Source organism: Diabrotica virgifera, chromosome 1, assembly GCF_917563875.1.
Source record: "Diabrotica virgifera virgifera chromosome 1, PGI_DIABVI_V3a".
NCBI lineage: Eukaryota > Metazoa > Arthropoda > Insecta > Coleoptera > Chrysomelidae > Diabrotica > Diabrotica virgifera.
In genome coordinates this window covers 29,361,439-29,481,501 of record NC_065443.1, presented here as the reverse complement: position 1 = coordinate 29,481,501, position 120,063 = coordinate 29,361,439, and the positions used below count along the sequence as shown (strand labels likewise).

General features: G+C 32.1%; 1 protein-coding gene across 2 annotated transcripts; it reads right to left on the bottom strand.

Moving 5' to 3' along the window:
• Nucleotides 1–8,664: 8,664 nt before the first annotated feature.
• On the bottom strand, nt 8,665–74,909 carry LOC114335145 (juvenile hormone acid O-methyltransferase-like). 2 transcript variants are annotated; one of them, XM_028285315.2, is made up of 4 exons: nt 74,792–74,909; nt 22,640–23,019; nt 11,437–11,711; nt 8,665–8,874 (listed from the first exon to the last, which is right to left on the bottom strand). In XM_028285315.2, exons 2-4 carry the CDS (start codon nt 22,876–22,878, stop codon nt 8,687–8,689), a joined length of 702 nt encoding a protein of 233 aa, XP_028141116.2. In that variant the 5' UTR covers nt 22,879–23,019; nt 74,792–74,909; the 3' UTR covers nt 8,665–8,686. The 2 variants fall into 2 exon arrangements, with proteins under 2 accessions (XP_028141116.2, XP_050502855.1); XM_050646898.1 differs by having other exon boundaries at nt 74,833–74,907.
• Between the last annotated feature and the right edge of the window lie 45,154 nt (nt 74,910–120,063).

Below are 120,063 nucleotides of genomic sequence, written 5' to 3'. Positions count from 1 at the left end.
CACAATGAGAATTTGCCATTTTTGCCGCTAATTAGTTGTGGAAAAATTAATTTTGCGGCTTTTTTATTTTTTTAATATTCGATATTTCGCTAACTTTTCATAAAGTTGGCAAATCACAATAGCAAAAAATGTTTCAAATTCAAATCGAGTTGGTGCTGAATTTGCCGCTTTTTTGTCGATCATTAGTTGTGGAAATAGTTATTTTCCTAACAAGTGCAGAAAGTCATACTTTTCCGCACGCGACTGCAGTTTGCCGAACGACGCGAAGCGGGAGTTCGGCAAGCAGTCGAGTGCGGAAAAGAGACTTTCTGCAAGCGTTAGGAACAATATTTTTTCTATGAGTCTTTAAAAAATGACCAAATATTAATCAATTAATTTAATTAATATGAAAATACACACACAAATTAATTATTTGACAAGGTTGTCAAAACCCAACTTTCAGCATAATTGGTTAGCATGACGACGATCTTGGTTTCCATGACGACGGTTCAAAACCACTGTTATTGTCTACTGATTTGACTTTCGAATATTATGTCAAAATTGTTTTATTTCATCGAATTCTCGCGTTAATTTTATTAAAACATGAACACAATAAGATATATTTGAAATAAATTAGTAAATAATATCTAAATATTAGTTTATTGCATGTATTATAATTACTTTAAGGCCATATTAACATATCTAAATTAACACGCGTGCGGAAAAGTAAAACGCGTACGGAAAAGTAAAACGCGTGCGGAAAAGTAACACGCGTGCGGAAAAGTAAAACTTTCTAAACTAAAATGTGTGCGCGAAAGTAGACATTTTTGCACGCTCGTAGAAAAAATTAATTTTGTCGCTTTTTTATTTTTTTAATATTCGATGTTTCGCTAACTTTATATAAAGTTAGCGAATCACAACAGCAAAAAATGTTTCAAATTTAAATCGAGTTGGTGCTGAATTTGCCGCTCATTAGCTGTGGAAAAATTAATTGGGCCGCTTTTTTAATTTTTTTTTAATATTCGATGTTTAGCGAAACATCGAAGTTATTGTCGGAAACATACAATATAAAAATTCCTACTACTCATTATAATTAGCTGAAACAAACTTTCTGTGGAAGACTTTTGTAAATAAAATACGAATAATAATTATAAATAATGGAACCATATAATCATTAACTTCTATTAGACTGGCTAGATATAGTGAAATTTCACCGAATGATTGCCGGTATAAGCAATCCACTACTTGGCCGTCCGCACATGGGGCGACGCTCGAACTACTCGACTCGATTCCAGTCGCGTAAGTCTCTCCCCGCCAGTCAAGTTCCTTCGTTGTGGCATTGAGCTCCGTACACGGAGCGTTTAGGATTGCAAATCTCCTCGTCTTGTACGATTCTCGTCGCTTGCGATCCGTAGCGCACGAGAAAGTTCGAGTGAAACGCACGTTTCCAATCATATAGGTAGTTTTTTTTTAATTGTTTCCTTCGTTTTTTGTTGTTTTTTGCGCTGAATGAAATTTTAGTTCTATTTAAAGATCGGTGTATGTTATGTTCGTTGATTGTATTACTACCTACTAGCTTTGTGGAAATATATTGTTTGTAATATAAAATTCTGAAAACATTGAACTTCTGTTTCTAGGTGTCTGTATAAAATTCGTTGGGGAAGTAGAAAAATGTCCTCCGTATAATGCTCAGTGTATTCAAATTATATAAAAAGAAAACAATACCGTATTTTTCACCGGTGTCGGAAAGTTGGTCGAGAACACTTCGTCGACGGAAAATTGGTCGACAACATTTGGTCGACAAACAGTTGGTCGAATGCACAATTCATCGAATGGACAATTCGTCGACGAACATTTGATCGAATAGAATTTTCGTCGCCAAACTGTTATTTATCTTTAGGATAAAGGGATTAATGGTGACAAACGACGGGTAACTGGAATATTGTATTACAAATTTTATTTTTTTGGGGTTTTGTTAATTTTGTTTCTAAATCTTAATTATTTTTACAAACAACCCCGACGGGTTGTTGGTTTTTATTTTGTTAACTGGAATATTGTATTATACATTTTATTTTTTTTTGGGTTTTGTTAATTTTTTTTCTAAATCTTAATTATTTTTAAATTTAATGAAAAAATTGGCTGCGGTGGGAGAGTAGACAGCAAATATAAACCGATATTTTAATTAGTGATGTTGTACCATTCTTCTTTTTGGTGTCGCCGTACTTGCGAACGGATCATTTCCGGACAAGTCAAATTTGGGGGCACTTGCGGACAAGACGAAATATGCGAGATGCTGAGGTCAATAAATTGTTAGGGAATCGTGGCAAATCCGTACAATGTTTTCGACTGCAATAAACTTTCTTTCTAAACGAAGCTTTCTTTATGGTAGGGGAGCCCAAGCGGGGATTTTTGCAGTTACTCGAGCGCGTCAGATTATCATATGGGGAGAAACCTGGTACTCTGCAGATGTACCTCTACCATATATTGGCTCTTAACACAGAGTTCGTTAAGGGGGGCCCGAAAAAGAAAATCTACCCTTAAAAAAACTCGAAATTGTCAGATTAAGATAAGGTAAGTTAAGTACATGCAAAACAGTGTATATTTCAAAAATCTGACGATTTGAGCCGGGCGTAAGGACATGGGTGAGTCCCAAAGTTTCACAAGGAAAAAGCGATTATTTCGCGAAATGAATGACAGATTTTATTTTCCTAATCTTTAGGGGGGTCAATAGTAGCCTAAATTTAAAATGGCGAATGAATTCCTCCGTTACGTTAGCCGCCATCTTGATTTTTTTGGAAAAGGAGAACCGTCTTTGCTCAATATCTCCACCATTTTTAACTTTGCGACAAAAATGGTAGGAACTGAAATTGTTCCAAATAAATCGTATTTTTATTACAATTTCTTTTTAACAATTTTTGTCTTGAGGTAGATTTTTTCCGAGTTAATTGTACTTACAGTACACGCCTATATTTTGACTATGATATTGCATGTAACTTTTTTGGTATTGTAATATAATTCAAATCCTTCTAACCACTCAAAGTCTTATGTTTTGGCTATCTGCGGGCAAATTTTCAGCCACATCGATTATGATGTATTTTGGGAATGGAGTAAAATGTAAAAAACGGTATTTTAACGTTTTCTACACTATAAAATTTGATCAAAAGCTTGTTTTGAATCAAATTAACTTGTTATAATGTCATATGATGACATTTTTGAGTACCTTTTATTAAAATATTAATTTTTCCATTGATACTTTACGAGAGAAAATGCAAATTTGTTAAATAAATACCAAATCACTGTAAAATCGCTTAAAATAACATTTTGAGAAAAAAAAAGAAGAACATTTTTTGACCTTAAAACTTTTATTTTTACTTCCCGCAGAAGCTATACACCAAGTTTCAGAAAAACGGAGATCCAAAAGTTTTTTTGATCCAAAATTGAGTGATTTGAAATGGAATCACCCTAATACAATATTCCAGTTCACAAAATAAAAACCAAAAACCAGTTGGTCGTTTGTCACCAATAATCCCTTTATCCTAAAGATAAATAAGAGTTTGTCGACGAAAATTCCAATCGATCAAATGTTCGTCGACGAATTGTCCATTCGATGAATTGTGCATTCGACCAACTGTTTGTCGACCAAATGTTGTCGACCAATTTTCCGTCGACGAAGTGTTCTAGACCAACTTTCCTAGACCCATTTTTCACAGATCGAAGTAGTTGTTTTGGTTAATATATAAAAAATGCGTTCTTCCTGGTTGGAAGATGTGAGCAAACTGAATCGACTAGTATGCGGAGAACAATAGCTTGTGCCGCACAATCGCTTGTGGTTCGTACAAAACGAGCAAGACGCGCGAACTTCGAGACGGCCTAAAGCCATCGCACATGGGGCGACGCTCGAACTACTCGACTCGATTCCAGTCGCGTAGGTCTCTCCCCGCCAGTCAAGTTCCTTCGTTGTGGTATTGAGCTTTTTACGCGGAGCGTTTGCGCCTCTCGTTGTTTGCGATCCGTAGCGCATGAAAAAGTTCGAGTGAGACGCCCGTTTCCAGTCATATAAGTAGCTTATTTTATTTGTTTCCTTCGTTTTTTTGTTGTTTTGTTGCGCTTAATTAAATTTTAGTTTTATTTAAAGCTCAGTGCATGTTATGTTCGTTGATTGTAGTACTACCTACTAGCTTTGTGGAAATATATTGTTTGTAATATAAAATTCTGAAAACATTGAAATTCTGTTTCTAGGTGTTTAATATAAAATTCGTCCTCAGTATAATGCTCATTGTATTCAAATTATACTAAAAATGTAACAATGCCATACTTTTCACAAATCGAAATAGTCGTTTTGGTTGATATATAAAAAATGCTTCTTCCTGGTTGGAAGATGTGAGCAAACTGAATCGACTAGTGAGCGAAGAACAATCGCTTGTGCCGCAGGGTTCGTACAAGCCGAGCAAGACGCGCGAAAATCAAGACGTGTCTTCGATCGACCCATATGCGGACGGCCTAACGGTTACGGGTAGATAAGTTGGTAAGTGGTAGAGTAAGCTTTGAAGTAAGGTGAATGAAACAAAAACTTCACAAGATAAGAATCTGAAAGCACAAGCCGAGCAAGCACCCCATTATAGATCAACAGCAATATGATCTAGTCCAGTGGTTCCCAACCTTTTTTGGCTGGCGACCCACCTTCTGATGTGTTTTCATATTCGTGACCCATGCCTCACCCATGATGGCTACTAGGATACGCTACTCAGCTACTGTAAGAGAACCACTCCGCGACCCACCGGTTGGGAAACGTTGATCTAGTCAATCAATCATGGCAATGCTCAATACTAAAATAAATTCTGGATAAAGTCCTCCAATTCGGTCTCTTGAGAGCACAGTAAAAGAGGAACCTAAATGTTCAAAATGATTTTTGACTAATTTTTTATTGAATTTGATGAAAAATTCGGAAGACGAGGTAAACAGTAGGTACCCTGGGCATCAGGTACTCCGGAGATCACTTCCGATGTCATATTCGTCGTTAGAGACCCCAAAAATCACCGAGTAATGAGTTTTGACTAATTTTTTAATGAATTTGCCTAAAACTCCAGAAAACGAGGCAAGCAGTAGGTACCCTGGGTACCAGGTATTCCATAGATCACTTTCGATGTCATATTCGTTGTCAGCCACTCAAAAACACCCGAGTAATGATTTTTGACTAATTTTTTAATGAAAATGCCGAAAACTCCAGAAGACGAGGTACCCTGGGCACTAGGTATTCCGGAGATCACTTCCGATCTCATATTCGTCGTTAGGGACCCCAAAAACCCCCCAAGTAATGATTTTGACTAATTTTTTAATAAATTTTTTGCCGAAAACTCCACAAGACGGGGTAAACAGTAGGTACCCTAGACACCAGGTACTCTGTAGATAACTTCCGATGTCATATTCGTCGTTAATGACCCTATAAAAACCCCCCGAGTAATAAATTTTGACTATTTTTTTTAATGAATTTGCCGAAAACGTCAGAAAGCGAGGCAAACAGTAGGTATTCCGTAGATTACTTCCGATGTCATATTCGTTTTCAGCGACCCCAAAAACCCCAGAGTAACAAAATTGAACCCATTTCCGTCGATAATTGACGAGTTCTGAATTTTTTTTATTGTCTTGTATGAGATGCACTTTAAGAATGCATTTTTGTATGCAGTTATTCAATAATATGTATATCATGGCTCGGGGTCACTAAGTTTCCTAGCGGATTTACGAATCGAATGCAAACAGAATTATTAAGATCCGTCTTGTCGTTTTTTTTTCGGAGGTAAAGCCGATTTTAGTACTTTATTGCTTCGCCTATTTTGCAATAATAAGTTGCTTTCTAGTTCCACAATAATCCCTTTTGATTTGCAGCATTCCTGGTTTGGTTTTTACTTTGCTTCTTCTTATGTGCCTTATCGTCAGAGAACATTGGCGATCAGTCGCATAATTTTTACGTTGTCCGCAGCTGACCTAAATAGTGTCGTGGTGCTTACTACATGCCACTGGCGGAGGTTCCTAATGGGCCGTATACACGACAACGGTTTTTCGCAACGATGTGACTGTACAGTGTGTTGGTGTCGATTCATCAAATTTTGTTGCTACCTGCCGACCGCCTCCACCGACCAAAAATTTGCCTCGATTTGCGTCCACACGTTCGATGAATCGACACCAACGCACTGTACAGTCACATCGCCACAGTTGTCCAAAATCCCGAAAAGCTGGCCAAAAGTCAAATAAAAAATTCAACGTTTCGGGAATATTATTATATTTTCTAAAAGAGAATAAAATTTCCTATTCAGTGACAACGGCGTAACTAGGATGGCCCTAAGGGGGGGGGGGTTACAACTAGACCTTCGTCTCTAGCAGGTATGGTGTTAAGCGTATATAGTTCAAAGTACATTCCAATGGGGGGTTATAACCCCCAAAACCCCCCTGATTACGCCTATTTTCAGTGTTGGCAACCCTAGAGCTATATCTCGTATATCTGAATTTCCAGTTCAGTTCAAAGTTGACCTTCTTACGGAACAGAAGCGCAGTTAAGAATAACGAATATTTTATACGCACAGTCTTGTGCGTGTATCTCGAAAATGAAGTGCGCAAATTCAATTCTGCAAAATGGAGGATATTCGTGGATCCATCTTTAATAAAAGCCGATTATATCAAAATATTTGTATATGTGTTATATTTATTTTAAGTTGAAATTAAGTAATAAGAGGGTATATATTTTGAAAAAATTTAATTTTCAGATAGGAAAACAGTTATACAGGGTGAGTCACCTCTAACGGGACGGAAGATTACAGCGAAATGGTAAAAGGTTTGAAAAAAAATTTAAATTAAAAGTTTGTAAGTTGAGAAAACAACAATTAATTATTACCAGAAAACGGCAGTTCTCGCCAGTGGCGCACAACACCCCTACATGCGACACTACATATTACACAAAATTTTCGATTTTCTGAACCTGACTGAATTGAAAATTGGGCCAAATCCCATCTTAAAGTTTAGAAAAAGACTCGTCCATCCATATGTTACCTCTCTATTTTGTTCAAAGGGTGTGGATTTTACGGAGCTTCCAATTTATGGTCTGTTTTTCGTTCTCGTACCCAAAACCCCCAAAAATTTCAAAAACTAAGTCCGACCTTTACGGCTTCTGATAGCACAGATCATTCTTTTTCAACGCATGTTTAATTTTGAAAATCGGTTCTACCATTCAAAAGTTACCGAGCTGAGAAGTATCACTCAATTTTTATTTAAAAAGGGGAAAATTTTTGTGGATATGTATGTATGTATGTGTGTGGAAAAGTTACACCGATCTGAATTTTTTTTGTGTTTCAAGAGGGAGTCAGAGCCGATTCAGAAATGGTGTAGTTTGTGACTTTTGACCACCCACATGCCAGCTATAGAGCTAGGTAGATACAAAATGAAATATTTTTTGGGAGTATATATCTTAGGTTCAAGGAGAGACAGGAAAAACGCAAATACACCAAGTCACTAGCGTCGAGTTAAGCTTTCATATGGTGCCTAATAGGTCAAGAACATACCTACACACTGCTCAGTATAGCCGAAAAACTGAAAAAATAAACTTTGAAAATTTTGCCTTTTCGACAATTACTCAAAATTTGAACTTACGAATTGCACCAATAACTCAGCGTTTGTAGGGGGACTCTAGAGACGCATCTAACGGTTCTTACCGTCATATCTGGAAAAATTCGAATTTTTATGTTATAGTCTTCATAAGTATGATCAAATCTATTTCTTATGGGAAAAACGGTTGTTCAAGCTCAAAAATTCCTGTAATACCTTCAGTTATTTCACTTGACCTTGAATGTATCAGATACTACTTGTCAATATGTTTCAAACTCATGTTCATTGATCAAAATCGGTTAAGCCATTCAGAAGTTATGGAGCTCCAAAAGTATAATCCATTTTAACCATTATCGCCGAAATAGTTTATGTAGTTGTAGTGGTTACGACGCTAAGTGTGATCGGGCAATCCGAATTCATTTGCCGATGGCTGGGATATGAACTCGGATTGTCTTACCACAAGTCTTGTGTCGTAACTACTAGATCATTTGGGAGAGAACGCAAAAAAGGCGACCATTTATAAAGCTTAACGTGTAATCGAAAAACATTACATTAAACTTCATATATTTAATTTATAAAATTTTTTGAAAAACTCCTGATACAAGAATAAAAAACCGCTAAACGCCGTAAAAATGAGTTGCGCATACAATATTCCAGCTACAAAAGAGCTGATATGAATATTACGTGGCGCGAAAATGTATTTTCAGTTTGATGGAAAATAAAATTCTAGTTGTATTTTTAAAGATTTTTTCCATAATATTTGCTAAATTTGAAGTAAACGCGCCACAAAGAGCCTCGACATGCAAACTGTATCAAAGTTACTCCTTTGTGGCGCGTTTTATACAAAATTTAGCAAATAATATGGAAAAAATCTTTAAAAATAGAACTAGAATTATATTTTCCATCAAACTGAAAATACATTTTCGCGCCACGTAATATTCATATCAGCTCTTTTGTAGATGGGACATTGTATGCGCCACTCATTTTTACGGCGTTTAGCGGTTTTGTATTCTTGTATTTATACATACACCGAACCAATTTTAAATTCAATAAATAATGTAAAAACACATTATAGCACCAAATGTAAAAATATTTAACAACACAAAATCTTTATTTAGGATTTTTCAAGTAAAACAATCTTTAATGTCAAACTAGTATTGCAGCATGTTTCCCCAGTTAACGAACTTTTTTTAGTGTGGTTAAGTTTATTATTTTTCATTCGACAAATAAATTCTTCTTTGTATTCTTCATATTCTTCGTTGGTGACCATACTTAAAATCGGGTTCACGCTTAGGCAGAAATCTAAAACAAAACAGATTCATACACTTACAAATAACCTCATTTTAATATTTAACCCACAACTTAAATGTGCTGGCTCAGAGATTCATGTACATGAATCAGGACAGTTACTTATGGTTTGTAGACTTTAAAAAATTCAATTTCAAAAATTGTAGATACGTTAAAAAGAAAAATATTGACAGCCATGTTATAAAAATTATATCTAATCAAACTGCCAAGGAAATTTAAAGAGAAGCTGTCAATTCTATAGAAGGCATATCTATCAATGGAGAACTTTGAATAACTTACGTTTTGCACACGATAAAATAATAATGACAGACAATAACAATAATTTACAGAACGTAATGAAACGCCTTAAAGAATGCTGCCATGGATATAAGCTGGTCGGCATATAAGGTTAGATCTACGTCAGGCTGCTTCGGTTTCTCTACTCTTCTTTACGGATTTCATGCGTAGACACTAAAGCAAGTGCATGTGAATAAGGTGACCGCCTTTGAATTTTGGTGTTACAGACAAAAACTTATAGTCCAGAAAGCCACTGCGCATCCGCTAGGAAAAATATTCTAATTCGGATTTTTTGCACAATCTTACTCAAAAAGGACTACTTTTAACAAATTTCCATGTTGCCAGGACCAAAAGGTGGTCAAAATTTTTTTAAACGTTTTTTTTTTGTTTTTTTTCCTAAAATTATTTTTATTGCATGGAAAAAAGTTTTTTTAGGTTATTTGGATCATTCCAAACAGAAAAGGTCTTTAGTGACTTTTTTCTAAAAATGATAGTTTTTGACATAAGCGATTAAAAATTGAAAAATTGCGAAATCGGCCATTTTTAACCCTCAAAGTCTATCTGAAAAACTGAAAATTTGAATGTTGCCAAGGTAGGTAGATATTCTTTAAACATCGATTGATGAAATCCCGAAGAGTTTTTTGCAATACAGTATTCAAAACTCCTTTGTTTTTTAATTGCGAATCAAGCGTGCGCGACACTATTTTCCACCGACAGTATGGTGCAAATGAAAGGAATAAATTCGTTATTTCGAAAATTGGTGACTTTAAGGAAAAATCCTGAAACAAGTCGATTTTTATTTTTAAGTTATGATATTGTGGCATATATGGTATACTAGTGACGTCATTTGTCTGGGCGTGATGACGTAATCGATGATTTTTTTAAATGAGAATAGGGGTCGTGTGGTAGTTCGTTTGAAAGGTTCTTCAATTCTCCATCAAGTAATGTAAACATTTACATAATTTTTTATACAGGGTGTCCTTCTACTTCTTTTTTTGTCAAATAATTTAATTTAATAAAAATTTTTTGGACACCCTGTATAAATAATTATGTAAATGTTTATATTACTGAATAGAGAATTGAAGATCCTTTCAAATGAGCTAGCACACGGCCCCTATTCCAATTAAAAAAAATCATCGATTATGTCATCACGTCCAGATGGATGACGTCACTAGTATACCATATATGCCACAATATCGTAACTTAAAAATAAAAATCGACCTGTTTCGGGATTTTTCCTTAAAGTCGCCGGTTTACGAAATAACGAATTTATTCCTTTCATTTGCACCATACTGTTGGTGGAAAATAGTGTCGTGCACGCTTGATTAGCAATTAAAAGACAAAGGAGTTTTAAATATTGTATTGCAAAAAACTCTTCGGGATTTCATCAATCGATGTTTAAAGAATATCTTCCTACCTTGTCAACATTCAAATTTTCAGGTTTTCACATAGTTTTTGAGGGTTAAAAACGGCCGATTTCGCAATTTTTCAATTTTTAATCGCTTATATGTCAAAAACTATCATTTTTAAAGAAAAGTCATTAGAGACCTTTCCTCTTTGGAATGATCCAAAAAACCTAAAAAAACTTTTTTCCGTGCAAAAAAAAATAATTTTAGGAAAAAAAAAACAAAAAAAAAACGTTTAAAAAATTTTTGACCACTTTTTGGTCCTGGCAACATGCAAATTTGTTAAAAGAAGTCCTTTTTGAGTAAGATTGTGCAAAGAATCCGAATTAGAATATTTTTCCTAGCGGATGCGCAGTGGCTTTCTTGACTATTACGAATCGCATGGATTCAAAGAATGTCAAACAAGGATGTAACTAGAAGGATAGGAACTGAAGCGGAACTATCCAAAGATAAAAAATTGAGTACTTAAGACATCTAATGAAAGGCCAAAAATACTCATTATACAACTTCACTAAGTTCATTAGCTATAGGCACTTGAGTTTCTCCTTTTTTGTTACCTATTTTTACCTATTATTTTTCCTCTTGTTTTATACATTTTTCGATATTTCCCTTTTTCTTCAGATTTCTTTGGATTCCTTCGTTATTAATATTAGTTTTGCATTGGAATGCAGTGTCTTCTGGATTGGATTAAACATATGATATAGAGTGCAGAAAATAGAGCAATGCTATTGGATATTTAAATTTAGAAATAGAAAGTCGTCTTTTTATAATTTGTGCAATAAAACATAAGGCAGTTTTCATAGAGGTATAAAATAACGTAGAAAACCATAAAAATTAAATAAATAACTGAAACTAATTCATACTTTTTCCTTACCTTCAAACATATTTTCATCTGTCAACTTTGACGCTATGTAATCAGTTGTACTGTAGGACTTCTTAAATCCAGCTTCTCTTATTAACTTTCTGTATTCATCAAACGCATTTTCTGTCATAAAGAAAGGTGACATCAATTGCTTGTGGTCGTATCGTTTCCATTTCGGATGTACGGAGAGATCTTGATATACTTCGTCGGCCGATGTTTCATCTGTGTAGGTTAAAAGTATCTGTCCGTCTGGTTTTAACATCTTATACATATTTTTCAATGCTTGTCTGCAACATGAATATACAGGGTGTTTCATTAATAATTGTCCATATAGTAACTGGAGAAACCTTAGCACAAAATACGAAGATTTAGCCTAAAACACTTAAATAAAATGTGGTTCCTTACTGAGTTACAGGGTGTTTTATTTAAAAATTTAAAAACTATTTTTGCTCAGCATTTTAAAACTATTCGACATATCCTTTTCATACTTGGCAGAAAGTATAGGTACTGCACAAACTACTAAATTATGTTCAACAAACGTTTCTGTCTATTACCAGAGGCGTACGACGGGGGAATGTGGATGGTTGACCCTTTCCATATTCTACGCCACTGGCGGAATTGCTATTTTAGTTCAATTTTTGGATTTTCCAATACTTTTTATGAAAATAACATACTCTTCATTCGTAACGATAAAGTCATTAGTTTTCGAGATCTTTGAAGTTAAAAATGAAACGACACGCTTATTTTGATTAATGTATTGTGCCGCTTCATTTTTAATTTCAAATATCTCGAAAACTAACCATTTTATCGTTACGAATAAAGAGTATATTATTTACATAAAAGTATTGAAAAATTAATAAGCTACACTAAAATAGCAATTTCGTCAGTGGCGTAGAATTTGGGAAGGGTTAACCAGACACTATCCCGTGTCGTACGCCTCTGGTAGTAGCTAGAAATGTTTATTTATCTTAATTTAGTAGGGTGTACAATACCTACACTTTCTGCCAAGTATGATAAGGATACGCCAAATAGTTTTAAAGTAATGGGTACAAATAATTTTTAAATTTTAATCATATGAATCCTATAATAAATTAATCAAAATAACTGTGCCGTTTCATATTTAACTTCAAATATCTCGGAAACTAATGACTTTATCGTTACCAATGAGGAGTATATTATTTACGTAGAAAGTACTGGAGAATTTAAAAATGGCACTAAAATAGTAATTCCACCAGTCGCGTAGAATTTGAGAAGGGTCATCCATTCACCATCCCCTGTCGTACGCCTGTGGTAGTAGCTAGAAATGTTTTTTTTTATCATAATTTAGTAGGGTGTGTAGTAGTCGTACTTTCTGCCAAGCATGAAAAGGATACGTCGAATAGTTTTAAAATGCTGAGCAAAAATGTTTTTTAAATTTTTAGATAAAACACCCTGTAACTCAGTAAGGAACCACATTTTATTTAAGTGTTTTAGGTTAAATCTTCGTATTTTGTGCTAAGGTTTCTCCAGTTACTATATGGACAATTATTAATGAAACACCCTGTATTGTCCCGTTTTATTTAGGATCATAAATAGGAATCATCTAAAATACAAAAATTTAGAGTTCATGTTTTAATCATCGATCAAGTTTGTAAAACTTAAGAGGAATGCTATTCTGGGAATAATACTATAGGAATAATTAAAACGATCGAAAATATCGACCGGAATAACACAATAAAAGTAAAACTAGAAGAAGAACTAGCTGACCCTACTGAAGCCGACAATGGGAATAGCCAGGGTATCCCCTGGGTCTTCCGTTCTTTAACTCAAAGAATAAACAAGTCAGAACTAAAAGAAAATACCAAATGAAAGGAAAACAAGTTAAATTTACAACGTATGCTGCACCAATTTAATATAACCGCCAGAAAAAATAAAATGTCAATTTTCCCATAAAAGACAAAATGCATAGTTATAACAGCAAATCTACGAAGATGTAAATTAGAACTGGAGGGACAGATAATAGAAAATTTGATGGGGTATCCAATATCTAAATATTTATGTACTGAAAGCTTGAAACAGAAGTGGAGATCGAGTGAATAGAACAAACAGAGCGGCAGATTGCCTGTGGTCGAACTAAGATTTGATAAAGAATGGTTAACAGTCCAGGGTGCATCTCTTTTAAGATGGACGATGAGAAGTGACTCATGTCTTTTTGCAGAAATTGTTTGGAATTAACTCATATAATAATAACTGAGTTATTCTCCCAGTCAAAAAGGTCCGGAACATTGTTAAAATAAGCAAAATGTCAAAAAATGAAGGAAAAATTCAATTTTTTTCTTCGATTTTTGATTATAACTTTAAAAGTATTCACTTCAAAGAAAAGTTGTACTAACATAAAAGTTGTATAATTAGATTTACTACAATATGTTAAACATTTTAAAAATTGTAACCCTTGGTGCAAAATAACAATAATTGCGAAAAAAAACCATAATTAAACGTTATCGTATTTTACGTTTTTTAACGATTTATGCCACACTTAGGACCTTCATGTTTTACCCAGAAAAACTCTATGATATAGTAAAACAGTACTGCAAATTTCATTAAGATCGGTTTAATAGATTTTGCAAAATAAATTTTGCAATCCAGCTTTCGCAAAAAATAATTTTTTCAAAATGTTACAGGATTGAAAATAAAGCAGATAAAAAGTTGATTTTTTTGCATTATAGAAATATACTGTATATTTTTATACAGGATTTTTTATAATAAACATTAATTTTTGGTGCTACGCGCAGGACAGCGGTGTTAGATTCACACAAGTTGATTTCCACCAAAATTCCTTCCAATATTTGTGTAATATATTATTTTCTTACTCTATATTTTGTTGCATTTTAATATTTTAATTCCACAAAAATCAAACTAATTTGAAATGATGAAAGGGTTCCACTATATCCAATTGCAAACTAATTTGATTATTGTTTGTGAAATATTGTTTAAACAATTGCATATGTTTAAAAATAATAAACTTAAATTAAGCTTAGTTGGCTGTCGGAATACAGGGTAAATTCCACGTCACGTTGTCCATCTGTCTTTTGACACCTTTCAGAAACATCACTCATTTTGCATTCAGTTGCCATTAAGTCATTGAAATGTGATCAACTCAATTTGGATCCCACGTGTTGGGAAACCTGTATACCTTACCTTAGGGCATTATCCTGTTTGCCATGTGACCATCACAGGCCTTTTTACTGAAGTATGCACTTTTAAGGCATCTATATTTTATGTAAAGGGTTTTTACCCAAATATTTTTCTTTTGTGGCTCAGCTAGCATCCAGTTTGTAAGTATAACCAACTTGCTCTAACCTTTGTCAATATTTAAATAATAACTTTATATTCATTAAATCGGTTATACTTATTTTTAGATCGAACACTGATGATGATTTTTTAAAAAAATCGAAAACGTTTTGTTGTAATGTAGCCCTTTTAAGGGATTTTTAATAAAAAAATTTTTATACCTTTTACAAAGGATTTCTTTCCAAACTTAAATTCTCTAAGTTAAAATATATGAACAAAGAAAGTTTTTGCCAAAAAGTGTAATTTTCCAAGGACAGAGTATGTGTTTTTATTTTGCAATAAACAAATTTATTTATTTATATTGAAATGTACTAAAAATTTAAATTTATCAATCATTATCAAAGGTCATTGGAATGCCCAATCAGAGCAAACGTATCCGCTGTCCAGCGCGTTGCACCAAAATTAATGTTTATTTAAAAAAATTTTGACGCCGCGGTAGTTAACCGATTTTAATTTTGCAAATTGCAAGTGGCAGTATTCTTCTATATGTAAAGAAATTTAGCTTGCTGTCTGCTTTATGTTCAACCCTGCAACATTTTGAAAAAATAATTTTTTTTTGCGAAAGCTGGATTGCAAAATTTATTTTGCAAAATCTGTTAAACCGATCTTAACGAAATTTACAGTATTGTTTTATAATAAATATCGTACAGTTTTACTGCTTGAAAAGTGAAGGTCCTAAGTGTAGCATAAATGTTTGAACTAAGTAAAATGCAAATACTTGTTTTTTTATGTTTTTTCGCAATTATTGCTATTTTGCAAGAAGGGTGACAATTTTTAAAATTTTTAACTAATTGTGTATTATAGGAAATTTAATTACGCAACTTTTATGTCAGTGCAACTTTTCTCGGAAGTGAATATGTATATTTAAAGTTATAATCGAAAAAAAATCGAATTTTTCCTTCATTTTTTGACATTTTGATTTCCGGATCTTTTGAATGGGAGGATAACTCTAATATTATTATATGAGTTACTTTCAAGCAATTTCTGCAAAAAAATATGAGTCACCTCTCAACATCCAAGTATAATTACGTACTAATATAAGTACTAATACTTTTACAGATGCGCCCTGGTCTATAAGTGTTATACAGGGTGTTTCATTAATAATTGTCCATATAGTAACTGGAGAAACCTTAGCACAAAATACGAATATTTAACCTAAAACACTTAAAAAAATTGGTTCCTTACTGAGTTACAGGGTGTTTATCTAAAAATTTAAAAACTATTTTTGCTCAGCATTTTAAAACGATTCGACGTACCCTTTTCATACTTGGTACTAGACACAAACAAACGTTTCTGGCTATTACCAGAGGCGTACGACGGTGGAAAGTAAACGGTTGATCCTTTCCAAATTCTGCGCCACTGGCGAAATTGCCATTTTAGTTCAATTTTTAGATTCTCCAATATTTTCTATGAAAATAATATACTCTTCAATCGTAACGATAAACTCAATAGTTTTCGAGATATTTAAAGTTAAAATTGAAACGACACGGTTATTTTGATCAGTGTATTGTGTCGCTTCGTTTTTAGTTTCAAATAAAATAAAGTATTGCAATATCCAAAAATTACCCTAAAATATCAATTTTGTCAGTGGCGTAGAATTTGGGAGGGCCAACCAGCCACTATTCCCTGTCGTACTTCTCTGGTAGTAGCTAGAAACGTTGATTTATTTTAATTTAATAGGGTGTACAGTACCTACACTTTCTACCAAGTATGATAAGAATACGCTAAATAGTTTTAAAGTGCTGGGTACAAATAATTTTTAAATTTTAATCAGATGAATAATATAAATTAATCAAAATAACTGTGCCGTTTCATATTTAACTTTAAATATCTCCAAAACTAATGACTTTATCGTTACCAATGAAGAGTATATTATTTACGTAGAAAGTATTGGAAAATCTCAAAATGGCACTCAAATAGTAATTCCTCTAGTGGCGTAGAATTTGAGAAGGGTCAACCATTCACCATATCCTGTCGTACGCTTCTGGTAGTCTAGCTAGCAAAGTGGTACGTTTGTTAATCATAATTTAGTAGGGTGTCTAGTAGTCGCACTTTCTGCCAAGTATGAAAAGGATACGTCGAATAGTTTTAAAATGCTGAGCAAAAATAGTTCTTAAATATTTAGATATAACACCCTGTAACTCAGTAAGGAACCACATTTTATTTAAGTGTTTTAGGTTAAATATTTTTATCTTGTGCTAAAGTTTCTCCAGTTAATATATGGACAATTATTAATGAAACACCCTGTATATGGTATGTTCTTCTGTATGGTGCAGAAATGTGGACCCTAAAAGTATCGACCATGAACAGCATTGAAGCATTGGAAATGTGGATTGATAGAATGATGTTCCAGATAATTTGGACCGAAAGAAAAACTAACCAGGAAGTACTACGGAGTGCCAACAAAGATAAAAAACTGCTAAAGACTGTTAAACACCGGAAAATGTCTTATCTGGGACATATAGTTAGGGGGAATCCATACAGAATACTACAACTTATCCTTAGAGACAAAATAGAAGGCCGTAGAAATGTAGGAAGAAAACAAATTTCTTGGTTAAAAAACATTCGTGAATGGACTCAGATATCAAACACAGGACAAATATTCCATATTACAGAATATCGAGAAGCCTTTGCCCAGTAGAACCACTGTCCGAAAAATTGGAAGTAAAATCTGTAGTCGTGCATGGCGGCCGCGCAATGTTATTAGTCGCTTTTGCCCCACTCTTGTATTGCTAGTCGCATAGAAACGTACGAATTTTAACAGGGAAAACCCGTATCCACCACTGGTGAATTACCAATTGCGTACTGCCGGTATTACTTCTTGAGATCAAAGCGCCGACAGAGGAGTGATTTTACTGTGGAACCTCTATATACTGATAGTTCTGACATGACACGGGAAGAAGAAGACAGACAAAAGAGAAATCGCATGAAAGATAGCTGAGATTCTTAATAGACAGAAGTATGTAAGGAACTTTTGACTATGTGTGGAAAAGATGCAATAAATTAGTTATACTAATAAATACCAAAAGTATGACAATAGATATACTGATCATATTGTATTAACAGCAGAAAAAAGTGAAGAATTACAAAGAATGATGGAAGTAGTAGACAGAGAATCGACAAAGATAAACGAACAAAAAGAACTAATATTTACAGTGGCACAAACAAGAATAGAACAAGTAAAAGAGTATATAAATCTAGGGCAAATCGCTAAATTAAATAAAGGAAATCAGGCCGAAGGAATAAAGAGAAGAATGAGATTGGCCTGGGCATTATTCGGAAAACTGTCCTATATTTCTGTTCTAAAGCACAGAAAATACCCCCAATATCTAAAATCAAGAGTCTTCAATCAATGTGTACCCCATGTCCTCATATATGGTTTTCAGACATAGACATTTACAAAGAAAAATATGAAAAAAATATTACAGAAAGAAAGAGTAATGGAAAGACAAAATGGAAAACATTAAACAATCGAACAGGAAAAGAAATGAATGGATCTGTAACAAAATAACAGTGAAAGATGTCCCAACTTAAGTAGCAAATGGAAGTTCGCCAGACTCACTCTAAGGCAGAAGGATGAAGGATGAATGGACTAAGACGATTATACCGTGGAACCACAAACGAAAAAGGGAAAGGCCACAAATGCGATGGTCAGATGACCTGAAGAAACACCCCGGTCAAAAAGGATGAAAATTGCCCAAGATGGAGAGACACGGAAGAGGGAAGAGGAGGCCTATATCCAAGGATGGATGTTTAGGGCTGATTAGATAGAGGACAATAGAACAATGGGTAATAAAAAAAAATATGTACACTGCAAATAAGAAGGACATCTGAGAAAAATCTCCATATGATGTCCATGGATTCACATAAATCAGCCTATCAATATTCTGTCTTGATCAATATTCTGTCTGTCAAATTACTTCTTTAGGTTTTATGTGATTCTAGATTATACAGAGTGAATTTTATGTATGGAACGCCTCACTTATCTCGGAAACGGTTTGCATGACTTTAATATTTGTTTTATTGAGTAAGGGCCTTCTGATCCGACAGATTTTATCGGTATTTAAATTGTTGTCAGACCTTCCGTTTTCCTGGAAATCTAATTGACTTTCTTATTTCAAAAGGGACACCCTGTATCTATTTTGCGTTTCGAAGTCCTTAAGAAATACTGATTATTTTTATGTAATATTCCCTATACCTAAATGTTGTTAATTCTGAGTTATTGCTATGTATATTTATTTTAAAATATTTCTAAAACAAATTATAAAATTAAATTTTTGGCCCGGGCAGATATTATTTTAGTAGTCTGGGCTGATTATCGGAGAATAGGCCATTTTTGGGAAAAGTTATTTACCAGCAATTTTATTGCTAGAATCGAATTATAAGATCCTATATATTAATAATATAGGTATGCAAAGTCCTCAGATAGTGTGCTACTTTTTTTATAAACAAAGTGGCGCTCGAATATCGTGTTTTTTTCAATTATTGCTCTATAACTCCGAAGATTTTAACTTTACAACAAAAATACCCAAATAAAAATTCACCGTGATCAAATTCTGCATAGAGACGTGTTTTCCCGATCTGCTCGGATGAAAATTTTCTTCGGAAAATGCGGGTTTTCCCAACAAAATCTTTAATTTTAAAATAAAGTTTTAGATAAGTAATTCTCTACCAATAATTAAATAATTTGGTGACTTAAAAGCCTTCTTGGCTTGAATTATAGTTCCAGAAGCTGATAAAAATTAAACGAATATTTTAGCAACAATTCAATTGTTAATTAATAATTTACGGTCGCAATAATAACCAAAATAATTATGATACACTGATCAAACTTTGCAATCTTATAAAGATGAGATGCCTGTTTAACATTTTGTCGACAAAATATAATTTTTTTATTTTTTTGCCTAATCTTTAAATGTTTAAAAAAATAGTTATAAACAAATTAACGTTTCTCAGAAAGTTTTATTATATTGTAATTTTAAAAAATAGCTAAAATGCGCCTTTCAAATATCTTGAAAATGAATGCTTTAAAACTTTTTTGCAACCATTTGCAAAAAACTTATGAAACAGCAAAATAAACATAAGATTATACGGTGTTTATAATTTTTTTTAATTCTTTCAAAGCGTAGAAGTGAGTTTAAAGTATAAGCTAATTATTTACAAATAAATATCGATTATCAGTTTAATGGTTATATTTTAATTAATGATTATAAATATATTCTTTTGTCATTTACACGCGCGAAAGTAGAATAATACAGTACTGTAGCTAAAATTTTCACTCGGAGCGACGACCGGCCGCGCGAGACGTACACTTATAAATAATTTATGCTGCGTGTCAGTCGCTTCGAGTGAACATTTTAGCTCCGACTCTGTGTCAGGCCTACTTTTGAGCTAAAAATTACAAAAAAAAGTATTTTTAATCTTTGATTAAAATATAACCATTGCACTAATTTTTGACATTCTTTGTGAATAATTAGATTGTACCATAGACTCACTTTTAAGCTTTGAAACAATTAAAACAAATTATAAACAACGGAGCAATCGTATATTTACTTTGCTGTTTCATAACTTTTTTGCAAATGGTTGGAAAATTTTTTTAAAGCATCCATTTTCAAGACCTATGAAATACGCATTTTAAGTGTTTTATAAAATTAGAATATAATAAACAATTTCTGAAAAATGTTAATTTTTTTATAACAGTTTTTTAAACATTTAAAGATTATGCAAAAAAATTAAAAATTAATATTTTGTCGACAAAATATTAAATAGGCATCACATCTTTATAATCTTTCTAAGTTTGATCCAAGTCTCATGATTATTTTGGTTGTTATTGCGACTGAAATTTGTTAATTAACAATTGAATTGTTGCTAAAATATTCGTTTCATTTTCACCGGCTTCTGAATTTATAATCTATACCAAGAAAGCTTTTATTTCACTAAGCTATATAATTATTGATAAATAATTACTGGCCCAAAAAAATTATTTGAAAATTCGAGATTTTGTTGGGAAAACCCACATTTTCCGAGGAAAATTTTCATCGGAGCAAATCGTAAAAAACATATCTCTATGCAGAATTTAATTGCGGTGAATTTTTATTTGGGTGTTTTTGTTGTAAAGTTAAAATCTTCGGAGTTATAGAGCAATAATTAAAAAAAATACGATTTGTCCGGCGCCATTTTGTTTATAAAAAAGTAGCACACTATCTGCGGACTTTGCATACCTATATTATTAATATATAGGATCTTATAATTCGATTCCAGCAATAAAATTGCTGGTAGATAACATTTCCATGAATTTTGCTAATTAGCCCAGAGTATAGGTTCTTTGGATCATTGAGAATAACAAAGGGCTTTTGTAAATTTTCTGTAAATTTGATGGTTTTCGAGTTATAAACAATGTAAAACTGAAAAAAACGAACAATGACGATTTTCAAGGCCCAAAAACATAATAAGTACAATAGGTATATTACTTTTGAAATCACGAAGTGCATAAATTCAAGTTTAAACCTTCTTGTATCAGCTCCCCATAATAATATTTGACATGCTGTTCTAAATCATTCTTTTTTAAATGTCAATAAAGCGCTTAGGAGAGGACAGGCGATCGGGGTGCATTAACAACTAAAAACAATGCTTTTTAATGAAATAAGCTCAAATTACTTATCGGAAATTGATAAAATATGATTTGAACTTGAATTTAGGCGTTTCGTAATTTCAAAAATAATATTTTTACCTTAGCCTTGAAAATCGTAATTTTTCGTTTTTCTTTTCATTTTTAAATTATCATAACTCGAAAACGATGATTAACTTTAGTGAAAAATTACAAAAAACTTTTTTTGTTCCCAATGATCCTAAGGAAACTAAAATAATGTCCACCCGGGACGAAAAAATTTAGTTTTATAATTTGTTTTAATGTTTTTTAAACGTAGCAATAATTCCAAAATTGCCGCATTTAGGTAAGTATAGGTAATATTGCATTAAAAATAATCAGTATTTTTTGAGGACTTCAAAACGCAAAACATATACAGGATGCTCCATTAGAAATAAGAAAGTTCATTAGATTTCCAAAAAACGGAAGATCTGGCAACAATGTAAATACCACCATAATATCCTCCGGATCACAAAACTATTACCCATCAAAACTTATAAAAATCGTAAAAGCCATTTCCGAGATAATTGAGGCGATACATACATAAAACTCATTCTGTATTATTTATAAATGTAAATGAAATTATTAAGAGGAAACAGCAGCGATCAACAGGTAGCGAAAACGCGTTCCAAGATTGCGGCTGTAATTTTGAATATTGTTTCGAGATATTTGGCACATGTATTCGTAATATAATAAAGAATGGCGGTACAGAGCCCAATTTGAAAAATATATTAATATGTGGAAATTACTCTGTAATTAAATACAATATTAAAAGAACGAGCCTGTACCGCCATTAAGAAGAACCAAAAAATACACTTTCTTCAAATAAACTTTTTTATCCGATGCCTAGATTTTGTGTCATTTTGGAACTACTAATGAAATAAAAAATTTTAGTAGTTCCAAAATGACAGAAAATCTAGGTATCGGATAAAAAATTCATTTGAAGAAAATGTATTTTTTTGTTCTTCTTAATGGCGGTACAGGCTCGTTTTTTAACATTGTATTTAATTACAGAGTAATTTCCACATATTAATATATTTTTTCAAATTGGACTCTATACCGCCATTTTTTTATTATATTACGAATACGTGTGCCAAGTATCTCGAAAAAATATTCAAAATTACAGCCGCAATTTTGGAACGCGTTTTTGCTACCTGTTGATCGCTACTGTTTCCTCTTAATACCTACCAGTTTGTGTTGAACAAAATACACACAAAAGTCAGAATATCTTTAACTTACCGCGTATTTTTGACCCAATGCATTACAGCAAATCCAAAAATGTGATCGAACCTGTTCACGAATTCTGCAGGAATGGTCTCAGACGAAATATCGAAAATCACAAAACTTGCTCTTGGATTGTCATTATTCCTTTTGAGGTACTCAACCATTCGACGACTAACATCAGAACCAATAAACTCCTTGTAATTATCGGGTAGGATCGGAAAAAGTACACTTTTTGAGTTGCTGCCATCAGCCATTCCAAACTCAAAGATTTATTCATTGTCTTTCCATTTGATAAGGTTTTTCACGTTGCTTATATTTTTCTTGTGACATGATGTTAAAAACACTGACGATTGTCCCCATAGTTCTGGTTCAAGCATTTTTAATGTTTATTAAAGCTAAAAGCACACAAAAAATTATTATTCAGAAACTACGAAATATTTAATAGAGGTATCAACTTTACCAAACCTTTTAGAACGGAGTGACGTATCATATAAGAAAAGCTATACTAAGGATACTAAAAACCTTGTTATATGGTTTTCTTTTATATTATGATTATTCAAACTTATCAAGAACAAAATGTCTAGGTAATTAGCCTGGGTAATTATTTGTAAACTAGCTAATTAGACATATTAAAAAGCAGGTGCGGTTGGCGAATGGATTTAGTGTCCGCAGTCATATAAATCCAAAAAAAAACAGGTGCGGTGTAACCATGTTTCAAAATAAAAATTTCCAATACATCAAATAATGTAAATGAAAGTGGCTGAGCTGAGTGATCTAAGTGCCAAAATATAAATTTTGGTTTTTTCCAAACAATATGATCAATGGTCCTATGCCAATGTCCCCCTATGAGATCTATGCGCCAACTTCACTGTAGTGGTTGCAAATGAAGCCCAAAGGTGAGCCCACTTTAAGTCCGGCATCATATTCTTTGTTAATTGATCTAAGTGCCAGTGTTAAAAAAAGTAAGTACACTCTACATGATAGCGGAATGATTACTGATCACATCAATAGCTTCCCGAAGGACAAGAGCCACTGCAGTAGATCAAAACGCGAAAAAGATTATTTCAGTCCAGACGTCAATTATATTTTTGTTTTATTTTTTTGATTGATCAAGTTTTCTTTGATTTCTGTCAGTTTTTAATTTTGGCATATACGTATCACTTAGCTCGACACTCTTCAAATAGATAGCTCGAAGAGCAGCGATAGTAGCACTACTTACTTTTACTACTAACAAACCTTAAATTTACTTGATCAATCTGACTAAATAAAAGACCATGCTATACTCTTTTATTTCCTAAATGGTATCAAAATTGAAAGATATATCTTAGTGATCTTGATATTAATCTCAATATAAACATCTCATTCCGCTTAAGTCTAAAGTCTAAAATCTAAAATCTAAAAGTTTTTGAATTCTCCATAATTTATCAGAAATCTTTTGACCTCTATATTATTTGTATTTATAGAACTCCCGATGCGGATGTGCAGATTTTCTTACAACAACTACTTAGCTTATGGATCTTCGCAATACCATAGCTACAGACCTAGTCACCATTAAATCGTGGTGCGATTCGAATCTCCTGTTATTTAACGTTTCTAAAACCAAAGTCCTACCTTACAACAGTAATTCCACATTATTACAAGCTCCCAAAGGAATTTGTTTGCTTATTTTTGTTTAATTTTTTGCTTCATCTGAACATCTAAAAATCGAAAATTGTGAGCTAGTATACCTTACCCTGTTGACCTTTCTCGCTAAACCAGGGGACATTCAGGCCTTTCATACATCATTAATTATGAAAATATAAAAAAAGGACTTTTGATTTAAACTCTGGAAGAAGCCTTTAGCGTTTATGAAACCAAAGATATGAGTATTCATAACCAAAGATTTAATTGAATTGAAAGTATAATTCATGTTGTGATACCGCGCCCGTTAGAAAAAATTTAACATCTTTTTGCACCGAATATTTTTTGAAATTTTTTGGACCATTTTAAACAAAAACGTTTGTCGTATTTTTCTCAAAAGATGACAGTTTTTGAGTTATAAGCGATTTTAAATCTGAAAAATGCGATAAATATGCATGTTCGGTGCTTGAATACTCGTATGTAAATTACTATTTTTAATAAAGTTCTCTAAAATGTCTAGTTAAATCAGGACAATTGTACAAGGTGTGAATGTTGCTACGAAATTTATATAAAAAAAACGTAATTATCCTTTAAAATACCCTATATAATATTACAAAACTATCAAACAACCAAAAACAAAAATAAAGAAAACATCGAGGGGAATTCAAAATGTTTAAAAACATACAGGGTGTCCCATTAAAAAAACGAAGTTTTAAGCAACTTCCGGTATGACCAAAAGATGAAAATATGTTGATTAACCAGTTCACTCCTCAAAATTACAATTTTCAGAATTCAGTTGCCTTTAGTTCTCGAAATATTTATTATTGGCCCTTTATCTGCCTCACTCTGTATATATCATATTTTCTATGCTTTGTAAAATAAAAAAATTATTTTAGCTTTCATTTTCTTAAAAAAAATATTAGCCAAAAAAGCACTGAAAAGGTGAAAACAGAAATACAGAAAAGGTCGTTTAAAATATATTCAAGACGCGACAGAATTTCGTCGCTGTCTCCCTAAGCAGGATTCTATTTCTTGTATGTTTCGTATTTATTCTCCTTTTTTAGCAACTTTCCGAATACTAAGCCGTTAAATCGAAACGAAACGTAGTTGCCGCTTTAAAGCTTCTTCGAAATTTAAAATAGGTGTTTTGGCTAGGACTTGTTTTGCTTTTTACGTAAAAGCGTTGCTACAGAACTATATTCCGGGCTTTGTTTGATCCGATATGCAATTGTTCTCTCAGTAGTAAAGTCGGTTTAAACTGATTTGGTATATTTTGTTTTTCTTATTTATTTATAGCACAGCCTACTGTGTTTGTGTTTTCAAGCTTCAAAGGGTAGAAATACTTTTGAAATACCAATGTGTTTTTGTAAAGTAATTAAGTCAAATAATAAGTAATTGACTATCAAAAGACATGAGTAAAAGGACCTTAGGTATTTAAGCAATTTTATTGTTTTATGTAGTTAATTGTCCCTTAAATAAAACTAAAGAGTGTTACCAAACGTTCCTTGCGTTTTTGAAATAGTAACAAATTTATAATAATTTCGGTTTTTCGGGTGAAAAAAACTAGTAGCAATTTTGGTAATTTTATAAAATTTACAGCGGATGTGCCTCTAGAACTTCAAAGCAAAAATCAAATTTTAGGGAACAATATCAGACGAAGTTAATATCATTAGAGGTGTGAAGCAAGGAGACCTAATCTCTCCCACCTTCTTTAACCTAGTTTTGGAGCATGTCTTGAGAGACGCAAATTTAAACCATGGTAGGGGAGCCCAAGCGGTGACTTTTACAGTTACTCGAGCGCGTCAGATTATTACATGGGGAGGAACGTTGTACCCTGAGAATGTACCTCTACCATATATTTGCTCTTAATGCAGGGGAGTTCGTTAAGGGGGGCCCGAAAAAGAATCTATCCTTAGAAAAACTCGAAATTGTCAGATTAAGATAAGGTAAGTTAAGTACATGCAAAACAGTGTATATTTCGAAAATCTGACGATTTGATTGGGGCGTAAGGAAATGGGTGAGTCCCAAAGTTTCACGCGAAAAAAGCGAATATTTCGCGAAATAAATGACAGATCGAAAAACTAAAAAATACATGCTTAATATTTTTCAAAAATCTATCAAATGATACCAAACACGACTTCCCAACGAGAGGGGTGGGGGTGATTTTAAATTTTAAATACGAATCCCGCGATATTTCGCGAAATGGACATCAGATCGAAAAACTGAAAAATACACTTATTCAATATATTTGAAAAATCTATCGAATGGCACCAAACACCACCCCCTATGGAGGTGAGGTTGGGAATTACTTTAAAATCTTAAATGAGTCCCCATTTTTATTGTAGATTTGCATTACTTACGTAAAAATAAATAATTTTATTCTAGACATTTTTTCTAATTATGGATAGATGGCGCTTTAGTCTAAAAAATTGATTGTGAAAAATGGAAAATTAAATTAAAAATGGAAAGTCCCCACTAAAATGGAAAACTTTACTTACCTTTTTTTGGTTTTAGGACCTATTCTGCACAAACCAATAGGTCCACATAACGCTCGAGTGACTACACATTTAGCATACTTTGCTCCCCTACCATAATACTGAATGAAACACAAATTATGTGGATGAATTAGCAGTTGTAGCACAGAAAAGAGAAGACTTCAAAAGTCATAACCAAGTTGGATGTAGAGGCAAAAAAGTTGGGATTAATAATTAATGAAGACAAAACCAAATACATGAAACTGAACGGGGAAACTGAAAGAGGACTAATAATAACGGTACCTACCTAAAATATAAATTTGAAAAAGCAATCAAGTTCAACTACCTAGGAGTAACAGTAGAAAAAAGTAGCAAAGATAAGGAGAGATTCCAGAAGGATCATCAAGCTTTTGGAAGGAATAAGCAATTGCTCAGATCCAAAAACATCAACAGAAAAACGAAAACCAAAATGTATAAGACACTGATCTGACCAGTTATAACGTATGCAATGGGAACCACGATGCTGACAAAATAAGATGAAGAAGCTCTAAGAATAGTAGACAGAAAAATAATGGGGTCAACATTGGGATCAAAAAGAATAAACGACGGAGACACAACAATGAAGACTAATGAAAAAATTCAACAAGAAATGGGAGGTGATAACAAAGCAAGATACGTAAAAGCAAAGCGACTAGAATAGGCAGGCATAATGAGAAGATCACCCGCAGAAATGATAAAAATAATCATGAACTGACACCCCTGGTACCAAGAAACAGAGGAAGATCCAGGATAAGATGGTGGAACAGATAAAGAAAGCCATAAAAATAATAAAAATAAAATGCTGGAAGAAAATATGCAGAAACAGACAAGATTGAAAATACATAACCAACGCTGCAAGAACACATATTATAGATCTATAAGAAATAGACGAACCAGGAATAATCCACCTGCAAAAAAAGGTTAATATATCCCCAGGCATTGCCATAATCCACTACGATGGAATGACTGTGATGATGGTGTTGATGAAGCTTTTAAATCGAAACGTAGTTGCCGCTTTAAAGCTTCTTCGAAATTTAAAATAGGTGTTTTGGCTAGGACTTGTTTTACTTTTTACCTAAAAGCGTTGCTACAGAACTATATTCCGGGCTTTGTTTGATCCGATATGCAATTGTTCTCTCAGTAGTTAAGTCGGTTTAAAATAGTAACAAATTTATCAAAATTTCGGTTTTTACAGTAAGGGGAAAAATTATTTCTGTATAATATTATATGTATCGGAAAAATGTATATAATTTTAAGTAATTTAGGTTCCACAAGGAAAAGAAAAAGGTTTTCCTGTAGTTGGCTGTATACCATCAATCACAAAATTGGAAAGAAATCCTTTGTAAAAGGTATAAAAATTTTTTTATTAAAAATCCCTTAAAAGGGCTACATCACAACAAAACGTTTTCGATTTTTATAAAAAATCATCATCAGTGTTCGATAAACTGAATGCTAGCTGAGCCACAAAAGAAAAATATTTGGGTTAAAACCCTTTACATAAAATATAGATGCCTTAAAAGTGCATACTTCAGTAAAAAGGCCTGTGATGGTCACATGGCAAACAGGATAATGCCCTAAGGTAAGGTATACAGGTTTCCCAACACGTGGGATCCAAATTGAGTTGATCACATTTCAATGACTTAATGGCAACGACCATCACAGGCCTTTTTACTGAAGTATGCACTTTTAAGGCATCTATATTTTATGTAAAGGGTTTTTACCCAAATATTTTTCTTTTGTGGCTCAGCTAGCATCCAGTTTATCGAACACTGATGATGATTTTTTATAAAAATCGAAAACGTTTTGTTGTGATGTAGCCCTTTTAAGGGATTTTTAATAAAAAAATTTTTATACCTTTTACAAAGGATTTCTTTCCAATTTTGTAATTTAGGTTGTTACAAAAGATATTGTTCCTACATACACAAACAAAACGAAGATTGATTGACGAAGTGTGTTTGTGTAACCTCGCGGAGACTCTCGTATAGTTTACTTCCAAGGTCCGAGTTGGAAGAAGAGATAAATAGCCCACAGGGTGATTAAATTGAGCATTATAGTATTGTCATTATTCATAGTAAGATTAAGATCGTTACTATGCTAGTGAGCCGTCCTGCGAGAAGGGTGTCCTGAAGGACTACCCCGCGAAACAACATCTTAGTAAACTTATGTTGATGGATGTTCTAAATCATAAATAAATTATAAGTTAGAGTTAGTGTTTCAACTCGACATACCAACCCTGCAACGTATCATGGCAATCTACCAACTTAACAATAACTTAACAGGTTTTTCGGGTAAAAAAAAACTTGTACCCATTTTGGTAATTTTATAAAATTTACAGCAGATATGCCTGTAGAACTCCAAAGCAAAAATCAAATTTTTAGGGGTGTGAAGCAAGGAGACCCAATCTCTCCCACCTTCTTTAACCTAGTTTTGGAGCATATCTTGAGGGACGCAAATTTAAACGGAAGGTATAAATACTGAATGGAACACAAATTATGTAGATGAATTAGCAGTTGTAGCAGAGAAAAGAGAAGACTTCAAAAGTCAAAACCAAATTGGATGTAGAGGCAAAAAAGTTGGGATTAGTAATTAATGAAGACAAAACCAAATACATGAAACTGAACGGGGAAATTGAAAGAGGACTGATAATAACGGTACCTACCTAAAATATAAATGTGAAAAAGCAATCAAGTTCAACTACCTAGGAGTAACAGTAGGAAAAAGCAGCAAAGACAGAATATAGGAGAGAATCCAGAAGGACAATCAAGCTTTTGGAAGGAATAAGCAATTACTCAGATCCAAAAACATCAACAGACAAACGAAAACCAGAATGTATAAGACACTGATCTGACCAGTTATCACGTATGCAATGGGAACCACGACGCTGACAAAAAAAGATGAAGAAGCTCTAAGAATAGTAGAAAGAAAAATAATGGGATCAATATTGGGACCAAAAAGAACAAGGGACGGAGACACAACAACGAAGACCAATAAAAAAATTCAACAAGAAATGGGAGGTGATAACATAGGAAGATACATAAAAGCAAAACGACTAGCATAGGCAGGCAACATAATGAGAAGAGCACACGCAGAAATGATAAAAATAATCATGAACTAACACCCCTGGTACCAAGAAACAGGGGAAGATCTAGGATAAGATGGTGGAACCAGATAGAGAAAGACATAAAAATAATGAAAATAAAAGGCTGGAAGTAAAGATGCAGAAATAGAAAAGATTGGAAATACAGAATCAACGCTGCAAGAACACATATTATAGATCTATAAGAAATAGACCAACCAGGGATAATCCACCTGCAAAAAAAGATTAATATATCCCCAGGCATTGCCATAATCCACTACGATGGGATGGCTGTGATGATGGTGTTGATGAAGCTTTTAAATCGAAACGTAGTTGCCGCTTTAAAGCTTCTTCGAGAATTAAAATAGGTGTTTTGGCCAGGACTTGTTTTGCTTTTTACGTAAAAGCGTTGCTACTGGACTATATTCCGGGCTTTGTTTCATCCGATATGTAATTGTTCTCTCAGTAGTAAAGTCGGTTTAAACAGGTTTGTTATATTTTGTTTCCTTATCTATTTATAGCACAGCCTACTGCAGCGTTTCTCAACCTTTTACCCTTTGCGACCCAATCTTCCATAATTATTTTCACTGCTCCCCCCCCCCCTCGTTCAATAATTTTGACAAAAAACAGTAAAATCTTACCTTTTAGTATTGAGTGCTCTTTATGATTCTCCTTGAACTCCTATTCAGTGATCATGTGTATTTTATTTTTTATTTTGTCAGAATTTTGTTTTGCTTTGATTTTAGTAAATTAGTTAATGATGTTGGTGTATTTTTTTATATGCTCACGCCCCCCCCCCCCATTATTAAAAGCGCGCCCCCCTAGGGGGGCGCGCCCCACAGGTTGAGAATCGCTGGCCTACTGTATTTGTGCTTTCAAGCTTCAAAGGGTAGAATTTATAATTATTGTGAAATACCAGTGTGCTTGTGTAACGGGTGAAACTAAATAATTAAAAAAATAATGCTTTAGGTTTAATTCGATTCGGCGGCCACCACGATCAGTTGATATATGTTTCTTCTTTTTAGAGTCAACAGAACTGCCTGTGGTGTACTCTGAAGCCAACTAAATCTGACTGTCTACTAAGCAAAATAATCAACAAATTACATGTGTTAAGGTAGTATTTGTAACCATATAAAGAATAAAAAGTACTTGGTTATTTCGGACTCTCAACGTAGAAAAACACTTGCGCACCCAACTTTTTTGATAATGTTAACAAAAATAGGTCTGAATAACTCACGCGCCCTAAAATTTCTGACTTTTGGCGATTAAAAAATAAAAATAATAAAAAAATTTATATTAGAAAAATATTAATTTGAAAGAAATAGTATAATGTACAACAAGTGAGAAAAAAGACATATTCGTCACGAGCGCAGAAGTTTGTTGGCACGAGCCGAGGCACGAAGCGAGGGCCGCAAATCAAGCAAGGGAGAAATATGTCATTTTCTCATGTGTTGTACACTGTACTTTTTTTATGGATGCGGTTTTGTCAAGAGTTCAAATTTCAAAATTAAATAATTAAGGTGCTTTTAGTTATATTATATGCATAAATTGAAATAAAATACATATACATGTAGATATTTAATATTTTTAAAATTTATATACCTTATTTTTTAAAATTCTAATTACTAGTTATTTTTGAACAGTTTTGAAAGGTGGTTCCTGGTAGGTTTTGCTTTAACACATTTATTTGACTACATTAATTGTGTTTGTATTGTGCATGTTGCCATGGAAACTGCGATCATAGCATGGAAGACCGTAGGAGAACCCGCGAGAAAAAATATTTCTCACTGCAATGGCCGACTTTTCTCACTGCGTGAGGAATTGTTCGTTTCAAATGTATGGAAGTAGTGAGAGAAGTTGCATACTGTATAGCATTCTTAAAAAAAATAATTTTTTCTACATTTTTAATGTTACTCTTAAATTAAATCGAATTTATGTCTTTAAGACGCTTATTGATAATTTTTATGTAAGCCTTATCTTGTAATCTATCATGGCTTTCAGCATCTCTAGAAAGCAATATGGCCGAAATCCAAATAAAACTATTTGGTCTATCGAGAGAGAATTGTTAAGATCAAATGGTTTTATTCTATACCTTTCCAAGAGCATATATCCTACATAAAAGCAAGGTTGCCTTGGAATTAAAGCCGTTTAGTTTTAATGCTGCTGTCAATAATGCCACTCGGTTTTAATGTGAATCTAACCTAAAGTCGAGGCGTCGTAGTGCTGTGGGTGCTGTATCTTTCTTTTAAAATGACCAGTTAGTTTGTATTTTAAGTACTTGCGACTTATTTATTCCATACTAACTGTACTTCCACTTTTTACAACACACTACACCACTGTTTCGCTCTAAAACAAATGACCGAACATTTTGGACATAAAAGAAGAGGGGATGAGTTTAGTTTTATTGTTTTTAACAAGAAGCATAGTTTATTCTTTATGATAACCAAATTGATTCAGTTAAAAGCGTTTGGTTTTAATATAGCTTACTAATTGCTTTTAAGGAAGAAACTTTAAAGAAAACTAAAAAAATAGTTTTAAGGCATATGTTTTACTGACATAATAGGCTTGAGATAAAGTAGTTTTAATAATAGGTTTTATTAGTCATATTAGGAGAATCTTTAAAACTGCAATAAAACTAAAAGGTAACAAACTAGAATCTAATAAAACCAAACAGTCCGGAAGTTCTTCATAAAACTGATTAGTTTTAAAGTGAACTAAGAATAAACCATTTTAAAACTACAATAAGAAAAATTATCTGTTAAGATTAATTAGTCTTATTTGATACTCTTATTAGATACCTACTTTAAAACTAGTGACAAATTCTTAACAGTTTTAAAGTTCTGGCAGTATATCTACAAGGTAACTTTAAAACCATTATCTTCTTATTTACCACAATAAAACCTTTAAAAACGTTAAACAAAACTCAAATGTTTTTATTCTGCTACTTGGTAAGGCATACTGAGCAATATAGCGTATCGCCCGGGCAGCCGATCGGTGGTCTATCTATCTCTTTTTACCAAGCGATCCCGCGCATGTGACAGACAAAGATGGCGAGACTACTCAAAGTAAACATTGGCCAATGTCGTCCTTGATATTGGCGTTACACCTCGATGCACAGAGCCGCCCATACCTTACCAAGTCTATTTTTTCTATGTTATCAATGGGCAATGTCGACATTGCTTGTACATTGATAGAAAGGTTATCAAGAATATCAAATTGTCAACAATGTCCAGTTTCTATGGACTATAACTTTAATATCCAGCACTTGTCGACAATGACTAACTCAACTGGCCATTGTCAATATTTAAGATTTTCGTTATTGTCCGTATCATAATATTAATAATAAAATAATATTGTCATTAATAGTACTTTATTGTTTCAGGTATGGGTGTCGACTAACTACAATCAGTAACATTGTAATGCACCTGACATAGGCTTTTTTGTAAGTAAAATTTTAAGAATATACTATTTGATAACCTCCACCTGACATAGGCTATATGATTAGTAACAAGGAACAGATACTAAACAGATGGGCGCAACATTTTGAAGAACTGCTTAGTGGCAATTATGAAGATGGCGAGATGGAGGAAACATGCTTCAAATTAATGAAAATGATCGGCAACCACTCCCCACCGAAGAAGAAATTAGAGAAGCCATCTTAACACTTAAAAATGACAAAGCCCCCGGTTCGGATAATCTCCCTGCTGACCTCTTCAAAAACGGCGGCGACACCCTCTTGAAACACATGCATAAACTGATAACTGCAATTTGGCAACAGAAAGAAACACCCACAGACTGGAAGTTGGGTGTACTGTGTCCTCTACACAAAAAGGGAGACATGATGGTGTGTGATAATTATAGAGGCATCACTCTACTCAATATGGCATATAAAGTGTTGTCCAACGTATTGTACAAAAGACTTCTCTCCTACGCTGAACAAATAGTAGGGGGATATCAGTGCGGTTTCCGTCCTAATAAACCAACAACGGACCAGATATTTACAGTGAGGCAGATCCTTGAAAAACCCTAGAGTTCGGCGTCGACACCCACCACATATTCGTGGGCTTCAAAGCCGCATACGACTCATTTATTAGAGGTAAATTTCTACTTGCTATGGTAGAATTTAAAATACCGCTTCATCTTGTCCAATTAACTGAACTTACGCTCACATGAGTAGAGAGCGTGGTAAAGATCCAGAACGATTTCTCAAGACCCTTCCATTGCAAAAATGGGCTAAGACTAAGATGGACTATCGTGTCTCTTACTTAACCTTGCATTAGAAAAAATACTTCGAGAGTCCCGAATTAATACGAATGGTACTATCTTTAACAAATAAGTACAAATGGTCGTATACGCAGATGACATAGACGTCATAGGTAGAACTAAAGAATCTCTACCTGAAGCATTTCGGTCGTTAAGAGCATCTGCACAGAGAATGGGGCTAAATATAAATGTTCAAGGGACCAAATATATGTGTTGTACTAGATCAAGCAACCCGACACCTACAAGAATAATAATTGAACTAACGCTGCTAACTAAAGATAACAATGTCAGTGAAGAAATTAAAAGAAGAATAGTGCTCACCAATAAGTGCTACTATGGCTTAAGAAAACAGATGGCCTCAAAAATACCTAGAAAAATTAAAGTGATTGTCTACAAAACACTAATAAGACCAGTGCTAACATATGGCTCAGAAACTTGGTCACTTACTCAGAATGACCAAGAACTGCTCAAACGTTTTGAGCCAAAAATTTTAAGACGAATATATGGTGGCATAAAAGAACAAGGTTTGTGGCGCAGGCGTTACAACTTTGAGTTGTATAGAAATTTTGGAGAACCTGACGTTGTACAATTCATTAAGGTAGCACACCTTAGATGGATAGTTCATGTAATCAGGCGATAGGAAGTTGCCATAGTCAGAAAAGTTTTTGATCGAAGAGGGCCGATAGGACAACGAGCAAGAAGAAGACCGAGACTTAGGTACACTTCGCGTCAAAAAAAACTGGTACAAGTCTTATAACCGAAAATCGTGTTTTTCTAGTTGTGTAAATTGGTCTTGTCACATATGTCATTCTTATTTCTAGGCAACGTTGCCAGTTCAACTAAAATATTATATCAAACCAGGTAAAAGCAGTGCGGCAGACAGCAAGTTTTTAGTAGGTTTACTAAAAATTAAAACAACATCGAGCATTATCGATTAGTCAGTCACATTTATTTAAACATGCATCCTAAAAAATTCTCTTATTAATTTTGTAATGTTCCATCATCTCAATTAAGTACCCATAAATTAATTCGTGTTCTATTATAATTTATGACAGATATGACATGAATGACAGATAATAACTCTAGACATGACATTAAATTATTATGTTTAATTTAAAATCGAGAAATGTGAAGGGTTTCTCGTAAAGTTGTGGGATACTAATAAATAAAACACACTGGAAAAATTAAAATTTAAAATTAATACAAAATGAATAACTTTTACAGTGAACAATTGTGAAACTTAAATATTATGTATTACAATAAAATTCGAAACTGCTGAAATATTAAGCACATAGGTGGAAAATGTCGCCTGTCAAAATGTTCAATGTGTTTTATTAAATGTATTCATTTTTTTTTTCGAATCGTGAGAAATATAATAAGAATTTTTCACAGGAATACGCCAAAGCTAGGCCACACACATTACCATAATGTTTATCGGTTGCGTTCCGTCACAGTGAAGTTATTATAAATATTGACAATTTGAACTGTCAAAATTTCTATTTTATCATTTCTTGTTTAAAAAAATAATAAAATTGATAAGATAGCCTCAGTTGAGGAGAAAGTAATAATAATAAAGATGTTTTATTCAGTCAATAGTGTGCGAACAATAAGGTAAATAATAAAGTGGTCCTAACTTTTACACACATGCCTACTATGGCAAATGTAGGTATTTTTCAAAATGTTGGAATGTGTTTAAATCCTAGAACAATTTTAGCTTTTGTTTTTAATACAGATTTTAATACCATATAAATAGCTTCTCATGATTTTTGTTGTAAAATGATTAGGGAAGCAGGAATTTAACAGTTTAGAATTTTACATTGAGTTACCTATGGCCCGTTTTACGATTCACCACCATAATTTTTGAACGTTATTTTTTGTATTTAGATTTAGTGCAATTCCATTATCTGTGCTGGCAACAACGCCGTGATTCACGAGCCATTGTGTCCAGTCTGAACACAGGTTTACATTGGGAAAAAAAAGTGTACCAGTTTTTTTTGACGCGAAGTGTACCAAGACAACATAGAAACTGATTTAAAATCTATTGGAATTAGAGCATCTAGAAGAGTTGCCAGAGACAGGGGCGAATGAAGGATTGTTCTGAAGAAGGCTTTGGCTCATAAAGAGCTGTAACGCCACTGATGATGATAATGATGATGACTATTTGATAACCATAACAATAGACCAAACATCTGTCCATTATAGTGAGGGGCAATATTATGGAATAATTTCATTTTTCGAGAATGGGAGGTTTTAAAGACAAATCCCAAAAAAGGTCGAGTTTTATTTTTTTAAATTATGATTTTTTGACTATATATCATACTTGTGGCGTTATCCATCTGGGCGTGATGACGTGATAAATGTTTTTTTTTTAAATAAGACCAGGGGTCGTGTGTTAGCTTATTTGAAAGGTTTATTTCATTCTCTGTTGAGTAATATAAACGTCAACATAATTGAAGAGTCTAACTGCAAAACTCACATTCTCCACTTTTTCAAATTTTACAGGAACTAAAATAACTTATAAAATTAAAATATTAACTATTTTTTATTTATTTTTTGTAAATAGTGTAACATAAGCCACATTTTTAATAGCTTATGAAATGTTTAAGGGGCCTAATAAGGCAGAAATACCACAATAAATGTTGGATAATGCGAGTTTTGTTTATTATCGTTTTTCTTATTTTTGTTTCTTAGATTTTTCTTTGTTGGGAGTATTAGCTGGAGTAACATTTAATTCCATTTTATAAAAGACTTATTTAAAAATATAAAATTACATTAACCCGCGAGTAGTCGCGCGGTGAGATAGAATCTCAATTTTTATCCTTTTTCGCGATCACTTGATGAAAAATTTTGCAATTTTGAAAAAATTTCGTAAGTGCCTCGAGGAAGCGTGTAGTAAGGCGTAGGAATTTTTTTTTCTTCTTCTTCTTCTTCTTTTTGTGGAATTTATGGCTTTGGGGAGAGCCAATTAGCTTTAACCCGCGAGTAGCCGCGCCGTTAGATAGAATCTCACATTTCATACTTTTTCGTAATACAGTAAAACCTGTCAGTAACGGCCACTAAAAATGAAAGAACTATTGGCCGATATAGAAAGGTGGCCGCTATTGCCAGTTTTTGTAATCTACATATAATTGGTTTGGGAAATTTTTAAACTGGCCGTTAGGACAGGTGGCCGTTAACACACCTTTTACTGTACAGTATAATTTGTCAGTAACGGTCACTAAAAATGAAAGAACTATTGGCCGATATAGAAAGTTGGACGGTATTGCCAGTTTTTGTATTCTACATATTATAACTGGTTTGGGAAATTTTTAAACTGGCCGTTAGGACAGGTGGCCGATGTTGGCAGGTGACCGTTAAGACAGGTTTTTTAATAAAATTGTTAGAAATACATATTTTTAATATAAAAAGTAGATAAAAATAGTACAAAATAAAAATTTGTTTTAAATTCGTATTTTGAGATAGAATCTCACACGCGACTATCGACGTTACAGAAGTGAGCGCGACTACTCCCGGGTTAAGGTAATATTACATTAACATTAAAGTAATATTACATTATTACATTAATAAGGTAGTAAATACATTAAAATAAATATATTAATTATAAATTACTAACTAAAATATCAAAAACAACTCACTACTGCACTTCTTCTTCTTAAGGTGCATATCCGTTCCGGATGTACATTCAAATTAAGCGAGATATTCTGCAAAACATTGATGACTAATGTATTTTAAGAAGAAATGAGAAGAATATTTAACCCCTCATCCATCAGAATTTAAATACATCGTTTTACTTCTACAATACTTTTTATTATAGTGTTATTTCTATGTTCAAAAAGTTGGACTGGATTAAAATGAATGGTTTTTGAAAAAAAAATAAGGTCAAATTATAGAGCGCATTTTTAAATTTTCTTAAAAATCTTATTTTTCCTCCATGTAACTCAAAAAAGATAAGAGAAACGAAAAAGGATACCACACGAGGATGTAGGACATTTTCAAATAAAAATTTCCTCATATTTTTCATTACTGTATCTTTTACCATTTTCAAGTTACATGGAGATGGAGAAAAAGGAAGACTTTTAAGAAAATTTAAAAATGCGCTCTATAATTTCATTTTTTTTTAAAACCATCCATTTTAAACCCGTCCAACTTTTTGATCATAGAAATTACACTATATTAAAAGGTGTTGTGGAAGGAAAACGATACATTTACATTTTGGTGGATGGGGGTTAAAATTACTTCTCATTTTTTCTTAAAATACATTAGTTATAAATTTTGTTTGCTCGCTTAGTTTTAACGTAATGGACCTTTAATATAACTTATTTTAAAGTTCTTTTCAAGCACTAAAAAGGTATTAGTAGCATTATACAACTAAAATCGACCATTTCTCTGTTATTTTAAGTTGAATACACCAATTTGAGAATGTGCTAAAACACAAACTACTTTCACCTACCATATATCTTTTTGTGTTATAACTAGAAGATTTATGAAGGCAAGTGTCTCTTTGTATTTTTATAACCAACAAAAATGTTTAATATAGTTTTTTTAGTTAAATGCATAGTTTTTAAGGTATTCGCAAAAAACCGTTCGAAAAAGTATTCTGCTTCAATGAAAATGGCCAATTTTCAACCACGAATATCTCAAAAAGTATTCAGTTTTCAAAAAAATATATAGAACAGTTTTTGCTAAGAATTAGGTTCTCTAGCGAATTCCGTGGTAATTTAAACCAAAAAATTTTCCACCCCTAACAAGGGGTGGGAACCACCGCCAAGATAAAAGCACTTATCGGCATAGGGTATGAGGTACTTATATAGGGTACTTTGAACTAGGAGACAAGTAGAGGCTAGGCCCAAAATTTTATTAAAATCCATGCAGTAGGATAGAATTCGGAGGTAATATCCTATGGGTGTCCCAATAAGAATGGCTGTCGGCCATATCTCAGGAACCGTTTATAGTAGAGCTTTGAAATAAAAATTTTTATAACAAAAGTTGCCTCAGGAAAAGCCTGGAAATTATTTTCATAATTGTGGGACCACCGCTAGAGGGCGTAATTGAATATCAAAAATTAAAAAATCTAAATTTTACAAAATTTTCCTAATGATGGGGCACTGGAAATCCAATCGTCGTATTCTTCATAAAAATCTACGCATATGTGATTTCACAAGTTTAGGTCTACCTTTGGAAACAAGAGGTGGGGGTGAGTGGGAACCTTGTTATGAAAAACTGGCTGTGAGTCGGGTTCTGCTTAATCAAATTTTACAAACTTGGTCTTGTTGAAGACAGATCTTTTTCGTCAATGTAAAAGTTATGATTTCGAACCAACTTACTGAGTAATATGCCAGCTAGAAGGCGTTATTTAATTTTTTTCAGAAATCTAGTTTTCTTTGGAAAATATTAAATACAAACATGCATTTTTAATACCAGATTACAAAATTAGACAAAATTAGCAACAGAATAGCGAAAACCGCATGTTAATACCTTTTTTCTATCTCGAGATATCTTACAAAACGTGTAAATTTAAAAACATAACTATTACTGTCACCGGTAAACGAAGTTTAGGAAAAGTAGTGTGCTATGGAAACAACAAAGAAGCATTTTCCAGCTGTCAACGTATATTAGGTCTTTTCAACGCTTTTCATTTGTTTCGAGCCTCGTTCATATCTCGTATATTAATATTATACACGGATTATACGGCATATGACAGAGGCTCGAAACAAATGAGAAGCGTTGAAAAGCCCTATTACAAAGAAATAAAAACAACTATTTAGAAATAAAAACAACATAAATGTTCAAATTTTTGCCCATCATTTTCGTTGCAAACATTTACTCTTTCAAGAGTAGATTGAACAGCAGTCTCAATTTCTGCTCTCGATATGCTTTTAATGGCGTTTAGTTATTCTCTGTTTAATGTATTCTAGAGTAGTGTATGATGGGCAACAATTTGAATATTTAGGTCGTCACTAAGTAGTTCTTTTTGTTCCTTGTTATATTTAATTTTTATAGTATCGTTTCTCTTTATATTGTTGTTTTAATTAATTATATTTTTATACGTTGACATCTGGAAAATGTTATTTTGTTTTTTTCCACAGCACACTACTTTTCATTAACTTGGTTTACCGGTGATAGTAACAGTTATGTATAAAATTTACACGTTTCTCGAGATATCTTGAGATATAAAAAAGGTATCGACATGCGGTTTTCGCTATTCTATTGCTAATTTAATCTAATTTTATAAAGTATGATTAAAAATGCATACTTGTATTTAATATTTTCCAAAGAAAACTAGATTTCTGAAGAACATTAAATAACGCCTCCCATCTGGCTTATTACTTATTAGGATGGTTCAAAATTATCACGCTTACATTGAAGAAAAAGATTTGTCTTCAACAAGGCCCAGTTTTCAAAATTTGATTTAGCAGAACCGGACTTACAGCCATTTTTTCATAACAAGGTTCCCACTCACCCCCACCTCTTATTTGCAAAAGTAGAGTTAAACTTGTTAAATCAAATATGCGCAGAATTTTATGAATAATACAATAATCGGATTTACAGTGCCCCTTCATTAGAAAAATTTTGTAAAATTTAGATTTTTTAATTTTTGATATTCAATTACGCCCTCTAGCGGTGGACCCACAATTATGAAAATAATTTCCAGGCTTTTCCTGAGGCAACTTTTGTTATAAAATTTTTTATTTCAAAGCTCTACTATAAACGGTTCCTGAGATATGGCCGAGAGCCATTCTTATTGGGACACCCGGTACAGTAAGGGAAAAAAGCTCCTTACTGTATAATATAGTATGTATCAAAAGATGTATATATACTTTTAAATAATTTCAGTTGTTACAAAAGATATTGTTTTTGCTCCCATTGACCGGCGTAATAGTAATATTTATGTTTTTTATGTTTGGGAGAATAAAATGTCCTGGCGTATTTATCTTCCTCATTTGATTGTATTTAAAGTGGTTACAGACATAAATTTTCTATTCTTACATTAAAAAAATATATTACATATTATTACATCGCATAGAAGGCTGCATATATGTTATCTCTTTCTTCCCTTGCGTCGAAATAAATTCCCTTGCGTATTCCAACCCTTTTCTGAGAGTCTTTGAGCGAATGATCTAAACAAACTAGTAGATAAGCGCGATGTTCAGCGTTTTACGGAATCCAGGCTTCGGATTTAATTGCATTCTGTGGATTTCTGTTTGTTTCCACTTTTTCACCGTTTCTCTCTTACACCCACCGGTTTTCTGATTCTCATCGTGGCAACTTGTCCAGAGACGGGCCTTAAATTACTTACGAGGGAATTGTATATTAATAATAATAATTGTCTACTGCAACAATGTTTTAAACATTAACTGATAATGGCTGTAATGATATTTTAATTATCGTATTATTATAATTTTCTGCTTTCTTGAAAACAAAATTTAGAGAAAATAATTTAAAACACGTGTATGCCCTTCTGATTACTTTTGTACTATACAGGGTGTCCAGAAACTCTACCGACAAACGAAGACAGGAGATTCCTCAGATAATTTTAAGACAATTTAACCCAATTCACCTAGTCCAAAAATGCTTCCTAAGGGAGCTAGAGCTCTTTGAAGATGGCGCCATGAAATTAGTTTTTCTTAAATACCTCCAGAACGCGTCTATTTAGAAAAACGAAAATTGGTATGCATATTTACTTTTCAGAGATGAATCGATTCCATCCATTGCAAATTTCTATTACCGGTCATAGGCGTGCGTTTTGGGTAGAGTAACCGGTATTTTATCGCATAACTTTTTTTGTCCTTAACTTTTATACATTTTTGACACCGGATTATTAAATTGTGGGGTATTCTAGTACTAAAAGGTACTCTTGATTTAAGTCGGTAGGACACACCGTTTTCTAGAAAAATCGATTTGAAAGTTTTTCGTTTTTGGAATTTGAAAAAAAATTGAAAGAACTTTTCAACAAAAAACGAAGTATTTTACCAACATAAAGTAAGAGTAACTTTTAGTACTCGACTACCTCGTAATTTAATAATCTAGTGTCAAAAATGCTCAAAAATTCAAGCCAAAAACTTATGCTATAAAATAACTGTTGAACTACCCAAAACGGACGCCTATGACCAGTACTAGAAATTCGCAATTAATGAAATCGATTTATCTCTGGAATATAAATAAATGTACCAGTTTTCGTCTTTCTAAACAGTTTTTTTTTAATTTTTTTTTTATTCAAAAAGCGAAAAGTTTTCAAATCGATTTTTCTAGAAAACGGTGTGTCCTACCGATTTAAAATAAGAGTATTTTTAGTACTAAAATACTTCCTAATTTAATAATCCAGTATCAGAAATGCATAAAAGTTAAAGATAAAAAAGTTATGCGATAAAATAACCGTTGCCCTACCCAAAACGGACGCCTATGATCGGTACTTGAAATTTGCAATGAATGGATTAGATTTATATCTTGAAGATGAATACGCGTACCAATTTTTGTTTTTCTAAATAGAAGCGTTCTGGAGATAAATAAGAAAAACTAATTATAAGACACCATCTTCAAAGAGCTCTAGCTCCCTTAGGAAGCATTTTCGGACTAAGTGAATTGGGTTAAATTATCTTAAAATTATCTGAAGAATCTCCTGTCTTCGTTTGTCGGTAGAGTTTCTGGACACCCTGTATACAGGACAGTTATTTACAATAGAATTGATGCAAAAGGTTATTAAAATGTGGAGAAAAAATAACTCTTATTAATAACATATTATGAAATAACTGATAATAAACTATCTAGTGGCTACAAATCATAATTTTTGAAGTGCACAGGCCAATTGACCAATAGTTCAGAGAAATAAGGAAAAAAAATATCCTGTTGGTGACACAACCCCCTCCAGGCCGAAACCAGATTTTTTGAGTAGTATGGACATCCATATTAATAACCTATATGTTTCCTGGAGCCGATTTTGATGATATACATAGTTATACACAAATGAAGTTCAAAAAACGGTAAATTTTTGCTTTTTTCGTCTATAACCAAAAAGTTAAATATTTTAAACAAATTTGAGACTGAGAAACTCATATATCGTATAAAAAACTTCAATATGGCGTTCGCTGAATATGTATATCCTTATTGGTTGCTTAGAAAATTTCAAAATAAATCATAAATTTTGAGTTTATATAAATATTCATAACTTATGTAAAAATTAATCTAGAACGTTCTTATTAAACGAAATGCTGAGACTTCTGGTGCTTAAATCATACCCCAAATTTCAAAGCAATTGGTCAAATAGTTTAAAAGTTATTTAATTTTTTTTTCCCAAATTATTTTACTTGCAACGCTCTAAGCCAGAAAATGGTGAAGTTACACTAATACTTTGGATAGTTTATTAAAGAAGAAGATTTATACTATTAATTTAATTTAAAAAATGACAAAAAATAATTCTAAATACTGCAAAATTATTTTGCAAAAACATGTGAATTAAAAAAAAAAGGAGGGGCTAACTTCGTCCCTAATTGGCCTAGGACAATTGTTTTTCTTTCTAAATGTGTATAAAAATTCAGTATTTCCAAATCTGAAAAAATAATTTTTCTACACGTAACGGTTAAAAAGTTATTCTAATTGTTTATAAGTGAGCAAAAAATCGACGTGTTTTTGCAAAATAATTTTACCCTGTTTAAAATTATTTTTGTCATTTTTTTTTAATTAGGTCAATAGTATAAATTTTCTTCTTCCATAAACTGTCAGAAGTCTTACTGTAACCTCATAATTTTCTGACTTAGAATGTTGCAAAAAAAAATAAACTTGGGATACACAAATTAAATAACTTTTAACCTATTTGACCAATTGCTTTGAAATTTAAAATATAATTTAAGCACCAGAAATATCAGCAATTCGTGTAATAAGAAGGTTCTAAGTTAATTTTTACATAAGTTATAAATATTTATATAAACTTAAAATGTATGATTTATTTTGCAATTTTCTAAGCAACCAATAAGGATAGACATATTCAGCGAACGCCATATTGAAATTTTTTAGACGATTTATGAGTCTCTTACTTTCAAATTTGTTTAAAAGGCTTAACTGTTTGGTTATAGACGAAAAAAGCGAAAATTTACCGTTTTTTGATTTTCATTTGTTTATAACTATGTATATCATCAAAATCGGCTACAGGAAACATAAAGGTTATTAATATAGATGTCCATACTACTCAAAAAATTTGGTTTCGGCCTGGAGGGGGATGTGTCACGAGAAAAATCTTATTTTTCTGGACTACAAGCAAAACAATATTGGCTCCCTATCTTGAAGAGACACTTACAGAATATCCTACAGAAACTATTAGATAATGAGGTCGGGGCTGGAAACTGGCTAATTCTTACGGACAATTCCGACGTCTAAAATTATTGTTATTGTTCCTAAAAATGAAATTTTTCTAAGTCTATGAATGAAGTCAAAGATACCAAATGTTTATCTAAAATGGTTGTCCATTCACATTAGAACCACTAAACCTAGATCCACTAAATCCACTAGAACTACGTCCTTACGGGTATCTGAAATTATACCAGCCCAAACTATAACTGAGACTCCTCGATAGGTTATTCTGTCGACAATATTTTATTATGCAAATCGTCCTCCTTGTCTTCTCGAGATTTTCTTGCGACCATCTAGTGGCCTCAAGCAAAACCTCAACTCATCTGAGAACAAAACATTGCTCCAATCTGCGTAATTCCAATTTTCGTATTGCCTTGCAAAAGCTAGTCAAGTTCTGCGGTATTATAGTTGTTCTATTTTATCTTTGCCAAATGTCATGATTCATTTTCAAACTAGTTTAATCAAAACATTAACTGAAACGTACGTCTATGTGTAATATCATTGATCCGTACTGTCAATGTAATAATTAGGAAATGGCTATTATCCTGGTGGACGTATTTTATAAAGTTAGTTTATTGAACTATTTAATCTTTTTTCACTATTACTCCAGGGAAATAAGCAAGAAATAGACAATGTTCGGGACACTCAAAAATCCAGGTAGCTGACTACTTTTTTAGTTATTGTAGACCTATAGGAAGAAAACCGATCTGTTTCCTGCCTAGAGTTCGCATCCGTTTTTAACTAATGACAATTTAGTGCAAAAATCCCGATTTTTTAGATTGTATGCACCCCATTCAAAAGCAAAATAATTGACATAAAATTACAAGATTTAATTTTTTTAGAACATTGAAAAACCTTCAAAATGCCGATTTTTGAAAGTTAAAAAGTTAATTTGTTGCTACGTAAACTGTAAAATAAATGAAAATCGTAATTTGTTAATAACTTTTACTAATACTATCTTAGAACTGTAGTGTTTCACCCAAAGTTAGATATTGGGGTACTTAACAAACCCTCAAAATTTAAGACCGATCTGCTAATCAGTTTAAAAGTTTTTCTATTTGTTTATCCCCAAGACCTTTATTTTGCAATAACATAAGACAGAAAATAATGAATATAGGGTAATTCTGCGTATGCAGAATGAAAGTAGAAAAGTGATACTATCAAAATGTACTAAGAAAAGATAAAAAAATTATCTAATATAGTCAAAAATCCTAATGCCAAATTTTTGAAGTTTTGTAGTTTATAAACATTTTGAATAACTTTAAAAATATTGTCCGTAGCAAAAATTTATTTACATATTCAAAATGCTGGTATTTTACACAAATTTTAAAAAATGTAGTTCAATTGGTGACTAGTCGTGGTCAGTGAAGGGGGAGCTGGGAGCCGACAAATACACGAGTTCAAAAATTAAAAAAGGTAACTTAATACTACTATAATTTTCTATATCTCGGGATCTACTGATATGGATCTTTCTTTTTTTAATTCGTATGTAATTTTTCTGCACATTACAAATATTCAAGGGACCGCAGACGTTCGGAAACAATTAGCGTCTCTTTGCAAAGACAATGACGTCGACTTTGCAAAGTAACAAGACACTTACTCAACACACACACTACACATTACTCCCCTGACTTAGTGATAAGTTATACAATTACGTGGCTAAAGGTTCTAGTTCTAAACCAAAGCCAGAATCAGAGAAAAAAAAAACAAATATTCAATTTTTCTAGACATTTATTAATTAATAAATAGTGTAATTTGTTTAAACAATTTTTTAAAAAATAATTTTTTCCCAAAAATCCATGTTTTTAATTATACTACTATTATTAATAATAGAAAATTAAGGTGTACTTTTATAAATAAATTATCTTCGAATAAAAATAATTTATTTATTAAAGTGTACTTTAACTTTTTCTATGATCATTAATGATGCTATGATTAAAAAAATACATTTTTGTAAAAAAATATTTTTTCAAGAATTGTTTAAACAAATTAGTCTGTTTATTAATTAATAAATTTATAAACAAATTGCATATTTGTAATGTACATAGAAATTACATACAATATAAACAAAGAAAGATAAAAATGGTTTTAGCTTGAAATTGCCTTTTCGGGTATTTTAACTCGGTGAATTTGTAGGTTCCCCCTAGTAACCGTTTAAACTAGATTTTTGAAAAATTGTAGAGGGTGCTGTGAGAGTACAATGTTTGTACAAATTTTTTAACAAAAAATACAAATCCCATTCTTTAAAATGGCGTTAACGAGATTCCTTAATTCCCATAAACAAATTAGAATTAAAGAAAAACACATGCTAACTTTGTTCCAAATGAACCCAGGCTAAATTTCTTTATTTGAAAATTCGTATTAAAATACTATTTTCTTGAATATATAAAAGGATTGTTTCTACAGATAATATTTTTAAAGTTATTCTAAATATTTATAAACTACAAAATTTCAAAAATTTGGCAATATGATTTTTGGCTACATTAATTAATTTTTGTATCTTCTTCTAATACATTTTGATACTACTACTCCTATGCTTTTATTTGGAATACTCATAATAATTGCCCTATATTCATTATTTTCTGTCTTATGTTATTGCAAACTAAAGGTCTCTGGGATAAACAAATAGAATAACTTTTAAACTAATTAATGGATCGGTCTTAAATTTTAAGCCTTTGTTAAGTACCAAAATACCCAATTTTGGGTGAAACTCTAAAATTCTAGGTTAAATGTAGTAAAAGTTATTAACAAAATCGATATTCATTTATTTTGCAATTTGCGAAGCAACAAATTGACTTGTTACCATTAAAAACCGGTATTTTAAAGCTTTTTTAATGTTCTAAAAAACCAAATTTTGTAATTTTATGTCAACTATTTAGCTTTTTAATGGGGTGCAAAAAATCGAAAAAATCGCGTTTTTGCACTAAATTCTTAATAAATAAAAAACGGACGCGAACTCTAGGCAGGAAACAAGTAGATTTTCTTTCTATATGTCTACAATAGCTAAAAAAGTAGTCAGCTACCTGGATCTTTGAGTTTCCTGAGAAAATCCTTATTTCTATGGACTATATTGAGGAGATTGCTGAACTCTAAATCCACCTTCTTCATGTTCCCATTGCCTATGTACTATATTTGCTACCATACGGTTGGTATGGATGTAGTTGTCTTATACCGATCTTGTGCTATTCGTGCTCAACACATTTATCCCGTTAAATTACTGAAGAGAAATTGATCAACGGCAGTTTTTTATATGTCGTTTGACATTATTATAAAGGTCCTCGGAACTTTGGCAGATTGGCTATATATAAGCTCCAAACCAATTACTGATAGATCTCTTATTTCACCTTTGTAAACTCATGTCCCTTGTATCAAAGCTGTATCAAGCCTTCTCATAGTAACAGTAAGTTCTGCCGAAGCTGCCTTATTATGCTGGTAGGTTGTCTATAGCACTCTGACAATAATTAGTTAACAAAACCTTCGGTTCTTTTCCTATACGACGTATCACTTCCACGTATGTCACTGAATCAATGTAACTTATCTGTTTAAGAATACAGGCCTCTATTGCGTACAATAGGGTGTTAAATACATGGTCTTCCAATATTCTTAATCGTATAGCGATATAAATGAATGAAGATCAACTTCATAAAAATAATATTTTACTTCTAGTGCCGTTTCACTTCCGTCAGCCAGGACTTTATTTTTGTACGATCTTCCCAGTCTTAGTCTTCCAATTATTTCTTTGACATGGCTTCGTCGACTTCTCTGTCGGTCTTCTCTGTCGGTCTTCTCTGTCGTCCTCTCCTTATTGTTTCTCTTGGGCTCCATTCTGCAACCTTGTTTATCCATCTACTTTCTGCTATGCATATGTGGCCGTACCATTTTAGATTTATATCATCTATATACTACAGGGCATCTGTTTCCTCTATCATTCTTCTCCTTATTTCTTCATTAGATATTCTATCTCTTCAGGTCAGACCAAAACATCTTCTCCAGTATTCCGTTTCGATCGCCAGAATACTCCTTTGGTTTTTTTGTTTACGACTCAAATTTCTGCTGCGGTTGTCATGATACTTCGTACTATTTTTGGTTATACATTTTTTTCTTTTTTTTGATGGCTTTATTCCAGATCCCACTATGGAGTTTTCTTATACGAGATCTTATTTGTCCCGATCTATTTTTTATCTCTTCTTGTGCTGTTCCGTTTTTCTACATTATAAAACCCAACCTTATTAAAAAGTCACACAAACAGTCGATAAATGACGTTAGATCTCACAGAGGGGCCAACATCGATTTGAACCATATTCTAGTGATTGCAAAATATAAAATTAAAACAACAAAGAATGAAAGACGAAAATCACGGGGAAGATGGGACGTAGATAAATTGAAAGAGAAAGAGTAAAAAGAAGATTAGTAAAAGAAGTAAATGCAGATATGCAGTTCAAGGAGGAACAAGAAATAGAGGAGCAGTGGAAAAAAATCAAAGAAGGAATAAACAAAGCACCAGAGAAAGTGGTTAGAAAAATGCAAAAAGAAAGAAGAAACAATTGGTTTGATAAAGAGTGCAAACTAGCAGTGGACGAAAAGAATAAAATAAGATTGAAATGGCTAAGCACAGGCAAAGAAGAAGAACGAGAAAAATACCAAGATCAAAGAAAAGAGACAAAAAATTGTTTAAATCAAAGAAAAATAAAAAATAAAGACGAAATTATGAACGAGATCGAAACAGCAAATAAAAGACACAATTCAAAACCACTCTACCAATACTTAAAGCTATGTAGTAGAAAACGGACAGCTAATGTAGCCATAGAAGCAGAAACATGGCAGAAGTATTTCGAAGAAATGTATCAAGAAACTGATATTAAAGAAGAAAGAGAAACAATAATGAACCCAGAACCAGGCAAAGAAGAAGAATTGACCTATGCAGAAGTAATAGATAAAATATGCAAACTGAAAGACGGGAAAACAGCGGGAGATGACGGAATATGTGCAGAACTTATCAAATACGGGGGTGAAGCACTATACAGAAAGATTTATAAACTAATATAGTATATATGGAATAAGGAAACAATGCCCGAAGAATGGAAGAAAGGAATTATTGTGACAATCCCAAAACAAGGAGACCACAGGATATGTAAAAGCTACCGAGCAATTAATTTACTGAATGTAACATATAATGGTATAATTAGAGACAGACTAACAATATACACAGAACAAAGCATAGGAGACTACCAGTACGGTTTTAGAAAAGGAAGATCCACGATAGATGCTATCCATACACTAAAACAAGCGATAGAGGAAACGTACGAGTACGACGGAGAAGCACGTATACTTTTCCTTGACTTTAAACAGGGTTTTGACAAACTAAGTAGAAGAAAAATGATACAAGACTTACAAGAGAGCAAAATACCAAATAAAATTATAAGAATGATAGAAATGACCATGCGAGATTCCCAAGCAAATAGACACCGGAAGAGAGAGAACAGAAATAATAAAAATAAAAAATAGAGTAAGGCAAGGAGATGCGCCCTAAACGATACTATTTATTCTGTTATTAGACAAGATAATAAAAAAGTTGTCAAACGCAGGAACTATAAACAATAAATCAGTACAAATAATTGGATATGCGGACGACATAACCATAGTAGCAACAGATAAAATGGCACTAAAGAAAACTTTTCAAGAAATAGAAAACGTATCCAAACTGAGAGGACTGGAAATAAATGAAAATAAAACAAAATACATGAATGTAAGTAAGAAAAGAAGACACAACTGACAAAAATGACAATCGACACACACAGCTTCGAAGAGGTTGATACGTTCAAATATTTGGGAGTATTAGTCAACAGAAGAAATGAAAGTCTAGATATGAAAAGAAGAATTCAAGCAGGAAACAAAATAAAAAAATTTTCAAGGATAAGAAGATAAGCTGAAATACAAAATGAAAATCTACAAAACGACCATAAGACCAATAGTGCTTTGGAGACATCCACATTAACAGCAAGAGGAGAAGAGCAGCTGAAAGTTTTTGAGAGAAAAATTATGAAAAAAATTCTGGGACCAAAGAGGGAAAACGAAGAGGAGGCAAGACAATGGATGAACCACGAAATACAAGAATGGATGGGTCAAGAGAAGATAGTTAGAGCAATAAAAGCACAGAGAATTAGATTGCACGGATACATAATGAGTAGAGATACGAACAATTCGTTAAGAGTTAAAACCAAATGGATACCATCAGGTACAAGAACCAGAGGCAGGCCTAAACTCAGATGGAGACAACAAGTGGAAGAAGACTTAAGAAATATGGAAATTAGAAATATAGGAAGGAAAATAAAAGAGAGAGAATAATGCAGAGAGGTAGTGGCAACAGCGAAGTCACACCAGTAACTGTAAAACCAAATTCAGAATGGGATGAACCCCCACAAAAGGATCTTCAAGTGAAAACAGCTTCAGCTTCCTCGGGAGCGTATAGTTTGTATATAAATATGACCCAAGTATATAAAATTGTTCGTTCCTGGTAATTTCATATGTTCTCCTATTTCAAAATGTTTGACGTCTTCCGATATTGGTAAGTATTTCGTTTTCTTCATATTTATTTTCAGGCCCACCTTTCTGTATTCCTCTTTTAGTTTTCTTACCATGTAACTGATATCTTTTTCATCTTGAGCCATTACCACCTGGTCTTCTGCGAAACACTGTATAGATGATCGTCCCTTATTGGTATTTCCGTACCCCTACATTTTGACTTCCAACTTGTTAGTGTCTGTTCCGATTTCTACTTAATTTTTATAATAGACGGAGTGGCAGCGCTGAAAAATCTATTTGAATTTACTAAAGCTAGATTTTTCACAGTTGATTACTGTGAGTGTGTAGAAAAACATACTGCGGTCGGTCAAGCGAAACGTAGAACAGGGGTTACTGAGAGGGTATCAAAGTTGCTTTCCTACGAAGGTAATTATTTCCATTTACTAAGGCTGAAAATCGGTACACACATTCTAAATTAAATATAAATAAAAGTTATTATAGTCGGTCAGCTGTATGACGGGACAGAGCCGGTCGGTCGGTCCCAATAGTCGATTGAGGAAATGAAGCATTTTGGCTCGCAATTTTTTCGTCCAGCATGGATTTACTTGAAATTTCAGAAGGTAGGAAATAGTCCAAGGATCATTTTCTATATCATGCCGCTATCATACGCTAAAACATTGGGGGTGGTTGCCACCCCATATCGGGGTGGGAATTTTTTATTACATTTTAACCATATAATTCGATTGAAAAGATGATTCTAAGAAAAAAATGTTTTTTACATTATCTTCTTAAAACTAATATTTTTCGAGTTATTCGCGCTTGAAAATAACAATTTTTCGACGAAAAAATCGACTTTTTTAGAGGGTTTTTTGAGAATATCTCGAAAAATATGCATTTTATCAAAAAAACTGTAGATATCAAAATTGTATCTTTTAGTAACACAAACCAAATTCTTTTCCTATAATATCTTTAAGACCAATACAAACCGAGATACGGCATGTTAAAAGTTAGCTTTTTTCGTCAAATGCACAATTTAAAATATTCAAAGCCAAATAATGGGAAAAATTTGCATTTTTTGAGGAAAACTTAAATAATTTTTTTTCAAGTATACAATTAGGCCTTTCAGAAAAAATAATAAAAGGTTTCTAGCATGAAAATTCAGCGACTTGTAATAAAAAAATATCGGTACCTGCTTTTCTCTACGAAAAAATCAGTGAAAACAACCCCCTAACTACCTTCCTAATTCAAAATTGGTCTTCACATTTCTGTAGTTCCTTTTATATTTATATTATCAATACACTCAAGGAGATTGACCTATTTAAAATGCCTAATTTTGAAAAAATATTATATCTCATTGTGTACTGTTTTTCAGCCCTAGTAAATGGATTTAATTATCTTCGTAGGAAAGCAACTTTGATACCCTCTCAGTAATGTGACCCCTCAAAAATGATTTTGTAGGATTTTTAAAGAGCTATAAGACTGTGTAAATTACGGGATTTAATTGGGGCGGGTTTAAAGGGCTCGAATAAGTGTGTGTTTGTTGGTAATTAGAGGATTTAAACAGCTATATCTGGCTATCTGTTCACTGTAACGAAAATCTATGCACAGAGTAATTATAGCCGTTAAAAAAGCTACAATTTAGTATTTTATAATTTTTTTCATATCTTCAGTATTTTCGGAGATATTTTGATGTAAAAGGTGAAAAATACCAAATGGCAAAAAAACAATTTTTCTTTGAACTCCAATTTTTCCAAATTTAGTCATTATAAATAGGTAAAACTCCTTAAGTGTATTGATAATATAAATATAAAAGGAACTACAGAAAGGTGAAGACCAATTTTAAATTAGGAAGGTAGTTAGGGGGTTGTTTTCACTGATTTTTTCGTAGAGAAAAGCAGGTACCGACTTCTTTTTCGTAAGTCGCTTAATTTTTATGCTTGAAACGTTTTATTATTATTTTTTGAAATGTCTAATTGTATGCTTAAAAAAAGATTATTTTAGTTTTCCTCAAAAAATGCAAATTTTTCCAATTATTTGGCTTTGAATATTTTAAATTGTGCATTTGACGAAAAAAGCTAACCTTTAACATGCCGTATCTCGGTTTGTATTGGTCTTAAAGATATTATAGGAAAAGAATTTGGTTTACTAAAAGATACAATTTCGATATCTGGAATTTTTTTGATTAAATGCATATTTTTTGAGGTATTCTCAAAAAACCCTCTAAAAAAGTCGATTTTTTCGTCGAAAAACTGTTATTTTCAAGCGGGAATAACTCGAAAAATATTAGTTTTACGAAGAAACTGTAAAAACATTTTTTTCTTATAATCCCTTTTTACATCGAATTTCATGGTTAAAATGTAATAAAAAATTCCTACCCCCCGAGATGGGGTGGCAACGACCCCCAAGGTTTTGGCGTATGATAGCGACATGATATAGAAAATGATCCTTGGACTATTCTCTACCTTCTGTGTAAATTTCAAGTAAATCCATGCTGGACGAAAAAATTGCGAGCCAAAATGCTTCATTTCCTCAATCGACTATTGGAGCCGACCGACCGGCTCTGTCCCGTCATACAGCTGACCGGCTATAATAACTTTTATTTATATTTAATTTAGAATGTGTGTACCGATTTTCAGCCTTAGTAAATGGAAATAATTGCCTTCGTAGGAAAGCAACTTTGATACCCTCTCAGTATCCCCTGTTCTACGTTTCGTTTGACCGACCGCAGTATGTTTCTCTACACACTCACAGTAATCAACTCTGAAAAATCTAGCTTTAGTAAATTCAAATAGATTTTTCAGCGCTGCCTCTTGGTCTATAATAGGTGTTATGCCTACGTAACTGTTTAGAGTAATAACTCAAATTTTGCTCTTAACATTATTGCCATGCGTCTTGACATCTTACTTATGTAGAGATTGGCTAGCTAAATTTCGCGGCAACTATATCAAACAATATTTCCCACCTAACAAGAATGATATAGCCACAGTATAAAGAGGGACAGTAGAACCACTCTCCGAAAAATTGGAAGTAAAATCTGTAGTCGCGCATGGCGAACGCGCAATGTTCTTAGTCGCTTTTGCCCCACTCTGGCATTGCTAGTCACATAGAAACGTACGGATTTTAACAGGGAAACCCGCATCCACCACTGGTGAATTACCAATTGCGTACTGCCGGTATTACTTCTTGAGATCAAAGCGCCGACAGAGGAGTGGTTTTACTGTGGTACCTCTATATACTGTGATATAGCTATGTAGCCGCTATGAATAGAAATAGAAATAGAAATATTTATTCATCCTTTTAAGACATTTTTACAAATGTATAGGACAGGTCATATACAGTAATATAACTGTTACAAGCTAACATTGTTTAGCTACACAATTTTTTATAGGTACCTAACACCTAACACATATTATAAAATAACATATTTAGACTAACATTTTTAGACATTTTAGACTTTGTATACACAAAACAATTTATACATAAAAAATAAAATAGTGTAAAATAGTTTATAGGCTATCGTCAAGGAATTCTTTGACGGAATAGTAGCATTTGGCTAATAATCAATTTTTGATTTTATTTTTGTAACTGTTAAAACTAGCAATCTCCTGCATTTCATCGGGAAGTTTATTGTACAATTTCATTCCCATAAATTTAAAACTATTTTCTAATCTTGATGTTTTAAACTGGGGTATTCGGAGCTTATTACAATTTCTTGTATGGTAATCATGTCGATGAGCATTAGTTTCAAATTGATTGAAATTTTCTTTGACAAACAGAAGAGTGTGGTAAATGTACAGACTATAGAATGACATGATTTTGTATTTTATAAACGTTGGTTTACAAGTTTCCCGAAATTTTAGCCCGAATATTTTTCGAATGTAGATTAATCTAATTTAGATGACAGAACTTAGACAGAAAATACAGACATGCTTTCTGGTCCACAATAAGCCGCGCTCCATAAAATAAAATCACAGAAATTTTTTTCTAAAAAACTTAGAGAAACATTGGAAAAATCAGCCAATAGCTTCATAATATACCATACCTACATCGGGTTAACGACTAAGAAGGAGTTTATTGTCTTTCTTATAAAAAAAATCAATACCCAAATTAGGCTTTAGCCAATGTCAGAAACTAAATGCAGAAATATAATATGTATTATGTCTACGTCTATGTAAACTAGGTTTATTTTTTAATCGTAATTATTCTACGCTGAATAAACAATCTGCCGAATGTACTATTTACCAACTGAAATTGTTAGTTTTCAAATTTTACTATTTAAATAACAGACTGTCCATGTCCCTATGTTTGCAGTTTAAATTGGGAAGAAATATTTTCACCAACCAGGATGATACGTTACGCAAATATTTGCTTTTGTTTTTTTTTCTCTCTTCTCTCGGGGTGTTTACAGCCGAACAGTAATTGGTTTATTATCATAAAATAACAAACGTTAGAAAAAATTAAAATTCAACCGTTAATTGATTTTGGGCATAATTTTTTTTGAAAAGGTTTCTCAACATATTTTTATATAACTTAGATTTTCTGCTTTAATTTAGTTTATTAAAGAAAATAATGTAAATTTTACAGACGATTAAAAGGCGGAAGCTTGAATATTTTGATCATATAGTAAGAGGTCCTCGTTATCGCCTGCTACATTTCTTAATTCAATACAAAGCAATGCAACCGGTATGGATGAAATTTCACTTCTTTTTGTTAAAATACTGTAGTCCGTTCATTGATAAATACATAACATACATTATAAACTGTTGTATCTAGATAAGCTACTTTCCAGACCAATGGAAAATTTCTGTAGGAAGGCCACTCCCAAAGTCGTCCAACCCAACAAGCTATAATGACATTAGAGTTATAAGTATTCTCCCTGCTCTGTCAAAAATATTTGAGAAGGTACTTTATGAACAAATGTATGACTATTTTACTATGAGCAACATAATTCCAAACTCACAATGTGGTTTTCGTAAAGGTTTTGGAACATCAGTAGCACTAACGAATGTTTTGGATGATATCTTTAGAGCATATGACAATAAAATGTGTTCTGCTTTGGTACTTTTGGATTTTTCTAAAGCGTTTGATACTATTAACCATGAGTTGCTGATAGCTAAACTTAAATACTATGGATTTTGCGAAGAACCATTTTTGCTCATTGCATCTTATTTAAGCAACAGATTTTAGTCAATTTTCTCTAATAATAAGTATTCTAATAGAGCAGAAATACTTGCTTGCGTTCCTCAGGGTTCGATATTGGGTCCTTTGCTATTTCTTATTTACACGTCTGATATATTGAAATCTATAAAATTTTGCAAACTGCAAGCGTTTGCTGACGATACCCAGATTTATGTATGTTTTGGATTAGAGCACTATAAAGAATTTCAGGAGTGCCTTAATCAGGATCTTCAGACGATTTATCAGCTTTCTTTGGAGCATAATTTAAAGCTAAATCCTGAAAAATCGTGTGTTATGATTTTGGGTAATCAAAGTGAAACAGAGTTTCTTAAAAAAAATTTAAGTATTTCAATTAATAATTCCAAACTAAACTTTGTAGAGAGAAACAAAATCTTGGGCCGTATTTTAGATGAACAGCTTAGATTCAAAGAACATGTAAAAAAATTAGTTCAAAAATCATTTTGTTCTCTGAAAATATTATATAATAATAGACATGTCCTAAACAAAAAATTAAGAAAAAATTTATGTGAAGCTCTCGTTTTATCTAATTTTAATTATTGTTATTTTATTTATGGTTTTTGTTTAGACAGTGACAGTAGAAACCGTATACAGAAAGTCCAGAATGCGTGTATCAGGCTTGTTTATGGTTTGCGCAAATTTGATCATATATCACATTTATATAAGGATGTTAATTGGCTTAAAATGAATGACCGAAGGGCTCTTCATTTTGCTACCTTTTTATTAAATATAATAAATAATCCTACTTCGCCAACTACGCTTAAGGAACGCCTTATATTTCGTAACGATATACATAACCTTAACATCAGAAACAGGATTAAACTAACAATGCCTCAACGTAGCACCGCTATAAATATTTCAGAGATCTTTCTCATATAATGCTGTTAAATTTTTTAATTCTATTCCTAATCATTTCCTCCAATTAAATATAAATACCTTTAAAGTAAAATATAAAAAATACCTGTTAAATTTGTCATGATAATTAAACAGTTCTTAAATCTTAAAAAATCAACTAAATTATTAAATTTTAATTTATTAGCTAATTTGTAGACCAAATAAAATATTTATTCAATGTTATTATTAATTGTCAATCCGTAATTTCTTTTATCAGTATCAATTAGCATAAAAGCCTTTGTATAACATATCTTTTGAGTGACAGAAAATAGAAATGTATTAGGGTTCTGGTTTGGTTCAGTTGAGTAGCCTTGAGCTAGACTTGCGCCAAACCAGGACATAGTAAAGAACATTTTTTTTTATTGTAACTGATTGAAATTTTTTTCCCTTAAATAAAGTCCTTTATTATTTGATTCTTCTAGAGGGCAAAATAAAATGTAAAAGAGATATAGTAAGAAGACGAACCTCCTCGTTACGAAATTTAAGCAAATGGTTTAGTCTGAACTCTAACCAACTATTTAGAGCTGCTATAATAAAACAAGAATTTCCATGTTGATATCCAACTTTTGATAGAAGATGGAACCTTAAGAAGAAGAATGGAAATTTTAGTATTTTTTCAATTATTTATTTAAAATATATATAACTTATTACTTATTTTTAAATAAATAACTACAAGCAAAATATAATGTTTTAAAACAAACAGAATAATATACCAAAGCTGTAATATACAGTGCTTTTCAGATAAAACTATTCACCTTAGGATAGGAGTATAGTTGGATGTTGGAAAGGAATAATTTATTAACAACTTTAAAAAGGTTTGTATACTTCTGTATAACGACCTTCCCTTTAACGGGAGTAATAATAAATGGACTCTTTCATGTATTGTTGACGATTCAAATTTTCACGAAATATTTACTATACTTCATCAATAATTAAATTTTTCGCCATGTTGAAAAAAAAATATTGGTTACTTTTTTAAGAAAAATAATTTAAAGTTTTACGTAGCTTTCTATTTACTTGATTTAGACGAAGACGTTTATTATTTTAAAAATTTGAAATCAAAATTCTTTTAAAAGTTTGCTAATCCTAAAATTAACGGGTAAATCACTCCTATATTATGTATTAAATTGGGTATATATTCGATGGTTAAGAGCGCAGATATAATATGTCCAAATACCTTAATTGTTGAGGAGAAGGTTTTGAAGTTTTCGCGTTACTTTTTGTTTGACACTGGTGATATACCGATATATCATAATGTTTGGGTAATAAGTTCGGGTATCAATATTAGCTTAATGTAGATATTTTTTAAAATATTGTGTATTATTGGGTTCAAAAATTTTTTTTGAAAATGTGTATGAACATACAACATAATAGTCCAGAAAGCCACTGCGCATCCGCTAGGAAAAATATTCTAATTCAGATTTTTCGCACAATCTTACTAAAAAAAGCAACTTTGCATGTTGCCAGGACCAAAAGTTGGTCAAAAATTTTTTAAACGTTTTTTTTTGTTTTTTTCCTAAAATTATTTTTTTTGCATGGAACAAAATTTTTTTAGGTTTTTTGGCTCATTAAAAACAGAAAAGGTCTTTAGTGATCTTTCTCTAAAGTTGATAGTTTTTGACATATAAGCGATTAAAAATTGAAAAATTGCGAAATCGGCCATTTTTAACCCTCAAAAACTATGTGAAAAACTGAAAATTTGAATGTTGCCAAGGTAGGTAGATATTCTTTAAACATCGATTGATGAAATGCCGAAGAGTTTTTTGCAATACAATATCAAAAACCCCTTTGTTTTTTAATTGCCAATCAAGCGTGCGCGACACTATTTTCCACCGTTGCATGTGTATGCAGTATGGTGCAAATGAAAGGAATAAATTCGTTATTTCGTAAACCGGTGACTTTAAGGAAAAATCCCAGAACAGGTCGGTTTTTATTTTGAAGTTATGATATTGTGGCATATATAGTATACTAGTGACGTCATCCATCTAGGCGTGATGACGTAATCGATGATTTTTTTAAATGAGAATACGGGTCGTGTGCTGTCTCATTTGAAAGGTTCTTCAATTCTCTATTCAGTATTATAAACATGTATATAATTATTTATACAGGGTGTCCAAAAAATTTTTATTAAATTAAATCATTTGGCAAATTGACAAAAAAATTAAATTATTATACACCCTGTATAAATAATTATGTAAATGTTTATATTACTGAATAGAGAATTGAAGAACCTTTCAAATGAGCTAGCACACGATCCCTATTCTCATTTAAAAAAATCATCCATTACGTCATCACGCCCAGATGGATAACGTCACTAGTATACCATATATATCACAATATCATAACTTAAAAATAAAAATCGACCTGTTTCGGGATTTTTCCTTAAAGTCGGTGATTTACGAAATAACGAATTTATTCCTTTCATTTGCACCATACTGCATACACATGCAACGGTGGAAAATAGTGTCGCGCACGCTTGATTGGCAATTAAAAAACAAAGGGGTTTTTGATATTGTGTTGCAAAAAACTCTTCGGCATTTCATCAATCGATGTTTAAAGAATATCTACCTACCTTGGCAACATTCAAATTTTCAGTTTTTCACATAGTTTTTGAGGGTTAAAAATGGCCGATTTCGCAATTTTTCAATTTTTAATCGCTTATATGTCAAAAACTATCAACTTTAGAGAAAGGTCACTAAAGACCTTTTCTGTTTTTAATGATCCAAAAAACCTAAAAAAATTTTGTTCCATGCAAAAAAAATAATTTTAGGATAAAAACAAAAAAAAAACGTTTAAAAAATTTTTGACCAACTTTTGGTCCTGGCAACATGCAAATTTGTTAAAAGGGGTCCTTTTTGAGTAAGATTGTGCAAAAAATCCGAATTAGAATATTTTTCGTAGCGGATGCGCAGTGGCTTTCTGGACTATAAGGGTTCTTACTGTTTGGACATACAACATGTGTAACTTAGATTAATAAAATAATGAGTTTGTTGAAGTTCTCTTTATTTTATGCTTTATTTGCTAAAACAAAAAGTGGGTACAAAACAGTAAAACACAAAAGCCATATATTTTACTCAGAATCATCTTCTTTACATTCAGGGGTCCGCCAATGTACAAGATCTTTTGTTTTCCTTGATGTCGGAAAACTTTTAAAATACGTTTTATAAACTGTTGATATGATCTCCTTAATTAGTAAATACAATAAGTCTCTCTTTTTTGCCTTAGATATGAAAAGTCTTTTTTGATATTTGGCTTTTAGCTGGACATCTGTCCATGCAACATGCAACTTGTGTAATTTGTTTAGTATGTTTTTGTTTTGTACGGCATCAAATTCTTAAAAATGTGCATCAGTCAATGAATATTTGAGGCGTGTAAATGCAAAACTCGCCTTATGGATTCTATACTCTTGTGAGATAATCAATAAAAATGTTTCTTTAACGTTATAAAAAGAGAGCTCTGCATATTTCTCTGATTTTTACGTCACAAAATAGCCAGTAAGGAGACAGTTTTGCAAATATTTGGTAAGTTTTTCTAAATGTACGTTGGTGAATGAATTCTAAACTACAGTCAAGTCATATTTGGTATTTTTTGCAAAAAGCGAGTTTTGCATTTATACGCCTCATTTATACTGTAACCATATAAACTATAGCCATTTTATTGCATCACCTAACGTATTTGTTTTCTTATTTTGCATTATAAGGGAAGCAAGATTCTGCAGGTCATAAAAATCTGAAGAGGTCGGTCTATGTACTTCGTAGGGTTTTGGTTTGTGTCTTGCCATGCTAATCAAAAGTGCCCATTCTTCGGTCGTGAATGTCTTTTTGTGCTTACGAGCATGCTCAATTTTTGCATGAATTGAGTCTGCTTCCAAATAAGAATGGCCAGATTCCATAAACTTTAAGTCGATCGTTTTAAGATTGTCAACTTTTGCAACAGCGTATAGCATCGAAGCACAAACAAACTGGTTGCGATTTTGCCCACCATATGTGTCTGAGAAAGTGGCTACATGTTCAACGGTTTTTAACAAACTATACAGATATTTTAAAAGGCATGTACTTGTACCTATCTCCGAGGCACCTTTGGAACCCTGGATTTCATCCCACACGTAGCAGTGACCACTTTGATCAAATGAGTTATAAATGGTAAAATTAAAAACTGAAAGTTTTCATTTGTAATAAATCTGAGAATCTGCAGAAAATGGCACTATCAAAATTGCTTCTAAGTCAAACGTGATCGCTCTATAATTGACTCCTTTTACTTCAATAGCTTTCTTCTTGTCTGCTTTTTTCATTGTCATAGCTTCTTCTTTCCTCTGCTTATGGAGTTTCCAATTATTCTCTAAAGAAGATATGTCTGAGGCATTATAATAAATATTTCATGAAGAACATTGATCCTTTTTGGGAATGTGTAAGGACAGCTGTGGAAGAACACAAATATTGCATGTCCGGACAAACAATATTTACAGCCATGAAGAGTTTGATCGCTTGAGCACTAATACTGTATGTCCAAAACATACTATGTTTGTGCACTTCCGACGGACATAATATATAATGCGCAAGTCGGTTTTTAGTACAAATGGGAAATACTATATTTTGGCAAGGCGGTTTAACCCATTTACAATCATTCTGGACTTACAATAATTATACAGAACATTCATATGCCCCTACTGAATATTCTTATGTTATCTTAAAATCAGCAAAAAGTGGACATACTATATCTGCGCTCTTAACCATCGAATATTATATGTTAAATTATATGCCTAATATATATATAAATAAAACTAAATATAATCGAATGGAATCCAATTGAATCGAACCGAATATAATCGAATCTATAAGAAGTATTCACTTCTATCGACACTCCGCAAGTGCCACGCTTTAATTTTTTTTTATTTACTTTGACATTTGAAAGTATAAAAGTTGGATTGTATGTAATGTGTATTGCATTTTATTTACTCATTGCTTCGAAGGTTTTCAGGTCTCTTTGTTTGGTAAAAAAAATTACCTTGTCAGGACCAGTATTAATATAAAAAGTTAAATCTATGAAGTTTTAAAAAGTCAACGATACATCTTGAAAATGCCATAATACGATACTCTCAGTTATTTAGAAAGTTTCTTTCTTCAATTTTTCAATGTTCTGGTATATTAAACTTTCCCAGAAGACCAAAACAAAAGCTTACAAATCCACCGAGTCCTGTGCTCACTGTCAGGACATGACAAACCGATATAATAAAAGTTGGAAACAAATTTCTTTTATCTTTACGTCATGATGTAGGTTTTTTGGGGCATTTCGTTATTTCAATTTGCTTTATACTAAATGCGTCCGACTCTGGCCCATTTATTGCAAATTTATCTTTATAGTTATTTCAGTGGAACAGGAACATTTTCGTAAATGGATGGAAAATATAACATAATACATATACTGAGGAAGATAACTGGAAATAATAGAATACGCGTATGGGGGAATCATGAGCGCCGTTACGATTCCATGTGGCTTTAATACCTGGTTTATAAAGTTTGATGGCCATGTTTAGAGTTTTTCAATACATTAACTCGAATATTAAGAATTATTTATCGGTTACACATTGCTTAAAAAATTAGAAAAAAACTTTTTGATAACTCAATAACTTTTTGAACGAAAAAATAATAAAAAACAGAATAAACAAACTTTTAACACCCGTATGGTCCTCCAGTCAATTAGTCAATGTCACATCTCACAACTTATGTGTTCCTAGATATTATTAACAATACAAAATATTATGTTACATTATAAAAATAATGTAACTGTCCATTCACTTTAATTTTAAGAAAATTCTGTTTTAAATGTGTCATCTTTTAGGGAACAGGTAATAAATCAATAGGGAAATAAATCCCGAAACAGGTAGATTTTAATTTTAAATTACGATTTTTTGACATACATACCATACTAGTGAAGTCATCCATCTGGTCGTGATGACGTAATCGATGATTTTTTTTAAATGAGAATAGAAAAATTTAAACGCAGAATAAAAAATTGCAGTATTACCGAGGGCCGGAAGTCCGTGAAAACTTTTATAATGTATATTTTAATAAGATACATGGGGGAAAAAAAAATAGTGTGACTTTTAATTTCAAATATCTCATTCAAAAGAAACCCATTGGTTATTCTGAGGAACTTTCTGCTTTCGGTAATAATGTAATTTTTTATTCTGCGTTTAAATTTTTAAAAAATACTTATTAGCCTAATAAATGACCGTTTTGGAGTGTAATTTCCAGGGGCAACTCCGAATTGCATGAAAATTTGGATTTAGGTTCTACTTACCCTCCACTTCAAAGTTGAATTTGTGCCGTTGGTTGCTTTTGCTTGGGGGGTGACATTTACCCCTTCTCGGGGGGTGATAAACGCGTGTTTAAAATAAGGCAGGAAATGGATAATTTGACTTATTTTAAGCACCTTCTGTTCTATAAAGTTTTTTACGTAAGTCAATACTTCGAGTTATTCGCGATTTAAAATGTTGATTTTTCGACAAACAAACTACGTTTTCAGACCGTTTTTCCCAAATAATTCAAAAAGTAAATATTTTATTGAAAAAAATATTTTTAAAAAAGTGTAGCCTCTAAAATAACGAAAAAAATGGTGTACCAGTAAAATCTACAAATTGAGTAGAAGCAAAGTTGTAGCTCAAGAAAAATACGTTCTTATTCATCTAATTCCAATCGAATCAACGCGAAATCACCGAAGAAAGAAGCATTTTTAGGGAAAACCTTATTAACATTATTAAAGTATCGAAAAAAGCTTATTATTTGTTTTTTTTACAAAAGTTTACAGCATCAAAAATAAACGAGTTAAACTGAAGAAAAAAGTTGGCCCCTTTTTTTGGTAAAAAAATCGTGAATCTATTTAGCACCCTAAATGAAATTAATCGTTTAGCTTTACCATCTATTTTAACTGTATGTGTATTGTTTGATCTGTATGTGTATGATCTGTAAGTTTGATTCGTTTGAAGTGCTTATTTTTGAAAAATTAAATTTTTTTAAAATAACTTAAAAAGTATTAGTGATAAGAAAAATCTTAAAGAGCAGAAAAATGTAGGTTTTGCTATTATAACTATGCTAGTTTATTTTGTTTCTCCGTAAGACAAAAATTGGTTAAGATATGGCTCTTCAAAATTTACATACACTCGTGATTAGTGACCCATTCAAGCTTTCTCAATTGTAACCCTTTCAAAAATAAACACTTTAAACCGGTGAGACTGACAGATCATATAAAAAATAGACAGGTAAGTAAATTGTTTGTAAAGCGTTAACGATTAATTTCATTTGGGGAGCTAAACACGGCGACATTTTCATGATTTTTTACAAAAAAAAAAGAGGGCCAACTTCCTTTTGAGCGTAACTCGCTTATTTTTAATGGTAAAACTTTTGTTAACAATTAAAACAAAGATTTTTATAAACACTTTAAAAAACTTTAAATGGGTTTTTCCCGAAAAGTGCTTAATTTTTCGGTGATTTCACCTTGAAATATTCGATTTGGAATTAGAAGAGAACGTATTTTTTATGAGGTACAACTTTGTTTTCATTTGATTGATAGACTTTACTGGTACACCACTTTTTTGGGTTTTTTGCAAGCTATCCTTTTGCTAAGAATATTTTTTTGGATAAAATATTTACTTTTTGAGTTATTTGCCAAAAACCGCCTAAAAACGTAGTTTTTTGTCGAAAAATCAACATTTTCAATGGAAAATAACTCGAAAAGTATTGACTTACGTATAAAACTCTATAGAACAAAAGTTGCTTAAAATCAGTCAATTTATCCATTTCCGGTCTTATCTTGAACATATGTTTATTCACCCCCGAGAAGGGGTGACTGTCACCCCCCAAGTAAAAGCAGCCAACGGCACAATTTCAACTTTGAAGTGCAGGGTAAGTAGAACCTAAATCCAAATTTTCATGCAATTCGGAGTTGCCCCTGAAAATTACACGGTATCGCCGAATTTCCCGTTTATTTACTGGGCTATATTAGTTATCTCAGGATTCGAAAAAAATAAATGCATTTAAACACATTGGCGCGATTTGCGCGGACGCCCTTAACATCCTCACAGCAGAAGTTTCCTACTAAATATCAAGCGATCATTTTCCTTTTTATAAATAACACCCGTCTTCAAGAGTGTTTGATCATTTTAGGCACTTTAATAAATCCAAAAAATATTTAATTTTTCTCATTTATCCAATAAAATAATATATATTTATCTAAACAGTAAACTTCCCGTAGATTTATGGAAAATGTGGTTCAATTGAACTACAAGGAGAAATCTTACGAGAAGACTTACAACGCCAATAGAAAGAATAGTGTTATCCAACGTCTGTTCAACAAATCCACATGATGTGGGTACTCATGTGGGAAATAAAAATACAGAAATAAAAACCTCGTTTCCCGTATAACTTTCTTAAAAATTGGTGCAACTCTACCAGAGTATAACCACATACTAAGCTTTAGAAGAAAATTATTTGTCAGCCTACGTTATCACTATCCCATATTATATTGAAACATATTATTATGAAAACGCCACCTGCAGAAGTTTCATATCTCAAGACAATCTGACATGTTCTAGATCAAAAAATTACGCAGGCTTAAAAGTCAACTATACCGAACCCTATTTTATAGCCAAACCCTATTAGTCTAAGATCCGAATCTAGGTCGACCTTCACCCATCTGCTTTCGGGATGAAATTTTTTTTATTAAATTTCATACAAAGACAAATATGACTTGCATGGTTTGCCTATCAAAATATTGTCACAGCTATCCTTAAGGGGGTGTAGAGTTTGAAATCAACATTCCAAACACATGCTTGTGCATTTTTTTTTGAAAGTAGAAATTATTTTATTTTTAAATTAAACAAACATATTCAGTACAATCCATAAAATATTCAAAAAATAATTCAAGGAAAAGTTTTTAAAAAATAAGCCAACGGTAGAAAATTTTTAAACACACCGCAAAAAACAATGGATTTTGCGGTGGACATCAGAGCTCATCATTGGATTATGTTAATGAAAAATCCAAAACAATTTTATTAGATTATGAGTTTCTCGAGGTAACGTTGTTTTAACCCTACGTTAGGCGCGCGGTTATTGCTGACGAGCTTATTCGCGCGGTCTACGATTGTAGATCAAGAGTTTTTTGTCGTATAATACCGGATTTTGACAAAATTAACAAATTAATGGTTAATAACATATTTATTTATGTCCGTTCTTTCATATTAGATATGTTTTGTTCCTGGGCTTTTCTCATTTTGACAGTGGTAAAATTATAAACGAGGTCATGATTTTTTGGATCTTTATTCGCAAGTAAATAAAAATGGTCACAAAAATAAGCTCAATTTAGTAAAATAACACAAATATTTTTTATCTTTGAACTTCTAGAATGACCAATAGGGATGAATAATAAAGAATATAACTAGAAATTAAAAAAAGAACAGAACTATTAAATGGTAAAAGTGGCACAATTTTAGTCCATCAAACATTCAGTGCAAATATCCCTGAGATGATCCTTGCATGCAAATTTGTCATATCTTTGGCATGCCGTTCTTGTTGGTATATTGCAAATTCGTGCACAAATACGACATCGTCCCACGTAATTTGTTGGAATATTAGGGGGAGGGGGTACCTATAACTTTTGTAACTTCGAGCAGTACGAGAGCTCGTCGTCTAAGTTCTCTTAGCAGGGAAGGTATAGTTGATTCATATTCAATTTGCGGTTTGATTAGTTCCCATGCTAAGTTTTCAATGAAGTCGCTTCTTGAATATATATATATATATATATATATATATATATATATATATATATATATATATATATATATATATATATCGGTTTTAAAACGTTCTCCTACGTCTTCCGATGCCTAGTCGCCATTCACTTCGGTCCATCCAAAGGTCTTCATCCAATTCTCTTTCTCTCATTTCTCGATTTATGCCTTCTCTCCAACTCAGGCGGGGTCTTCCTCTTTTTCGTCTACCATGAGGGGTCCACGTTAGGATTTGTTTCGGGAGTCGTTCTTCGGACATTCTTTGTACGTGTCCATACCATCTAAGCTGTTTGGTACTAATGTCATCTACTATTGTGTGTTTCACATTCATTATTTCCCTAATTCTGTTGTTGGTTACCCTTTCTAATCTTGATTTTCCTGCTGAGCGCCTCCAGAAATCCATTTCTGTTGCTTCAAGTTTTCTCTTGTATCTTTCTTTTATTTGCCATACTTCACTGCTGTAAGTGATTATAGTCTTAACAATTGTATTGTATATTCTATGTTTGTTGTTGTTTGATATTGACTGGTCCCAGAGGATGCTATTGAGAAGGGTAATTGCTTTTCTTCCCTGGTTGTTTCTTTCTTCTATCGTCCGGTCTACGCTTCCTTCTTGTGTGATGGTCATACCAAGGTATTTATATGCGTCGCAATGTTTAATAATTTCGCCATTCCCCAGTGTAAGGTCCTGCTGTGTCCCACCGATACACATATATTCGGTCTTCTTTATGTTTATTTCCAAACCACCTTTTTTGTACTCCTCTATTAATTTCCTTGTCATATATTCTATATCATCGTAGTCTTGCGCTAGTACAAGTTGGTCGTCTGCAAATGACAAAGTGTATATTGTATTGTTGCTGATCGGTAATCCCATGTTTTTGCATTTGCGTTTCCAAAGTTTTAGAGTTTGTTCGAGGTAGATCTTAAATAATGTCGGTGAAAGGCAGCACCCTTGTTTTAGGCCTTTGCTAATTTGGAATCCTCTCGATAGCCTGCTTCCAACTTTCACCCTTGATGCAGTTTTGGTATACAATTGTTTCGTCGCTGTTATTAAATTTGCGCTTATATTGGTTTTCTCTAATGCTTCCCATAATTTGTTTTGTGGGATGCTATCATACGCTTTTCTTAAGTCCACATATAACAGATGCACCTCCTGGTTGACGGCCAGTTTCTTCTCAATAATCTGTGTAATACAAAACAGATGGTCAACCGTTGATCTCCCTGCCCTGAATCCTGCCTGTTCTTCAGCTTCTATATCTTTATATTCGTTTTCGATTTTATTTTTAATCAGTTTTCCGTATATTCGGCTGATCGAGTTCGTTACAGCGATGCCTCTGTAGTTGTCACATTGATCCCGTCTGCCTTTTTTATGTATGGTGGATATCCATGATGTCTTCCATTCTTCTGGGATTTCCGCTCCGTTGATGCATCTTTGAAAGAGTTTAGCCAGGTTTTCATATAATTTTGTTGTGCCATATTTTATTAGTTCAGCTGGTATGTTCCCTGGTCCTGGTGCTTTGTTATTTTTTAAAAACTTACATACTTCTTCTACTTCTTTTGTTGTTACCCGTAATGGTGAGGCTAAGATATTTACATTGCTGGTATCACTGTTATTTAAAAATTCCGCTCTGTCCTCATTTAGGAGTTTTTCAAAATATTCGTCCCATTGATCCGGTGTGATTGCTGATATTATATCTCTTTTCTTTTCCTGTCGTAGCGATTTTAATACTTTCCAACTTTCTGTACTTCTCCGTCCTCCTAAATGTGTGTTAATCATGTTACACTTTTGCTCCCAAGCCTCATTCTTCTTTTGGCATATCATTTTTCGCACTTTAGCTTGGATCCTCTTGTATTCTACCTTATCGGCGTCGGTCCTTGTGTTCAGAAATTTTTTATACTTCTCTCTTTTATTTTTAATCTCTTGTTCTATTTCTTCGTCCCACCAATACGGAGTTTTTCTGTGGTTTTTTATTTGGAGTCCGAGGGCCTCTGTTGCTGCTTCCTGAAGACATGTTTTTATATAATGATAATGCTCTTCATTGCTGGTAAATTGCATGGTTTCTAACTTTTTATCTAATCTACTCCTGTATAAATCCCTCACGCTTTCTTGTTCTAAGCTGTTTAGGTTGTATTTATTTTCTGTTAATTTTTCTATTTCCGCTGCAGCTTCTTTTAAATCTCTTGCTCTATCTATTCCTATTGTGAGCTTTGTTTTTAATAGATGGTGGTCACTGCCGCAAGTGGCTCCTCTATATACCCGCACATCCTGTACAATCAATTTAGTCTTTTGTCTTATGATTGTATAGTCTATGATTGATTTCAGCCCTCGGGTATTTTGTGTCCATGTATATTTATGGATATCTCGGTGTTGGAAGAATCCGTTTGTGATTTTCATATCATTTTGTTCGCATAAGGCTATTAGCCTAGTACCATTGTCATTTATAGCTTCTTCACCATATTGGCCTATGACTTTATTGTGCTGTTTCTTGCCTGTTCTACTGTTTAGGTCCCCCAAGATTATAATTTCTCGTGATCTGCCGATATTTGCAATTTCTGAATGTAGCTTTTCAAAAAAGTCGTCCTTAATATTCACCAGTGCATCATCGTTTACTGCATATACTCCAATAATCGTAATCTTTTTTCCTTTGATAGTTAAATTCATTTTTATGAGCCTTTCGCTGATGGCTTCCCAAGCAGTTATGAATCTCCTTAGTTTCTTGCGTATAAGTATACCTACACCTTGTTGTGCTCTTTTCTCCTTTGGTACCCCGCTGTAGAAGTAATCATATTCTCCGATATTTTCTGATCCTTGACCCTTTCGTTTTGTTTCGGTAATCACTGCGATGTCTATGTTCAGTCTATTTATTTCGTGTATTACTTCATTTATTTTTTGTTTAAACCCTTGTACGTTCCAAGTTCCAATATTCGTCATCCTTTTCCGTAGCATGTGTCGTCGTTTTATAATCAATCGATTCCGAGGCGTTTCGCTAGGTTTTTTAACAGTTTGAATTTTTCCGAGTAACGGGGAGTTAACCCGATGCCTCAACCTTCGACCTGGAGGACCAGGGTTTGATTTTGGAGTATTCCTTCTCCTAGAGGATTTGCTTTCTCTACAGCTTTAGAGCATCCTCCGCCCTACCTGTTGGTCCGCGGGTAGTATTTTATTTCCTACCTATCCGCCAGCACTAGGCTGGTGAGGACATGCCCCTATCCGCCACCTTGGGGACGCGCTCTCTAGGGGTTACAGGTTCCACCGAGAGCGCTTCTTGAAACTTTTTCATTTATGTTTTAGCTTTATATACGCAGCAGGCTACATATTAGCTTTATATATTACAACTAAAAACTGGAACGCGCTTAGTCGCGCGGTCTACGGTTGTAGACCATTGCTCTTTGAATAATGGTAAAAAAATAATGCAAACAGATCGGAGGCGTTTAGCAAACTGAAGAGTAAGTTGGAAGTATTAGTGACAGCTACTAAGCGGGAGGGGGGCGTATGTACAGTTTTCTGCAATTAGCGACCACTTAAAGGAGAGTGGTCTACGATTGTAGACCGCGCGACTAACGGAGGGTTAACGATTTTTGACCTTTTGGGATCACTTAAATTTTTTTGGCAAAAAAGGCCAAAATTAACATATTTATTATGGTTAAATAAAAAATGAGCATAAAACAAAAAATATCTCGACAGCGTTACTTCACGAAATGTCTAAAGAAAATGTATACAAAATTCCAGGTAGATCGGTCAAGTAGTTTTTGAGTTACAATGTCTACCGCCTTTGAAAAAAGCAGATTTAAGAAAAACGCGTTGAAAATGTTGTCAATTTCTTTTTTGTCTGTCAAATCGTAAAGTGATGCACACCGGAATATGTTTTAAATGGAGGAGTAATTTACAAAAGAGAATGGGAACAGCTGTTGACCGTTGCTCACTATGCGTAAGCGCGATGGCGCGAACTCGCTGCTCCAATCACTCTGAAATTTTCAGAGCGTATTGTTGAAGTTATGTACTTGTAAATGTAAATGGTTATTCATTTTTGATTTTTTTATGTACTTTCATTTAAAATAATAAAGAATTAACAGACGACGAAACGAAGAAGATTTGACAGATGACGGAAAGAAGAAGAAGCGTGGGCGGGTGACGGACGTGACTTGCGGCCGACATGTCTTGTAGTGAGCGGGAAATGCGGTGTGCAGGTGACGTCATGGCTCTTTCGCCCATGTGACCCATACACTGCTAAAGAAATCGAAAATGCCGAAATTTTTAAAGCCCCCTTAATTAAAAAAAAAAACTTTGTTTAGCAAGTTTCACTCATTTCTTTACCAATAAAATTGTACTGAAAATAAAATTTAAAACATATAAAATAGGACTGTAAGGTATTGTTCATGCGCAAAGTTCAAGCAGTGTCAACACGTAAGCAAATGTAGGTGTCTGCACTGCTCTGTTTACCAATCAGAATATATATCAAAATAAAGATTACTAAAGAATCTCAATTAATATTAAATAACTAAATTTTAATATTAAACGCGATGATATTAGTGTTGAATATCCCTACCGTCTACTCGCTTTGGAGCAGGGCCGCGCCAGCGAGCTGGGGCGTAGTGAGAAACGTTCTAAAGCGGTCTCCATTCTTTTTTGTAAATTACTTCGCGATTCAAAAACATATTTCGGTGCGCATCACTTTACAATTTGGCAGACAAAAATGAAATTGAAAATAATAGTTGACAAAATTTTAAACGCGTTTTTCTCAAAACTGTTTTATTCAGAGTCGGTAGACATTGTATCTGAAACACTACATAACCGATCCACCTGGAATTTTGTATTTATTTTCTTTAGACATTTGGTGAGGTGACGCTGTCGAGATATTTTTGTTTTATGCTTATTTTTTGTTTAACAATAACAAATATGTTGAGTTTCACTCTTTCTTTGCCAAGAAAATTCGTTGATTTGACTTCTGAGTGATACCAAAAAGTCAAAAATCGTTAAAACTAAAAAATCTCGACAGCGTTACCTCGAAAAACTCATAAGCTAATAAAATATTTACTTAAAATAGTGAAATAATAAAATATTAAATTTGTTATTTCATTATTTCGAATACTTTCTCTCTCATACACTGTCTAATACTGGGCATAGACGCCATCCACCACCGGCAACTTTAGACTCTGTGCACTGTACATCCGATTTTCTTGGACTAATAAAATTAACCATATTATCTTATCCTACTTATACAGGGTGAGGCAGATAAAGGGCCTATTAGAAATATCTCGAGAACTAAAGTAAGAGAATCATGAAAATTGGAATACAGGGGTTTTGAGGTATGAACTATTTAATGAAAATATTTTGGTCTCTTTGCTACTCCCGGTTATACCGGGAGTTGATTATAACTTCGTTTTTTTTAATGGGACACCCTGTATAATTTTATATTTTTAGAATCTGCTTGATGTCTTCTTTCTTAAAATATGAGGTTTTGCAATATTATACAGGGAAGTTTAAAAGATAATTAAGGTTTTTTATAAATTTTGTAGCAAACTTCACACCCTGTAGAATTGTACTGATTTGATATGAAAAACTCCATTTATGTTCAAGTGATTTTTAATATAGTCTATTATTATTAAAAATTAATAATATAACGAAATGTTAAATTTTAATATACAGGGTTGGTTGAAATTCGGAATGAGTATTTTCTGAGTTTTCTTAAATAGAACACACTGTATTTTTGTATTGTAATGAAATGATATTTTATAGTACTTTTCTATTTCTTAAGCATTCCCTATACCTAACTGCTTTAGTTTGTAAGTTATTCGTAGTTCTTTAAGCCAAACATTAATTGTAACAAAAATTACGTGAAATTTTATTAAGTTTGCCGTGAAAATATTTATTCATCAATAATTTTTCGAAAATAACCACATATTAATCTCGACTGACCTTTAATTTATTAATACTGGTTGATATATCAAAATACCTACGTAGTTAAGATTGTTGGTGTGTTTAATATTAATAAAAACATACAATTTTCTATCCACATAGTTGGCTATGACTTTGACACTAAATATGCTTAAACTAAAATAGGCTTTGCTTAAACAATCTACTATTTTTGAAGTTCCAGTTGCTTTTGCTACCATTACTAATATGAATTTTTCTAATGAGGAACTGATTCAGATGTTTTTTTGTTCTAGGATAGTAGAACAAATAAAAATGTGCTAAGTACTAGCAATAAGAATTCATCATCAGCAATTCCATGATAAATGACAACCAAAAAGGGAAACTTTTCAAAATTTACTAGATCGGTTTCAACGAACTGGACATTTAGATTACGAGAAATCTGATCTGATCGAACAAAAACTATTGTAAATGATTAAAATGAATTAAATGTTAGTATCACTGAGAATCTGCATATTAGTATGAACGTTCTCGTAATCTAAGTGTATATGGTTTGTTTTTAATGGTTTAAGGATCATTCTAGATTAACGTGTATTTATTCTCAAAAAATTATTTATGATTGAATATTTTCACGGCTATCCTAATAAAATTTCACGTAATTTTTGTTGCAATTAATGTTTGGCTTAAAGAACTACGAATAACTTACAAATTAAAGCAGTTAGGTATAGGGAATGCTTAAGAAATAAAAAAGTACTATAAAATATCATTTCATTACAATACTAAAATACAGGGTGTTCTATTTAAGAAAACTCAGAAAATGATCATTCCGAGTTTCGACCCACCCTGTATACTAAAATTAAACAATTCGCTATATGAATAATTTTTGATAATAAAAGACTATATTAAAAATCATTTGAACATAAATGGAGTTTTAAATAGCAAATCAGTAGAATTCTACAGGGTGCGAAGTTTGCTTCATAAAAAACCTTAATAATTATCTTTTAAACTACCCTGTATAATATTACAAAACCTCATATTTCAAGAAAGAAGACATCGAGGAGAATCCAAAAATGTAAAAATATACATGGTGTCCTATTTAAAAAAACGAAGTTACAATCAACTTCCGGTATAACCGGAACTAGCAAAGAGACCAAAATATTTTCATTAAATAGTTCATACCTTAAAACCCCGGTATTCCAATTTTCATAATTCTCTTACGTTTAGTTCTCGAGATATTTCTAATAGGCCCTTTATCTGCCTCATCCTATATATTGATGGACTATTCCACCGCTATTCCAATGCCTAATACCCCCCAGAAAAATATGCCTACAAGGAAAATAGTCTTACTCCTTCCAATATACAGTGATGAGCGCGCTAATAACCGGAAAAATAGCACCAAAGATGGAAAACGTATTAAGTTGTGAGATAAAATTAAATAAAACTAGCCGAGCTGGGAAATTTTAGCAATATTAACGTATAAATTTACATTATATTGATTGTTTCCCACCTTTAGACGTACCGCACGAGCTTGGCAACTACCACTGTCACAGTGACAGTTTTAATTGACATACTCCTCTGATACGTGTAAAGGTAGGAAACAATCAATATAATGTAATTTTTTAGGTTAGTAAAGCTAAATTTCCCAGATAGACTAGTTTCATTTCATTTTATCTCACAACTTAAAACGTTTTCCATCTTTTGTGCTATTTTGCCGGTTATTAGCGCGCTCATCACTGTATATTATATATATTCACCAAAGAGCAACTATTTTCGAAATATGAGGAAATACAGAGGCAGACTTAAATGCAAGTAGTTCAGTGTCTAGTAGGAACTCGGAAATAATCTTAAAATCCGGACCAATCTCTTTTTTTAACAATGTAACATACCTATATCTACTTGTGTAATTATAAAATTTGCGCTGAAAAACTTACTTAAAAGATACTTGACAAATAAGAAAAAAATTATCTCTTATTTGTGCCCAGAATAATTTTTATTAAAAAATATATTAGAAAAAAAAATAGAATAAAAAAAAGTCAGTTGCTAATATAATTACAGGTAATAGACAAATATCAATTAAAATTCCACTTACTTAGCACCCTAGTTTAAAACAAAGCAAAAATGTTGATATACCTGCTTTTTTAAAATACTGATTTTTCTCCTAACACGTGTTCTTCAGTTAATGTACACACTGAACAAGTTTTTGAAACATAGTAATTCTAACAGATCCTAGAAAGAAATATTTATACCCAAACATAATGCACGTTTTTTGTTTTAATTGGCTACCAATCTGTGATCATCAAGATTGTTATTAGTATCGATGTGATTAAACGTATAACTAATTATATAAATATTTATTGCGAATTTTAAATATGATGACAGTTTACGTCAATCAAACATTAAATTAGTTCAGATCAGAATTTGAAGATCTCTTTTCTCACGAAGATTAAACACATTATAATATGGTAAGTGATTCTATTTAGTTAACATCGTTTCAACCAACTTAAAAATAAATTATTATTGTAATTCTACCTAGAACTTAATGACATTACAGCATCACACAGTAGCAGCAACACAATTTCTGTTGAACTACCCGATTTGTTTACAATAAATCATGACGATATAACAACATACCGAATATTTCTGTCACAAGATGGTATGATATGTGACATCTCAAATAAAAACGGACATAATGTTAATCGCTGCAATGATCACTCACTACTAAATATCGAAAAAAGGTTTAGAAGACCAATAATGTTGACTTATCTCAAAATGATCTTAGCGACGCAATAATGCAACTACATCATCTTCAACAGATAATACAGAATTAGTAAAACAAAAGTCCAATATACAACGCCGCACAGTGGTCCAAAATCCCGAAAAGCTGGCCAAAAGTCAAAAAAAAAAATTCAACGTTTCCAGAATATTATTATATTTTCTAAAAGAGAATTAAATTCCCTATTCAGTGTTGGCAACTCTAGAGCTATATCTCGTATATCTGAATTTCCAGTTCAGTTCAAAGTTGACCCTCTTACAGAACAGAAGCGCAGTTAAGAATAACGAATATTTTATACGCACAGTCTTGTGCGTGTATCTCGAAAACGAAGTGCGCAAATTCAATTCTGCAAAATGGAAGATATTCGTGGATCCATCTTTAATAAAAGCCGATAATATCAAAATATTTATATATGTGTTATATTTAGTATATTTTAAGTGGAAATTGAGTAATAAAAGAGTATATATTTTAAAAAAATTTAATTTTCAGATAGGCAAATAATTATATATTCCATTGAATTCCAAGATGTTACTACAATCATCTTTTAGCTTATATTTCTCTCTTTAAGATTAAAAAAAATTGGCTGCCACTATCTGCCCCTTTGGTTTTGCGAGAATTATTTGTACAAGCGCTCTGCGCTATGAGTTTCAATATGAATCTTTAACAACGCAGAATAAACAGATCATATCGCAGCATTCAGGTAGTTGTTATGACTGTAGATCTTTAGTTATTTCAGTATAATAGGGTAAAATCAGAGATAAAAGGGTCAGGTACAGTATTGTTGAAAAATAAAATTAAAATTAGTTTTGACTTTCATATGATTAATAATCGAATTTAACGTTGGAATAAAAAAACCGCCATTGCATCCGCCATTTTGTTTTTTGAAATTTCGATTTCGGATTCGTAATCAGCAACCTCAAAAACCCCCGGATATCAAATTTCGAAGGTATTACATATATTTAAAATACATAAACCCACCATATTACATCCGCCATTTTGTTTTTTGCAATTTAGACTTCGGATTCGTAATTAGCGACCTCAAAAACCCATAGATGCCTAATTTCATGCAAATCAAAAAAGCTTTCATATTTTGGCCGTCTTTTCGGGTTTTTGGACCACTGTGCGCCGGTCCGGAACAAGAATGACGTAACTGCAAAATTTGTCAATTCCTGTTTATTGCGTAATGAACTTCTAAAATACTGTGTACAGATGATACAAAAGCCTTCTTCTTCTTCTTTAAGTACCGTGCCCAAATTTTTAGGCGTGGGTAGCTTCCATAACAATTTGCCGATATCGTTCTCGATCTTGTGCGGCATGTAACAATTGATCTGCTGATAAGCCAGTCCATTGACGAAGGTTTCGGAGCCATGAATATTTCTTTCGACCAATTCCTCTTTTTCCGTCGATCTTTCCATTGAGTATTAACTGCAGCATCCTGTATCTGCTACCTCTCATTATATGCCCCAGATATTCAAGTTTTCTCTTTTTTATCATCTTCATTAAGTCACCTTCGCCTTGACCTACTCTGTTTAAGACTTCTCTGTTTGAAATGCGTTGAACCCAAGATATTCTGAGCATTCTACGATACGACCACATCTCAAAGGCTTCTAATTTGTTCATCATGTTAACCTTCATGATCCAGGTTTCACATCCATATAGTAATACAGGATACACATAACATTTTAGAAACTTGATTCTTAGTTGTAAGTTCAGCTGAGAGTTGCTCAGAATAGATCTAAGTTTCATAAATGCTCCTCTTGCAATTTCTATACGAGTTTTAATTTCTTCATCCGGATTTAGTGTCTCGTTTATCCAACATCCTAGGTATTTAAAATGGTTAACATTTATTATTGATTCATCATTGACAATTAGTTGCATAGGGCCGACGTCTTGTTTAGTAACCACAAGTAACTTTGTCTTTGTTGCATTTATGTTAGGTCCGTTATTGGAGCATTCTCTAGTGACTCGATCAATAAGGAATTGAAGATCTTCGATATTTTTAGCCATGATCGCGGTGTCGTCTGCATATCTGATGTTGTTAATAGTTTCTCCCCCGATTCGAACTCCACATTGTCCTTCCAAGGCTTCATTAAAAATTATTTCTGAGTATACGTTAAACATAGTTGGGGATAACACACATCCCTGTCTGACACCTCTTTGAATGCAAATTTTGTTTGTTTCTTTGCCGTCTACCAGAATAGAAGCTTCTTGATTCCAATATAGATGTTGTAAAAGTCTCAGCTCTTTATCGTCTATTCCAATCATTTCTAGATATTCAAACAATCTATCATGTTGAACTCTATCAAACGCCTTCTCAAAATCTATAAAGCAGACGTAAATTGGTTTCTGTACTTCCCATGATCGTTGAAGTAATGTTAACATTGAGAACAAAGCTTCCCTTGTTCCCAATCCTTCTCTACAAAAGCCACAGAACTTTAACTATGTGCCGAGCCACGACAGGGTAGTTGCGTCGTTATTGAAATACGCACCATTTTAGACCTTGTTTTAGATTAATAATGACGCAACTGAAAATAGGGTTGAAAATGTGGGGATTAAATTAGGATACTGAAATTCGGACCAATAGGGATGAAAATAAAAGTCATTGTTGTAAGAATAAACGACATTATAAATATTTAAAAATCGTTTTTTTGTACAGAAAAATTTTAAGATGAAGAATGGCGCAACTGTAGATAGGGTTGAAAATGGGGTGATTAAATTAATATTATGAAAGTCAAACCAATAGGGATGAAACTAAATGCCACCATTGTCAGGATAAACGCCATACCAATGCTCCTGGACAATAATTACTCCTCGTTTAATCCCTATTTTAAATATTTAAAAATCGTTTTTTTGCTCTCCTAACAAATTTGGCTTTTTGCAGTTACGTCATTCTCATTCAGGACCGGCGACAATACCTAACCAAAAATTAACGCCAACAGTATTGATATTACAATTGACATGAAATGTATAAACAACCATCCAAAATGCAATAGTAATGATATACTTACGCCACCAGACACAGATCTAAAAGAAACTTAAAATTAAAATCTAAAATTTTTAACAAAAATCGTTGAATATAAATAAAAATTTTGATGTCAAATCACTGCAATTCTACAGGGTGGGAATGTTGCTATGCAATTAACAAAAAAACGTAATTATCTTTTAAACTACCTTGTGTAATATTACAAAACCCTATATTTAAAGAAAGAATACATCGAGGAGAATTAAAGAATAAGAAAATATACAAGGTGTTATTTTTAACACACATAATTTTGTGTCGCCCTGTCACTAAGAGTGGCCCTATATATTTAAAAATACTTACTCACCTAAAAATCTTTTGTTTCGCACCTCTTACGACAAACGAGTAATTGGACTTCCCCGCACTATGCATCCCCCTGTATAATAAAATGCATACTTACCTAAATGTGAAAGTGGCGAAACAAAAAGGGTAAAGCATTTTTTAATTGACTGTCCACTTTTTGTAAATAACCGCAATAGGTGCAATATTCCGAACAAGATCATTAAATTTTTCAATGTTGTTCTGAAGCTATTTTCTTGTGGAATTTTTGCAATTAACTAGTTTTGATGGGAAATAAGCCACAATTTTACAAAAAAAAAAGATTTTATTAACGTTTCGACGCCCAAATCAGGTGTCGTTGTCAAAATACTAAAAATATTAATGAATTAAACAAAAATGTTGTTGCTTAGTAAAAAAATTCTTCTAATAATTTATTTAATCTGACTCATTTATATCGGCAATTCAAACATACATTATACATTTTAAAGTAGAAGACTTTAAAATGATATTGCCAATATTTATGAGTTGCGTTCCTGGGACGACTTTATTGCAAGATAGTTCATTCGATTACATGAAATCAACCCCAACTCAAGAATATCCGTCACAAAAAAATCATAACGTGATCTGTCTTTAAAAAGACAACCACATGCAATGGTTACAGTAAAATTCTCGCACTAGGCATTCCATAGTAAATCACGAGGGAAAACCAAGAAAAAACCTCGTCGAAAATTTGGGCGTCGAAGCGTTAATAAAATCGTTTTTTTTTAGTAAAATTGTTGCTTATTTCCCATTACAACTAGTTAATTAAATTTTTCGGTACAGACTTTAATCGATGATATTGATATTGCACCAACTATATCAAAATGTATATGTTGATATTGTATTTCAAGTATTTGAAGTGTACCTAGACAAAATAGTTATTTTCCTAACAAGTGCAGAAAGTCATTCTTTTCCGCACGCGACTGCAGTTTGCCGAACGACGCGAAGCGGGAGTTCGGCAAGCAGTCGAGTGCGGAAAAGAGACTTTCTGCAAGAGTTAGGAACAATATTTTTTCTAAGAGTCTTTAAAAAATTACCAAAATTAATTTAATTAATATGAAAATACATACACAAATTAATTCTTTGACTAGGTCGTAAAACCACACTTTCAATATAATTAGTTAGCATGACGACGATCTTGGTTTCCATGACGATGATTCAAAACGACTGTTATTGTCTACCGATTTGACTTTCGAATATTATGTCAAAATAATTTTATTTCATCGAATTGTCGCGTTAATTTCATTAAAACAGGAACACAATAAGATATATTTGAATTAAATTAGTAAATAACATCTAAATATTAGTTTATTGCATGTATTATAATTAAAATAAAAATGTATACCATTTTTATTCAGTTGCAATGCGAAGGCAAAACAATCTTACTTTTCAATTAGAATACGGAGATCATCACTTCAGTTGCAATGGGTGGGAAAACCTCTCGATGCAAATCAGTTAAAATATGGAGAACAGTGCCTACGTTCTTTCCGATGAAGGCTCCAATAAGAGCCGAAAATCGCGATTCAAGGGATTGGAATGCACTCCGTATTCTAATTGAAAAGTAAGATTGTTTTGCCTTCGCATTGCAACTGAATAAAAATGGTATACATTTTTATTTTATAGTCGTATTACTCCGTAGAGTAACTAGGTGCATTTTTCCGTCGAAACTTTACCAGCTGCAGACGGGGGATGTGAATTGAATAGTGTAGAATTCCTTCCCTCTCGTCTTCACTGCAGCATCCATTTGACTTGCAAATTGTAGAAGTCTTGGAGGTGTCACCAGGAAAGTGTACCAATAAGTTTTCAATTTAAAAATCTTTTAGTAATATTTTTAATATTTTCAATATTAATAATTTACTATTAGGATTGAAAACTACTTCGTATTATAATTACTTTAAGGCCATATTAACATATCTAAATTAACACGCGTGCGGAAAAGTAAAAACCACGTGCGGAAAAGTAACACGCGTGCGGAAAAGTGAAACTTTCTAAACTAAAATGCGTGCGCGAAAGTAGACATTTTTGCACGCTCGTAGAAAAAGATATTTGCAATGTATTTTTGGATCTGTTTATATTAAATTTTTGTTAATATAAGCATTTTATTTATTTTCCATTTTTTTTTAACTTTTGGTTTGATTTGTGAATCGAAATATGAAAAATAAAATTACTTTTATTTTGTAGCGTATCCTCAATGAAATATTTAATAAAAATGAAACGCTAAATGAAAATATTTTAAAAACAAAATCACAAAAGTTATTGGAATATTTTATGTACTCCAATTAGTGCAGTCAGTGAGGGTATTTGGCTCCGAATTCCATCCTACTGCTTCAATTTACTTGATATTTTCACTGCAAGGAGGAAATAGCTTAAGAAACAATGTCTACACTTTATCTTATAGCGCTTTTTATCTTGGGGCTGGTACCCACCCTTTCGCCAGGGTGGATAATTCTTCGGTCAAAATATCCACGGAGGTGACTAGAGAACCTAATTTTAAGTAAAAATTATTCAATAATTTTTTTTTAAAACATAATTATTTTTGAATAGTTGCCATTGAAATTGCCTGGTTGACAATTCGCCATTTTCCTTGAAAAAAGACAGCTTTTCGGACGGTTTTTTTGCGAATACCTTAAAAATTACGCATCTAAAAAAACTGTATAAAACATTTGTGCAGTTTATGAAAATAAAAGACATTTATTTCTTCACAAATCTTCTAGTTATAATATAAAAAGAGATAAGGTAGGTGAAAAGAGATTTTTTTGGTGCATGCTCAAATCGGTGTGTTGAACTTAAAATAACAGAGACATAGTTGATTTTAAGGGTTTAATGCTACCAATATCTTTTGTAGTGCTTGAAAAGACCTTTAAAACAAGCACTGTTAAATGTGGATTACAAAAATGAGAAGTGCCTCTATTTCCTCTCATACAGCAGAATTTAAATGTATCGTTTTCCTTCTACAATACCTTTTATTATAGTCTTATTTCTATGTTTAATAAGTTGGATGGGTTTAAAATTAATGGTTTTTGAAAAAAATAAGACAAAATATAGAGGGCATTTTTAAATTTTCTTAAAAATCTTCCTTTTTCTGCATGTAACTCGAAACAAAAGATAGAGTAAAGAATTGTAGGTTTTTTTCAGATAACTATTTTGTTTTTTTCTTTCATTACTGTATAATATTATTATTTTCGACTTGCATGGAGAAAAAGGAAGATTTATAAAAAATTTAAAAATGCGCTCTTTAATTTGACCTTATTTTATTTTAACCCATGCATTTTAAACTCGTCCAACTATTTGAACATATTAGTAACACTATAATAAAAGGTGTTGAAGAAGTAAAACCATGCATTTAAATCTGGTATATGGGGGGTTAAATCTACGTGGCATTTTAACTTAAAATAAATTAGTTATCAATATTTTTTGCACCATATCTCGCTTGGTTTGAACGTAATCAATATTTAACAGTGCTAGTTTGATAGGTCTTTTCAAGCACTACAAAAGATATTGGTAGCATTATACCCTTAAAATCGACCATTTCTCTGTTCTTTGAAGTTGAACACACCGATTAAAGCATGCACCAAAAAAATCTCTTTGATATTTTTTATAAGCTACAAGAATGTTTGATATAGTTTTTTCATTAGATGCATAATTTTTAAGATTATTTCATTCATAGGAGATTCTGACCAATAGAAAGCTACAGAAATCTAAATTAAGCTGAATATTTTTTAATGATTTTAACTTCCAATCGTATAGTAAGATATTTGATGACGTGTTTAATTCTATCCAATCAGATTAAAATTATACTGAGAATTATCTACTGTAGAAAATTAACGATAGAATTTTTTTAAGTAGATTGTTTCTATAAACTAAAAGGGAAGTTCCCTAGGTTGGCTGTATACCATATAGTTAAAAAACTCTAACAAGAAATAAAACCACTTCTATGTAAATTGGTATATTTATTAAAACTTAAAATTCCAATGGATTGAATAAAATATGTCCAATTCAGAACGTTTTCAGACCTGTCGGTCCATCATCAGTGAATGTGCATACTTGCTAAGTAGCCCCAGAACCAAACAATGGTTGAATTTAAAATTCAATTTACATTATTTAAAAATAATATTAAACAGGCTAAACGCCGATGTTACAGAATATTGCCTATGGGAACATGGTGAAACCCTACCAAAACCTCAATCAACCATCTTAGGCCAACTTTGACTATAAAGTCTTACTATAAAGTCTGACTTTATAGTCAAAGTTGGCCTAAGATGGTTGATTGAGGTTTTGGTAGGGTTTCACCATGTTCCCATAGGCAATATCCTGTAACATCGGCGTTTAGCCTGTTTAATATTATTTTTAAATAATGTAAATTGAATTTTAAATTCAACCATTGTTTGGTTCTGGGGCTATTTAGCAAGAATGCACATTCACTGATGATGGACCGATAGGTCTGAAAACGTTCTGAATTGGACATATTTTATTCAATCCATTGGAATTTTAAGTTTTAATAAATATACCAATTTACATAGAAGTGGTTTTACTTCTTGTTAGAGTTTTTTAGATTGTTTCTGTTTAATGGCAACCAGTTTCCTAGTTTTGACAACTGTCATATTTAAGAAAATATCCGTAATATACTTATTAAAAAAAATCTTACTAATATCACACGACGGTAAGAATAAATAAGAAAATAATGCTTTATTTTTACTCAAATTTGTTGTCATTGGGCAACAGCCACTCGAGCCCTGAGGGCTCTCGTATCTATTGCCATACAATAAATTTTCGAAAAACTGTCGAAGTATTTTCAATTTATTCTCACTCTCTTGTGATATTATACCCGATAATTTTTGATTATTTCATTCATAGGAGATTCTGACCAATAGAAAGCTACAGAAATGCAAATTAAGGTGATAATTTTTGATAATATCCCGTCGTCAAGTATATTACGTCAGATGCCCTTCGTTGCTACGAAAAAATACGTTCAGTGACATTAATGACAATTAATGTTTTAAAAGTTATAAAAGTGATGACTTTCAACCGTAAAATATTTTATATCAACTGTGTGTTTAACAGTATTAATTTGTACTTACATCAATAAATTACAATAAAATTTTGGTTTTGAACAGTTTTATTCATGAAATAATCGCAACAAATTGCATTCGAACTCTAAAATTAATATAGAATTTTAGAGCTCTTGTGCAATTACTACTGACAATAAATAGTTTTTAAGACCCTTAGTTCAGTAACGTTATACGTTATTCTCCTCATGCGCAGTAACAAGAAAAATAACGTATTATTTTATTAGCGAATAAAGTATACCCTTATTTAGGTAGAAATAAGGTTCACGTTATTAAGGGATCATGTATTTGTAAGATTGCCAAGTGCCATATATCTAAATCATCAAAAACGAAAAAAAAGTCATATGAGCTGAACCAAGGTCAACTAGAATAAAAAATATATTAATGATGCTGTAATGATGTATAAAATTGTAATAAAAATTTGTTTTTCTTTAAAACTATCACTTAAAAAACATAAATATAACATAATCCGCTTGGCAACCCTGTTGGAATTTGAGAAATCTGACACATGACTAAATTGTCTTGTTAAACTTGGTATGGATGTTTTGTGTTCTTAAAGTAATAAATTGTCTTTGGTAAACGTCTTAATACATTTTCAGTATTTTCTTCCATTACGGCAAATAATTCAATAAAATAGGTTATAGCACACAACTGCCGTTTTATAGGTTACGTTTGCCAAATGTCAATTAACGTTAATCTGTGTGCGTAGTTTCTGAAAGGATTCAAAAACTATTTTAAGTAGACACGTTATCCCTTATTTACTACTCAATGCGCATGACAAGTATAACGTTTTACGTTTAACGTACGTCAAAAAGTAGAGGGTTTAAAAACTCTCTAATAAAAATGTAAACCAATTTTTTTCAGTTGCAATGCGAAGCTAAATCGGTCTTAATTTTTAGTTAGTCTTAGTTCAGAGAGCGCAACCAGCACTCTTATCTTAGCACTCTTATCAACGATTTCGCCAATTTTTAGTGGCTCCTCAGAGAATGCAGAGGTTGCCATCTCTGAACCAAGTTTAAATTTTCGACTCTATTAGTCCCCACATTGCAACTGACGTGATGGTAGTAGGTGCCTAGCAGCATTTGCTAAATATAAGTTAAAGTTTTCAACCTAATAAAATTTTTTTTAAAATATCTTTAAGTAAAAATTAAGACAGTTTTAGCTTCCCATTGCAACTGAATAAAAATGGTATACATTTTTCCTTCTATTAGCATTACTCCTTTGAGTAACATACTTCTTCGCTTCAGCATCCATCTGGCTTGCACTTTTTAGAGGCTATGGAGGTGTTACCTGGAAAATGGTCCAATAAGTTTTCAATTTGATATTTTAAATTTTTAAAATGCTTTTATTAGGTTGAAAACTTTGACTTTTATGTAGCAGATGCCGCTAGGTACCCACTACCATCACGTGAGTTGCAATGGGGGGACTAATAGAGTCGAAAATTCAAACTAGGTTCAGAGACAGCAACCTATGTGTTCTCTGAGGAGCTGAAAAGTGGCAAATCGTCGATAAGAGTCGTGGTTGCACTCTCTGAACTAAGTAAAAATTAAGAGAGTTTTGGCTTCGCACTGCAACTAAATAAAAATTGTATACATTTTTATTTTCTATTAGTATTACTCCTTTGAGTAAAATAGGTCCATTTTCAGTTGGAATTTACCTCGCTGAACAAACGGGTTTTGAACTGCAAATTTTAGAATTCCCTCTTGTCTTCTTCGCTTCAGCATCCATCTGGCTTGCAATTTTTAGAAGCCATGGATGTGATACCAGGAAAATTGTCCAATAAGTTTTCAATTTGATATTTTAAATATTATTTAAATATATTTATTAGGTTGAAAACTTTGACTTAATTTTTAAGATATTCGCAAAAAACTGTCTGAAATGGTGACATTTTTCAATGAAAATAGCAAATCTTCAACCACGAATAACTCAAAAAGAATGAGTTTTGAAAAAAAAATTAGAACATTTTTTGCTTAGAATTAGCAACTCTAGCTCTAGTTACAACAAGTGGTTATTTTAACCAAAAAAATTTTCACCCCCGAGGAGGGGTGGAAACCACCACCAAAATAAAAGCAGCGCATGTCGGTATAGGGTAGACTTTGAAATGAGGGGACTAGATACTAAGGGGTACAAATGACAAAATATTGAATATTGTAAACTGAGTTAAGTGCACAAAAAATACTGGATAGTACTAAAAATTTAGTAGCAAAGAGAGACAGGTGAATTATACTACTGGTGGCGATATATCGCAGGTTCTAGTTTGACTACTTGCGCAATATTTAAAAACAGTTTGCGGCAAACAGGTATTACTTCACTTGTATCCCTTTGCCTATAAGGTGTTGGATATAAGTGAACAAAGTTGGATATAAGTGACAAAATAAGTGAAATAATAACACAAAATGTACCAAGAAATTTTTTGTAAATAAAAACGTTTAATTTTTACGTAATTTTGCTTTTATTTTAGATTCAGAATTTAAGAAATTTGTAAGGTACTTAAGTGGCAAAGAGAAACAAGTACAAAATTTGAAGTAGAGGGGTACAAGTGCGAATGTTTTTTCAAAATTTCAAATATTTTGAATGAAAATTAGTATTAACTTTACAAAAGCTTTTTACAATTAGATAAAGAAAATGTGTAAAATTAATTCAAAATAAGCCCATAAGTGCTTATAGTCCTGTCGCCAGGGGGGTACAACGGCCTCCTTAATTCAGATGGACTTAGCCAAGTTTTTTTATGTATTTTGACCCGTAGAACACGAACTTTTTGGGTAACAGTTGATCCGGATGTCGATAAGATTGTTATAAACAAAAAATTTTTTTTGTATTTTTTTGGTGATTATCAGCAAAAAATGGTCCTACAGGTTTTTCGCAAGATGCATAGTTTTCGAGATAAACGCGGTTGAACTTTCAAAAAATCGAAAAAGTGCAATTTTTGAACCCGAATAACTTTTGATTAAAAAATAAAATAGCAATTCTGCTTACTGCATTTGAAAGTTCAAATCAATTTCTATCGGTTTTGATTATTTGCATTGTTAAAAATTAAGTTTTTATTTGTTAAACAAAGCCATAAATACATAGTGTTTCCCGTGCCAAATGCATGCGATTTAATGTACGTAATCTGCGTAGAAATCGTCTGTATGCACGCCTACTCGTTGGATTTCAAATGAGAAATGCACTGAAAACATCATTCAATCACTATGTGTTTATAGCTTTGTTTAACAATAAAAAAATTACTTTTTACCAATGAAAGTAATCAAAACCAAGAGAATTTGACTTGAACTTTCAAATGCGGAAAGCAGAATTGCTATTTTATTTTTCAATCGAAGTTATTTGGGTTCAAAAATTGAAATTTTTCGATTTTTTGAAAGTTCAACCGCGTTTATGTCGAAAACTATGCATCTTACGAAAAAACTTGTAAAAACATTTTTTGCTTAGAATGACCCAAAAAATACAAAAAAAAATGTTTTTTTTGCGAAAAATCGCTGTTGTGATTCCTCAAGTTCTTTGTTTATAACAATCTTATCGACATCCTGATCGACTGTTAACCAAAAAATTCGTGTTCTATGGGGCAAAATACATGAAAAAACTTGGGTAAGTCCATCTGAATTAAGGAGGACGTTGTACGCCCACTGGTGATAGGACTATTAATTCGTTGTAGAATTTACTGTGCAAAAACTTTGACTTCGTTTTTCTCAATTAAACCATTTTATCACTTGTAGCCCTTAACATCTTATCCCCTCAATTAGGAGATAAGTAGAGGCTATTCTCAAAATTTCATCAAAATTCATAATGTAGGATAGAATTCGGAGGTAATATCCCGTTTTTTCACTCATTGACTGGCGTAAATATTTCGAACAAACGTACCGACTACATGCAGTTTTCGTTGAACAGGTGTACAGGAAAACATACATGCTTGATCACATTACAGACATATCGCAAGGACATAAGTTTTAAGAAATTCCTTTTTCTCCTTTGTACTATCACTTGCTTCTTTTCCATCACCATTAGTCAAGGGAGCCAAGCAAAAACTTCCATGTTTTATTATAATTGACATAGTCGTACGTTCCTAAAGCATAGAGAGATTTCAAAGGAAAAATTCTTAAGATGTTTGTATGAACATTTATCAAAGGTAAAAAATATATCAGGGATGTGATATTCTGAAATATTTTATAGGTATCTTTTCATAAAATACATTGTGTGCATATTTCTTTACTTCCTGAAGTTTATACGTACCTATATATTTTTACAGGTATAAATATTAAAAGGCCGTTAAACATATTTTTCTACAGCCGTCCCGATAATAAAACTTTCATTATGATTTATTAAATCGAAAGTACCATTTTACACAACTCGTACCGAAAGTAGCTACTTTCGGGACTAATTTTTTCACTTTCGGGACGCTTTTTTTAATTTCGAGACGATTTTGTGTAGCTAGGTAACGGCTTTGACAAAAACATCGACTTTGTATTTTATTATGACAACGCTTGTCATTTAAGATTCGTGTGTTTTCGCTCAGTTTTTCGTTTTTCAATTCCAACAAATCTCAAAAAATAGTAAAAGTACTGACACGTTTAACACTTATTTCAATACTGCCACTTCTGTTAATATTCCTAACAATATAAATGTAAATAATGGTTATAATTGTGTTATTAATATTCATAAGTAGATTTTTCTAATGTTGAATTCGCGAGAGTAACTTTAAAGTGTTTAATAAAAGTTCATAAGTAAAGTTTATCCATATATTCTTTTTAACATACAAAACGGTTGCAAAAAAATTTTTGTACGTAACACGACCGAAAAGTGATTTTACGAGACTCGCAGGATTCCAGGACTCGCCTACGGCTCGCCCTGGAAACTTCCTACTCGTCTCGTAAAATATCGCTTTCGGAACTTGTTACGTAAATTACTATTATTGGGTTCCAATCCAACAATATTAGATTACCGGCTATTTAGACCACTCATCAGCGGTAAAAAACTGTAAAAAATTGGAATTTTGAGAATCAACCCCGATTTTAATGAACATTTTGATTTAAGCGCGGTTGACACTCTCTTCAAAATTCACCCTATGCCGAACTGCGCTTTTGCCCTGGGGGTGAAAACAACCCCATCTAGCGGATGAAAATTTTTTAATCAAAATAATTATGGAACACGATAGAGTGAACAATTGTGAGTATATTTTGTTTAATAATTTTTTTTTCCAAAATTGACATATCTTCAAGTTATTTGCGATTGAAACTATGCATTTTTCATTGAAAAAACTCACGTTTTATAACCGTTTTTCATGAATAACTTAAACAATTTAATTTTATAGAAAAAATCGTTAAGAACAAAATTGTGGCTAAAAAAAACAAAGAGATTCGCGTCGGAGAGATCTAGGTAAACCCAATAACGACTGAGTTATTGCTCTTTAAATGATGGTTATTTTCTAAGAACCTCGAAATGGAGAACTTTCAATCTCAAATAACTCGATTGTGGTGCAATTTTTAGAAAAACCTTAGAGACATCTTTTAAAGTTCATGAAAAAATAGTTTAAATAAGCTCTCATAAAAGTTTTTTGCATAAGAAGTGACTGTCTTATGACGAAAATAAAGTCGCAATCTGCTTTTTTCTTTTTGAAATGTAAAAATTAAACCCTCTTAGTTACAATCATAATAAGAATAAATAGCTACCTACTGGGAATTAACTTTATTTAGGTATAGTTGATACGATCCATGTGATTCGACCGGTTTGGAATGCTTAGTTTAGAAAAAATAGTTAATTAAATCCAAAATGACATTCTTATAATTGAAGACCTTGGGACCAGAAGGGGGCATGCGACCAAACAATATTTTGGAGAAAACATCATTTTAAACTTAATCGGCGGGCTGAAAAGTTCGTAGGCTGACACATAGATGGCGCTACTGGTATTAAATCTATATAATTTTTAGTGAGCCCTAACCTTTAAAAGATGCGTTTATAAATTTGACAGCTATCGATCTATTATTTTATGAGATATAGCATTTAGAGTGAAGCAACTTATGTTATTTTAAAAAAATTGATAAAAAAGTGTTTCGTACCTTAATAATTAATTGCTTTTTGGAGAAAAAAAAAATACTGCTAAAGCCAAAGCTTGGCTTGAAAAACAATATTTGAACACTGCATAAGGAAAATCAACCGTTAAGAAATGGTTTGCTAAGTTTAAACGAGACGAAGTCAGCACCGAGGGCGATGCATGCAGTGGACGCCCCAAAGAGGCTGTTACCGATAAAAATATCAAAAAAGTCCACAGAATAATTTTGGATGACCATAAAGTGAAGTGATTTGAGAAAGCTGAGACTGTAAAGATATGAAAGGAATGTGTTGGATATATTGTGCATGAATATTTGGGTATGCGGAAGCTCTGTGCAAAGTGGGTGCCGCGAGAGCTCAAAGTCGATAAAAAACAACAACGCATTGGTGTTTCTGGGAAGTATTTGAAGCTATTCAGTCGTAATAAAACCGAATTTTTGTGTCGATATATTATAATGCATGAAATATGACTCCATAATTTCACACTTGAGTCCAATCGACAGTCTGCCGGGTCGACTGCACGTGATGAACCGACTCCAAAACGTGGAAAGACGCAATAGTGGGCTGGCAAGATTAAATCATCAGTTGTTTGGGATGCGCATGGTATAATATTTATCGACTATCTTGAAAAGCAAAAAACTAGTAACAGCTACTATTACATTGCGATATTGCGTTTGAAATACGAAATCGCGTAAAAATGGCACCATTTGGAGAAAAAAGTGCTGTTTTATCAAGACAACGCACCTTGTAACAAATTAGATGAAAATGATGGCAAAATTTCATGAATTGGGCTTAGAATTGTTTCGGCAACCACCATATTCACCAGATATGGCTCCCGGCGACTACTACTACTACTAAAGAAATTTAGCACCAATGAAGAGTAAGTCGCCGAAACTAAGGCTTATTTTGAGGCTAAAGACAAATTGTATTATAAAAATGGTACTGAAAACTTGTATGACCGCCATAATCATTGTATCACCCTAAAAGGTAACTATATTGAATAATAATATAAAAGTTTATCAAAAAAAAAATTTTCTTTCTATGTTAGCCTACGAACTCTTAGGTCTGGATCCCGCGTATGAAAAAAAAGTTGATTAATAGCGAGCTGAAAATTTGTTAATAGCTTAAGGGTGTCTAGTCGGATAAACTTTGATATATGGGAACACTGGAACAGGGTCAGTTTTAATTGTGGAACAGGTTAAAAATTTGGAACGGTCAGACCACGAAAACGGCACATTTATTTTGTCCGACAGGGTAGACTTAAATTCTCCGAACAGAGATTAAACTCTCATGCAAAAATCAGACTGCTATTTATCACCTGTCATAATTCCTGGCATTTGACATATTCTACATGTTCCACTCATTAAATCGCCCACTTGGTGATAAATAGCAGTCTGATTTTTGCATGAGAGTTTAATCTCTGTTCGGAAAGTTTAAGTCTGTTCTGTCGGACAAAATACATGTGCCGTTTTCGTGGTGTGACCGTTCCAAATTTTTAACCTGTTCCACAATTAAAACTTCCCCTGTTCCAGTGTTCCCATATAGCAATGTTTGTCCGACTAGACACCCTTAAACTATTAACAAATTTTCAGCTTGCTATTAATCAACTTTTTTTTCATACGCGGGATCCAGACCTATCTTCAGCCCGCCTGTATTTTCAAATCCTGAAATTCAAGTTTTAAATTTTTCTTGGTAGTAAGGCCCATAATCGTTTGGAAATATGATATTAAATGCACAATAGAAGTAAGACAAATGTTTATTTAACGGTTTTTGAGTTTTTAAACATTTTTTGAAAAAATATGAGGCTTATCCCCTTTTGTATAAGAAATTATATTCTAAAATATGAACATAAAATGCAACAATAAAATAATTTAGTTGTCAATATTTTCAATATCTGAAAAGTCGTTTAAATGTTCAATGTCATCCTGCGGTCCAATATTCTCAATATCTGGTAGAATCTGTTGGCAAGCACCAATTTCTGCCTACAGTGTTTTTTGCAACTTCAAGTTGCACCTAATTTTTTTGGTCCTATTTTCTTCCCTTTTGTATTTATATACATATATTCGTAAACTAGATTTTCTTTAGTCTTGCGCTTAATTTTTTATGTCGTTGGGTGTCCATAGAAATCGCCTTCTTTTCTGGAGTTGGCAAGAGAACTCGAAAAGTGTGTGGGGTATAAATCTATTCATTTTCCTACAATAAAGTAGATATTTTACTAAAAAGAGATAAGCCACAAAAAATCTTTAGAACAATCCTAATATTTTTAGGTTCGAAAAATATAACACAAGATGACAAGTCACACATTTAATAAACTTACTGTTCCTGAGTTTATATTTTCCCAATCGCTGCTACTTCCTGATAATGTATATTCTTTGTCATCTTCGCTTTTATTTAAAAACAGATCTTGGTCACTGTGTTGAGAATCAAACTCAGAAAAGTCTACTTTCCGTTTACATGCACGGGAATGTTCTGCCGCCATGTTGATTACTGCTGTGGCTTGTCTCCTTCTGTTGCAATATAAAGTAATGGTGACACAACGGGACTTACTACAGCGGCGCCATCTATGAGAATGCTGCTGAAATTTTTTGTTTGGGACATTAATATGGTCTTAAAATGTGCGATCTCTACTTTAACTCATTTTTGACGAAATTGTGGCGTGTCCCCTTCTGGTCCAAGGTCTTCAATTTAATAAAAAGTGCATATTTCTTAAATAAACCTAAAAGTATTCATGATACAAAAACAAAAAAAATCAAAGTTTTCAGTAAAAAAACTCTACAAATAATGTTTGGAACATTTTTTCATATTATGAATACTTTTAGATTTATTTAAGAAAAATGCATTTTTTTTAATTTTGAAAATGTCATTTTCGATTTATTCAACTATTTTTTCTAAACTAAGCATTCCAAACCTATGAAATTACATAGATCGTATCAATTATACTTAAATAAAGTTAATTTCAAGTGGGAAGCTATTTATTTCTATTAAAATTGTAACGACGAGGGTTTAATTTTTACATTTCTAAAGAAAAAAAAACAGAGAACAACTTAATTTTTATCATAAGTCAGTCAGTTCATACCCAAAAAACTTTTATCAGAGCTTATTAGAAAGGCTCTTTAATGTAATTTAAAAGATGTCTCCTAAGTTTCCCCAAAAATTTGCACCACATTCGAGTTATTTGAGATTAAAAGTTCTCCATTTCGGATTTTCTTCGAAAATAACCATCCTTTAAAGACCAATAATTCAGTTGTTATTGGGGTTACATAGATTTTTCAAACGCGAATCTCTTTGTTATTTTATTAGCTACATTTTTGAAGTTATACTTCTTTACGCGCGATATGAGGGTGAATTTTTATATGTTAAAACCTACGATCCTGGCGCATGCGCACTATAACTTTGTTCTGATTGGATGTTCAAATGACATGTCAAAAATTATCCAATATGGCAGCTGTAGCGCAGCTGTGGTTTGGACGGTTGACGGTTTGGTTATGTATGGTTGTTGCGTTTTAAAATTTGTGGGAAGAGAAACAACAAAGGTTAGTTAATAGTTATACTGCCTTTTTAAATAGTTTTCATATTATATTTTTGAAGTTATACTTCAAAATGTTTTAATTTATGTATGTATCAATCCAGAAAAGGTGTGGAAAGAATATATTAGTGTTTTTAAATATATTTTTCTACAAACGTGTTAAAAATGCAATTTTTAGGACTCCATAGGAGCGTTAAAAATGCTACTTTAAGGCACTAGTGCTTTAAAAATTTTAAGGCACTGCAGTTAAAAGTGAATTGTCAAATTGTGAAACGTAAAAATATTTATATTTCATTTATTAACATTAATATTAATAATACAACTTGCGCAATTTGAAAAAGGTGGTTTAAAAGGTTTTTTATTATAATTTTGTGTCTTTGGGTTTTTCTTCCTTGGGCGTAAAATAATAAACCATCTACATATTTTTATAATTCACTTGTCACCGTGATGTATAATTATGTATATCTCAAAGGTATACTAGCATGCGGCTTGATAGCCTTGTTGGTAGAGCATGGGACCAGAGATCAAAAAATCGCGAGATTGCGGGTTCAAATCCCGGACGATTCATTTTTTTTTAATATTTGGCATTGTTAAGTTTTGGTTCATTTTTGATAATTATTGTTAATTTTTTGTATTGTAACTGTTAAGTAGGTATATTTATTTCGTTGAAATTATATTATAATAGAAGTATAACTTCTTACGTGCGTACAAAGTACACACACATTCTTTTTTTTTAATGATTTTTTCTATAAAATTATTTTTTGTAAGTTATTCATGAAAAACTGTTATAATAAAACATGAGATTTTTCAATGAAAAATGCATAGTTTCAATCGCAAATAACTTGAAAAGTGTCAATTTTGCAAAAAATTTTATACAACAAAATTTACTCAGAATTGGTGATCCTATCGACTTCCATAGGTATTTTGATTACAAAATTTTCATTCCCTAGATGGGGTTGTTTTCACCCCCGGGGAAAAAGCGCAGTTCGGCATAGGGTAGATTTTGACAAAGGTTATAATTACTACCCAAATTCAAATTTTTGTTCAAAATCGACCTTGGTTCTTAAAATTCCACGAGAAAATGGCTGTTGATTGGACTAATTGGACAAAAATATATAGTGAAAGGGCAAAATTAAGGAATAAACTGGCCAATTTTTCTTTTAAGTTATTATTTCTTGGCATATATGTAGAATTGTAAATATTTTACCTTAACCTTCGGATGACCAAGCGGGGGAAATTGTGACCCCAGCGTATGTTTTTCTTTAATAAATTCAAAAGTATTTTTAATTTTTAACTCATTATTTTTTTATTTCACTTTAATATCATTCTAGATATCCTCATATTTTGAAATAAAAAAAATTCCCTATATTTTACGAACAAAAAATATATTCTGAAGTTGATGTTTAGTAAAATAGCGTCTATTATGTGTAATTACATGTAGTTTTACGCTAATGACGTCGACTTTCCAAAGTAACAAGACGCTTACTCAACATACACACTACACGTGACACTAATACTCATTTTGTGACTGGCTGAATGACATAAAGTCCAAAAAAAATTAAAAATTAAAAAAAAAAACTTAATTCTTTTGTTAATTGTCATTTTTGACATTTTTGACATTTTTGACCTGGGGTCATTTTCCCCCCTTGGTCATCCGTGTAACAAAAAAAGGTTTGTCATCGGAAGGTTAATTTTAAATTCTCCTGTATATATAATTTTTCTTAATTATTATTCCGCAAACGAAATAAAGAGTCTCACGCATAAGAACACATATGTGCGGATTAGCTTGGGGATCGGGAATCGGAGTTGCAAGATAAACATAAGTAGCCGCCTTGACTAATTTTAGTGGTTTTCGTGTATTGGAAAAAGTCGGTACATACTTTAATTCAATTTTAATAGGTTGGCTCTCATGGCAAAACGGGAAAAAGGAGATTAGAGGTATTAAGAGAATTTGTTTTAGCGTAGGAAGGCGAGTCAGTCGATTTTGAGTTTCTGAGGAAAGACGTTATATTTGGCAATAATCGAAAGGACGAAGTTAAAGACGTACTTATATATTGACCTGCCGGTCATATTATATTAAGTAGATAAACGCGATTAATTTTAAGACAGTTTCTTTTATGAGAACTCGTAAAATTTTAGTCGCAATTACACAAACACTTTTACATTTCGTCAATTTAATAGTATCTATAATTTAGTCATCTATTTTATTAATTAAAACTGTTAAACATCACACGGACTTTTATTACGATTTTCTTTAACGAATCCCACATTATATATTTGACTTACTAGTGACGTGACTTTGAAAAAAATATATGAGTATGGAATTGATACTCATTATTTGTTTGTGGATTTTAGATGTGCCTATGACAGCGTAGACAGAAACGTGTTATATAAAGCCATGGTAGAATTTAATATCCCAATACACTTAGTGAAGTTGGTGAAAGCAACTCTCTCAACAGTCGAGTGTAAGGTTAGAGTGCAGAATGGAATATCAAGAACTTTTCAGACACAAACCAGACTTCGGCAGTAGGATAGTCTATCGTGCTTTCTATTCAACATTACCCTAGAGAAAGCTATTAGAGAATCTGGAATAACAACAAGAGGGACCATTGTTAATAGGAGTGTACAAATATCAGCGTATGCAGATGACATTAATATCATAGCAAGAAGAAAGGCGGATCTGGTTCAATCGTTCACTGCATTGGAACCAGCATCAAAAATGAAAAAGAATGGGGCTACAAGTTAACATTAAAAAAACTAAGTATATGAAGGTCACAAATAATAATCAAGCAGCAGAACCTGAAGATGGTATTGGGCTAATATACCTCTAGAATTTTACCTAAACATCTATTTACAAAAACTTGGATTTTATTTACATTTCCGTCAGTTATTGCCCATGTTTTACTCCCATAAAGTAGCACAGTTTTCACGTTACTACTAAATAGCCTTATTTTAGTATTTTGGCTAATCTGTGTTGATCTCCATACACTTGCGAGAGTTCCAAAGGCTTGTTGTTCTTTTTGTATTCTCTGTTTAATATCTACTTGAGCTCCACCTTTTGGACTGATTATACTGCCTAGGTAGCAAAATTCTTGAACCTGTTCTATTTCTCGTTGGTTGATATATAGTTTATCACATTTAGGTACTCCTATTCTCATCTCTACTGTCTTTTTCGTGTTGGTTTTAAGACCCACTTTTGTCGATTTTACTTCTATCTTCCTTAACATGCTCTTCATATCATCTATTGTGTTCGCTACGAAACATATATCATCTGCCTATTCCATATCTGCTAGTTTCTTGTTCTGAAGATAGTTCCAAAAGATCCCATTTTTCTTTCAATTGTTTTTTCCAGTATATGATTAAGGCATATATTGAAGAGCAAAGGTGACAGTATGTAACCTTGTTTTAAACCTAGTTCTAGTGTTATTTTATCTGTCATACGCCCTTTATGCAATACCTGACATGTTTGCTGGTACATTATTTTGATTATTCCAGGAGAATTATATGATCTTAGGAGGTAATTTATTTAGCTTTTAGATCTTCCTCAGAGCCGTACGTTTTATGCTGTCGAAGACTTTAGCAAAGTCTATAAAGGCCATTATCAAGACTGCGTTATTCTCTATAGTTTCGTCTATGATGATTCGTGCTGTCGAATTTTGGTCTATACTCGTACAGGATCTTCCCCTTCTGAAACCCGCTTGTTCTTTTCTGAGAGTTGTGTCTATTATATTGTTGATTCTTTGATGAACAATAAATGATATGGAACATAACAGCGTTATTTCTCTCCAGTTTTCGCATCACTGTATTTTAATTAAAGAACCTTTGAAATGACGAACCCATTCGCGAGGTTAAGTCACAATGGCGACTTCTCGTGGATTTCGGCTGAACTAGTTTCTTGTAAGTTTCTAATATCAAATCATGGGCGCGCATGCATTTGAAAAAGTAATATTCATTACTTATTTGTACATGTTTTAAATTGATTGCTGAGTAATGTAAAATTGTTAACATGATATCTTTACACTTAAAAAAAGACGATTACATTACCGCATCTAAGTTACTGACCTTTAAAATTTGAACTTTTTTGATATTTTACCACATGGAATAAAACATAACCTCTGGTATTTATACTAATCTATACAGTGCACATAATTATATCACAATTTTTTTTATAAAATTATTAAATTATCAAAGGTAATACCACGAGTCCTCTAAATTTTATCGATAAATTTTTTTGTTTTCACGAAAACTTCTTTATTTGGTAAAATTACGAAAACAAACCGAATGATAAAACCACGAGTCCGAAGGACGAGTGATTTTATCTATTTCGGTTTGTTTGAGTGATTTTACCCTAAATAAAGAAGTTTAAGTATGAAAACGAAAAAATTTATCAAGCAAAATTTAGAGGACGAGTGGTATTTGAAAAGATTATTTTTTGAACCAATATGTATTATTAGTAAATACGGGCATCTGTGAAATATTTTTAAGACAACTAGGATCAATGACTTAAGTAGGTTATAGATAAATTATTTTATGATTTAAAAATGAACCAATTTATTTATAATATTGTTAATACATAAAAAACTGTTTAAATCGAAAATGAACAATTATTAAAAACACAATTTTTAAAACTAATATGAGATTTTCCAATGTCGTTCGTAACGTATTATGTGAAATTTAAGGTACCTTAAGTTTTCTCAGGGAAGAGACTGTTTTATCAAGGAAGAGGCTGTTTTATCAGTATTACACTCAATGATTGGCTAGAACGACGCGTGGTGATCGGCTGAAAAAGCAAAAATGTCAGAATTTGACAGGTGAAAAAAATAATCTACTATATATTTCAGCTTTGCATTATAAGACGTAAAAGACGTTTGAAAATGTCAGTAATCCTATCGATTAATCGAAATGATTTGAATTCTCAAAATCAGTATCTCGTGAAAATGAGTTAATCTATTAAATAAATATCGACGAAGAAAGCCGAAAACTTGAATTATTTTAAAACATGTAAAAATAAAATAACGAACTACTTGTTTTAACCCAGCAAACAGACCGACGTGTTAATAACGTGAATTTTGGGTACATTTGTCACCAATATACGTAAATTGCTTACGTGAATTTCACGTGAAAGTTTGGTTGGAATGTCACATTTAAAATACGTCTTTAAATTACGTGAACAACTCGTCTTCAATAGACGTGTTATTTACCTTAAATAGCAATAAAATGTTTCTGGAAATTCACGTTGCAAATACGTTGATTAACGTAGATATCTTTTAGGGAACGTATACGAGTATATTAGTTTTCACGTGAAAGATACGTCCTCGGTTCACGTAAATAATTCGACCTTAATTAACTTATAAATCACGTAATTATTATCCTCATATTATGATTTAAATAAAACAAGCATATAAAGCATTAACAATGTATTTATTTATTAGAATTTAGATACTTTAAAACATATGTCTGGTATAATTATTATTATACAAGATAATGCACCAAAAATGGTACCGACCTAAAGATACATTAAAAAATATGCAAACACAACACATGTCACTTTTTATTTCGAGGAGGACATTTCTTGTTTTTTCTAATTGCACCATCGGCACTTTAACTCTCGAGCAGTGAGGTAAACGTTAATACGAAAGACATTATTGTAAATAAACCCGCCTAAAATAAAACGAGGGAACGAAACCTCTTCACGTTTTACTTTTTGTTGCGAGAAGTGAGAAATGTGAGAAGCTGATAGCTGATTTTAGAGGTTATGATCATCGATTATAAAAATCGATTATTTTTAAATTACAGTTAAACTATTCTACTTACTTTCAATTAATATTACATATTTTCTTTTTGTTTTTAAATTTCTTCTACCATGTATTAACTAATTGGTCTTACTAAAAATCTATTTCAATACCAGAATAATTAAAAAAAAATAATCCTATCGAAACGTATTATTCGATAAATCGATTAATTTAATTTTCGAACCAACTATGTTAGTCACGTGATGGTATTTAAAGGAGTAGAAAGGCTTGGCTTGGTAGTACTTCATCACCGCGCGCGATTTGAAAATTAGATTCAACATCATTTTAGCTCCTGTGATATTTTTAAAGAAAAAAATAGCAAAAATAGCTTCAAATCAAGATTGGATTGAAATAGTTATGCTAAATGATTTTAAAAGCGAAATCATAAACTTTTTGTTTAAATATTGGTATTACTTATTCAAATTACTTTTACTTGAAATAGGTATATCTAATTTTTCGACGTCAATAAAATACAGTGAGTAAAATTCAAGCGATACGTATTTAACCAACACCGTTGTAAAATTTTGTTTTCCAAAATATTTCTCAAAATTTAACCAAAGGAAGTTATTTTTTCGTGATTATTACGTGAAATAAAGGTACCTTTGCGATGTAACCGACATTCACACCTCTATTATAAAAAACATTTACTATATTCGTCATTATGCTTTTATATTATTCTAATGTCAAACATGTATAAAGGAAGCACTGATATATAGGTGAATGATTTGGCATTGAAATACGTGTTTTTCCCGTCATAAATCACCGAGTTACGTATTCGTTGAAATTTGCCGTAAATTTAACGTAACTATCACGTAACTGGGCTCAAGTCTGTTTGCTGGGAAATGCATGCGCGCTCATGTTTTGACATTGAAAACCTCCAAGAAGTCGAAAGTTCAGTCGAAATCCACGAGAGGTCGTCATTGTGGCTAAACTTCGCGAATTCTATTTTAAAAAATTATCGATTACGTCATCACGCCCTGAAATGCCATAATATTGTAAACATAAATATATTTAAAAATAAAAATCGACTTGTTTCTCGACTTGTCTCCAAATTCGCCTATTGTCGAAAAATTAATTTATTGTATAATTTTGGCACTCACTGTATACTGATCTGAGATTAAGAGATACACGATAAAGAGACTAACGATTAGATATCAGAGTCCTTCAAAATTCTTCAAATACCTTCAGATCAGCAATCTGTAAGTTAATACCAAAGCAAACAAAGTCAAACGGCAAAAATCATAATTAAACTTGAAGAAACATTAGTAAAAGATTATGGTAGAGACCAGCGTTCTAAAAAGACTATCAAACTTTTTGTTAAATATTATTGAATTATCGATTTAAAACTTGTAATTGGTTGTAAATTATTTATTTTACCATAACACAAGAACCACATTTACTTTTTTTTTAAATGTCTATTAAATCTTTTAATTAAATTATGTATGTAATATTAATTTACATATTAGAGCTAGCAATATTTGAAATTGAATAAATTGATATAAATTATATATTATTGTACAATTTTTACTTTTCAGAAAATATGCTTTAACATCAATTAACGGTATGACCACATATAATAATAAACTATAACAATAAATTTTAGTATTGTACATAAAATATGAAAGTATGTTATAGAATTATATCGAGAATTAATTTGCACAAATAATTTTAACTACCTTTTGGAAACATGAATTAACGTAATATAAAATTATAATATATATTATATTTTTTTATTTTATAATCCTATATTATTTTAACTGGAACAAAAAAATAAATAAATAGAAATATACAAATTTTTTTTAATTGTTCTTGTTCACTTATTGACAAAACTAATATTTCTTAACAGCGTAGCCGCAAAATTTCGGGCCAATAGTTTTTAAATGCATTCATTTTTTGAATCCTGAAAAAACTAATAAATAGTTTTGAAGAATTTAAACGCAGAATAAAAAATTAAATTATTATCGAACACCAAAAGTCCCTTAGCGTAAACAAATAGTTTCTTTTGAATGAGATATTTGAAATTAAAAATCACACTCAATTTTATCATTTTTTTACCCCTGTAACTTATTAAAATAAACATTATAGAGGTTTTGAGTGACTTTCTGCCCACGGTAATAATGTAATCTTTCATTCTGCGTTTAAATTAAAAAAAAAATACTTATTAGTTTTTCCAGGATTTGACAAAAATGAATGCATTTAAGAAGCATTGGCCCAAAATTTTGCGCCTACACTCTCAATGGTATTGTTTTACCACTCTTGAAGAATGAAGACTATATTACTACTTATTTAAAACTTTTCAAACCAAACGAAATTGAAATCTTAATGACAGTTGTTATGAAAACACATCTCAAAAATGCAAGTTATCGACTTATTTAGCAGAAGCCAGAGTTGTACTCGTACCAGGTATCTACGATACTCATTAATATGTAGCTTTGCGGGGTGCTATTGTTGGAAGTGTGAAATTACATAAACAAGGATCATTTCATAAAACAAGTAGATCTCTTGTCTATATTAATAGACAACACCCTAGTGTCTAATAGAACACCCTATATTTTATTTTATATTCGAAATCTTCTTAACTTTCCCATCACAAAAATATAAAGGATTGTTATAGTCTAGTCACAACATAGGTCCCGTGGACACTTTACTTCGCCGCGATTTGATGGTGGTATTATAGGTTTTTTGGGTCGTTGAGTCCAATGGAATTGGTCTGGAAGTCTAAATGTGGTGCGTTTAATTGTTATTAACAAATTATGGTAAAATTAGGTGTTTTCAGAAATTTTTAGAAGCCCTGTAAATAAATTGATAGTGTTAAGATCTTCTCTGGTGTATTTTTGATCGCTGAATCGAATGCACTAGTTGCGATTACTCAAAATGTGTTCTTATTTTGTTAATATCAAAATAATTGTTTATTTGTCGAAAAGCTCGAAATGCGTTATCTACAGCAAGTTTGTAGTCTTTTTCATAGTATTTTTATACGCTAAATCGATTGTCACTAGTCGTGATAGCTTAAACCACGTTCCAACTTTGTTATTATAAAATATTTGCAAAAATAACGGTTTATACAAGGTGTCCCGAAAAGATTGGTCATAAATTATACCACACATTCTGGGGTAAAAAATAGTTCGATTGAACCTAACTTACTTTAGTACAAATGTGCTCATAAAAAAGTTACAGCCCTTTAAAATTACAAAATGAAAATCGATTTTTTTCAATATATCGAAAACTATTAGAGATTTTTTATTGAAAATGAACATGTATTATGGATGGACCTGTGGCAGGACCATCTTAAAACAAAATTATAGTGAAGTTTGTTCACCCCATAAAAATTTTATGGGGGTTTTGTTCCCTTAAACCTCCCCAAACTTTTGTGTACGTTCCAATTAAATCATTATTGTAATACCATTAGTTAAACACAACGTTTTTAAAACTTTTTTGCCTCTTAATATTTTTTAGATAATCCAGTTTTTATCGAGATGCGGCATCTTTTTTAATATGTTTACATACAAATTTTATGGGGTTTTTGTTCCTTTAAAGCCCCCAAACGTTTGTGTACGTTCCAATTAAACTATTATTGTGGTACCATTAGTTAAACACAGTGTTTTTAAAACTTTTTGCCTCTTAGTCTTTTTTTGACAAGTCACCTTTTAACGAGATGTGGCTTCTTTTTCAAAATATACCTAAAAATGCAAATTATAAATAAATTTTCAGATTATTAACAGGTCTCTATAATCGTACTTATATACAAATATGTGGTGGATTCGACAATTATTCAAAATATGTCGATAAACACTGGCTTATCGAAAAAATACTAGGAGGCAAAAAAGTTTTAAAAACATTGTGTTTAACTAATGATGCCACAATATAAAATAAACCACCCCATAAAATATTTATGGGGTGCACAAATTTCACTTTAATTTTTTTATAAGATGCTGCTGCCATAAGAATGCCACATGTCCATTTTCAATAAAAAATCTCTAAGAGATTTTCATTTTGTAACTTCAAAGGGCTGTAACTTTTTTTATGTGCACTATTGTATATAAGTAAGTGAGGTTCAATCAACTTATTTTTGACCCCAGAATCTGTGGTATAGTTTATGACCAATCTTTTCGGGACACCCTGTAGTACGTTTACTCACGGTTTTTTAGAAACCTTTTTTTAGAAAAAGAAACCTTTAAAATAAGTCCGGAAGTGGATAAACTGATTAATTCTAAGCAACTTTTGTTCTATACAGTTTTTTCACTAAGTCAATACTTTTCGAGTTATTTGGTTTTTTGTTGAAAAATGAACATTCACTCGCAAATAACTCGAAAAGTATTGACTTAGTGAAAAACTGTATAGAGCAAATGTTGCTTAGAATGAATCAGTTTATCCAATTCCGGACTTATTTTAAAGGTTTCTTCTTTCACCCCCGAAACGGGGTGAAACTCACACCCAGGGTAAAATCACACATCGGCACAATATCATTTGTTTTGTTTGACATGTTAGCTACGTGCATGCCAAATTTCATGTCAGTCCAAGTGGTTTTTTTTTAATTTAGAGCAAAAACCGTAAGTAAACGTACTATAACCGTTATTTTTGCAATAATTTATTAATAACAAAGTCGAAACGTGGTTTAAGCTATCACGACTATTGACAATCGATTTAGCGTATAAAAATACTATGAAAAAGACTACAAATATGCTGTAGATAACTCATTTCGAACTTTTCGGCGAATAAACAATTATTTGGTTATTAACAAAATAAGAACACATTTTGAGTAATCGCGACTAGTCGCATTTGATTCAGCGACCAAAAATACAGCAGAGAGGACCTTAACACTATCAATTTATTTACAAGGCTTCTAATAATTTCTGAAAAACGCCTTATTTTACCATAATTTGTTAATAACAATTAAACGCACCACATTTGGGCTTCCAGACCACTTCAATTGGATTCAGCGACCCAAAAAACCTATAACACCACCAACAAATCGCACCGAACTAAAAGTATCCACGGGACTATCTTGCGACTAGACTATTATGTTATGCAGGGTATTTACAAAGTTATAACCAATGTTCTATTAAAATCGTAATAAGTTTTTTCGTTCTTTCCGTGTCAGGCCGTATTTCTGACGCATATGACATTATTGTTCTGATGACTGTTTTTAAAATTCTGCCTTTCATTTCTTTCCCGATATTTTCATTTGTCCATATTGTTTCATTCAAGTATCGTGTGACTCCATTTCCTATATTCACTTGATCTTCCACTTCTGATTCGAGCGTTAAGTAGCTACACAGTGTTATGCCTAGATATTTAAACTTTATCACTTGTTCCATTATCTGTCTTTTCATGTTCAATTTACATCTTTTTTGGTAAAATTGTCATATTATAATTTTTGGTGGTTATATTAAATTGGTGAAGCATACGTTGTAAATCATCTTTAATGAATAGTATTGCATTGTCTGCCTATTAGATTATTTTTTATTTTCTTTCATTTTGGATCCTTTTTTCGTTATTAAATTTCTAGATATTTCATCTATTATCAAGCTGAACAATAGTTTTGATTATTCCTAGACATATCTCACTTGCGTATAATAAGTGGATAATCTCATTTAATTTGACCTTGTCAAATACCTTTATCATGTTCCCGACACTAAATATGCTAGGTTTGTTACATTCTAGTGTTTTCTCTTTCACCTGCCTTATTATAAATATAACGCCGGTGCATGATTTTCCCGTCCTTGTTCTTCTGCTAGTGTTATAATTTCATTCAGTTGATCACCTTTTGGTTGTTAATTACAGTGTTGCGTTGTTTAGGTTGATTTCCCTGTAATTTTTTCGGGTCTAATTTGTTCGTCTTTGGGAAAAGAGGTATTAGGAGTATAGACATAATAAGAATAGGCTAGGTCAGGTATGGACCGCTCTGTGCATCGAGGTGTAGCGCCAATATCAAGGAAGTTATTGGCCAATATTTCATTTTGAGTGGTGTAGCCATGTTTGTCTGTCACATGCGCGGGATCACTCGCCTTGTCTATTCTTATTATGTCTATGATTAGTTTAGGACGCTTGATCAATTGTTGTGGTATTCTGTTTTGTTATATTATTTTTTGGGTTAGTTTTTATAGTTGTTTGGTCAGATCTGGTTCTGCGTACTTTAGAAGTTAGTTCGATATTCTGTCCTCTCCTGGTGATTTTCAGTTCTATAATATTTTCGAAAATAATCTGTTCATATTTTTTTCTGAATATGTCTCGTTTTATTAATTCGTTCATCTCTTTCCTTTCTGCTTTGGCGATTCTCCACATTTTGTCTTCACTCCTCTCTAAACCATGGGGTTTGCCCTTTCGATATAATTCGTTATTTTTCTCTCTTTAAGTGTTTCTATTTGTGATATGTTATCTGTATGTATTGTGTGCTAACTAATTTGTTATTATTTATTAAACTTTAATCCATGCGACTCATTACTAGGCCAAAATCGTTTATTATTATTTAGTTCTGTTATTATTTAGTTCTCAGCAATCTTCTCTGACTCCCTTTTTCTGTATTTCTTTATACAAAGTTAAGATAACGTATGGAACTAAGTACAATAACACATAGCACATCTGATTACCAAACCTGCGAAATTAAAAAAACGAGTAAAATTAGCAGCAATGTATGGTAAATAACGCTTAAGAGTAAAGGTGCAAATATTTTACGGCTATCCCTACTTTTTCTGTCTTTACACGGCAAATTACGTGTAGTAAAATTCTCACTGGTATGGATATGTAAACATTAAACATTACTTCACAATGTCATGATTAACTTTAAAGAGATGGCTTTTGAATGTTCTTGGATAACTGTTACTGGCTTAAATTATTAATTCCGTTAATTAATATGATTATTTCATTCATAGGAGATTCTGACAAATAGAAAGCTACAGAAATCTTAATTAAATCGATATTTTTTGATAATCTCTCGTCGTTAAGTATATTACGTCAGATGCCCTTCGTTGCTACGAAAAAATACATTCAGTGACATTAATGACAATTAATGTTTTAAAAATTATAAAAGTGATGACTTTCAATCGTCAAATATTTATAAAAACTGTGTGTTTAATGGTACTTACATAAATAAATTACAATAAAATTTTGGCTTTGAACAGTTTTATTCATGAAATAATCGCAACAAATTGCACTCGACCTCTGAAATTAATATATAATTTCAGAGCTCTTGTGCAATTACTACTGATTATTTCATTCATAGGAGATTCTGACTAATAGAAAGCTACAGAAATCTGAATTAAATCGATAATTTTTGATAATCTCCCGTCGTTAAGTATATTACGTCAGATGCCCTTCGTTGCTACGAAAAAATAAATTCAGTGACATTAATGATAGTTAATGTTTTAAAAATTATAAAAGTGATGACTTTCAATCGTCAAATATTTATAAAAACTGTGTGTTTAATGGTACTTACATAAATAAATTATACTAAAATTTTGGTTTTGAACAGTTTTATTCATGAAATAATCACAACAAATTGCACTCGACCTCTGAAATTAATATAGAATTTTTGCTCCCGTGACACTTTGACATAATTTCACTCGCCTTCAGCTCGTGAAATTAAAACTGTCAAAGTGTCACTCGGGAAAAATTCAATAATTTCAGAGCTCTTGTGCAATTACTACTGATAATTTTTTCACTACCTACGTATTCAGTGATTGTAATAATTTATATACTGTACAGCAAAAACTAATACTCAATCGAGAAAAGAAGAAAAGTGCTAAAGTGATTTTTTAATAATATATTGTTATGATGGAACGCTTATAATTTTGAACATCTTTAACAACAAAATACTTGGATCACAGAATATATCCTGGTGTATTTTTTGCTTGCATCTTCCATAAATAATAAACAATAAATATCTTTTTATTAAGTTCACGTCTTAAATCAATTATTTATCAAATACACTGTCAATATTATTTAATCAACAACTCAAATATTCCCAATGCCATGCCAAATATTTAATGTCACTGTCTTGTCGCCATATTCTATTCCACTCAGTGCGTTGTATGACAAAGATAGCGAATGTTTGATTTGGAAAATATCACCACGGACATGGTGTCCATTTTTTTCGAATCCTGAAAAAACTAATAAATATTTTTAAAAAATTTAAACGCAGAATGAAATATTAAATTATTATCGAGGGCTGAAAGTCCCTTAGAATAAATAAAAAGTTTCTTTTGAATGAGATATTTGAAATTTAAAAAATTTAAAATCACACTACATTTTATCTTAGTTTTCACCCCTGTAACTTATTAAAATAAACATTATATAAGTTTTCAGGGACTTTCGGCCCTCGGTAAGAACGTAATTTTTAATTCGGCGTTTATATTTTTCAAAAATAAGTACTTATTAGTTTTCTCAGAATTCGAAAAAAATGAATCCCATTTAAATAGCATTCGAGCCGAAACTATGTACCGATCCCCTTTTACAATTTAAAAACTACTTTAAATAAGAATAATCGCAATGTTGAAATTAAAATTTCCCATACAAGAAAGTAAGATTTTAATCCCTATTCACCAGGTAAAAAGCAATAATATTCTTGTGGCCAAATTAAAAAACTAGCCCTTACATGTGAATTGCCTTTCACAAAAATACTTTGCATGCACAATTTGCACGACTAATTGTAAACAACGGAGACAAAAGAATTTCCCAACATTAGAGGAATCTCATTATTCAATTTCGCTTTCTGGTTTGACTTAATCACTATTCTATAATGTCTAGGAAGTCTCATTTCAAATCTAATTATCAACTTCACAGTAAAAGTACAATCGAATTAGGTGGCTCAAACAAAAGGTTCGATATTTTGCACACAAAAGGGACATCGAATTTAAATCGAACGTAAAGGCGACTGGGAAGTGTAGTGTTGGAACAAAAAGTAATACTTTGTGATAATTCGAGTTTGTCGCTGAGTATCAATGAGAACAAACGTATGAGTGTATGAGATACTTCGTTACTGGTTTCGATTAACTTTATACTCTGGGCTAATTAGCAAAATTCATGGAAAAGTTATTTACCAGCAATTTTATTGCTGGAATCGAATTATAATATCCTATATATTAATAATATAGGTATGCAAAGTCCGCAGATAGTGTGCTACTTTTTTTATAAACAAAATGGCGCCGACAAATCGTATTTTTTTCAATTATAGCTCTATAACTCCGACGATTATAACTTTACAACCAAAACACCTTAATAAAAATTCACCGCAATTAAATTTTGCATAGAGACATGTTTTTCACGATTTGCTCTGACGAAAATTTTCCTCGGAAAATGCGGGTTTTCCTAACAAAAACTCTAATTTTCAAATAAAGTTTTAGGTAAGTAATTATTAATCAATAATTAAATAACTTAGTAACTTCAAAGCTTTCTTGGTATAGATTGTAATTCCAGAAGCCGGTGAAAATTAAACGAATATTTTAGCAACAATTCAACTGTTAATTAACAAATTACGATCGCAATAATAACCAAAATAATCATGATACATTGATCAAACTTATAAAGATTATAAAGATGAGATGCTTATTTAATATTTTATCGACAAAATATAAATTTTTCTTTTTTTTTGCATAATCTTTAAATTTTGAAAAAAAAAATAGTTATAATACGTTGGTCTAATTAGTAAAGTACAAAGAAAGGTTATTTACCAGCAATTGTATTGCTGGAATCGAATTATAAGATCCTATATATTATTAATATAGGTATGCAAAGTCCGCATATAGTGTGCTGCTTTTTTTATAAACAAAATGGCGCCGACAAAACGTACTTTTTTCAATTATTGCTCTATAACTCCGAAGATTTTAACTTTACACCAAAAACACTCAAATAAAAATTCACTCCAATTTAATTCTGCATAGTCATTTTTTTTGCCGATTTGCTCTGACGAAAATTTTCCTCGGAAAATGTGGGGTTTCTCAATAAAATCTCTAATTTTCAAATAAATTTTTTGGGCCAGTAATTATTTACCAATAATTATATAGCTTGGTGAAATAAAAGCTTTCTTGTTATAGATTATAAATTCAGAAGCTGGTGAAAATGAAACGAATATTTTAGCAACAATTCAATTGTTAATTAACAATTTACAGTAGCAATAACAACCAAAATAATCATGAGACATTGATCAAATTTAGAAAGATTATAAAGGTGTGATGCCTATTTAATATTTTGTCGACAAAATATAAATTTTTTATTTTTTTGCATAATCTTTAAATGTTTAAAAAAAATTGTTATAAAAAATTAACTTTTCTCATAAATTGTTTATTATATTCTAATTTAAAAAAATACTTAAAATGCGTATTTCATAGGTCTTGAAAATGAATGCTTTAAAAAAAATTTCCAACCATTTGCAAAAAAGTTATGAAACAGCAAAGTAAATATACCAAATCTCCGTTGTTTATAATTTGTTTTAATTGTTTCAAAGCCTAAAAGTTAGTCTATGGTACAACCTAATTACTCACAAAGAATGTCAAAAATTAGTGCAATGGTTATATTTTAATCAAAGATTAAAAATACTTTTTTTTGTAATTTTTAGCGCAAACGTAGGCCTGATACAGAGTCGGAGCTAAAATGTTCACTCGAAGCGACTGACACGCAGCATGCATTATTTATTAAAAGTGTACATCACGCGGCCGGTCGTCGCTCCGAGTGAAAATTTTAGCTACTACAGTACTGTGTTACTCTACTTTCGCGCGTGTAAATTACAAAAAAATATATTTATAATCTTTAATTAAAATATAACTATTAAACTGATAATCGATATTTTTTGTAAATAATTAGCTTGTACTTTAAACTCACTTCTACGCTTTGAAAGGATTAAAAAAAAATTATAAACACAGTAGTAATCGTATGTTTACTTTGCTGTTTCAAAACTTTTTTACAAATGGTTGCAAAAAAGTTTTAAAGCATTTATTTTAAAGATATTTAAAATGTACATTTTAGCTATTTTTTAAAATTATAATATAATAAAAACTTTCTGAGAAACGTTAATTTGTTTATAACTATTTTTTTAAAACGTTTAAAGATTATGCAAAAAAATAAAAAATTCATATTTTGTCGACAAAATATTAAATAGGCATCTCATCTTTATAAGATTTCAAAGCTTGATCAGTGTATCATAATTATTTTGGTTATTATTGCGACCGTAAATTATTAATTTACAATTGAATTGTTGCTAAAATATTCGTTTAATTTTCATCAGCTTCTGTAACTATAATCTAAACCAAAAAGGCTTTTAAGTCACCAAATTATTTAATTATTGGTAGATAATTACTCATCTAAAACTTTATTTGAAAATTAAAGATTTTGTTGGGAAGACCCGCATTTTCCGAGGAAAATTTTCGTCGGAGCAGATCGGGAGAAACGCGACTCTATGTAGAATTTAATCACGGTGAATTTTTATTTTGGTATTTTTGTTGTAAAGTTAAAATCTTCGGAGTTATAGAGCAATAATTGAAAAAAAAACACGATTTTCGTGCGCCATTTTGTTTATAAAAAAAGTAGCACACTATCTGAGGACTTTGCATACCTATATTATTAATATATAGGATCTTATAATTCGATTCCAACAATAAAATTGCTGGTAAATAACTTTTCCCAAAAATGGCCTATTCTCCGATAATCAGCCCAGACTATTATGGTAATCGTCATGAATTCCAATGATATTTGAAATGCTAGGATAGTGTAAAACTTTTATTAAAGTTTGATATATTCGTATACAATATCATAAGAGAGAAAATTTTACCGACAACATTTTCGACTTTAACGAAAGTTTGTTGCCTGGCAATTTTCGCGGATTAAATTTTGACAGTTAAATCACGAGACATCAGTCGAGTGATTTTGTCAAAATTTCATAAGCGAAAATTGCCAAAAGACAACAAACTTCAATAAAACCAGAAGAAAATTTTGGTGGTAAATAATTTTCTCTCGAATAATATTCGACAAGGCTAATTCACGAGACAATTAATGCACCATATCAACGAAACATAATTTTTATTTATTTGTTTGCAATATTAAATGTAAAATTATTATAAAATATAGTATGTAGTTTGCCCATTCATTTCTATCAAAGCATGATTTTCATAAAACAAAAGTTTCATACACTATTAAATAGATATGGCAATACCTACAACGTTTACACCGATGCGTCAAAAAATGAAGACAGAGTTGCAGCGGCAATTTATACCAAAGACTCCGCAGTAAATTTGAAGTTGCCGTCAACTACCACCATTTTTTCGGCTGTATTATTAGCAATCCTGAAAGCAATATCGTTAATACAAAACAAAAACAGAGAAAAGTACATAATAATCACAGATTTTTTAAGTTCATTATCCTCACTAACTCAATTATATTGTGACAACCCCCTACTACTTCTTATGGGTTCAACTACTATCCAAGTTCACTTTTTATGGGTGCCTTCTCATAATTGAAGGTAATGAAGTTGTAGATAAATTAGCTAAAAGTGCCTTAACTAAACCTGTGTCCGAAGAAAGTAACAAATTGATACAAAATGATTTAAAACCACTCTTAAAACAAAAAACAATTAAAAAATGGCAACAAACTTGGAACAACACCCCATTAAGGCTATACGAAGTCAACAAACACCCACATCTTTGGAAACCAAAAATAAGAGACAGAAGAGAACAAGTGATACTTACCCGTCTCCGTATCGGCCATACAAGACTTACTCATGACTATTTACTACAACACAAAAATAAACCAGTGTGTGAAGTGTGCAACAGTGATCTAACGATAAAACATTTTTAATACAGTGTCCCAAATATAACAGTGAACGACGAAAGTATAACATACCCGACTCCCTAAAAGATGCCCTAGAAGAAAATACAGATACCTACTCAAAAAATATTTTCTTATCTTAAAGATTGTCAAATACTTCAAAAGATCTAAAACTCACATTGTAACACACATATCATTATAAACTTATGTATATACATTGTTTATATAAATTATTGTTACATTAACCTAAATGCGCTAATGTCCCTGCTTGGTCGATGCGTTATAATAATAATAAAAAAAAGCATGATTTTGTGTATTATTGACCTGTGGCATTTGGGAACCCGAAGGTGCAGCTTCATTTGTTGTTCTGAAATTTTCGATCAACTTCTGGTGGTGACTGGAATCCAGCTGCATATATGGTTTTAGAGAGCTTGCATTTGAATGACCCGTTAATTTAATTATCCCCTGTTCATAGAAACACCTTGTTTGAACAAGGCTGACACAGCTGAATATCGATGAGAATGGTTTGTTATTTTATGTTTTTTTTTTTGTGTCTATTCCAATTCATTCAATAACTTTACAACAGTATTCTTCACGAGCCTACGACCCACCCACTCGTTCCTTATAATAAGATATTGACCTTAAACTGACCGCGGTTAACAAAAATTAAATCACCACCAAAATTCTGCACTAAAGAGGATTTTGAAGCTCTGGTTCGATTATTATCAAGTGGTAGTGTAACAAAGAGGTTACGACTATAAAATAGAGGAAATCTCAAAGGCTATAGCGGGATAAGATGGTCAAAATTGCACCAGGCTCGATTCAGTTTTGGGTTCAGCCATTCGAAAATATATAATTGAAAACTCACTCAGCCAAATTTTCAAGTCCCTAGCTAGGTGCTCCGGGGGGTCCGCTATGGAAAAAAAAGTGTTTTTTTGAAAACATTTTTTTCCAGACGCTGTATTGCTGCAAAAAATCTGAAAAAAATAGTGAATGCGTATCTTAACAACATAAAGTTGCCTGATTTTTTTCAGATTTTTAGCTTTAAAATTGAGCGCAGAAAATTTTTATGAAGTTTTCAAAAAAATATTAGGTTATGTTGTAAATTTTTCGCCAACTTTAAAATATTGTTTTTTTTGTGTATTTTTTTCTATTATTTCGAATGGCATATGCCATATTATCATTTTCGACGTGGAAAATACCTAAAAATCGAAAAAACTGTTTTTTTTTTGGCATTTTCTGAAGTTTTTGACTCATAAAGTCAACAACATACAGCTAAATTAATCATCATTTACATTTTTATATGTATTGTTACATTTACAATCAAAATCAGCTATTAGAACTTATTTTTTTCCTACAGCATGCTCAAAAACCCCGTTTTTCGGCGTTTTTACTAAATAGCCTCAGAAATCAGTAAAAAAAAATAATTCTTTTAACGTTTAAAAAATGAAAATTTTATTGTTCTCGATAGAATGTAATACAATTAATACTTAAATAAATTATTTTTTTGTTTTGCACAATTCTTTGAATTTCATATATAATAATATCGTCCCATTAAAGGTACCCTGCCATAGGCTTATAAAAAAAATCAATAAATTAATTTATTTAACGTTTTAACGTTTAAAAAATAAAATTTTTGTAGTATTCGACACAAAATGTTTCCCCTTTATAAAACTGCTTGTTGCGGTTGTGATTTTCAAAGCGCGCTAAGGTTAAAAAAAAGCTCGGCACTTTGGTGCCGTACTCAAGGAAGCGCTTCTAGCCACGTTTTTGGAAAAAAACTCAGGATAAACCAGTCCGCAAGTACCCGCCGTCGAAGCCACTAACTACTTACGTAATAACAATATTTTTAAAATATTTTAAAAAGTAATAATTGTATTACATTCTATCGAGAACAACAAAATTTTAATTTTTTAAACGTTAAAAGAATTATTTTTTTTACTGATTTCTGAGGCTATTTAGTAAAAACGCCGAAAACGGGGTTTTTCGGCATGCTGTAGGAAAAAAAAATAAGTTCTAATAGCTGATTTTGATTGTAAATGTAACAATACATATAAAAATGTAAATGATGATTAATTTAGCTGTATGTTGTTGAGTTTATGAGTCAAAAACTTGAAAATGCCAAAAAAAAAACAGTTTTTTCGATTTTTAGGTATTTTCCACGTCGAAAATGATAATGATGCCTATACCATTCGAAAGAATGGAAAAAATACACAAAATACCAATATTTTAAAGTTGGCGAAAAATTTACAACATAACCTAAAATTTTTTTGAAGATTTCAAAAATTTTTCCTGCGCTCAATTTTGAAGCTAAAAATCTGAAAAAAATCAGGCAGATTTTTATTGTTAAGATACGCATTCATTAATTTTTTCAGATTTTTTGCAGTAATACAGCGTCTGGAAAAAAATGTTTTCAAAAAAACACGTTTTTTTCCATAGCGGACCCCCCAGTTCACCTAGGTACTTGAAAATTTGGCTGAGTGAATTTTCAATTATATATTTTCGAATGGCTAAACCCAAAACTGAATCGAGCCTGGTGCAATTTTGACTATCTTATCCCACTATAGCCTTTAACGGACATATAAATATATTTAGAGGAAATCCTCTTAAATTTAACGAAATCATTATATTTCACGTTTTATGTCAAAGATTGAACGTCACATTTAAACTTCAAACGTCGGCGTCGCTTTAACGTCACGTTTTATGTCAAACGTCAAATGTCACAAATTATGTCACGTTTTATGTCAAATTGGAAATTAGGTATGACATAAAATGGCAACATAATTAATTTGTGTGGATAATTTCAGTATAATAAAAATATCAAATAATATGTACCATTATTCATTATGGTTTATTTTTAAACCAGGAGTAAACTAGAAAGACAGATTCACACCCAAGAAAGTCACTAGAAAAATCACCAAATACATCTTTTTTGGTTGATCATATCGTCCTTCGACCGTAATCCATAAATATTATATTATTCTAATACATCGCTAAATAGTTTTAAAAACAACTGTTTTTTATACAGGGTGTTTCATTAATATAATTGTCCATGTAGTAACTGAAGAAACCTTAGCACAAAATACGAAGATTGAACCTAAAACACTTAAATAAAATGTGGTTTCTTATTGAGTTACAGGGTGTTTTATCTAAAAATTTAAAAAGTAATTTTGCTCAGCGTTTTAATATTATTTGACGTATCATTTTCATACTTGGCAGGAAGTACAGGTACTGTACAAACTACTAAATTAGATTAAACAAACGTTTCAGTCTATTACCAGAGGCGTACGACGGGGGAAAGTGTATGGTTGACCCTTTCCAAATTCTACACCATTGCTGGAATTGCTATTCTAGTTCAATTTTTGGATTCTCCAATACTCTCTATAAAATAATATACTCTTCATTCGTAACGATAAAATCGTTAGTTTTCGAGTCCTTTGAAGTTAAAAATGAAACGACACGGTTATTTTGATTAATATATTGTGTCGCGTAATTTTTAATTTCAATTATCTCGAAAACTAATCATTTTATCGTTATGAATGAAGAGCATATTATTTACATAAAGAATATTGAAAAATTAAAAAATTACACTAAAACAGCAATTTCGTCAGTGGCGTAGAATTTGGGAAGGGTCAACCAGCCACTATCCCCTGTCGTACGCCTCTGGTAGTAGCTAGAAACGTTTATTTATCTTAATTTTTTAGGGTGTACAGTACCTACACTTTCTGCCAAGTATGATAAGAAAACGCCAAATAGTTTTAAAGTACTGGGTACAAATAATTTTTAAATTTTAATCATAAGAATCATATCATAAATTAATCAAAATAACTGTGCCGTTTCATATTTAACTTATCTTAAATATCTCGAAAACTAATGACTTTATCGTTACCAATGAGAAGTATATTATTTACGTAGAACGTATTGGAGAATCTAAAAATGGCACTAAAATAGTATTTCCCCCAGTGGCGTAGAATTTGAGAAGGGTCAAGCATTTACTATCCCCAGTCGTACGCCTCTGGTAGTAGCTAGAAACGTTTGTTTATCATAATTTAGTAGGGTGTATAGTTTTTGCACTTTCTGCCAAGTATGAAAAGGATACGTCGAATAGTTTTAAAATGCCGAACAAAAATAATTTTTAAATTCTTAGATAAAACACCCTGTAACTCAGTAAGGAAACACATTGTATTTAAGTGTTTTAGATTAAATCTTCGTATTTTGTTTCTCCAGTATAAGGTTTCTCCAGTTACTATATGGACAATTATTAATGAAACACCCTGTATAGGGTGTCTCAAAAGTAGTGGAACGGTCGAATATTTCGCGAAATGAACATCGGATCAAAAAACTGAAAAATACTTGTTCAATCATTTTCAAAAATTTATCCAATGACACCAAACACCAATCCCCACTACACCCCCTGGAGGTGGGGTGGGGGGTAACTTTAAAATCTCAAATGGAAACCCCCAGTTTTTCTTGCAAATTTGGATTCGTTACGTAAAAGTAGGCAACTTTAATTCAAGAAATATTTTCAAACTGTTGATAGATGGCGCTATAATTGGGAAAAACGATTTATAAATCGTTTAATTTAAGGATAAATCCTGATGCAATAGGTAAATTATTATAGAAACGGTCTATTATCTCACGAAATACGCTTCCAAATGAGAAACCAAAAAACAGATTTTTAATCTTTTTCGGAAACCATCGAATAACACCAAACATGACCCTTCAACTTTGGAGGGTAACTTTAAAATCTTAAAGAGCAACCCCCACTTTTTATTGCAGATTCGGATTCGCCATAAAAAATTAAGCAACATTTATGCGAAACATTTTTTAAAATTTCTGATAGATGGCGCTAATAAATCGTATTTTTCCAATTAAAGCGCCGTCTATTAACAATTCTAAAAAATGTTTCCAAAAAATGTTGCTTAATTTTTCGTGACAGATCCGAATCTGTAATAAAAAATTGGGGTTGCCATTTAGATTTTAAAGTTATCCACCACCTCACCACCAGGGGGTGGGTTGGAGGGTCACGTTTGGGGTCATTCGAAAGGTTTTCGAAAAAGATTGAAAATCTGTGTCTCAGTTTTACACTTGGATGTGTATTTCGTGAGATATTAGACCGTTTCTATAATTTACCTATGGTATCAGGATAAATTGTTTTTCCCAATTATAGCGCCAGCTATCCACATTCCGAAAAAATGTCTTGAATAAAAGTTGCTTACAAGTGTTACATTTGGATGTGTATTTCGTGAGATATTAGACCGTTTCTATAATTTACCTATGGTATCAGGATAAATTGTTTTTCCCAATTATAGCGCCAGCTATCCACAGTTCGAAAAAATGTCTTGAATAAAAGTTGCTTACTTTTACGTAACGAATTAAAATCTGCAAGAAAAACTGGGGGTTTTCATTTAAGATTTTAAAGTTACCCCCACCCCACCTCCAGAGGGTGTAGTGGGGGTTGGTATTTAGTGTCATTGGATAGATTTTTGAAAATGGTTGAACACGTATTTTTCAGTTTTTCGATCCGATGTTTAGTTCGCGAAATATTCGACCGTTCCACTACTTTTGGGACACCTTGTATAAAAGGAGACTAAATATCTAAAAATTTAAGGATTAACGCAGAAAACACAAAAAACCGCTAATAAAACTAAATTAACGTATGAAATGCCAATATAGTATCAAAATTTCATAAATGTCATTAGTGTCAAAATTTCATGACAGTTGAATAAACTTGACTTAGGACTTGAGTTGAGTTAGGACCAATAACAAGCATTACGGCGCGGTAAATTTAAATTACCGCTCCTGGTTTACAAACAGACCATAGAAGTTGTTTATTTAGTTGTAAATTTCTCAAAATCTAAGTAGTCTAAAATATTTTATTTAGCTATTTTCCAAACGAAGACGAAACAATCTCAAATTATTAGGTTAATTCACTTGATCAAAGTTTTTTAATATTATTTGTCATTCCTTTGTATTATAGGAGAAACAAAAACTTTGAAAATTGTATATTCGTTGTATTGGAAGAGCTATATCACATTGTTTTTTATATATTTTCGTGACTCTTGCACATAACAGCAAAGTTTTACGCACGAGGATTCAGTTATAACACATAAAATGACAATCGTAACAATTCCCAACATCGAAAACAACAAATTCGTTTTACTAGATGTCACCTTTCAGTGGCAAATCCAGCAAACCAAATTAAAAGTTTCCGCGAACGAAATCTCGCAAAAGGATATTTCAAGAGTAGTTTTTTCGACACAGCAAACATAAAACTTGGAAATTGTGTTGTGCTGATTATCGGACGTGGTGCTTAAGTCCTGAACGGCGATGTCTTTGCCTGGCCCTCCGAGGTAGACCCTCGAAGCAGAAATGGGAAAACAGAAAACTGGCTATTGTTAGCCGGACATGAGGGAATTCCGAGTTCGAAGTTCTTTTCTTTCTTGGTGGTGGACAATTGTACTGATTTGTTCGAATTTGGTACATTTTATACCTCTTGACAAATTTACATAGGATGGGCAAGTCTATTTGCATTCAAAAATTGATCATACGATAAAATGTTTTTAGAATAATTGATGGATTCGACCGTTACTTGATGGAAGTTCATTTTATCTCACAATAAAACACTGAAAAACGTTTGTTTTTCTATACTTCCACAAAATTTATTACAACTATGTTATTACTACAGCTGTTTCGGCAAAGTGCCTTTCTCAAGTGATATATTTTACAATGTGTTTGCCTTTTTAAGTCTTTAACTGAAGAGGTTGAGGAGTGGGGAGCTCTTTGTCTCGAGTTGGTCATTCAGAATTATATCTGTATTTTTCAATTTATTAATTTCCATTGATTCTAAAAGTGATAGCTTAAGGCCTTTATTTTGAATATGTAGAATTTGAAACTCTTCATTGAAAGGATGATTATGATCTAGAAGGTGAAGTGCGTATGTAGAAGTGTCTGTTTTTCTATTGTTGAAAGCCCTTTTGTGTTCTGCTATCCGTTTGTCAAAAGTTCTGCCAGTTTGACCGATGTAAGTTTTCGGACAGCCACCACAAGTTAGTTTGTACACACCACTCTGTAGTTGCTTTCCCTTTCGGCTTTTATTGTTTTTAATATGTTTGCTTAAGTTGTTGTTAGTTCTGAAAGCTGGTGTTATTCCTTTCTTTTTTATGTATCTGGCTATTTTTATTGTTATTTTGCCAGTATATGTGAGAGAGCAGAAGGTACTGGGTTCTTTCTGTGGTGGTGGATACATTAATTTCAAGGCTTTCTTATGGAGTTTTTGGTTTAAAATGTTGTTAACTGTTTGTTCGTTATAGCCATTGTTTACTGCTATTTGTCTAATGATATTTAGTTCTGTCTCGAAGTTATTTTTTGTCATAGGAATTTCTGTCAGTCTATGTATCATGCTATGGTAGGCTGCTAATTTGTGTTGTGCAGGATGGGATGATGAATTGTGTATAGTTGTGTCAGTATGGGTAGGTTTATGATATACGGAGAACTCATGTTTGTTGTGTAGTCTGGTAATCGTTACATCTAGAAAGTTTATGGAATCATTCTGTTCTGTTTCTATTGTGAACTCAATATTACTATGAAGTGAATTAATATAAGATAGAAATTGGTCAAGTTGTCTGTTAGTTCCTGTAAAGCAGACTAGTATGTCATCCACGTATCTCCACCAATATAAGAACTGTTTAAATAAGGGGTGTTTAGAAATTGTTGTTTCAAGTTGGTTCATAAATATATCTGATAGTAATGGGCTTAGAGGATTACCCATAATAAGTCCTGCACTGTTGTTTGTGTAAACTTGATTATTGAATTCAAAATATTCTTGATTTATGCAAATTTCAAGAAGGTGTAAAATTTCAGATGCAATGATCGGATTTGTACTATTATGTTCTAAAAGGTTTTTAACTAAAACAAAAGTTTCTGTAGGAGGAACACTAGGAAAAAGATTTTTTACGTCAAATGAAATTAGTCTGGAGTTGTTGGGCAATTGAAAATGTTGTATTTTATTAACTAGTTCTAGTGTATTTTTTACGGTGAATTTAGGTGAAAATTGAGTGCATTCTGTAATA

What these genes read in the sequence shown, in the direction of transcription:
- LOC114335145 (XM_028285315.2), bottom strand. Translation starts at nt 22,878, where the DNA reads ATGGCTGATGGCAGCAACTCAAAAAGTGTACTTTTTCCGATCCTACCC. An exon ending in CATTGGGTCAAAAATACGCG is followed by an intron (nt 11,712 to 22,639) that starts GTAAGTTAAAGA and finishes TTCATGTTGCAG; the next exon opens with ACAAGCATTGAAAAATATGT. An exon ending in AGATGAAAATATGTTTGAAG is followed by an intron (nt 8,875 to 11,436) that starts GTAAGGAAAAAG and finishes GTTTTGTTTTAG; the next exon opens with ATTTCTGCCTAAGCGTGAAC.